Here is a 144,179-nt window from a genome sequence, read left to right on the forward strand (position 1 = left end):
GGATCACCAGTGCCCTCTGCCCTCTACCTAGTATATTTCTAATGCACATTTTTTAGTGGATAAAAAGAATAAATTGGTAATAAAAAAAAGTAATTACAAATAAAGCGTCCTTTATAGGGGTATTGGAAAAAAATCAATTCAGAGATATATCGCGATAATTCATTTGAGGATAATTGTACTGATTTAAAATTCTGTCAAGACGAGATTTATTTTACTATTTATGAGCGTCCTTCAGTGTCTTACTCTTGTTTTCCACTTAAACCTTTGACCGCTGGTTGGCAGCACCACCCCATGAGAATCTTCGAGCAGCTCTACATGCACAAAACAATTTCTTAGCTACTGTAGAAGCAGCTTGTTTCTTTGTTATGAGACATGTGCTACTTAGTTTTTACTTAGAATGGTTACCATATCAAAACTCTGTGCCACGTTGCTGCCAGTATCATGTAAACTACGGATTGCAGTGCTTTTTAGCGGACTCAGATAAGAACGAGTGAAGCAGTGCAGCTGCACAGCGGCTAATGCATGGAACAACAGCCAAAATGCTGTTGGCAAAGCGGGCCAAAGTTCTGCGGAACCTCACAACAATAGTTTCTTTTTCAGCGACCTGTTGGATCAGCGTGATGTGTCATGATCTCGTGAGACTTAGCAGACCCAAATGCTGAAAACCCGGAAGAAAACTCAAAGAATCGTCTGGTAAGTATGAGGGATTTAATTCATAGCCAGTGAATGAGCAGACTTGAGGTAAGAAGGATCTTGATGCGTAGGCGCGGCAGGCTGGAGGGTATTGAGGCAGAAACCAGTGAGCTTGGATGAAGCTGGATCCCAGGAACAGACGAGGAGCATGAACAGCAGACTGCGACCAGAGGAGCACCCGTGGAGGTTTTTTCCGTAGAGGAACAACGAACTGGCGTCGAATGATGATCCGAGGGCTCCTTAAGAATGCTGCAGGTTGATGAGGTGAGTGGAACCAGCTGGTCGCGATCAGGGCAGAGAGGGGAGGGGGAAGGTAGCTGACAGAGGCACCGTGACAGTACCCCCCCCTCAACGACCGCCTCCAGGCGGTCCAGGACGCCGGTCCGGGTGGGCACGGAAAAAATCATCGATGAGGGTATGGTCCAAGATGAGGGAGCGGGAGATCCAGGAACGTTCCTCTGGACCATAACCCTCCCAGTCCACAAGAAACTGGAATCCACGACCGCGGCGCCGGACGTCCAAAATCCGACTGACGGTAAAGGCAGGCGCGCCGTCAATGACCCGGGCGGGTGGTGGGGAAGCGGACGGCGGGCACAAGGGGCTCTCATTAACAGGCTTAATTTGTGAAATGTGAAAGGATGGATGAACCTTGAGAGCAGCAGGCAGCCGCAGGCGGACACAGGAGGGATTGATAACACGGTCAATGACGTAAGGGCCAATAAAACGAGGAGCTAACTTACGGGAAGATGCCTGGATGGGAATGTTCCTGGATGAAAGCCAAACCTTTTGGCCGGGTTGATAGTCGGGCCCCACCACCCTGTGACGATTAGCGATCTGACAGTTGCTCTCCTTGGTGCGGAGGAGAGCCACCCTGGCTTGGTGCCAAACCTCTTGGCACCGTTGGAGATGGAGTTGAACCGAGGGCACTGCCAGATCGAGCTCCTGAGAAGGAAACAGAGGTGGTGAGTACCCTAACGAGGCCTCAAAAGGAGACATTCCCGTGGCCGTGGAGTGGTGAGTGTTGTGGGCATACTCTACCCACACCAGGAATTTGGACCAGTCGGAGTTATTCTGTGCTGCCAGACACCTGAGTGCTGCCTCCAACTCCTGATTAGCCCTTTCCGCCTGTCCGTTCGACTGAGGATGATACCCTGAAGAGAGACTGACTGTGGCTCCGAGGGCGGAGCAAAAGGTTTTCCAAACTTGGGAAATAAACTGTGGTCCACGGTCAGACACAATGTCGCAGGGAATCCCATGATAACGGAACACCTGATTAACCAGGATCTCAGCCGTTTCTGTGGCAGAGGGGAGCTGAGAAAGGGGGATGAAGTGGGCTGCCTTGGAAAAACGGTCGATTATGGTAAGTATAACTGTGTTACCCTGGGAAGGAGGCAGTCCAGTCACAAAGTCCAAGACAATGTGGGACCAGGGACGACTGGGCGTAGGCAGTGGCAATAGATGTCCAGAGGGCGGAGAATTGGAAGTTTTAGAGCGAGCACAGGTGGAACAGGCTGCAACATATTCTCGAACATCCCTCTCCAAGGTGGGCCAGAAAAAACGTCTTTTGATGAGGTTAATGGTTTTATGGATTCCTCCGTGACAGGCAATCCGGGAAGTATGCCCCCAGGTGATTACGTCGGACCTAAGGGAGTCAGGTACAAATAAGGTTCCAGGTGGACATGGTGCATGATCTTGAACCTCACCTTGGGCCTGCTGGACCTTGGATTCTATGTCCCAGGTAAGACTGCCAACAAAGCAGGAGGTGGGCATAATGGTCGACTCGGAGGTGGTTTCAGCGGTGTTAAACATTCTTGAGAGAGCATCAGGCTTGGCGTTGCGGCTCCCTGGGCGGTAAGTGATTTGAAAATTAAAGCGATCAAAAAACAGACACCAACGAGCCTGGCTAGAGTTCAGCCGTTTGGCAGAGCGTAGATAGGTGAGATTTTTGTGGTCTGTCCAAACAATGAACGGTTGTTCTGCCCCCTCCAGCCAGTGGCGCCATTCCTCCAGCGCAAGTTTGATGGCTAATAATTCGCGGTTACCAACATCATAGTTCTTTTCCGCGGGGTTGAGTTTGCGTGAATAGAAGGCGCATGGTTTTAGTTTTCCGGAACCATCTTCACGTTGGGAAAGGACAGCTCCAACACCACAATCAGAGGCGTCAACCTCGACGATAAATTGTTTCTTGACATCTGGTTGAATAAGTATGGGAGCGGTGACAAAGAGTTTTTTAAGTTTGGAGAAGGCCATGTCAGCAGCTGGTGTCCAAACGTAAGGTCTATTGACAGAGGTGAGTTGAGTCAGGGGTGCCGCTACGCTGCTGAAATTGCGAATAAATCGCCTATAAAAATTGGCGAAGCCCAGAAATTGTTGTAATTTTTTGCGTGTCTCTGGAACCTGCCAGTTGGTAACAGCTTCAATCTTGGCTGGGTCAGGTCTGATGTTGCCGGGCTCAACGATGTAACCCAAAAAAGGAACGGTGGAAACATGAAACTCACACTTTTCAGTTTTAACAAATAATTGGTTTTCTAACAACCTTTCCAGGACGAGACGGACATGATGTTCATGTTGAGACAGATTAGGAGAATAAATGAGAATGTCATCTAAATAGACGAACACAAATCTGTTAAGGAAGTCACGGAGCACATCATTAACAAGCCTTTGAAATACAGCAGGAGCGTTAGTGAGGCCGAACGGCATGACTAGATATTCATAGTGCCCCCAGGGAGTATTGAATGCTGTTTTCCATTCGTCGCCTTCACGGATACGAACCAGATGGTAGGCGTTACGCAAATCCAACTTGGTGAAAATGCGTGCTTCTTGAACAGAATCAAAAACAGAGTCGATAAGAGGGAGCGAATATTTGTCTTTTATCGTAATGTGGTTTAACTCACGATAATCAATACAGGGTCGAAGTGTTTTGTCCTTTTTTTCAACAAAAAAAAACCCTGCGCCAACTGGAGAGGACGAGGGGCGGATGTGACCTAATGAGAGGGCTTCTTGAATGTAATTTTCCATGGAACTTTTTTCAGGGCCTGAGAGATTAAATAATCTCCCCTTGGGAAGTGGTGCGCCGTTAAGTAGTTCGATAGCGCAGTCATAGGGTCTATGGGGCGGCAAAGCACTGGCCTTGGCTTTACAAAACACCGAACTAAGGTCATGGTAGCACGAAGGTACTTTAGACAGGTCTATGCTGGAGTTAGAATCAGACACCGAGGTATTGGTAGATGGAATGGCAGAATGGAGGCAATTAGCCATACAAAAGGTACTCCAGTTGGAAATACGAGGAGTGGTCCAGTCAATATGTGGATTGTGAGTTTGAAGCCAGGAGAACCCCAGAATAATGGGGGTCTGGGGGCACTGGGTAACGAAGAATCTATGATATTCCCTATGATTTCCAGAGGTGAGAATGAGAATAGATTTAGTACGTTTAGTGATCCTAGAAAGCTGTTGACCACCCAAGCCGGCGGCATTGATAGGAGAATCGAGAGGCTCGGTGGGTAACATTAGCTCAGTAATAAGTTGCTGATCGATGAGACTATGTTCAGCCCCTGAATCGATGAGGGCTTTGTATTCATACACGCGGGTCTGATGGGAGATTTTGACAGGAACGTACAAAAATGTTTTTTCTTTGGAATTATCCCCCCGTGGCCTGTCATCTAACGGGGGCTCTGGAGTTTAAACGAAGGTCACACTGAGAAACTAAGTGTCCGGAGTTACCACAATAAAAACATAACCCCTCATTCCTTCGTTTCTGTCTCTCCTCTGCTGTGAGTTTAGAATGACCCACTTGCATGGGTTCCTCCGTGGCGGGTCCAACAGATTCATGACTAGTTTGGGAAAAAACATTCATTAAGGCGTTACGAGAAGTGTTGGTAGTTTGCTTACGGTAACGCTCAGATTGACGTTCACGTAGCCGGACGTCCGAGCGGAGCGCTGCGGAGACGAGTTCTTCAAACGAGTTAGCTTCCGGTTGTGAACATAGATGATCCTTGATATTTTCATTTAATGATTGATAGAATATTCCCTTGAGAGCGGGGTCTGGCCAGCCAGCCTCGACCGCCAAAATACGAAAGTCTATTACGTGGTCACTCACCGAACGGTCGCGTTGTTTGAGACTCAACAACCGTCGGATGGCTTCTTCCTGTTTGCGCGGCTGGTCAAACACTAGGCGAAATTCACCAATGAAGCGGTCAAACGGGAGATGAGTAATGGGATGAGACGCTAGAAAAGCTTGGGCCCACTGTAATGCTTTGTTCCGGAGAGAGTTAACGATTAATGAAATTTTACTGTGGTTAGTTTGGTAGTACCTGGGTGCTTGTTGAAAAATGAGCCGACATTGGAGCAGAAATCCCCCGCAGGCTTTAACATCTCCGTCAAAAGGTTCAGGCTGTAGGCGGAAGTTTTCCGGTATTGCGCCGGAAGTAGTCAGACTGTTGCCAGAAGCGGTGAATTGAGCAGAAACAGTGGGGTTAGCAGTTTGTCCAGTTAATTCCATGAGTGTTTGTGTGATACCGTCAAGGCGGCGAAACAGGTCTAATTGCGCTGAAGACATCTGGGTGAGCGCATCGGCTTGGCGGCTTAGGAGGTTTCCTTGCTGGGATATGGCGTGGCGGAGTCCTTCCGGGTCAGCTGGGTCGGGTGTTTGGCCAGTTCGTTCTGTCATGATCTCGTGAGACTTAGCAGACCCAAATGCTGAAAACCCGGAAGAAAACTCAAAGAATCGTCTGGTAAGTATGAGGGATTTAATTCATAGCCAGTGAATGAGCAGACTTGAGGTAAGAAGGATCTTGATGCGTAGGCGCGGCAGGCTGGAGGGTATTGAGGCAGAAACCAGTGAGCTTGGATGAAGCTGGATCCCAGGAACAGACGAGGAGCATGAACAGCAGACTGCGACCAGAGGAGCACCCGTGGAGGTTTTTTCCGTAGAGGAACAACGAACTGGCGTCGAATGATGATCCGAGGGCTCCTTAAGAATGCTGCAGGTTGATGAGGTGAGTGGAACCAGCTGGTCGCGATCAGGGCAGAGAGGGGAGGGGGAAGGTAGCTGACAGAGGCACCGTGACATGATGTGTACAACGCTCTGAAAAAAGCCCAACCTTGTTGCAATGAGCGGTGAAATACGCTATATTTTGCTGCCTTCCCTGACTGCATGTCATTGTTGGACAAAGGAATAACAATAACCATATCAATCTGGGAACAGTGATATTCAAAAAAAAAATCATTCAAAAAAATTGCAGGGTTTGGTTGATTTATTTTTTCTCATTAAATGATACTTTCTAGAAATATTTTTAGTTCTAATCAAATTGAATTAAAAGTTAAATGAAAATGAAACAGAAAAGAGATATATTTACTGATGCATTCAAGGATACATGACTGCATTTCTTACCTTTGAATCAAGATAAAACAACTACGAAGTTGATCTATTTGATTGTATCCTGACTGATAAAAGTTAATAAAAAAATAAACTTGGTGCAACATTGGTTTATATTTCTATCAAATATTTGATTCGCAAAAACTGGCAGTGAACTTTTCTAAATGAATAATCAATTTGTCAACAGCTTGGAGAAATCCCAGGCTGGTTCTAAAGCCTTTCTAATCGAACTGCATTTGCTTTGATGTCTCCGCCCCTTTTCTCTAAATTTTACTGTTTTTTGTCAACACAGTCCTTTCTTTTCAGTGCTAATCGTACAGTCAATACAAAAAAACACAGACCAGGTACTTGTCATTGTAATTAAACTAAATTCAAAAGTAGGTAAAAGTCTTCATTTTCTTATGGAGATGTGATAGTCTGCAAATCAGTAAACGTTGAGAAAGGCTCCAGGAGACCATGTAAGCTTAAAGTCAAAGAAAAAAGGTAATTGAGTTATTAAAATCAATTAGCATCCATTCATTTGCATTTGAAGCAAAATGAAGAGTAAACTTTCATATCTAAATGTTATTGTTGTAGTAAAAGTATATTAGGAAATAGAGGCTCTGTGAAAAAGGCAATTTATCATTATGTAAAATTTTCACTCACCAAATTTTTTATTCCATTTCAGCACTTCAGGCTTGAATTATTTCATGTTTTACATTTCAATGACACTCATACCATATGTAAGATATAGCATTTCTGAACAAACCTTATCTGGTAAACCAATGAAAACAAGCGCAGGAACCACCAGTGGCACACATAGATAGTCACTCATTTTTTAGAGCTGTCATTATTGCTTTGTAACAGAAACACTCAACATTAGTTTTAGTTTTGCCAGATGAACTGACTGACTATCTATCAATAACTGGATCCTGGCAGTGGCGCCTGTTATACTGTCAGTTGTACAGAGGCAGCATCTGCTGTGCATGAGGATGATGATCTTGTTACATTGAAAATGAAAGATTTTTATAGTGCAGATAATGTTGTTATAAGGACACTTAACTTGAGTCTGTCAAAATGTGCTTTCAGGTCAATTCACTTTTACTGATCTGATTGTTGGGACAATATCATACCAGTATCAAATTAGTATTGGCAAAAGGAACTATCATTCTTCTCACACAGCTTGTCCTGTGATGATGTCCCACCGAAAGCAGGCAAACAGACAGCTACCTGGAGGGGATCCAGAAGTGTTTGTGAAAGCACCTGAAGCAGCTCAGTGGCCCAGCAATACAGTGTCTGCGCTAAGACTAAGAGGTTTGTCAGGTCATTGACTCTAGTGCAGAGTTGCCCACACTTTTTTGGCATGCAAGCTACTTTTGAGATGACATGCTCCAAAAGATCTACCTATATACAGTATATACTGTACACACTATTTTGGGTCTAGTCTAATGCTACGTTTATGTACTGATGATTCAAAAGTTGACAACTCATGCAGTATTTTCATTTTAAAATACTATGTTTTATGTACAAACAATTCCGAAGTTGACCACTTATACAGTATTTTAAGTCTAAAATAGTAGGTTTATGTACTAGGAATTCAAAAACTACACAGTAATAGTACACGCATTTTTGCGAGGAGTTAGTTTTGTTGTGTGTATTAATATTATTTTGTCGTAAGGCATAATTAGAACAGAGATAAGGCTTTTTATTATGAAAACAGAAAGCAGCCACAGTCGCATTTCATGCTATGCTGTAAACCGTATATTTGGGGGAGCATGACATCTCTGAAGGGCCAGTGGCTAACCATGGCTGATTTAATCCATTCCTTTATTTAGTTATGTTTATTTATTTATACAGCCACCTTACATCTACCTTCTTTTTATTATTTATCTTTATTATTTATCCTTTTTACCTTGCTAGTTTGCACGAGAGCAGAAGTAACCAAGTCAAATTCCCTGTACATGCACTGTACTTGGCAAATAAAGTGATTCTGATTCTGATGACTAAGCGAATGGCGGCCCCTGCTCCATGGGCAGCGCTCGAAAAGCCCGTGCTTCAGGACAACACTGCTGCCTAATTAGACTGGGATCCCCTAGGTTGGAACCGCAGAGCCAGCATCAGGCGCCATGGTAGGGTGGTTGTGTCAGACGGGCTGTCTCCATCTTGCTCCCGTTCGAGGAGGCATGTGGGGTGACCCTTGCCTCAATAAACACTTCTGCAGGCCAGAGTGCCTGGTCTTCCGCCGGGAACTTAGCGTGTAGCGGGTCCACAAATGGCTCTCTGATGGGAGAAAGAATTTGCGCTGAGTGTATTTAGATATGCATGAGCAGTGACGTATCAGAAGATGTTTGATTGGCCATTCTGCATGTCAGTCAAATATTTTTCAGGGAGGATGATGATTCGCTGACATTTTTCTTAAAATATATTTTTTGGTGGTTTGTCTCTGATGGCCCGCAATCTAGTAGGACGTAATGAGCACCCCTGCTCTAGAGGTAGGACTTGACTCCTCTTTGCTTGACACTCATATAAGGCTAGAAAAGGACCACCAAAAGATTCCCAAGCACTACTGTGACTGCAGTTCACTGCTCCTTCAAGAAATGAGTGAAAGTGGGGATATGAGTAGGGAAAACCATTTCCAAACACTCAGGTTTTGTTAAACCTCGCCACATTTACAACATATTAACAACCACCTAAAAACACACATTTCATCCTCATGTGAAGCAACCTTTCAGATAAGAATTTGTCATCAAGCATTTTTTGACAGCAGTTGCACACATTTTGTACTTTCTTCACATGAGCCCACACATAGATGTCATAAAGGTATTCCCCATTTACTCCACAGACGAATCAGCGTGGAAGACACCAACAGCCAACAAACCTTGGAAGTGAAAAGTTAAAGCACACTGAACATTGAGACTTGATCTTGAAATGACTAAATATTGTTCTTTTTCAAAAAAATGTAAAAATGAAGGCAGCCAATCCCCCCCCTTCCTGAATTCCACTCTGTTTAGGAACTTTTTAATAAACTGAACACGACTGAAGCTGCTGGTCTTTTTAAGCGCAGCTTACATTATTGACTAGAAATCATCCCTATTGTTCTAAATTCAAACTATTCCTTCTATTCTATTTTTTTTACATAATTATAAAAAAAAAATCATGCATGAAGTGGTTAAATTATTGGATTGATGTTTGGCAATTAATCCATCTGGTATATGAGGCTGGCATTGACATTAATGTAGCTTAGCTAACATACTGATGTTGGAGGACTATGTTCATGTCATGTGACACGTGTCATCCATCTTATTATTAGCACTTAGATTTTATCTTGAGTAGACTAATCTGTCCCATATTATTCAATGCATTTTAACTCATAGACTATTGATTCATATTAAATTGGTAAAAACTGCAAAGATTTTCTGGCTTGTGAGTAATTGCCGTCTTCTTAATAAAAAATGTATGCGGTCTTCATAATAATAGGATGCTGTCCTTATAAGAAAAGGCACCAAATACAGACATCGAGGTCTTCCTCAAGGTTCATGTAGTTTAATTAAGAAAGTTTAGGTGTAAAAACTGTGTTTAATGAAAGTGCTCTAAGAAAGAAGTCATTTTTTATTAAGTAGATTTGATGCCACCATCGGTGGTGCTCTGACTTAAAATGTGACACTGCTGGAACTGCTTCCACGCCTGTTAAAAGAACATTTTTATTATTAGCTGTTGCCACGCGTGTCATCACAGGCAGAATCATTTGGGTGCCTTATGGAGTTTGGTTTGCACTCTCTCTAAATTGGTCTGTACTTTATTAGATAAGTGAGTTTTGTGAACTTATTCCCAAAATAGTGCAAGAGGTTTGATTATTTTAATTCCAGCCTCAGTGATTTTCAACACATGAAGAGAAGACTTCAAAATATTGAGAAAAAGGGAGAAGCATTTTTGGAAAGGAAAGCAGTTTTTTTCTGCTTTAGGGACTGGATTTTTAAGAATCACAAGTGATCCATGAACCTATGCATGCGTGTCTGAGATATTTTTAATGCTTGGGAAAATCTATACCCCTAGTTGACGAAAAGGAGTCTGAAATTTGTTGCCCTTCCTTCCAGTTAATTGAACTCTGACCTGTGAAAATCCAAGCAAATTACATCGATGTTGGAACTTAGTGTCACACAGAAGGTGCGAATAACTGTTAGGTTAAATGTTAAAAGCTGTGTAATAGAAGAAGTGCTACATGACGGCTAGTTATCTCCCAGGACACTGAGATAATGAATAAGTGCTCAAAAGGTGGAATGTTGTCATTAACCATTAGCTCTCAACCCTGCGGAGAGATTCCCTGTTTCATCTGCTTTTTGCAAGTGAGCAAGTTAATTTTTCACTGGCAATTTGGCATTAAACTCTAAAACCTGCAAAGTACATCGTTTCCAGCATAGCAAGTCCTTTATCACTTTTTGATGAGTTTCTGTCTGTGCAGCACATGAGGCCAGTTTGACCTTTGCAACTGTGGTGGGGATAGAAGGATGGGCTGGTGATTAAAACGTAGCAAGAAAAGCATACGATGTCATTCCAAATCCTTGCCCTAAAACCCGCATTACGTTTTTCTAACAGCATGCAGATGTTAATTCACATTAACATTAAGAGGTTGTGATGTTCATAATGAATGAACACGTCCTTCTCTCTACGCTGCAGAGATGTATTGTTTGCCTGCTTTCCTGTACAATTACCTGATGTGATCCCCCAATAGGTTTTGTTCAATCTGTTTGTTTGTAAGCAAAACTGCACTTTTCATGTGTGATGAAAGTTGCAGGTCTAGGATTTTTTTCATACAGTATATGGATAATACATACTATTCAATTTAGTGTACAGGATTAGATTTTGTTTTTGGTTCTGCTTGACCTTTAGATCTCATACACACCAGGAATTATATAAAGGTGCATAGATGTTTACAAAGAGATTATGCTATTTCTCACTGTGTAGGCTACTTTCCACTTTTATTACTGTTAGGTCAAAACTCACACACACTCGGGGTGAAAAAAAAGCGTGTGTATATAAAAATTATACAGAGCCCCAAAAGGGTCATTAAAAGAAAAAAGTTTTGAAGCAAAAAAAAGTAACGGGTGCGCACCTGTTTGTTTTTGTTTTTTTACTTCAAATGTTGTTGTTTTTTCCCCAGTGACTAACAGCCATTAATACAAATAACAAATGGCTGTAGTTTGTCGTAGGAATCCAAATACCAAATATAATTTGGACTCTTTTTTGAAACAAAACACTTGACTTTAAAACTTGTTTAAGACGACGTTCAGAGATGATTTCATTGTGACAGTAAGTAAGCAAAGCTGCAGTCTCTTTGTAGACGAGTCAAAAAGCAAAGTAAAACTCAATTAGTTCACTTAATGCCATTTCCAGGTAACTTGGGAACATTTCTCTGTGCGCAAATTACCTAGTCACAGGTGCGCACCTGTTAGTATCGGGTGCTTCACATCTTTGAGTTCATACCATAAAAAATGGGAGCAATAACAAAAGTGTTGCGTTTATATTTTTGGTCAGTGTATTTAAAAAGAAAAATAGGATTGCAAAAAATAGGTCAACCACAACGGGTGAGATTATTAAACCTGCATCAGCGCGCCTGTGTGCGCATGGTGATTAACGTGTCGCGCAAAAGCAGTGATCACGGATCTGAAAGGCGAGCTGAAGGAAGCAGACGTTCCGGCCGACTTCAGATGAAAGAAAAATCCCTACCAAGGCATCTAAAAAAGTGGAGAGGCATCCGGTAAGATGCGGAAGTGATCGGGGTTTGATCAGCTGTTTATGGCATTTTCAGGGGCGCTTTTAGAGTTCAACTGTTTATTGCATTATCAGAGCGCTTTAACCGTGAATTGTTTTAAATGTATTTCCTGTATGTTTGATGATTAATTGATCATGGTGCATTGCTGTTGTTTGAAATTTGATCATTTGTTATTGAAATATGCTATTTTGTTATTTGAAATTAAATTATAGTTATTTGTAATTGAATTGTTAAACAGAATATATTTTCAAAAGCATTATTTCTATACAGGTTTTTCACATTGCTTTGTTTCTTCAACCTACTCATTAACTCACTGGAAAAAGTTCTCTGTCTAAAGCCAAATGCAAATTAAAAAAAGAGACAAGTTCATGGAGTTTTTGAGTCATGGCATTTCCTCCATTTGATGCTTTCCTCCTTCAAGTGGGGCAAAATAATTTGACAATTATGTTTCTTTTTTTTTGTCTGGTGGGAAGTGTCAGGGTGTGTGAGACACACACTGCTTAGAGCTGGCAAGAAAGGAATTTCTTCAACGGTTGGAGAGCTTGGTAAATCTGATGTAATGAGTCTGTAGTCTAAAGACTCACATTCATAGTTAATCTTCTTCCTCTTTCGCCTTCTCCCATCAGGGGTCGCCACAGCGAACAAGTCGCACGGTAAACTTGGCAATGTTTTACGCCGGATGCCCTTCCTGACGCAACCTTCTCAAACCGGGCTTGGAACCGGCACGGAGGTGGAGAAGGGAACAGGGAGCAGCCCGGAGTCGAACCCTGGTTGCACGGACGGAAGGTGCCGCAAACCAGCAAGAGCTAAACCGGCTCCCACTCACATTCATAGTTAATAATAACACCAAAATCAGGATGTTTTCAATCTATACAGTATTCCATTAATGAAGACATGGTCTCACCTTAAAGTCTGATATATGTAATGACGGGCCAGGCTAGCTCTTTTACAAGATTAACGAACATCGGCTAGTTCTGACGAGGAGGAAATATCGGCTTTGCACTGGGACACATTACACATCTAATGTCAAGTGTTGCATAATGGTGCAGCTTCAGAATCCGCTGGAACGACGTTACTAGGGTCAACAGTTGAAGATTTACAGTAGTTGAAAGCATATAAACACTGGATCTAAAGTTCAGGTGTTAGAGGTTTAAAAACACAAAGATAAGAAGGCAAGAGAATCTCTGACTGCAGACAAGTTTCAAGATCATGACAGGGAAGGGAGTTTAGTGCCACAACTGAAACCCCGAACTGTATAATTTTTTTATTGGTTGAAATTTTTAGGATAGGACTTAATGGTGGTGTAGTTAGCACTGTCCCTTCAAAACAAAAGGACCCTGGTTCAAATCCCAGCTGGGTCCTTTCTGTTTGGAGTTTCCATGTGTATATTTAGGCCTTCTCTGAGAACTCAGGCTTTAGATCAAAAACATGCTTCAGAGATTGATTGATAATTCTAAATTGTTGCTTAAGACTGAGTCTGTCTCTGGCTTTGTGATAGACTGGCAGACTGTCCAGGCAAGGATTGGCAATTCCACTCCTTTGTTTGCACGTTTTCCAGATATCCTTGTATTTCTTATGGCTGATAACCCAGAGTGTCTTAAAAAAAAAAGAAGGAATGCAGCTCTAGATTCCCACCTCTGGCCTGTTCTATGTGTTACGATGAAGCAGCCCCTGTGAATCCTGCATGGGACTAAGTGGGACTAGAAGATATATCCAGATAGATTTATTTTTTAATGTTGTTAAACATTACAAGCAGTTAAGGCTCATCAAAATGCTGTTTATTCTGCCATATCTCCACTTCTCTGAATGTTTTTGGATGTTTTAGGATAATGAGCATGTGTTTGGCATTATTTAAATAATTTGGCTTTTTTTTTCATTCATTCATTCATCATTCATTCATTTTCTTAACCGTTTTTCCCTTTCGGGGTCACGGGGCTTTTTTTTTTTCTTTTTTTTTTAATTCTGTAGGTTTAAGGTCACAGCTCACATTTTTTGCGACTGTGGTGCAGCCTCTGATGGGAATATTGCAGGTTCAATTCCCGTCTTGTCCGCACTTGTCAAAGTGCCCCTTGGGCAATACACTGAACCCAACCTTGCCTCTGGTGGAAGGTTGGCGTGAGTGTTCGGCAGCGCAACCGACATCAGTGTGAAAGTGTGTGTGAATGTGACTGTACAGCGCTGTGAGGCTTTGAAGAAGGTAAAAAAAAAAGCACTATATAAGTATATGCCATTTTTCAAGTTTTATTAGGCATTTCTGTCTATTTTTCAAACTTTTAAATACTTTCAGTCATCTCTACAGGATTTTATTTAAAATTCTGTGCCTCTTTAATTCTCAAAGAAGTTAAAGATAATTTAAATGGAGACGACGGGAATTATCAAAAAGTATATTCAATGTAAATCAGCACATTTGAGTTTACAGCTTAGCCATTTAGATATTTCTTTAGCCATTTTGAGCATTTAAACTAAAAACGCTTTAAGCACTTTTCTGCTTTGAAAGCACATTTAATACTTAAAGCTTTTAAAAAAAACTTTAAGAGGAAGAGAGAGAGAATTAACCAGAAGAAAGATCAATGGGATGAAGTCTGGACAGAGCCAATAAACAGAAAATGTTCTTCAATAAGTTCATTTCAGGAACAAGCCTGGGAGACATCCTATCCCACCCTGACCCACAGCTTTGCTGTTAGGCCTTAGCTGCCTCATCCTCCAACTCAGTATCGACACCTGATCTTAGTGGTGATGAATCATCTCAAACATTAGAAAGGTGTCGGCCTCCTTCTCCAGACTGCCTGGATCTAACAGACAAAGAGAAAGGTTCTAGGGCTATGGAAGGCAACCTGCTTGGTTCCGCTAAACAGTCTAATCTATCTGACCTGGCAACAACAGCTTTCATTGCCTATCATCAGACATCAGATATAACTTCCCAATGATCAAGTATAGAAAACAAAGAAGCTCCTTCGAGGGCCCTGCAGTTAGTTTATCATCATAGATCAAATCAGGCAACTAAGTTGTCTGAACAGGAACAAAGACACTAAATAATCTTGGGCTCTTTTGTTTGTTAGTTAGTTTTGTCGTTTCAATTTCTATTCATCCTTGGATAGATACAAATTCAGCAATTTTAGCATTTGGCAAATTTCTTCAGGATCCTCATGAACCAGTTTAAGGATACAGCATTCACACTTGCATCATCTCAACTAATGCAACTTTTATAGTTTTCTGTGAAAATTGGTAAAATACCAGCTTGGCAGCAACAAATCTCTGTTATATAAATATGCATGGTCTCTATATTTTTGCATTCTGCGCTTGAATGGTGCTGGCAGACCATCTCTGAGCACCATTCATGACAGCATACACTCCACCACAGACCAACAGCTAGAAAATCTTCTAATGCTATGTACACACTAGGCTTAGAATTGAGCGACCTCTTTCAATGAAAAGTCTATGGAAACACACAAATGAGTTACAGGCTTCCACATTCAACGTTGAACGGATTAAAAAACAAGTTTTTTAATCCGTTTTTGGGCTCTACGTACAAAACATGTTGCCATTGAACGCGTGACGAAAGTTAAATTAGTTGAGCTTTGACCAATCACAGGCTCTGATTTTGTAGGGACATACAAGTAGCGCCCTTTTCAAAACACAGAAGTTCCAATCATCTGAAAAGTGATCACACAGGAGAAATTAATAATTGAGTTTTGTGACTGGCCGGAATTATACGACACCAAGCCTTTCGCATATCAGAAAACTGGTGTGAAAAAGAAGGCTGGAGCAAGATTTGCAAAATTTGCCCCATAGATATGCATTACACACCAAACCTCTTCCAACTGTACGTATTTGCGCTAGCATTGAGTAGCGACCGTCCAGTGTGAACACCATATGCTAAACGTGCGAGCAAAAAACCCACGTTCAGCAAGATCTTGAACACATGTCTTGCGTGTACGTAGCATAATACAGGCAAGCTGTTCAGGTGAACTTCCTTCTGTGCAGGGTTAGGCAACACATTGTATTTATATCAATCATCTAAAAGTGCACTGCGACAGACTGCGGCCTGTCCAGGATGTTTCTTGCCTTCGCCCACGAGTGGCCAGGATGGGCTCTGACAGCCCCGTGACCCAGTGAGGGACAAAACAGGTTCAGAAGATGAGTGAATGATAACAAAAGTCACTCTAAGTCTGATATTCTTAACATAAATGCAGAAGTGACTGGCTGCAGTGACTTTATATCAGATCAAAAGAATGTTGTCTAAAGCATTTGAGGGTTTAGCAATGATAAACAACAGTAAATAAGACCAGTCTTCTTCTAGTGTTGTAAGTGAGAAAAGGTCAGACGTTCAAAAAAGTAGTAATTAACGCTGGCTATTAAAAACAAGTGCAACTCTTTGTCCTTGAACTCTAAGGAATCCTTAAATTCGTAAAGCTAGGGCGCACTGACTCATATCCTAAAACCCCCTCCTGATGCTGCCAAGTTTCTCTAATTTTCTCAAAATTATGTTCAGGTAGTCATTAAAACTGATGAGGGATGAGTATTTAGTAAACTGCATTAAAGCTATGCGTTTGAACTACTGTTTAAACATTTCTTTTTATTAGGAAGTGAGAAAAATCAGTCTTTCGCATCATAAGAAAAATGTAAAAATACTGTGACTAAAGCCTTTGATGTTATACTGCTTACATCTTAGACATTCTTAACAGTTTAACCAAAAACTAAGAAAAAAAGTCATCCATGATGTCCCAGAGGGAACAGTTCCAAGAGGACAAAATCAGTTTGATCGTCTGTTGCTTCCCCATGAACTATTAATTATCACTCCCAGCTTCCCCCAGGTTTTTACTCTAGATGAAACAGTTGACAACAGATATACACACATAGCCTATGCTTGGAAGAATAATACAAAAATAAAGCTACATGCACCTATTGTCAATTCCTGCTATATTCATTGAAAAAGGAAGAAAAATCTCCCTGCGAACCTCATTCTTTCTATGCTCTACAGTTCTTGGTCATCTCCTGCTTCTCTATGAAGCTGTTTTTGTGTGACACAAAAATGAATAGCAAAAAACCTTGAATTTCTACATTCATCTGGCCTTAAAAGAAAGACAAATATAGTACTCAGGTGAAGATAAGGTAATAGTAACCATTAAAAAACCCTGCATGTGAAATAGAAAAGCTATGTTAAAGACTGATCCACAATGATTAAGGCCAAGCCATAAAATGGTCTCAGTATGGAATTATATATATATATATATATATATATATATATATATATATATATATATATATATATATATATATACATATATATATATATATATATATATATATATATATATATATATATATATATATATATATATATATATATATATATACATATACATACAGGTGTGGACAAAATTGTTGGTACCCCTCAGTTAAAGAAAGAAAGTCCACAATGCTCACTGAAATGACTTGAAATGTTCAAAAGTAACAATAAAATCAGCCATTACTTTTGAGTTGTTGATTAACAGAATGATTTAAAAAGAAACAAACTAATGAAACAGGGCTGGACAAAAATGATGATACCTCCATAAAAGACTGAGAACCAATTGCCCAGGGGGTCATGAAGAACTCAGGTATGTCCTTTACCGCTGCCTGTTAAAGGTAGATTTCCCTTTTTTAGCGGGTGCATGTTCCTCTTCTGTCCCTTCATTGGACCGTTTCACCTTGTCAAAGCAACTTTCTAAAGAAGTTTGTTTTTTGCTCATTTTGGTTGTTTGGGTTTAATTTTAGAGGGGTTTATCACGTGATGTTTGGTGTCGCGACTTTGACGTGCGTTAAGTGTGTCGGATGTAACAGAGAAAATCCGGTTACTTTTCAAAATAAAACGCTTTGTTCGAAAAAAACAATAAAATGGAAATTATTTTTTCTTTCTGTGCGTCCCGTTGCCAAAATTTCCCGCGGATCGGTAACGGGCCGCGGCCCGGTGGTTGGGGACCACTGGTCTAGATGACCCAATTCCCAATGTTAAAGTGCCCAAGATAGCACAAGGGTTAAAGGGAGACAAGTAGTCACATTGTTGTTTGGTGAAAGGGTGTGTACCACTCTGAACATGGACAACAGAAAGCAAAGGAGAGAATTGTCTCAGGACATTAGAAACTAAATTATAGACAAACATCGTAAAGGTAAAGGCTATAAAACCATCTCTAAGCAGCTTGAAGTTCCTGTGACCACAGTGGCACATATTATTCAGAAGTTTAAGACCCACGGGACAGTAGCCAACCTCCCTGGACGTGGCCGGAAGAGGAAAATTTATGACAAATTGAGGAGACGGATAGTTGGAACTGTATCCAAAGAGCCCAGAACAACCTCCAAAAAACACTAAAGGTGAACTCCTAGATCAAGGTACATCAGTGTCAGATCGCACCATTCGTCATGGACTTCATGGGAGACGACCAAGGAGGACACCACTGTTGAAAGGAAATCATTAAAAAGCCAGACTGGAATTTGCAAAAATGCGTGTTGATGAGCCACAAAGCTTCTGGGAAAATGTCCTTTGGACAGATGAGACAAAGCTGGAGCTTTTTGGTAAGGCAAACCAGCTCTATGTTCGTAGACTTAAAAATGAAGCATACAATGAAAAGAAAACACTGTCCCTACTGTGAAACATGGAGGAGGCTCAGTTCTGTTTTGGGGCTGCTTTGCTGCATCTGGCACAGGGTATCTTGAAGTTGTGCAAGGTAAAATGAAATCTCAAGATTATCAAGGCATTCTGGATAACAATGTGCTGCCTATTGTCAGAAAGCTTGGTCTCAATTGCAGGTCATGGGTCTTCCAACAGGACAACGATCCAAAACACACAGCCAAAAAACCCCAAGAATGGCTAAGAGAAAAGCGTTGGACTATTCCGAAGTGGCCTTCTATGAGCCCAGATCTGAATCCCATTGAACATCTATGGTAGGAGCTGAAACATACCATTTGGAGAAGACAGCCGTCAAACTTGAGACAACTGGAGCAGTTTGCTCATGAGGAGTGGGCCAAAATACCTGTGGACAGGTGCAGAAGGCTCATCGACAAATACAGAAACCGTTTAATTGCAGTGATTGCCTCAAAAAGTTGTGCAACAAAATATTAAGTTATGGGTACCACCATTTTAGTCCAGCCCTATTTCATCAGTTTGTTTTTCTAATAATTCTGTTAATCAACAACTCAAAACTAATGGCTGATTTTGATTATTTAATTTTCAATAAATGTTAAGTTATTGTTACTTTTGAATGTTTCAAGTCATTTCAGTGAGCATTGTGGACTTTCTATCTTTAACTGAGGGGTACCAACAATTTTGTCCACCACTGTATATACTGTATATATATATATATATATATATATATATATAGTTTGTAATTTTTGTCAAAAGCTTTTTAAAGAATTTTCCTCGATGCATAAATAGGTAACAGTTGAGCTCTCATAACCAACTAAAGCATTAAACTACTAAAAAAAAAAAGCTAAATAAAACAAACTAGAGATGGCAAAATGCTATTATTTATTTCAATTAAGATGGCAGTGATTGACCCTTTAACACTGGAGATGTCATGGGTGACACCTAAATAACACACATTTACAGTATCAACAAGTTTCCTCAATTTCAAGTGTTGCATGTCAGCGCAAAGTTGCTTTTCTCTGCTTCCGAAATTTCTGGAATTGCATTAATTGTGTCAACGATTGCAAAGTTACAGTAGTCAAAAGAATGTAAACACTGAAGCTGAAGTTCTGGTGTTAAAGGGTTAACAGGTTTCGCATTTGAGGTAATGACTGTCATAAGGACATTCAAGTGTTAGAAATAAGTTGACTGTCTGGAGTGGGACTCAAGTCTCGGAGAAAATTAAACTCTTTATTTCTTTCAAACTTAAACAGAAAAAAAAAAAATGTAACAAGCCTAGCGAGAAAAAAGATCTTACTATGAACAACTGAGAATCAAGAACTTACATATAATGACTGTAAACTGAAAGAGTGGAGAATTGAAACTAAAAGCTGATGACTGAGATGAAAAAACATAAAAGTTGCTTTAAAGACCCTAAAACCACTAAAAAAGAACCAATCCTCACTGAAGGGTAGAAGTGAGTTCACTTTAGGATTAAGGTTAACAGTTACTATGTAATTAAAGTTACACAATTAGATGGGTATGTTAGAAGGTAGAATGGTAAGACAACTATCTGTTTAAATGTGTGAATCAACAGGCTCACTGTCACACTAGACTGTTTCTATGTACGTCTTTTGTTTTACAGAGAAATTTATGAGACCACTTAAAAGTCTGTTTGCATTCCTTTACCCCGCACTGGCATTTGAAATTGTGTTCATGCAATAAACCCAAATGAGCTTGTGTGCACTCTTCTGAGCCCAGGAAGCTGAGCCCATGAATGATGTCGTGTAGAGGTCACATGTTGCTTTGAAGCTACATTGGACTGGAAAGAGACGAACAACAACGGCAAATTTAATCACAAAAAGGACGAAGCATGAAATTAAATGAGGAACAAAGAGGCAACGGTGTGAAACAGAGAGGATAGCTGTACAAGCTCAACAATTACTATTAGAGCCACAAGATTAAAATAAGGCACAATCACCTACTTCTGTAGTCATGTCATTATAGACCTATTAGCAGCAACTTACTGTTAGGAGTTAAGGTTGAGTAAAAAATGGATACTAGCCTTGGAGTAACTATGATGAAGTTTAAACGACAGGTCCACATCTGTCTGTCAATCAAACATCTTTTTTTAAAGTCCCCCTATGACATATTTTTTTTAAATGCAATTTTTAATTTTTTTTTTAACCAAAATCCCACAACCTAAACGTCTTTAAAAGCCATGTTTCATGATTTTTTGGAGCCTCTGTGTCATGGCCTGGCAGCTACTCCCTCCTCCCCCCTCCTTCCTGTGTTGGACGCGACCAGCTGGATTCACTCACCTCATCTACACCTTCCTTCATAAGCTCCTCCTGGATCATCAGCCGGTGCCAGTTCGTTGTTCCTCCTATGGTGCATAGTCTGGTCAGCTCATGTTTATGTCTCACGTCTCATTGCCTCACGCTCATAGTGTTTTTTTCTCGCTCTGCCTCAGGACTTAAACCTATTGGATCCTCACCTGGTCGCTGTCCTCCTACGCTGCTGTCTATCTGCCTCAAGAAACCTCCAGCCAGCCGCCTCTCCTCGCCATGGTTCAAGCCTCGCCCACGCCGCAGAACTCCCTCAAGGAAATTCCTCCTCAAGATTTCTCCAGCTAGCCTTAGCTCTTTGACTAGAGATAAACCTGTCAAGACCTATTTCAGATTAAACCACTTGAAACTTACCATTGAGTCCTAGCCTCCTTCCGGGTTCCAGCATCTGGGTCATTCTGAACTCACGTCCGCATCATGACAGAACGAACTGGCCAAACCTCTGACCCAGCTGACCCGGAAGGGCTCCGCCATGCAGTTACCCAACAAGGTATTTTTCTGGGACTTCAGTCTAACTTACTCACTCGTATTACGTCTGTACAAGAGGATCTGGTTTCTCGCATCAACGGTATCACTCGGACTCTTAATGAATTTTCTGGTCAAACTTCAAGGCCCACAGTCTCTGCTCCGCCTCCTATTTCCGGCAACAACGCTACATCCGCTTCCACCCTCATCCCGGAAAATGTTCGACTACAGCCGGAACCTTTTTTCGGGGATGTTTCTGCCTGCGGAGGGTTCCTTCTGCAATGTGAACTGATTTTCCAACAAGCCCCCAGGTATTATCAAGCCGATCACACTCGTATCTCACTAATCGTGAACTCTCTCCGTAGTAAGGCGCTGCAATGGGCTCAAGCTTTCCTGGCCTCCCATCCTATCTCGCATCTCCCTTTCGAACGCTTCCTGGGAGAGTTCCGCCTCGTCTTCGACCGGCCTCGAAAGCAGGAGGAAGCCACCCGACGGTTGCTAGGTCTCAGGCAGGGTAACCGTCCGGTGAGTGAACATCTCATTGACTTCCGGATTTTTGCTGTCGAGGCTGGATGGCCAGATCCCGCACTCAAGGGGATTTTTTACCAGTCACTGAATGAGCGCATTAAGGATCATCTTTGCACCCAGCCCGAAGCAGGCACTTTCGAAGAACTTGTCACGGCCGCCCTGAGGTCGGACATCCGCCTCCGGGAACGCCTCGCTGAGCAGAAATGTAAGCCACCTCCATCCCTTGACTATCCCGTTCGCGACTTACCCCTGGCGGCTCCAGCGAGCCTAGCTTCGCCCCCCGTCAAAACTGATGAACCCATGCAAATAGGCCACTCCAAGCTCTCTCTAGAGGAGAGAAAGAAGCGTCGTGATGGGGGGTTATGTTTTTACTGTGGTCAGGCGGGCCATCAGGTCTCTCAATGCACCGCTCGTTTGGACTCCAGAAGCCCCTCGTTTAGGGACGGGCCACGGGGGGGTGACCCTGAACCTTCTCACGTTTCCAAGTTTTTACTCGTTCCTGTCAAGATTTGCAATAAGAACCAAGTTTTTGAATTTAAAGCTCTTGTTGACTCTGGGGCCGAACATAGTTTAATGGATCAAAGTCTCGTTCATGAACTCTCTCTCCCGGTTGAAGTCCTCGATAACGCTGTTAATGCTGCGGGTCTGGGGGGAAAACAACTTTCACGCATTACCAAACGCACCGGTCCGGTTCTCGTTATTACCTCCGGTAACCACAGGGAATACCATAATTTCTTTATCACTCAATGTCCGCAGACGCCGTTAATTCTCGGGTTTTCTTGGCTTCAGAAGCACAATCCCAGTATTGACTGGAGTTCGTCTCGCATTTCCAACTGGAGCACTTTCTGTATGGCAAACTGCCTGCAGTCTGCTGTTCCCCTCACCAAGTTACCTGACTCTGGACCCGATAAAGAAATAGATCTGTCTAACATACCCTCCTGTTATCATGACCTACGTTCCGTATTCAGTAAATCTAGGGCTAGTGCTTTACCGCCACATCGACCATACGACTGCGCTATCGAATTGCTAAATGGAGCTCCTCTTCCAAAGAGTAAATTGTACAATCTTTCCGGTCCTGAAAAGAGCTCCATGGAGGCCTATATTCAGGAGGCTCTTTCCCTGGGTCACATACGTCCTTCCTCTTCCCCAGTCGCTGCCGGGTTTTTTTTTGTGGAGAAGAAGGATAAGACGTTGCGACCATGCATCGATTTTCGAGAGTTGAATCAGATCACGGTCAAGGATAAATACACCCTACCATTATTAGAATCTGTTTTCGACTCTGTCCAACATGCTAAAATCTTCTCGAAACTTGATCTCAGGAACGCTTACCACCTTGTACGCATGCGCGAAGGTGACGAGTGGAAGACGGCTTTCAACACCCCGTTGGGCCATTTCGAGTACCTTGTGATGCCGTTTGGGCTTACCAACGCCCCCGCAGTGTTCCAGCGTTTGGTAAATGATGTCCTCAGGGACTTTCTTGATCGTTTTGTCTTCGTGTATCTTGACGATATTCTTGTTTTTTCCTCCAATGAAACACAACACGAACATCATGTCCGTCTTGTCCTAGAACGGCTTCTCGCCAATCAGTTGTATGTCAAGGCTGAGAAGTGTGCGTTTCATGTGTCCTCCGTCCCGTTCTTGGGTTATATTATCGAAGCTGGCAACATCCGTCCTGACCCCGCTAAGATCGAGGCTGTCGCTCAGTGGGAGACTCCACAAACCCGCAAGAAGCTCCAACAATTCCTGGGGTTTTCCAACTTCTATCGCCGTTTCATTCGTGATTACAGCAGTATTGCAGCCCCTCTCACGCAACTCACCTCCATCAATCGCCCTTTTGTCTGGAACTCTGCCGCTGATGCCGCTTTCAAACGTTTAAAGTCCCTGTTTGTTTCCGCACCTATCCTCATCCAACCCGACGTGGCTAAGCAATTCATTGTGGAAGTCGACGCCTCTGACTCGGGGGTGGGCGCTGTTTTGTCCCAGCGCGAGGACGGCACGGGGAAACTTAAGCCCTGTGCGTTCTTTTCCCGCAAACTAAGTCCGGCTGAGCGGAACTACGATGTGGGCAATCGTGAGTTGCTAGCCATCAAGCTCGCGTTGGAAGAATGGCGTCACTGGCTGGAGGGGGCGGAACAACAATTTATAGTTTGGACAGACCACAAGAACTTGGCATATTTACGCAGTGCAAAACGGCTCAACTCCCGTCAAGCCAGGTGGTGCTTATTTTTTGATCGATTCAACTTCGCCATCACATATCGTCCAGGCAGCCGTAATGTCAAGCCAGACGCCCTCTCACGCAAATACTCCAGGTCTGACGACAACTCTGTCTCCACCATTCTACCAACGTCCTGTTTTATAGGCAATCTCACGTGGGAGATTGAGAACAGGGTCCAGCAGGCCCAGAGCGAGATCCCCGCCGGTATCACAAACCCTCCTGGCACCCTCTATGTTCCAGACTCCCTCAGGTCCGAGGTCCTCACCTGGGGTCACACCTCACGTCTCGCCTGCCACGGAGGGGTTTTTCGGACTATTCGACTCCTTAAGCGTCGCTTTTTCTGGCCCACCTTGGAACGTGACGTCAAGGAGTACATAGCTGCTTGTAGTACTTGCGCTCGCTCCAAGACGTCTAACCGACCTCCTTCTGGTCTCCTGCTGCCGCTGCCCATCCCTAGCCGTCCCTGGTCCCACATTGCTGTGGACTTTGTCACAGGACTCCCACCTTCACAGGGCCATACGGTCATACTAACCGTCATAGACCGATTCTCCAAAGCCGCCCAGTTTGTTCCACTCCCTCAACTTCCCACGGCCACTGAGACCGCCGACGCCCTCGTCAACCACGTCTTCCGACATCATGGGATCCCTTGTGACATCGTGTCAGATCGTGGCCCCCAGTTTACATCCCAAGTTTGGAAAGCATTCTGCTCCGCCCTGGGGGCCACGGTCAGTTTGACTTCAGGGTACCATCCTCAGGCTAACGGTCAAGCGGAGCGGGCGAACCAAGAGCTAGAGGCCGCCCTCAGATGCTTGGCAGCTCAGAACCATGCTGACTGGTCCAAGTATCTGATTTGGGCAGAATATGCCCATAATTCCCACACCTCTACAGCCACGGGACGGTCACCTTTTGAAGCCTCGCTGGGCTACTCACCCCCCTTGTTTCCTTCCCAGGAATTGGATCTGGCGGTTCCCTCTATCCAGCTCCATCTGCAGCGCTGTCAGGAGATCTGGCTGCAGACCAAGGCCGCTCTCGTCCGCACCGCTGAGAATAACCGCCAGATTGCCAACCGTCACAGGGGGGTGAGTCCCGAATACCAACCAGGTCAAAGGGTGTGGCTGTCCTCCCGTAATGTCCCTCTCCAGGGGTCCTCTCGCAAGCTGTCGCCCAAGTTCATTGGGCCTTATACGATCGACCGGGTCATTAATCCGACCTGTGTTCGACTTCGTATGCCGGCGGCTCTGCAGATACACCCCACATTCCATGTGTCACAGATCAAGCCTGTTTCCGAGAGCCCTTTGTGCCCGCCGGCCGCTTCCCCGCCGCCCGCCCGTACCATCGATGGGGCCCCCGCCTTCACTGTCTCCAAGATCTTGGACGTTCGGCGTCGGGGTCGCGGGGTCCAGTTCTTGGTGGATTGGGAGGGGTATGGTCCAGAGGAACGTTCGTGGATCTCGCGTTCGCTCGTCCTGGACCGTACCCTCATCGACGACTTCTATGCTGCCCATCCTGATCGTCGCCCTGGACCGCCTGGTGGCGGTCGTTGAGGGGGGGGTACTGTCATGGCCTGGCAGCTACTCCCTCCTCCCCCCTCCTTCCTGTGTTGGACGCGACCAGCTGGATTCACTCACCTCATCTACACCTTCCTTCATAAGCTCCTCCTGGATCATCAGCCGGTGCCAGTTCGTTGTTCCTCCTATGGTGCATAGTCTGGTCAGCTCATGTTTATGTCTCACGTCTCATTGCCTCACGCTCATAGTGTTTTTTTCTCGCTCTGCCTCAGGACTTAAACCTATTGGATCCTCACCTGGTCGCTGTCCTCCTACGCTGCTGTCTATCCGCCTCAAGAAACCTCCAGCCAGCCGCCTCTCCTCGCCATGGTTCAAGCCTCGCCCACGCCGCAGAACTCCCTCAAGGAAATTCCTCCTCAAGATTTCTCCAGCTAGCCTTAGCTCTTTGACTAGAGATAAACCTGTCAAGACCTATTTCAGATTAAACCACTTGAAACTTACCATTGAGTCCTAGCCTCCTTCCGGGTTCCAGCATCTGGGTCATTCTGAACTCACGTCCGCATCATGACACTCTGTTTCCAAAACCTCTTCTGCATGGGCGTGGCCATTTGTGCCGAGCTGAGTAGCTCCGCCCCGTTTCTCTTTAGTGATAAAGAAATGGTGAAAAGTGACATAATTTGGTTCCAAATCGACACTTTTTGAACAATGTGTGGAATGATGAAACAAATGTGTGTACCAGACCCTGCTGTTTGATCAAATTACACATGAAAAAGAACTTTGATAAATCCATGAAAAATACTTCGAATTACATTATAATTTAAGCTACATTGCACCAGCGAGCAGCACTGGCTGTGCCTCAGAACTGATTTGATACGAGCACGTGCAGATTGTTGAAATGAAACGCCATAAGGAAAGTGACTATTTGCACATAATTTTCCAAATACGTGCGGCCGGTGCTGAACTTTTTTCTTGGCCACACGGACCCAGAGAAAGGGTTATGGCTAGGATTATGGGTTACGGTTAGGCATGATGATTCTAAATTGGAAAATATATATACCGCTTTCTATGGAAATAAGTGACATAAAACAAAAGTGTTGAAAATTCCAAAACATCTCCAGAGGTTCCTTAAATTAAAGTAGTGATAAATTACAGCTGCAATGATATAATTAGAGCAGTATGTTCAGGGCTTATTAAAAGAAAACAAGAAAAGTGGTTGAATTTAGGCTCATTAACAACAAATGTTGCAAACCTTCAAAATGTACTTTATTTGTTTTGTTTTCCCAAAACTTTATTGGAATATCTTATTTCAAATGTTTTGTTGATTTGAGAAAAGAACTTCTTTTTTTTCTTTTTTTACATTAAAATAAAACTCACTCTAACAAGGCAGCCAGAGTGTTTTCTTTCTTTGATGCAGTCGCTTGCATCATGGCCAACAGTTAAAACAGTGTTTATTTGAATCATACAAAAATAAACTGTCATCGTCTGAGGGTATACATGATGCAACAGATCAATGTCAGGCATGATGGAAAGCAAATCCCCTCCAGATGGAGGCTAGACATCATTCTCAAACAGATTTAAACTCTTGAAACCTTATCTGCTGTGGACGGTGAATTCAGGGCAAGGCTAAGAGTCGGATGGGAGTGGAGGTTGTGGGTGCGTTTGAGCAAAGGGGGAATTCAAATAAGTAGGTAAGGATACAAAGCTAAGAAAAAGTTGGAGGGGATATGACTCAGAAAATACAAGGTTGAACTTGTGCATAATTTTGCAGGAACAGCAAAGGAAGCAAGATTCAAAGGAGTGAAGGAACAGACAGCAGGACACATATAGCAGGTAAGAAAGCTGATGACGAGATGAAGAGAAGCGATACATCCACGTAGATAAAGCAAGGAAAGGGATGTTTATCCTGCCCATGATCATGTAGCCGTCTGTCTGTTATTTTGCCCAAGGTTCTGATTAAGTCGTTTATGTTTAAAGAGGAAGAAGTCTCTAATTCCCCTCCTTTCATCTAATTTAATTATGTGCTGACATTCTCCCTTTCTTCCTTGAAAGGATAAGAGCAGCTTAAGCTTTTATGTGGAGCTTTAATGACAGCGGCTGGGAAACTTACTTACTGCTTAGCCTTAAGTGTGTTTAGCCTGTCTAAACAGTGCATATGTGAGTATGTGCAAATGACACACACACACCTGCACATACTGGATTCCACTCACAGCTGTCCCACATTAGAATGCAGCAGCTAATGTGAATTACATAGGCTCTCTTTTGTTTTGCATTCAGCCACAACTCTGTCTTTGGTTGTGTTTAACTGCAGTAATAACAATAAGTTTCCTATTTCGATGGCCTTTTAAGTACATTTTTCTCCAAAATGTGAACACCCTAGAGCTATCCTGGCTCTGCAGCATTCTCTTTACCAACATTTAAACTTGGAGTGGTCTCCAGCATCTTTAACAAATGTAATTTACATTTACCAGGTAAAACAAAAAGGGCCCCAAATGTTTTTTTAGTGTATTGTTAAGCATTAAATGTATATAACAAAATACTGTTCTTATGTGTTAGGTTTGTCTACAGTTACTAAGAATTTAATTTAAATATCAGCAGTTAACTAATGTTCATTACCAACCCTTACTAAATACAATACTATTTAAAAAAATAAAACATTTAGCATTACTATATCATATCACCGTGTTGTTTTAAACAAATGTTCACCTTTCAGCAAATGTGCAAATCTGCTTTCACTGATTCACTGACATAACCCTGGATTTCATCGGGTTTGGGGACCTGCACCAAGCAGCCTTGGGCCCCCTCATTCATCGTGCCCCCAAAGAATTGAACCCTGGTTTCCTATGTACCAGTCCTACATGCAGCCAACTCAGCCATCCAGACGCTGTAAAGGATTTGCTAAATGAATTATAATAAATTGGCAAATAATTCCCCAACAAAAAATATAAACATTCTAGTTAAGTTCAAATATAACGATATTTAACATATAACTCAAATATAACATGCTACAAGATGAAATACAAATTATTACATGTTTGATGAACTGTGCACAAACAAGATGTATGTGTCGGCTTTCAGAGGGGCAATGTCAATCATGTCGTACCACAGCACCATGGACCATCTCTGCATCTGGCACTTGCAGGTGTAGTTGCCAACCATCTGATCCACAGTATCTACACCTCCTTTGGTTTGGTTGTAGAAGATCACTTCTGTGTTTTTCTTTTGGTTGTTTTTATCCACCATCATACTGTGGTGCAATTATGCTGAGAAGAACAACAGCCTCTCTCTTTTTTTTCTGACATAGCTGTTCTTAGTCATCCTGCTATTGATCTCAAATTCAGTGCTACATTTTTGAAAAAATTTAAAAATGTAACCAGTTTTTAGTTTTTGTCAACCTCAGTTTTTACTAAGGTCGCACTAAGCTAAACAGAATGTTTTTATTATTATTTTTCAGAATCATTTAACTGTTAAATAACCGAAATTCCTTGGTATTTTTTGTGACACACATTTCATTGTTTTTAAATTAATTTGTTTTCTATTACTTCACATTTTGAAGAAACATACATGTTTCATTCTTCTATTATTGTAGTAGTAAGCCCTCTCACTTCACAATGAGAAGGCCCTCCTGTGTGGAGTTTGCATGTTCTTCCACGCATTAATGTGAGTTTTCTCAGAGCACTCCAGTTTCCTCCCACAGTCCAAAAACATGCTTTGGTAGGAGTGTGGACTTCCAACACAAATACTCTTAGATAGAGATTTTGCCATAGAAACAATGATTCGGACCAACTACTCCATATTGATGACATCTGGCTCCAACAAGACAAAGTCCATAGTGTGAATAAATGTCAAACTGAATTTACATAAATTCACTGTAGCAGGAAGTAAACCATTTTTTTATGGGTGACATCCCACTAACCCAGTCCAGTTCTCATTTACAGTTGTCATGATATGTATGACGAAGCAGACCCAGATGCTGGAACCCGGAAGAAAACTCAGACGTAGCAGGGATGAACAAAAAGGATGTATTTTTTACGGATGGAAAAAGTAATAGTCTTTAGAGTTCAATTTTTTCAATCATGGAAATGTCAATAAAGGGAAAGCCTGTTAGCCAAAGCTCTGTTTATATGCTTAGCATTTTTTATTTATACGCTTAGCATTTTTTACATTTTAAAAACTAGTCATATTGCCATCAAACAGACAGCTTAAATGTATTCAGCAAATTATGGTGGAGCCTCAGTTCATGTAACATCAGCAAAACTGTCTTAGCAGTCTCTTATGTGCAGGACCCATCAATACGATAAATATATGCTCAATTATTAGGATGGAACAAACTGATATGGTAACAGAAGCAAACAAGTCATCAATCATCTCCCTGGAAGTCTCATACCAAAATGGCAGTGTTGGTCACTCTAGTGGAAAGAAGACAACAGACTCATAAAGGCCATAAACAATCAGGACACAAAAAACACCATAGGTGGCAAGAGACTCAGTTTGAGTCGAAGGGGGCCAAATAGTATGTTAAACTGTTAATGTCCCAAAACAAAAGAAAATATAATGGGAAAAAATGGATTCATGCTTTTTTTTCTTCAAAAAATGTGTTTGTAAGTGTTGCACAGGATATTGACAGAAACATTATTATCCACATCAAAAGGAAACCCTTAAAATTCAAGGAAATTAACTAAAGAAAAAAAAAAAGAGTGGACAATAACATACATATATACTCTTTACATTTCTTCTTCTCGTTAGACTTCCGCAGAGTTTCAAATAAAGAATGTGTTTGGGCTTCTGATTTTTTCATTGCATTTGGTTTTCCTGTTCATTTTCTTAACACAGTTTACTAAACCTGCTTTGTGGGTTAGTTAACAATTGCCTTGTTTAATAGTTTTATAAAGCCTCCACTTTTAGCAATGAACACTCAAAAAGAAAATTCTGTATATTTACTTAACAGCCTTGTGTCAAGCGATTGCATGCAACCACAATAAGTAATTGTTGTAAAGCATACTCATTTAGTATGAGCTACGGAATCCCACGAGGATACAAATTCTAGATTCAACTCAAGTATGTTGTGTAATCCTTTGCCTAAATTGTTGAGTAATGCAAAATATTCAATGTATGTAGTAATATGTATGCAAGCATTTTTAAAATATGTGAAAAATCCAGAATTAAATAAAAATAACAAAATGCACTTTAGTCAAAGTAAAACAGCCATAGTTCTTTTTAATAGCTATAGCAATTATATAAAACTCAGTTGGCATTAGCAAGTACTTGAAACAAGATTGCATGTGAGGACAATCTTTTGACAGCTTTTTCTATTGAAGGCTCAAACGAGTCATCCTGCATAATTACATAAATTAAAAAAGGCTTTTTTGTCAAAATGATGTAAACGTTAGACAGTTTGCTTTTTTGAATGAATTTTACATTTTAGCCTGGTATGGTATATTGGCCCTAGAACTAGTAGGTAAGTGGTAAAGGAATTAAGGATTACACAGTTTTCTTTAGAGTCAGAAATGTGTGTGACTCCAATAATTTATGTTTATTTAATGCAATGTAAACAATTTGCTTTCCTAACATGTATTTTCTTTAATAACCCAAACTTGTGCCCCTTGGCAAATTGCAACTGTATGATACAAGTGTGCTGTAAACAAGCACACACACAAACATGCTGTGAGTCAAATGTACATTTCCCTTCAAGGACACATGTTGTGCATCAGTGTAGCAATACTTGTTCTAATTAAACAGGTAGACCACTCTATCACCTTGAGAACTGCTATGATTAACCCTAGGGATCTTTAGCTCCAACAGCCCACAAACACACAGATGCCCGCCCCCACCACCACTAGCACCTGTATCATCCAGCTCTTTCTACTGCACATGGATGCCTCCATTAGCCATTAAGCTGGACTGCACCAACACTCATGTGTGATAGAGAGGATATGAGAAGGTGGGACTCTTATTAAACACCACGAGACCCGACAGAATCAATTACAGTGATGTATCGATTTGTCGATAGACACTGGTGGCTAAAACTGAGCACCACGAGTCTGCCACCGGACTGCAGGGAATGGAAGGACGGTAGAATGATTGCAAGAAATAAAGGGGAAATGCAACAGAGTAAAGGGGGAGCGGATGTTTAAGAAGGGAGAAGCCTTTTGCACACAGGAGTAGCTATGGAGATGAGAATCGGAGCAGGAGTGTGAGAAAGGGAAAAGGGCTATCTGAGGCGCTATGTGCTGTAAGGATAAAGATAATGTAGAAAAAAGGGAGTCTGTAAAGAAAGAAAACAAGATAAGTACATATATGTATTCCTCATTTTACAATAATACTACTGCTGTTTAAAGGACAAATATACTATTTATTTAACATATTTATTTAACATAAAAAGTATTCATGTATATGACAATATATTACCTTTGGCACACAACAGAAAGGTTTTTTTAATGAATTACAAGTTATTTTCACAGCTGATTTTAGAACCCAGAAGTAAGACGACTGGATCTAAATTTAAATTCAAAGTGTTTCCACACATTGGACTGTAATGATGAACTGATCAGATTTTGCTGCCATCACACGTGTGTTGTCAGTTGAGATGTACTTGGTCCTTTTTTTTTTTTTTTTGTTTTGATATAGTAAAATAAACCTACTGTGTCTTATTTCCCACGATCAATAGAATTGGGAAATGATTTTGTAATACCATAGATCGATTCAAATAATAACTTACCTCAGGCAGAGCAATCTGGTTGGATCAATGGAAAACAAGTTGATTAATTGATTGAGTCACCTAATCGTTAAACCCCAAAAATAAATGCATGCATAAAGCAACTTTAAAGGGGTTTTCTATTAGGTTTGGACACATTTCAAGAAAAGAACGCACACAGGTCTGTGCACCGTTGCCAAAGGCAATTGTGCAATGTTAATTTAAATCATTAGCAGGATGGGAGTATTTCATTTGCCACTAGGGTTACTTGGTGTGGATTTAGAAAATGGCTGAAAACTAAAACAACATGATCAATAAACACACACACACACACACACACACACACACACACACACACACACACACAATGGATAGGACTGAGTTTTTGCACAAAACATAAAATATGAATTCCAGTACAAGTGAAAACTAGAGATATTTAGAGCAGTTAAAGATCAATAGTTACAGATTTACTTTCTTGACAACATCAACAATGCACAAAATTAAATCTAATGAATATCAGTGCTCAGGTTGTTTCCTGTCTTCATGCATGTGCGCCTCTTGTGCTTAGCTGTATGAAGAGGTACAGCTGTAGAGTTGTTTAAGCTTAAGCCAGTAGTTTGAGATCCATCAGATTTATGTCTTTGTTGTTTCTCCCTCCTAAACATTAAGTGATAAACTCAGTGAAGGACACAGTAACAATGATCTACCTTTTCATCTCTCCCCGTCTCTTGTCTCTTCACTCTATATATGTTTCACTTTGTCTCTGTGCTATCAATCAGTCTTGTGGTAATTGCTGGTGCATTTCAGGGATTTTGCTGTCGACTTTAAGCGATTAACGTTTGGACAAATAAAAGGCCCTTATATCCCTGCAGTCAATAAGTTAGGGGATGGACATAGGCACTGACACTCAACAAAACCAACTGAAGAAGCTGTTTCGCAGATGTCACCCACACATTTTATATGCACTGTTCCTTTGGTATACCCCCTAACCCCCCACCCCACTTGCATTTGGGAAGTCTTGCGATCTCCGTTTAATAACTTGACACGTCACCATCAACTTGCTGGGTGTATTTGTCTCCAAAAACAATGCATGGAAAAAACACCACTGATTTACAACTGATTACCATGGAGGCATCAAGGTTAGCCACAAACGTTAACTGGTGACTGATGCTCTGTCTGTTAGTGAGCTTTAAAATAGTTGAAAACTTGTATTTATTTATGAATTCTTCTTGTGAGTACTCTGATAATGAACTCTGATCGTGTACATGAGTGCTATTGTGAAGCTTGTTTCAAAGGAAGCGTTGAAATTTGTGTGATTAATCAGATGAAGTTTATTATTGATGAATATGCACAATATTGTTGTGAAAAATTAGTTTAATATTTTTTCAAGAATAAGATAATAATGGAATTAATATGTTGGTCTTGTTTACACTGGCCAGGTGTTTTTCCATCTGGGGATTTTCCTCAATTCTCAATGGGGAGCTAAGCAGAGCCTGGCCTGACCAGGTTATCACCACTACCTACCAATGCTGTAGGAAATCTCACACACAACACTGGAACATTAGCCTGGACTTTTCCTCCACTGCTCATCGGAAGCGACGAACACTGGAGCTAGTTAAACTGGATTAAATTCCAGTTTTGTTTTGAGTTTAATTATGAGTTAAAAAGGGACTTTTGACTTGTTTACATTTGTTTAATAGTCAAATGTGAATTAGTTGGATAAAACAAGACAGATGTTAGGTTATGATCCCAGTTGAGGACATTGGTGGCCATAATAGATTAGAACTGACTGTGGGAAATAATGGAAAACACAAACTCCGACTGAGGAAAACATGCACACCAGAGACGCAAACAAGCCAGATGCAGGATGTGGTGTTTCTCCTCCTCTTTATCTGCACACGCATCTTTAGACATGGCAGCAGCGACTACAGGGCCTTTCCCTGCCTTACAACCGTAATTTGTCACCGGCAGGAGCCTCCTAGAAGTGCATGCATGTCGAGACAGCATGACCTGATCTGGTGACATCCAAGCCTTATTAAGAAACAAACTGGCATCGACCAAGAAAAATGTTTTTCCCAAACCCCTGGAGGTAAAATTGGCACCACAGCCAGCTGCCCCTGATCGTCTGCCCTTAAAGTTGTGTCTCACAGACTACACATACACTCCATTAAGGGGATTCGAGCAGAATCCGGCTGAGACAAAGGGCAAATTCCCCATTTGTCTTCCCCTTCCCCTCCTCATCCTCTTCCTGTCCCACTGGTGTATACCTTCATTTAATTCACCCACCGGCTTGCATCTCACAGCTTCTGCTCCTATATGACTAATACAAACACAGAGCACGGAAAGCATAATAAAGAAGACAAATCATGAATCAATACAGCTTTTATGCTTTTCAGCAATATATATATATTTTTTTCCAATTCTTACATTTATATGCTCGTTTGTCTGCACAACAACCATTTGTTGATAGATCAAGTTTTAATATAGAAAGACATTCGCTCTGGATAAACACAATTCAACCCTATAATGTGACTTTACTTATGACTTTGTCTTGGATGACTTTTATGAGTGCACATTACTCATGGTAGCAGGAAGACACTCTCTCTGTCTCTATTTGCAGCCTCTTCATTCTTCTTTTCTTCTTCGCTGACCCCACCCCTGCAAGAACCAATCCATGAATTAAAGGCAGATATTTCAACAACCGCAACATTAAAACTTTACAAAAGATTAAAAAAAATTTGATATGCTGAGGTTTTCACTTTGCCATTTATTTTTTTATATACACAAGAGCACAAATGGCACAGGATGTTTTCTTTTCCCATTAAGACAGAAAACATATCAGTACCATCTGCACCACCTTAAGATTGTGATACTATTGTCAGAAAACACATTTGTACGTGTTTGGCACACAGCTGCTGTGGTAACCTAGCCGTTCTTTAGCCACGTATTTAAAATATTGCACTGCGTTATCAAGCATCTACTTTTTTTCTTCGGATAACTGAGGTTATTCAAGCTTTATCAAAAAACAAACAAACACTGGGACATGTTTAGATAATCGACCTGCACGCATACAGTCTAGCTGAATTCTATTTATTAAAGTTATGTCTCCAACAACAACGAACAAAGGAAACAAGAAACCATATAGCTGCATAGATATATGGTTACCAGACCTTCTTTAAGCTGCAGTTCTTTGGTTCTGTTCAGGGTTCTACGGGGGGAACTGGGTAGGTGGGGTGTGGGTGGGTGGGTTGGGGGGTTGGGGGGTGAGGGAGGGGTCCCATCTTTGTGTGATTGTCCTTTGTTTGCTGTTTTTAACAATCTTCAGTTTTTATGACCGTTTTATCTGCTTTTATGTGAAGCGCTTTGTGTTTTTAACTGAAATGAAAGGCGCTATATAAATAAAGTTTGAGTTAAGTTGAGATAGATGCTCTGAGCCAGTTTTCCCGGGCAGATTTGTTCGATATTTTTTTTTCACTAAAATATATATAACCATCAGGTTGTGAATACATGACACAACAATCAAAGATTAACAGAACCAATGGATGACAACATAACAATAAAATTATTGAAATGAACAATGAAAATAACAAATGTCACAGCATGCATTACCAAATATTCCTAAACTAATTTACAGTTTACTATAATGAGAGTTGACATTATCTGGTGGTGTTTGAGCTTCAATCCGTACTTTTTGATTGGTGGAGACCAAAAAGTGTTTTTTTTATAGACCTACTTGTATTTATTTTTTAAGAGGAATTATTAGCTGCATCTGTTTGTGTATGTGAGTGTAGATGTTTATATTTTTGAAGTGTAATCTGAGTTGATTTTTTAATTATTTGGTAACTGCACTCCTGTAATGATGGCTTGCTGTAAACTACCTTTATTTATGAAATACCACTTCACATTGCATCGCCTCTGGCAGAGATGATGCTTATAAACATACAGAAAATATGAGCGATGAACACCCACACAATAGAGGTAAGATCGGCCTAAAAAAATCCAGCCCGACCCGACCCAGGCCCGCTTTAAAGCCGAACCCGGCCCGAGCCCGACCAATTAACTTGTTCTGCAGACCCGAGCTCGAAGCAAACCCGAAATTTCAATTTATCCCAAAGTATTTTTGGCAAAAAAAAATGCAAGATTTCTTAAAGTTAAAATAATCTACATATTTTATGATCATGATAAATGCATTTGCACAACTAAATAATGCTGGAACACAGAATAAGAGGCCAGACAAAGAGAGTGAAAGAGAGATCTTGATGCGCACTCGCTTCATTACGCGGAGAAATACTGCAGCCGCGGCGGTGCGTGTTTGCCTTTTCAGTCCCCTGTCTCAAGTTTATCCTTGACTTCTTGCTGCTCCATATCGGCGATACCTAAACAAAATAGATGCGGATTTGCGGAGGGAAGATTACATTCACGACACGTGCGCAAAGCGTGCCCTGGCTCTGCGTCTGCGCTTCCTGTTTAGTAGTAGTTATGTAGCAATGACCTTACAGCGCCTTCTCTGTTTTAACCAAATTATTTATTTATAACAAGTATTCCTTAGTTTAGTATCCACACATCGTTTTAGTTTACATCTTTATAAACATATTGTAACGACCCAGAGTTGGGACAAAGCTGCGGGTGGCCGGCGCCCCCTTCTTTCTGCCAGTTGCTGGACCACAGTGTGTGTCAATCAACGGTTGGATAGAGGGAGCAGGGTCTACCTGTGTGTGTGTGTGTTTGTGCGTTCGGTGAACGTTCTCCCTCTGAGTAAGAAGAAGCTGGCTGTGCCTTTCGGTTCGTGCGGTAACCGTTCTGACGTACAGGATTAATAAAGAGCGGTTTGACAACCACCTGCCTAAGGAGCTTCTTTGCAGCCATTACAATATATTTATTAAAAAGTCAGCGAGAGAGAAGCCTGGCCGACCCGACCCGAACATAATGATTGTCATTTTAGTCCCCGACCCGAATGACTCGGGCTCGGGCTTAAGATCTTACCTCTACCACACAATGAGATTTTGACACAGAACTACTCATATCTAGAGAAGATAAAGTATTATTTAAGGTCTATAACCAACATGGTTAAACTCTTCAGATATCTCACAGGGAACATGACTAAAGTGTTTCAAAGGTTGGATTAAGATCTATTGTCGTCTGTGATATAGGAGAAAAAGTTTAAAGGTTTAAATTTGAAAACAACAAATTTTGTTTTGTGAGCTGAACAATGGTGGAACAAGACAACTGTAAGTGTCTTCCCATTAAGGTGGAGAAAACATATTTCCCCATAAGGTTGTAGGAATGGTTCAAAGATGTTTACAGATTCCAAAGATTTTTGCACATAAATAGCATAAGACACTTTCAACAGGGCAGATTTTAAAATGTTTCTTTTAACCAGCAACTGCAACACTGTATAGAGGGCAGGTGCAGTTCTGCTTATGATTTAAATCACTACAATTCTTATGTTATGTTCAAACTGAAAGTGATTTGTGTGGCAGTTTCAATGTTAAGTCAATGTAAAGACAAGCTGACAGGTTCTGCGGTGCGTTTTGAGCTTCAGGCGCAGCGTGCCTTGCCACGATGTTTCCAGAGTTCAAAAATCTTAACTTTAGAGAAGAATTTGTGTCGTGTCGACCAATCATGATCTCAGCTTTGAGACTGTCATTCAGATGCAGCTCCTGCAGTAGATGGTGAAGCTCACCGCACTGGGAGAGTCTCTGAATGACCTCATGAATCCAGGCATGGACACATGATAACAGATGCTGTAATAGAACTCTTCAAAATATGTAATCTCTCAACATCATCGGTGTGTAACATGCATTGACTGTATATGACATACCGGTACATACATATAAACAGTCAATACTTCCAGCTAGCTATGAGGCTAAAAACCTCTGACAGTAGCTCCGCCCACATACAGAAGGAGAGGCAGGTCTTGGAACAGAATTTTGGACAAGCATCCATCAGTGAATTGGACACATATGTAATGACACTAGCAGATGCAAATTCGATGCATAAGTCTGTGTGAAAGCATCATCAAACCAAAGGCAGACATTTGTATTTTGATGTCGTCTTTTATCTAGCTTCTCATTTGTAGCCATGTTTGAATTATCAGTGTTCTCGAAACTGCATTCAAACATGCAAACAAAATGCTACTTCATTATCATTATTTCTACTATAAAACACATCTAGATTAAAAAAAAAACAAAAAAACAATCTGTGTTTTCTATAAAAAATGTTTTTATTTGCATTTTAATGTGGATTTTGCTCAGAGATTTAGTGATTTCACCTGCTGCTGTGGTAATTGATGTGTCTGCACAGTACTCACCAAACGAAGCAGGGCTTGGAATCTTGATTTTGACCTCCACTGTTTCCAATATCCAATAACAAAGAATAAGTGCCTGTTTGGAGGTTGAAAATAATGAAGATCAATGTAATATGCTGATTAAAGGTCACAGAGCTGAGTGTAAGATGTTTGCTGCACCCTTTGTTGTAGCTTCTAGTTCCTGCTCCAGACTCTGTAGAATACGTGCAACGGTGTCAGCATCTACATCTGGATCCTCACATCCTGTCAGGTCCATGTTACTGATCTCCATGATCTCCTTTGCTGCCTGAGAAAATGAATGGGTTGGTACAGAAGGAGGTCTCGAGGTTGTGATTACAGTTCCAGAGGGAACAGGTGCGGATTTGTTGAACACGTCAGTCACAGACACTGAAGAAAGAACAAGATAAAAAGAGACAAAAAACAAAAAAAGATGAAGGTAGTATATATTAATTTATGTTACGGATGTATTCCATGACGAAAAAGGAGTGCAAATAAAACAGAGAAGATAATAAACTCAAAAAATACTACATTACTTTTAACTTAGTAAAAAAAAAAAATCAAAATCAAATAAATGAGTACAATCAGAAAACTGTTTGTGATGAGCTAATTGGATTTCAAACAATAACTATTAAGGTTTTCCATTAATTACATACTAAGAGAATAAAAACACTCCTGATTGAACATTTCATAAATATTGACCTTGGTTGGTAACTCAGTTTTATACAAAAATGGCACCCAAAAGACCCTAATAACAATTGTGTTTAACTTTTTTTTTTAAAACATTTTTGTGCTGAGACGGACTGGCAACCTGTCCAGGGTTTCCCCTGCCTTCGCCCACAAGTGGTCTGGATAGAATCCGGCAGCCCCATGACCCCGAAAGGGAATAAACGGAAGAAGATGAATGAATTAATGTTTCTTTGTGAAACAGGGATTTGAGAAAAAAAGGGGAACAAAACAGCTCTTGTTTTTTGTCATCTGTCCAGTTTTCTACAATGTTCAACAAGTCACATGGCTTATTTCGATGAATTTGACAAATATACGTGTGCTTTAATGCTCATTACAAATGTGAAAGTTTCTTAATAACATCAAAAAAGTGTGGTAAACTTTGTATTTTACTGTCACAGCCCCTAATAGGGTTCTTAGACTTGAACATGCAGATCTCAGATTACAAACAAATGATAAATAATAAAGTACAACCTGATTTAAAAGTAGGGCAGCTAGATGGCTTAGTTTGCCGTGTGTAGGACTGGCATAAGGGAAACCAGGGTGTGTTTCCCAGGGGGCACAATGACTGTCATACAGTGTGAGTCCTCAGGCAAGACCCTTCATGCTACACTTTCTATCTAACCATGTCACCACGAGGAGGCCAAAGTCTGGGTCATCCTGTGCCAGTTCCCAGCCCGGATAAAATACAGGGCTGTGTCAGGAATGGCGTCCGGCGTAAAAACTCTCTGCCCAACCACCTCTGCAAATCTTTGAAAGCTGATGCGCTGTGGCAAACCCTGAGAGAATGGTCTGTAAGGTGAACATCACAATATAAAAGTAGGTTGCATTGTGGTTGCAATGGTTAGAAGACCCTGGTTCTAATCCCAGCTGGGTCTTACCTGTGTGTAGTTTGCATGTTCTCAATGTGCATTTGTGTTTACTTTACATGTGTCATGGATTACTTGGTTACTCTAAATCATCCCTAGGTGTGAATGTGAGTGTGTGTGTGGCCCTGCAACAGACTGGCAACCTGTCCAGGCTCCAGCAACCCCATGACTCTGAAGGAATGGACTCATGATTTGAAATCCAAAATCTGCAAGACTGTGAAAGATGTTTTTACGCATAAAAAAACAGCCAAGGAAAGGGAGGTAAAGATTTTTTTTGACCTGGCTGCTAATGCATTACAATATTTGTATTTGTCCCTTAACAGATGATATGATCAATATTTTTTTTCCCTTGGATTAGTGAAGTGTCCACTATTTGGTTAGCAGTGTTACTAAGTAATGCATGCAGTGATGGACATGGTGAAGACAGACATTTTCATAACCCATGCCCATGCCCCAAGCCCATGAAGAAGGTGCGCGTGTAAAAAGGAAATAAGAGAAGATGCCAAGAAGAAGGCAAAAAGGAGACAGAGGAAAACTTTGAAATCAAAGAAAAAGGGTGAGAGATACAGAAATGGTCTCAATGGTCAATGGGACGAGTGCTGTCTCATCCCAGTCCACTGCGAGCCACATCAAATTGAATCAGATTGAACATCCATCCCCACATGCTCACTGTAAATCACATCAAGGCTCCTGCTGAGAAGCTATGATGGTGTGGATCACTACATGTGTGTCTGCAGCACACTGATTCCTCATGCTGCTCGCTGTCTAACCAGTTTCAGCCACAGTGTTAAATCTTTCAGTCTTTCAATCTTATTTGATCCCCTCAGCCCTCCTTCTCTCCTCCTCCTCCTCTGCGTCTGGCTCTGTCTTTAAGCTGCCACAAAACCTCCACTTAGTGCCTCTCAACCACCTGATCTGTCAAACCCGGCAGCCTGGGAGGAAGGACGCATGCAGTGAAAACAATTTTGGATATGCTCACATAACGCAAATATACTTGTGGATATATTGAACTCCCATGATGAAATACATTTTTGATTTATCTTAGTGGTTGCATCCTTTGCTCTGTTTAAAATGTAATAACTTTAGAATAAGGGTGTATGAAGTTAGCCCCACTGTTAATGTAACATCAATTTGAATCAAAAGTCAGTGAGGATGAGAACGCATTACCTCTTCTGTTTCCATTTCTATTTATGTTTTGAGTTTTATGTCATTTTGTGTTTCATTATGTTGGGTGCAGAAGATGGCGAGGGTTGAGGAGATTCTGTGTTTTATCATTTTGCTATATTATTTTAGAATAGCCTATATGAAGCTATTTTTAAGCATTTATATTAAATATCTGTGTATATGATAATATATTACCTTTGGCATAAAGAATAATGCATTTCTTTTAAGAAATATGAGTTATTTTCTCAGTTCTTTTTTCTCCCCGGAAGTAAAACTACTTGATCTATGAGGAACTGGCTTTCGTTTGAAGTGGGTGCCGTCTATTTCATGATGTCAACCCAGAGCCGGCCTATGCAGCGTGTCTGCGTCTCGCCCACCAAAACAAACAATGCCCAAACTTTTGCAGAGATGGATGTGCATTTTGTGCATAGTCTTATAAAAGGAAAGCATTTCTGCCAAACACAGCTAGCTCTCCAGAGAAAGTGTGTGTGTTAGTCTGTAGGCGGTGCTGGACTCTTCCTGGAAGGGGTTGTCCTTACTGATTTTGTGGATTGGGAGGGGCTGGTGTCCATAACGCAGGTTTTTAGAGGAATAATCAGAAAAGCGTGAAAGGAACAAAATACCACTTTGGGGTTTATTTTTGTGAGGTCTGAACATTATAATACACTCAAAAGCCCCCAAAATAGATTTTGCATGATATAGTCCCTTTAAACGTTCTTAGATCCACTCTTTTTTCTGGATTGTTGTAAGCATTGTTACAATTTCAACAACAATACTGTCAGGGAACGAAGATGTGGACACAAGATGCAGGACGACAGAAGTTGAGAAACACAAGGATTTTAATCCTGAGGAAGGCTCTGAGACTCGTAAACTAGTAACAGTCATAAGAGAACGATCCGGTGATAAGTGAGGAGGAACACAAGGTATATATACACACACAACAGTGATTGACAACAGGTGAGTAAAACAGGTGCTGGCGATGAAGACGTCAAGTCCACAGAAGCACAACAGAACACCGAACCGGAACCTAACAAAATAAAAGCCCCAACCCGGAAGTGAAGGTGAACCTAACCGCCCTGGACCCCGGTACCCGACAGTACCCCTCCCTCAAGGGGCGCCTCTGGGCGCACCACCGGGCTTGTCAGGATGGCGGCGGTGGAACTCCCGGAGCATGTCCTTGTCCAGCATCCTCGATGTCGGCTCCCAGGACCTCTCCTCGGGAGAGCCACCTTAAGGTCCTGATTGGTCTTCTCGGCCTGCCCGTTGGACTGTGGATGGAACCCCGAAGAGAGACTGACCGTGGGGCCAAAGGCTGCACAGAAAGTCTTCCATAATTGTGAAATGAACTGAGGGCCGCGGTCAGAGACGATATCTACCGGAATGCCGTGCAGCCGGAACACGTGTTCAATGACGAGTTTGGCGGTCTCAACGGCCGAAGGCAGCTTACTCAGGGGCACGAAGTGGGCTGCCTTGGAAAACCGGTCCACGATCGTCATGATTGCAGTCTTCCCAGAAGAGGATGGCAGACCGGTAACAAAGTCCAGGGCGATGTGGGACCACGGGCGGCTCGGGACAGGTAAGGGGTGTAACAGACCTGCTGGTGGTCGATTGCTGACCTTGTTCTGGGCGTAGATCGTGCAGGCCGAAACAAACTCTCGGGCGTCCTTCGCCAAGCTGGGCCACCAGAAACAGCGACGCAGGAAGGAGACTGTGAAGGAATTTGTTTTATTATTATCATTGTTTAAATGTATTTCTTTAAATGTTAACTCAGATTGACCTTTTTACCTCTTCTGAAAACAGTTCTGTGTGTTTGGTCATCTGCTTCTCATGCCCAGCCAGGAACAGGGGGGTTTTACGACACACTGTCCTCAGCTGATAAGTGATACTGTTTGAAGTTAGAATCCAACCAAAAGGGTCATTTGACGACACCCCCTAATGAACTTTTTGTCTTTGTCTTGAATTGTTACCTCCCACTTGTGTTCTTAATAAAAGCAGCACAGGGAGGGGCAGCCCTTTGAGAAGAGAAACGTGGTGGACCTTTTCCAACACATTTGCTCCTCTCCCTCGTGCATGAGAAACTTGATTCTTGTTGTGGTTTGTTGTTTATAATTGTGTTTTTCTTTAATGTCTAGATGCATTTATCTGACAGAGACAGTTCTGTGTACACCGGGGTGGTAAGTGAGGCGAGTAGCATGAGCTCATTGAAGGGCCTGACTCCTTACGGCCCTGGGTACATAGAGTCTGTTAGGTGGCCCACTACCAGGGTCAGGTTCCCGGGTCTGGGCAGCTTTGATATCCCTCTCCAGCTGCCAGGAGAGGGAACCCAGAACACAAGAGGCAGGTATCACAGTCTTAGGTTGCTGCCTCTCCACCACCGGTTCCTGTTGCCGAGAAAGAGCGTCCGGTTTGACGTTCTTGGAGCCAGGGCGGTAAGACACCACAAAATCAAAACAAGCAAAAAACAGTGACCACCGTGCCTGTCTAGAGTTAAGCCGTTTTGCGGTCCGGATATAGGACAAGTTCTTATGATCAGTCCAGACCACAAAAGGCTGACCCGCCCCCTCCAACCAGTGCCTCCACTCCTCCAACGCCAACTTGATGGCCAGAAGCTCCTTGTCACCCACGTCATAGTTCGTCTCCGCCGGATTAAGCCGGCGGGAGAAGAAGGCGCAAGGATGGAGCTTGCTGTCCGCACCCTTACGCTGGGACAACACAGCTCCAACCCCAGTGTCCGAAGCGTCAACCTCCACAACGAACTGGGCGGAGGGATCAGGTTGGACAAGGACCGGCGCCGTGGTGAAAAGGCGTTTAAGGTCCCGAAAAGCGCCCTCAGCGGCCTCTGTCCAAAGAAAAGGAGAGGAGGCGGAGGTCAGACCCGTAAGGGGGGCTGCGACTGAGCTATAATTCCGGATGAAACGGCGTAGATAGTTGGCAAACCCCAAAAACCGTTGGAGCTGTTTGCGAGTGGCCGGGATGGGCCAATCCACCACCGCACTGACCTTAGCCGGATCAGGTCGCACCTCCCCACCTGTGATTACAAAACCCAGAAACGATACACTAGAGGAGTGGAAATCACATTTCTCGGCCTTCACAAACAGTTTATTCTCCAGGAGCCGTTGGAGAACCAGACGAACATGCCGCCTATGTTCGCTGGGGGTCCTGGAGAAGATGAGAATATCATCCAGGTACACAAACACGAAATGATGAATGTTATCTCGTAACACATCATTAATCATGCCCTGGAAAACAGCTGGAGCGTTGGACAAACCAAACGGCATCACCAGATACTCATAGTGTCCAAGATGTGTGTTGAAAGCGGTCTTCCACTCGTCACCCTCCCTCATACGCACCAAGTGGTACGCATTCCTTAAGTCCAATTTAGTGAAGACCCGGGCCTCCTGCAAAGACTCAAATGCAGTGTTCATGAGAGGAAGAGGATAACGGTTCTTAATAGTGATGGCGTTTAGCCCACGAAAATCAATGCATGGCTGTAAAGAACCGTCCTTCTTCCCTACAAAGAAAAACCCCGCTCCCACAGGGGACGAAGAGGGTCTGATAAGGCCCGCCCGAAGAGAGTCAGTCACATACTGCTCCATGGCCTCCCTCTCAGGCTTAGACAGACTGTAAAGATGAGTCCTGGGGAGTGTAGCACCGGGCTGCAACTCTATGGAGCAGTCATAAGGCCTGTGAGGAGGTAATGAGAGAGCCCGGGATTTCGAAAACACCTCTCCCAGATCGTGGTATTCAGAGGGAACCTTGGAGAGGTTGGGTGAGGACGGCTGTCCTACTGGGTCAGCGGAATCAGCCCCTGGATGCCGAGCTGAGCGTAAACAGACCTTGTGACAGTGATTACTCCAACTGTTTATACGGTTGTTAGGCCAGTCAATGACTGGATTATGGGCCAGGAGCCAAGGAAACCCCAGAACCACCGGATTATGTGGTGAGTCAAACAGAAAAAAACGAGTATGCTCGTGATGGTTCCCAGACAGTATGAGGTGGACTGGCTCAGTAATCTGGTCAATAGTGGCGACAGCCTCTCCATTAAGGGAGATAACCTGCCAAGAACGGGGGAGTAACTCGGTCTTTAGTCCGACCCGTTTGGCTAGCTCGGCATCCATGAGGTTCTGTTCAGCCCCTGAGTCCAATAAAGCCTGAACAGGAAACCCCCCACCCCCTAGACATGACATGACCCTCCAGAAAACAGGAGGTGGATTTTGAACAGGTGGGCGCCTGCCCTCCGTTCGTCAGTGTGCCCACTCCTAATGACGAACGGAGACATTTGGGCAGTGCTTACAGAAATGTCCCCGCTGACCACAGTAAAGACACTCACCCGCCGCTAACCGTCGTCTGCGCTCAAAGGGGGATAAACGACCACGACCCAGCTGCATGGGTTCCTCCAACGGAACTACAGGAGAGTCTGTGGAAGCAACCGAAGAAGGATGAGGGAGGGGGACCGGATCGTAATGTCAGGGAACGAAGATGTGGACACAAGATGCAGGACGACAGAAGTTGAGAAACACAAGGATTTTAATCCTGAGGAAGGCTCTGAGACTCGTAAACTAGTAACAGTCATAAGAGAACGATCCGGTGATAAGTGAGGAGGAACACAAGGTATATATACACAGACAACAGTGATTGACAACAGGTGAGTAAAACAGGTGCTGGCGATGAAGACGTCAAGTCCACAGAAGCACAACAGAACACCGAACCGTAACCTAACAAAATAAAAGCCCCAAACCGGAAGGGAAGGTGAACCTAACCGCCCTGGACCCCGGTACCCGACAAATACCACTTAACTCCACACAGTCACATCTGCAGGCTTTACACTGCCAACTGGTGTCAATTGTAATGTCTCCACCTGCTAAATCCACCTTTTTTTCACAATTATCCTTACTTTTCTTGGCCAATGAGATCCTGTCAATCTTTCACTCAGCCAATTTTCTGTTATTCTTTGAATTTTTGCAACTTTGGAACAGTCTTTCTCTCTCTTTATGACTGAATTGCACAAACCTTCCCTTTTACTTTTTCCCCTGTACAATATTAGTCATCTTCAGCCTCATGGCAAACATCTGTGTCTAAACTCCAAGATGTTGTCTTGGTACATTTTTTGCCTGCTGGTAGTTTATTATTGAGCAACATACAGACAAGCCACCAGACACTCTTCATTCAAGAGGTAGTTGGAAGTAATACTAATTCCTAACAATCTCTGTTTATTAAAATAGAAGGAAAACCTCCTATTTTGAAGACTGTTAAGGGTCATTTTAGATAACACAAGGCATTTTGGCTCTTTTTTTATTTTACTAGAAACCTTTCCTCCACTGTCCTTCCTATCCATAAATGTTATTGTCATTGTAGCAGCGATACACTGTGAGAAAGGCCTGGATGGATGGATGGATGGATGGATGGATGGATGGATGGATGGATGGATGGAGACATGAACGAGAGAATACATTCCTGCTACAATTCCCACACCTGCACATACAGTATTTGTGAACTAAATGTGTATATTAGACGTGCATCTGTTGAAGCCAATGTAAGTCAAATTTCAAAGATAAATAACAAGTATAAAGTTGAAAAAATGTACCTCCAATTATGTTTTTTTTATGAAAAAATATAAAACAAACTTTGAAACACAGGTATTTGTAGAGAGAGAACAATATGTCAACTATAGTAACTGAAAAGGTAAATAAGACTTCCTTTAAGTGTCATCTAAAATGATAATAAATCATAAAAAAGGCCAACTAAACAGAGTTAGCAGGAATCATTGTCAATGTTTAAACTGCAGTGAGTCTTCTATCATTCACATCAACAGGACTCATGTAATCTTTTTTTATTGACAGGATGGCGAATAAGAGCAGTTAAGTGCTTGAATTGGTGACCTAAAAATACTTTTACAGGCTTGTCCTCACAAAAGGAGTGGCTGCGTAATAGTTTTTATTTTTTTTTTATTAACCCAAAAGATGTTAAAATGAATGACTTTTTTTTTAAGTCAGTCAACTGCCTTTGTTAATGTATATTATGGAAGATTTTACAAGCACTATTGTGGCAAAGATCCAGCAAAGGTCCATATGTGAATGAAGACTAAATGTATGCGACAGTGTTCACACTTAGAGCTGTTTTTCACACCACAGCATCAAGTTTAAAGGAACTGACTTTTTACAGATGAAGTGCAGTGTCCTTTTAGAGCACCAGAAGCACTTACTTTTTCTGGCTTTTAAACTAATTGAACTTACTGCAATACGTGGCTTGTGACATAAAAGGCATATAGACAGATTAAAATGTAAAGAAAAACAATTAAGGATATAATGTAAGTCATTGGAAAGTAGGATTTCCCAGTATAAAAACAAGTTGAAACATTCTGAATTCAGATAACTACATTCAAAAGAGCACAGATCAAATAATGTCAATGTGCTGCTAGTTTTACTCAAATATATTGAAGAACCATTCGATTAGTTCTGCCTTTACAGGTCGCAGCACTGTATGTTTTTAAAGTATAGTTTGCCATGACTCTGCAACCCAGAAAAGAACTCCTTGCAAGAATTAGAGGGAAACAGGTCAGAAAATGTCATATTTTACTCATGAAAAGGATATTTTATTCATGAACCTTAATTTAGACGGCATTTATTAGCATAATAATGTCAAGACTTGTGTAGGCTAATGATTGAAATTGAAATGCTTTTGCAGCAAATCATACTTTTGCCATGTTTGTTTCTTGAATTATTAATAAAAAGGCCTTAAGCTCACAGACAGACATGCTTTCTATGTTGCCTTTTGTTTTTTATAAATCGGCGCCAGTGTTTGGCAGTGGAGCCGCCATCAGTGTGTGATTGTGTGTGTGAATGGGGCTGTGACTGTAAAGCGCTTACGGCCTTCAAGGAAGATAGAAAAGCGCTATATAAGTATACGCCATTCACCATTTTTATATGTTTTTTTTTACAGAAAATGTTCATGCAACAACTGGAAATTAGCATTAAACAGAGAGTAAAAGAAAAAGCTGGAAACAGACTTGGTCTCGTTGAATGTTGCTCTTGCTTTGACATGGGATAAAAACAGAGGAGAATGATGGAGGAACAAAAATGAGTGTGAGGTGTTGTCAAGGTGATATTTCTCATCTTTAACTTTTCTTTCTCATTTTCTGTGAAGCTTTAACAATGGTGGAGGAGACGGTGCAGAGTTTGACAAGCTACTGGCTGCATGTAAGCAGGGTAGGAGTGCCCTTGTAGGAGCCATTTCACTGTCAACCTTATTCATTAACCACGGGCATGAAAACAATCAAAAGGCGGTCTTTAATGGAAGATGAAGGGAAACGCTGATGAGCCTTTTTAAGAGCTCTGCAAAAACAACAATTTTAAAACGTTTACAAATTCAAAAATAATAACCGCTATTTAAAATGCACATATTTAGTAGCTTTAGACAGGAGAAAGAGCTGCAATAAGAACTATGAGGTCAGGCAGGGTCTGATTTACAGCATGGATGTAGATCAGCCTGCCAACCAGACAGCTTGATTATTAATGGTTAGACATGGTAAAAAAAGAAAAAAAGATTTTCCAATGAACCTTGTTCTTTAAAAAAAAGAAAGGACCAGTCTTTTGCAGTTATTCAAATCTATTTAAAAAATGTGCTTGTTTAACATACAGCTAAATCCACAGCAGGGTAGTAAGTTTAAGTTGGAAAAGGGACATGCTTTTCAAGATGGAATGTGTATGTAAATTGCAGTCTCAAGACATAGGTGAAATAAGTGAAATACTTAGGTAAAATAAAATTTTATTGTCTTTAATTTCTCCCCCATGAACCGCCACCTTAACGTGGTGGGGGAGTTTAAGAACCTCAGATTCAGGAACAACAATGCGGTTTCCGTCCTGGTTGTGGAACAGTGGACCAGCTCTACACCCTCTTTAGGGTGCTGGAGGGATTGTGGGAGTTCGCTCATCCAGTCCATATGTGTTTTGTGGATTTGGAGAAGGCGTTCGACCTCGTCCCCCGTGGTATCCTGTGGAGGGTGCTCCGGGAGTATGGGGTACGCGGAGCCTTACTGAGGGCTGTCCGGTCTCTGTATAACCGGAGTAAGAGTTTGGTTCGCATAGCCGGCAGTAAGTCAGACCTGTTCCCGGTCCACATTGGAATCCGGCAGGGCTGCCCTTTATCACCGGTTCTGTTCAGAGTTTTTATGGACAGAATGTCTAGGCCGGAGGGGGTCTGGTTTGGGGACCACAGGATTTCGTCTCTGCTCTTTGCAGATGATGTTGTCCTGTTGGCTACATCAGGTCAGGACCTCCAGCGAGCATTGGGGCGGTTTGCGGCCGGGTGTGAAGCGGCTGGGATGAGGGTCTGCACCGCTAAATATGAGGCAATGGTCCTTGACCGGAGAAAGGTAGTTTGCCATCTCTCGGTGGGAGGAGTGTCCTTACCCCAGGTGGAGGAGTTTAAATACCTTGGGGTCTTGTTCACGAGTGAGGGAAGACCGGAGCGTGAGATTGACAGGCGGATTGGGGCAGCGTCCGTAGTTATTCGGTCGCTGTACCAATCCATTGTGGTTAAGAGAGAGCTGAGCCAAAAAGCAAAGCTCTCAAATTACCGGTCGATCTTTGTTCCAACACTCACCTATGGTCATGAGCTATGGGTCATGACCGAAAGAACGAGGTCCAAAATAAAAGCGGCTGAAATGAGCTTTCTCCATAGGGTGGCTGGGCGCTCCCTCAGAGATAGGGTGAGAAGCTTGGTCACCCGCGGAGAGCTCGGAGTAGAACTGCTTCTCCTCCACATCGATAGGAGCCAGTTTTGGTGGCTCGGGCATCTAGTTCAGATCTCTCCGGGACGCCTCCCTGGAGAAGTGTTCCAGGCATGTCCCACTGGGCGGAGGCCCCGGGGAAGACCCAGGACACGTTGGAGATACTATGTCTGTCAGCTGGCCTGGGAACGCCTCGGCGTCCCCCCAGAGGAGCTGGAGGAAGTGGCTGGGGGGAGGGAAGTCTGGGCATCTCTGCTTAGACTGCTGCCCCCGCGACCCGGTCCCGGATAAGTGGAGAAAGATGGATGGATGGATGTCTCTAATTTTCATGAAACTACTTTTACTTAGCTTTAGCGCTCACACAAACAGGCAGTTGATGGTTCTACAGTCTCAATCCAAAAGCTTTGTTTTTAGACCTGAAAGGGATTTCCTAGAGCTAAAACCTAAGAATAAACATGTTTCCAAGTCCTAAACCTCAAGTCCCAAGCCATTAAAGTGGAGTCCCAAGTCAAGTCTCAGTTCTCTGCATGTGACACTAAAGTATGACTTAATTTTAAATCTCTAGCTCAAGTCTCTTGTTGTCTGGTCAATTTTCATTTTTTTTAAGTATTTAGAACTCTCTAAGAGGGGTTCAAAGATGGTTTAACTGGTCTATAATTTAAGTATTAGACTTAATCGTTTAGCTCCAACACAATGTATTATATTGTGTTAATAATTATTTTTGATTTAATGATAAAAGCAGTGCTGATTGATCAAATTAGATTTAAAGAATTTGGTCTTTGTTTGTTGTAAATAAAATTAGGAAGTTTAATACAAATACGTATGAAGATTCAAACGCAGGCTCAGGCAGAGGCAGACACACAGCCCCTTTAGACCCATGAGAAGTAGATTGTGTTGTCACACATTTCTCATTTTTCGCCACGCAAACAGCACTCCTTAGGGTTTAAACTCATTTTCAAGTCTCTTGTTCACTTTATATTTTTACATATTTGTTCAAAACCCTATTATGAGGTTCTCATGGTATGAATAGCGCTTGGAAATTGGAAAGTATTGTCAGGTCTAGGTTGGACACAGAGGTAATCTTCAAAATTTAATCCCCTAAAGCTCAAAAACAGCATTGGCACTTTTTATCAATAAAGCCTTTGGGAAAACATGATCCAAACACACAAAAGGTATTGAAACTGGAAAATAAATATTCAAGCACACAACAACACATACCAAAATACTTTTTTCCTGCATAACCAACCTGTTGGGTTCAAGTCATGCAGTGAAGACTGTCTGCTGCAGAAGGGCTGCTCTGGTGAATGGGTGTAACAAGTATCCACATCCAAACCTAGAGGCGAAAACCCATTCAGATCACAGAAGTGCTGTGATCCAGTCCCAACACTCTGGCTTTGCATCACCTGAGGGGACATGGAAACGGATGGAGGGACTGAGGAGAAGGGGGAATGGAAGGAAGCCTGGTGAGATGAAAAATTAAGACAGTCAGAAAACAGGTCATGTTAGGATGGCATAAACAGATACAAAACAAACGCGCAGATGCTTCACAATGAAAGACAGCAGGAGGGTAAAACAAGGAAAAGAGGAAATAGATCAAGCAGGAAAGTGATCGGGGCGTGTAAGAACACGAGTAATAAAAGGATTTAATAAACAGAATGTGGAAGTGAACTAAATTATAGCAGAAAAATAGATTAGTGGCAGAAATTTATATAATTTGTTTGTTTCAAATCCAAATAATGAATGTTCAATGCATGATATTGTATCAAATGTAAATTTTTCAATGTCAGTGTGTAAATGCATACTGGAAAGGTCTTTGACAAGAGAGTATTCCCCTTCGGCTACGTTTTCTTTGTTCCACTTGATTAATCGATTTATAATTAACCCTTGGCGCATTACAATGGTGTGTTTTGTGAGTTATTCCCTCCATGCAAGTGTCATTCAGTGAGACAGGAATGAGGTGAAAAATACAGACCAGTTTAGATTTAATGCATAACCTTGTGAGATAGAGTACATAGGCCTGGAGAATATGGGAGAGAACAACATTTGGGAATGCAGCTGCTCCGAAGGAGGAAGGCGTAAGAATAGATACAGACAAGGGACTAACAAGGGAAAAAAATAAAGAAAGCAATGGCAAGAGACCAAAGACAATGACGTTGTGCTACAAGGGGAAAAAATGTCTTTGGTGAGACCAAACGCTTTGCATTAGATGACAGATGAACTAGTTAACAACTGCCGTCAGTGCGAAAGCAAAGCAGAAGGCAGAAAGAAGAAGAGATAAAGAACGATGTGAAAACTAAAGAAGATCAAAAGAACTTCCAACATATTTAATATCATGGATATCTTTTTGTTCCAGCTTTTTTTTGTAGATCACCCCCAAACTTTAATGTGTTCATTCCTCTTTCAATCTACATAGTATTTACTAGATTAAAGGGTTAATAAATCATTTGACGCCATTCAGAAAGCTTAGTTTTAATCCAGTCTATGTTTCGTGGTTTTAAAGAACCACTCCAATGAAAATCATGTTTTTGGTGCTTTTAACATTCTCTTATGGCATTTTTTTCATGATGGAGAATATATGTAAAGAAAATTAAGATGCAACTTGCATTTCTGAGTATTTATTATTCAATTCATTGTGAATCAGGAGCAGACACAAAACGACTGGATAGCTCCAATATTGCTCTCTATTTTTGTTGTACTGGCAATGTTAGTTTGGGGATGGGATGGGCTGTAAGCCAGCAGAAAAAGATATAAACAGATGGATGATGGGAATTTTATTTTTATTTTGGCTAAAAATGGCATAGTCATTATTAAAAGACCACAGGGAATGCTTTGAAAACAAATCAAAAGAGGGTTGGAGTGGGACTTTAACATCACAACTGTAAACATTCTGATAAATGTTATAAAGACATCGTGGACATAAATATTATCCAACAGATTAGAGAGGAAATGAAAAGCACAACTTTTAACATATTAAGTAAAGACATGCAAGAGTTTTTATTTTAAAGGGGACTTCAAAAAGGCCAAAAATAGGCCAAAGTCATAGGTAATGGGCTCTGATTGGTGATTTTCTTGCTAATTAGATTCATTTAGCTTTGCTTTCTGATAAGAATATCTCACATCAGACCAATATGTGGCATCACCAAAGTGCAGTGAATCCGTAATGTTCACTCAAAAGAGGAAGGATGTTCCCTTCACAACTACAAGTGCATTTCATCTTAAGGTCCAATATTTCAAAACTAAAAACCATAACAGTTTATGTTACCATGAGTCGTTCTGGCTTATCCGTAAGCAAATCCTTCTCTTTTTCAGGCTCTGCAGGAATAAAGGAGTCTTCTTGAAAACAACTCGCAGAGCTCTGCTTTTCCTTCAGTTTCTTTGTTGTTAAATGTCCTTGGATCTGTGTTTCCACGCCTGAGGAGTCTTCTTCAAATAAAGCCAGACTCAGGCTATCACTGGACAATTCATCTCCACTGTCTTTGCAAGACACACAAATACACATGCAAGTGTTAAAAAAAAGATAAAAAATCTTGACGTTTTGATTTACTATGTAAAAAAACTTTTTTTTTTTAAATCAGATTGATGTTCAATAATCAAACATAATGTTTCTGTGTTTCACACCATGTTAAACAGTAAACAGCAAAGCACACTGACTGTCCTTACTTTTCACCAATTGAACCAGTGCAGCAGCAGTTTTTAAGTCTCTTATACATAAAAAAAACAGTGGGTTGCCAGTGAATTAAATTATTTTGAACTGCTGGAGCTGGCATTCAGTATTTTTCGACAAAAAGAAAAAAAGGTGGAAATAAAAGATAGACAGATAAACTCTGAGGTGACAAGTATTAAGTTAAAACAAGTAAATAAAGATAAAAAACTCAAGAGAAGGCAAGAGAAGACTAAGGACAGTTGGGGAAATCCATATCAGTTTCCATTTGTTTTAATGTCACGTTTAATTTTAATGCAAAAACTCACCCATTAGCGTCCAAATTTCTAAGAATTGCTAACTTTCAAAAGGCAGTTAAAGGTAAATATCCTCCAAGCTTTAGTTAATTGCTAACACATCCATCCACATAATAATAACGTTTCATCATTGCTTACTTAAAAGTATTTCTAACCCTTATTAACCTGAATAGTAGAAAACTAATTCGCATGTATAACACTTGCAAGTTTCCGTTTGCACCCTGGCCATGAATATAATTATAGAGGTATTCCACTTTGACAGTTTTTTTAGGTCTGTGGCCAGAGAGCTGGGAAGAAATGTTCTATTTCAAAATCACAGTTTTGAAGTGATAATTATCAAACAGTTTTTTAAAGTATACAAAGTAAGAAATTATTAACCTCCTTTTGGTACCAGACTTTTGTTTTGTGTTAAGTTGTATTTATTTGTTTATTTTTACTACAGATTTGATTTTCTCTCTGTATGTAAGTAAGAAAAAATATGTTTGTATTTAGGTTTGGTTTATCTTTTAAACATAATTCACAGTTGTGTCTTATGAAGAGTTAATAATGGTAATCCTTGCAAGTTTTTCATTTGGAAATTTAAAAATAGAATTTTAAATCAAGGATCTCGTTGATATTTGAAGAGAATTAAAAACATGGACATAGATTAATGAAGATATCGGCTTACCTGCTGATGGCTCCAATTCTTCTTCCATTTTGACAGTATTGGCGCCGATATTTAAAAGAGGTGATGCAATGAAGTCTGTGTTCTGACTTGATTGATTAGTTTTTAAGTCATCAGAAATGTGAGTAGATGATGTACAAAGAGGAGACTCTCCATATCTAGGGATGGACTTAGGGAAGTATTGCTTGTGTAACGGACATGGCACAGGACCTGTTATTGATCGAACTGGTTCCAGGGTAGTGGGGGTTGGGTCTATTCCGGCAGGCATGCATGGCACATGTGTTAATTGATCTTCCAAAAGTTGATTTTCAGGGCCACTCTTAAATTGTTTAACATGGCGTGGGGACATAAGCTTGTCTCTTGGTGCTTCCAAAAGCTTCGTAGGAGAGGCTAGTTCTTGGAAGACATAAGATTCAGATTTTGTTTGCGGGCTCGGAAAGAAAATGTTGGGCAATAAGGCTGACTCAGTGGAACTTGGTGGTGAGACTGTGAAAGTAGACCTTAGGGGAAAAGATCCTGGTGTCAAAGGTAGAAGACGATCTTCTGAGATGTGTGACTTGCTGTACTCAAAAGCTGCAAGAAACAAAAACCACAAGCAACCAGTATGGCATAGGCCTCAGCAACCCTTGTGACCCTACAGAGAATAAAGTAATGAAGGATAGATGGATGGTCACACAGATGGAATGTGTAATAATGTAGGGATTAATCAAGAACCAATGCCCACAAGCTGTGAGTGTGATGATTGCAGCAACAATTCTAGTGGTTAACAGATAGCTTTGGAGCTTTTGAGAACAGTGGGAGAGCCAATGGAGTGAGTGGGCTTCAAGCAGATGCTTTGATTGATTCACTTAAAATAATGAGTCTCAGGAGTGTGGGCTTCTACTGGACTTTTAGAGGGCTCATTAAAGTCATCCACCTTCCCATCTGTGTCTTAAAGCTAGTATTTATATGACAGATATGATCAAGTCAATTTCTCAGCAGGTTTACACTTGTATTTAAAACCCAACACTTCTCATCACTTATAGATAAATCTTAAAGAACAGTGTTCTATGTGCTGTAAAAAAAAACATACTGATGACAAACTGCTTACCCACATCCTGCAGTTGTGTAGGATTGAGCTTCCTTCCTGTTTTGTGTTGTGTTGGTGTGACAGCTTTGAATGGCTGTTTTGTAGAGGAAGACTGAGCTGATTCGGAATCCGAACTTTTCAAACTTGTCTCAGAGATCTGATGAACCAATGAAACCCTGTCAAGAAAAGCATAGAACTCAGTTACCCAACTACTGTGCAATACAAAACTGCCCCCTACAACAGTCTATTCTGCTATTAAAACCACTGACACAAATGAACGGATGGATTAGGCATATTCTGAACAGAAAATGTGATTAATGTTTTGGTAAAACAGTGTCAAACAAACAAAGTCTAGTCTAGTCCTAGAATATAACGGGCTGTACAAGACACATTTCATTCTGAACCACTTACAGACCTTCTCACTCACATACATACAATCTCACTTACATTCACTCACACTGGTTTAAAAATAAATACATATTCTAAAGACCTGACATTGACCCATATTTCTTTTTGTTTTTCTTGCATAAACAGAAGAGACTGGTCACTCATATAGGTTAAACTTTCTTTTTATTGAATCACACACAGCAGGAGTCAACTACAAATTAAACATTGTTCTGCCTTAAACATTTAAGTGTTGGATTGTCTTAGTTTATAAGTAATCATTGTTCTTCCATTGTTAACCATGGTGACCTGCAAAGAAACGCATGCAGCCATCATTGTAGGGATGCAAGCATGAGAATGTATGTGTGTGAGGGAATATATATGTATGTGAAAGTGAGAATGTATGTACAGGTATGTGAGTGGTTAAGAATGAAACATCTCTTGTACAGCCCCTAACATGTAATTCTTTTTTTTTTGTACTTGCATTCTATTATCTGTCTTCTGCTCTTGAACACATTCTCTAGTTGTGTCTATGTTTGTCTGAAAAAAAAGAAAAGAGAAAACGGATTATTGTTAACACACAAATCAGCAAAATTAACATGATACTGGAGGGGAAAAAATCCCTTGTGTTTGGACAACCTGTGCAAGTTTACATGTCTTACCTCTTCCTGCTGCATTGTCTATTTTTGTAATAGAAATTTAAGTAAAATCCTTTCAAATTCTTACCTCATCCAAGATTTGTATGACAAAGCACGGTTCAGGTGCAACAATCTGCGGCTTTGTCCTGCTGCTGCTGTCAGGGGGAGCAAACAGTGATGCAAAATAGATATGAAGATCCTCTTCCTCGGCTGTGAATAAGATCACATAAATGAAACTGGTATCAGTTTAAATGAGAGCAATGTGACATAAAAGTAATAAAATTATTATTAAGGTTATCCCCATAATGAAGAACACATGAAACTGAATGACTATTCAAAGACAGAAGAGGAGAGACATTTTGAAAACTGCAGCGGCATCAATCAGGGATTTTAAGGTTTGATAGAAGGTGCGAGAGACTGAGTGCAAAAAAAAAACCCAATTCACATATGCTTGTAAGTAAAGCAAACTGTTACATGTTTTTACCCTCCCCTCCTTCTATGATCACCCTTCTACCACAACCCCACCCACCCACCCCCAACATCCCCCTCTCTTCTTCCCTTCTCTTCTTTTCCGTCCGGTCGAACAAAAAATGATTAAAGATAGAATCAATATAATAATATTAAAAAATAAAAGTATAGCCTGAATTACAAAAGGGTTTTATACACATATACACCTTGTTTGTCAGAAGATTCATAACACCATGTTGCAATGGTAAAATATGTCCAACACAATAAGCCTTCAGTTCTCATCTATTTGCTCAGCTGTTGGACAGGACAAAATGCATGAAAGAGAAGAAGCTATTTCATGAATTTGGCTAATCATAAAAATATCCCCCCTTTATGATGCCCAAACATGGTTTCACAGGAAAGACCTTTCCAGTCACAACTTAGTCATAACTGCCCTTATGGGTGGATACTGGCTGTCTGCGGGCAAAAAACAGAAAATCGTGTATGGGGCTCGCAGATGGCCCGCACATAAATCAAGATCTGAGACCACTTGGTAAGTCTGTAGAATAAAATGTTCATGCACATTTTTCTACGGGCAAGCGTAGAAATGCCGCTCTGCAGCAACTATGTCCTAGAAAACGACACAGGTTTTTAAATTTTCCTAAAAAATGGCATCATCATAAGTAAAAGATCACTGAGAACGCTTTGAAAATAGATCAAAAGATGATCACAGTGGTTTAAGATGTGATTTCTCCTCCCTCCAACCTTCCACAGGTCTAGACAACCTAAATTCTTCTGACTAAGGCTTAAAGAACATCAGGTATCTAAATTGAGTTAAAAGAAAGATCCCCAAAAGCGAACCTCTGCTGTAGAAGACATCAATGAATAGATATTAAGAGAAATTTTATTTTACTGAGATTACCAAAGATCATTTGGAAGGAGCAAGTGTTTACAGCAGCAGTGCTGCATGAAGGAAGACAAGAGCCTGCAGATTGCAACAGTCAGACTGAGTTTGTCTAGATTTTGTGATGAGAGTCACTTATCAGTTCCTAGGTCAAGAGGTTTTGAAGGAGAAAACGAATCCAGGTCCACACATCTCTTTTCCAGCCACAGTTAAGGGACAAAAAAAAAAAAAAAAATCAGAACTTACAACTGACTGATGAGTCCCAGATAGCAAACCTGGAGAGTACAGACTAGGCTCCATTCTGCTTTTGAATCCCCCATACCAAACCATGTCAGGCTTTAGCCACCTCTAACAGCTTTCTGTCCACACAATCACAGCAAGTGATTACCCATCACATTGCCACGGATGGATGTGCAAGCACTGATATGTCTGACCCACTGAGAGAACAAGATTCTGCAGTTCTGTGTTTGTTTATCTGAGAATGGTGTGTTTGGAATTATGTGTACTTCTGCAGGTATCTGTTCCATGTTTTTTTTTATCTGAAGGAGTTCCAGAAAAGTTAAAGAGAAGAGCATGTACAGCAAGAGTTAAGTTCTCAATTAAGTAAAAAGATAAACATGGAGGAAAGAATAAATGTTTTTTTGTGTGGATTACCTGTGAAGGTGCAAACAGCGTCTTCCTCAGGATCTTCATCAGGTAGTAATTTTAATTTAGTTTCATCATTCAGTAAGGGAGTTGGATTTTCAGTTGGTGTCCTGCAAATACAAAACACTTCCTTCTAAGTAAATGAGACTTTTCTTAAATGTCCTCCCTTTATATACATCTGTTTCTGTGAACAATCCCCACTAGGTCCACTCAATCACCTGTTTTAAGGAATGCAACAAGTGACAGCCTGTGGTGTTTTAATCACCGCTATAACCATTCCAGGCTTTTCTTGAAGTTTTAAAACAAAACAAAATACTATTTCTGACCGCTGCATCAATCAAATGTTCTTCTTCAGAAGCCTGCCGTCCCCAGAATGACAAGCATTCAGGTGCGAGATGCTCACAAGTCCCCTTTTCCAAGTCCAAGTCCCAAATCTTATAGTTAAAAGCACTTTTAAAGAACTTGTGGGGACACAATCACAGGCACTTGGTGTTGCATTACCAAAACATAAAAAAGCTTCTTCTTTTTTTCAGACCTGACTGTGATGTCTTGGAGCTAAAATAACACAAGTATTCAAATGAACACTGTTTATAAGTCTCTGCCCATAAGACTTAGTAGTGACTAAAGTCCAAGTCTCAAGTCCAGTTTCCCACCTGTGCTCTGTGTAACCTGTCCAAACTTCTAAGCTAGTCCTAAACATCTGGCTAAGAAAGACCAAGTGTGCAAGTGACTCCTTATAACCTTCCGACCTCCTACAGATCTACTTTGTGATAAAGTTTGCGACTCCAATGTATCTGAATACTCCTGGCAAATTCTTTAAACCTTCTATCTCCTCCCTTCTTTCACATTCTCCGCTCCTTTTTCCAATTATTATTGAAGCTTGTTAAAATTCAGTCTTTCGTTTTTCCTTCCTGCCAGCCAACAAGTCTCTCTGTTTCCCCATTAAGCTCTGCCACCATCACTGCTGCGGGCTTATTGCACTCCAGATTAGCTCTCTGCTCTATTCCACAGTTAAAGGCAGCTCCATCTGGGGACTGGAGCCTTCCTGCTTCAGGAATGAGTGGGCCTAATTTTGCACTTTGCTCCCTGTTCCACCGACGTGCTCTCTAGTGAACAACTCTCCCCAAAAGGAGTTGCTTAAATAAAGGTTGTAATAATGGAACCTGCTGAAGCCAAACCTTCAGGCAGAGTACCACACAATAAGTGCAAAGAAATTGCTTTTACACTAGTAACTTATGTAGGAGAACTATGGAAAAGCAGCAGAGGAATCTTTAGTGATAACAGCGAGGTGAGCATGTATTGTATTTGTCACCTTGTTAGGGCCCTTCTTGTCGTAATCATCCACCATATTGGAAGCCAGCAGTCTTTTTGAAAAGCAAAGCTTCCATTGAGAGTAACACATGTTTTTGGCTTTAGTGTAAAGCCAACAAGGGAAGGTTATACTTTACCGCACTTTAACAAACATATGACAAGCATATGATTTAAATTAATAACTTGGTCATTATCTGATGCCAATCTCTTATAATGTTGGTTTGAAAAGGTTTGACATGCATCTAAAGAAAAAAATGGAAAAAGCCATCCCAAATAGCAACGTAAAAAGAAAGAAAAAAGGCAAATTAATTGGGGTGTAAATATTCATCTTAACAACAATTCAATACATATCAAAATTTGGCTGCGGATACGATTCATAATCAATATTGGATTATCTTAAACAATCTGATTAAATCTGATTTACTGATCTGAACTAAGCACAAAAGCTTTACCAAAAGTTTTCCAGATTTCTTGTATTTCTTGCAAGATAATCCAGCGTAAATTAAATATGTGCACAACCAACACAAGTAAACAATATTATTGGCAAATCCATTCACATATTAGTTTCCCAAAGTTCAGCCCACTGTTCTTTTTCCATTTCAAAGGAATCCAAAGTTAAAGGGAACATTCCACCACACTGTGTGGTCACATTGAATTTAGTCCTATCCAGTTTTATTTATATAGCCCAATAGTTGTCTCAACGGGCGTTACTAATTGTACAAAACATAGAATCAGTTGTAAAACACAATAGCTGATTGTTTAACTAAACTAAACTTGGTCTCCCTGCCCTTAGACCTTCCTTCTCTGCAAGGGAAAAATCCTGGAAAAAAAAAGCAGATTCCAGGGGGGAAAAAAAACTTTGTTGCAAAATCTAAACAAGTGTTTCCACACATTGGACTGGAATAATGGCTTGATCATTTTTTTTTCTGCCAGCATGTGTGTTGTACTGGGATGCACTTGGTCATTTTAAGTTATGGTAAAATAAATCTAGCATGCCTCAATTCAAATAGTATTTTCCAATACAGATTAAAATCCTTTTTTTTTTCATTCATTCATTTTTTTTTTGATGAATGAATGAGATTAAAATCAATTTTCTTTTCATTTTGAAACAATTTGATAATGATGTAGCATCTTACTGCATCACAGTTCAGTCTCTGACCGGTCAAACTACCTTAAAGCCCATTACGAGGCTATATAATCAGTTCTTATAAATGTTGACTAAAAAACCTTTGATCTATTTCAGCCATTTAAATCTCTTTTTAAAATGTTTGACTGGACTTGCACCTCAGCAACCTTTTAGAGAGAGGTACAAAAAGGTCTGAAATGAATAACTATGAGGCAGTTTAAGAAGGAAAGAGAAAACCTTTACTGTTTTGTCTGAATGCTAGGAAATGTGCAGACAACCTACTAAACATGTTAGTAATATTTATAATACATGGACTGGTCTAAGTACACACTGCAAGAAAAAAGTGGGTAAAAAACACAGATTGCAACCGATCTAGGTAACAAACATAAATAGCAGACATCAGCAGAAAAATGTATTTCTCTTTTCATGCTTGTATTATTTCTGTGAACAAGGTTATAGAATTTTTAGATTTGTGATGCATGTTTAAAAATAGCTGAGAATAATGGGCCACACCTGCGGTGCTTCTTGAGAAGCAATCTGTCCATGTAGGTGAGCTTGTTTTGTGTGAACTGAACGCTGACGGTTGGAGTCTCTTCTTCCCCTCCTCTTCGTTTTTCAGCTTTTCTGTCTGGAAGGAGGTCGACCTGGGTCGCCATAGCTAAAGGGTTGTACAAAAAAGTTAAGACAAGAAAGGTACAACTTAGCCGAGAGGAAAGAAAAATAGAAAAGGTTGTGAAATGTGGAAAAGGAGGCAAAACCCCCCAAAATTTGTTAGCAAAACAACACACTGCTCCCTATGAAGTGAGAAAATACCTTGTCACCATGGCTACTGTTCCAAAAAACAGAAATAAAAACAACAGGACTTTATGAGAATGAGAACAAAAACATAATAAAAAGAAAGCACATGTGACCAGAGAAAGAAGAAAGTAAAGGGAATGATATGAGAGGACTCCAGACAGTTTGGCAGTTCATAGTGGCAGCTTCAGATGGGCCTCGTTGCCACTGGTCTGACAGGAACGATTAGGACTGGAGGGGAAAACTGCTAATTGCAGATCCGAGTAAATGAAGAAAAACAGTCTGTCAAGGCAGTTAAACCGAAAATTGTAAGTCAAATAAAAACCATAAACATCTCCACAGATACAAAAACAACCCAACCCAACAATAGTAAAAAAAACTGATGTACTTCTATGCACTTGTGTGAACAAAAGGATGCAGATTCTTTCAAATACCGACAGCAGAAGTTCTTTGATTGATATACACTGACCAAAAATATAAACACTTTTGTTATTGCTCCCATTTTTTATGGTATGAACTCAAAGATGTGAAACATTTTCCACATACACAAAATAACCAGTTCTCTGAAATATTGTTCACAAATCTGTCTAAATCTGTGATAGTGAGCACTTCTCCTTTGCCAAGACAATCCATCCCACCTCGCAGGTGTGCCATATCAAGATGCTGATTAGACAGTATGATTATTGCACAGGTGTGCCTTAGACTGGCCACAAGAAAAAAAGTGTTTCTTTTTGTTAGATGTGTTTCTATCTCGTAATGTCCACAAAGTGTTAGCTTACATCAAGTACGACCGGGAAGCCCTATTACGGCTAGAACAAACTAATCACAGAGGATATTTCGACACAAATATCCTGAACCTCCACCCGGAGCTACACCCCCACGCTGGAATCTCACTACAACAGGCCGCAGCAGGATCGTCTCCCAGAATCGAGCTGCCGCCTCGCAAGCGCGGAAGACGGGGAGGGACTGCACGAAGGCTACGTCAACTGGCTAGCCGCGGGAGGCTAACACTCCCGATCATTCTCCTCGCCAACGTACAATCTCTGGCGAACAAGATGGACGATCTCATCAGCAGGTTGGCTACACAGCGACACATCCAGGACTGCTCCATCTTTTGTCTCTGTGAGACGTGGCTCGGACAAGGGACCCCCGACGTGGCCATAACACCGGCCGGGTTCAGTGCAGAGCCGATCGCGGCGCCGCTGAATGCGGCAAAACGCGCGGCGGGGGGACTGCGATTTTTATCAAACAGTCCTGGAGCTCCGACAACACCGTAATCTCACAGTCTTGCTCTGAAAACGTGGACTATCTGACTGTTAAGTGTAGGCCATTCTACCTACCAAGGGAGCTGCAGTGCATTATTCTGAGCACTGTTTACATTCCCCCCTCAGCTAACGAGGCAGCTGCACTCCAGGAGCTGCACAACATGATCAGCAGGCATGAGAACAACCACCCTGGTGCTGCATTTGTGATCCTAGGAGATTTCAACCACTGTGATCTCCGGAAAAGTCTTCCAAAATTCCACAGATTTATTGATTTCCCCACCAGGGGAAAAAACATTCTGGATAAATGTTACAGCAACATTAAAAAATGCATATGCTGCCACCCCCGAGCCTCACCTCGGAAAGAGCGATCACTTAGCCATCCTGCTGAAGCCCACATACACAAGGAGGCTTAAAGCAGATCCAGTCACAACCAGGACTGTAATGACTTGGACTGACAAAGCTGTGGAACAACTGAAAGGCTGCTTGGAGGCCACAGACATGAGCATCTTCAAAGCAGCTTCACCAAACATTGATGAATACACGGACACAGTCAGCAGCTACATAGACTGGTGCACCTCCATTTGCATTCCAACTCGGACCATCCGCATCTTCCCTAACCAAAAGCCCTGGTTCAACACAGATGTGCGAACAAAAATATACAAACGGCGTGCAGCCTTCAAATCTGGAGACAGCACAGCATACAAACACGCCCGCTATGACCTCCAGAAGTCCATCAAAGCTGCCAAAAGGAACTACAGTCAGAAAATTGAGAGCTGCCACAGGGAAACCAACACAAGTGGCCTGTGGCAGGGGATCAAATCCATCACCAACTACAAGACAAACACCAGCAGATCAGAGTTCCAGAGTAACATCCCGCCAGACAGCCTTAACAGCTTCTATGCAAGGTTCGACCAGAACAACAAAGAGGTCCCCCAAAAGACCTCATGGGCCCCAGAAGAGGCTGCGCTGCAGGTGACTCACACACAGGTCCTCAGGGCCCTGAAGCAGGTGAACCCACACAAGGCGACGGGACCGGACCACGTTTCACCAAGGGATCTGAAAGCCTGTGCGGAGCAGCTAGCAGAGGTGTATACAGACATCTTCAACCTCTCGCTATCGCAGGAAACAGTGCCCCGTATCTTCAAGTCCTCTGTGATCGTGCCGGTCCCGAAGAAAACACACGTCGCAGTGATGAACGACCTTAGACCCGTGGCTCTCACCCCTGCAGCAATGAAATGTCTGGAAAAGCTGGTTCTGTCCCACATCAACTCCCTGGTCGACGAATCAGTAGACCCCCACCAGTTCGCCTACCGCCCCAACAGATCAGCAGAAGATGCGGTGGCACTGGCACTTCACTCCACCCTGCAACATCTGGACACCAAGAACACATACGCCCGGATTCTGTTCCTGGACTACAGCTCTGCCTTCAACACCATCAGGCCCCTGAAGCTGACTGATAAACTCGCAGATCTGGGAATACCAACACCCACCAGAAACTGGATTCTTGACTTTCTCACTGACCGACCACAGGTGGTGAGGATGGGAAAGAAGGTTTCTGCTGAGCTGACAGTCAGCACTGGTACACCACAGGGGTGCTGCCTCAGTCCAAAGCTCTTCTCACTTTACACCCACGACTGCACCTCCCCCGACTCCAACAACATCATCATTAAGTATGCAGACGACACAACAGTCCTCGGCCTCATCAGAGGAGGGGACGAGTCTGCATACAGAGACCTCGTGCACAGGATCACCATCTACGGAGAGGACAACGACCTTGTTCTCAACGTAGAGAAAACGAGAGAAATAATCGTGGACTAGAAGGAAAGCACCGCCACATCAACCGCTCATCATCAACGGGACTGTGGAGGAGCGGACCGACTGCCACCGGTTCCTTGGTCTGCAGATCACAAACAGCCTCAGCTGGGAAAAAACACTGTTGCCACAGTGAAGAAAGCCCAGCAGAGGCTGTACTTCATCAGGCTGCTGAAGAAGGCCGGTCTCAAGCGCCGGACCCTCACCCAAGCCTACAGGGGGCTTGTGGAAAGCATCCTCACAAGCGGACTAACAGCCTGGTTCGGTAACACCACCTTAAAAGAGAAGAAGATGCTGCAGAGGGTCATTAATACAGCTGGAAAAATTATAGGTTGCAACCTACCATCCATGGACACCATCTACAAACAGCGCTGCAGGAGGAGAGTGACTAAGATCATCAGAGACAGACACCACCCTGCTCATGGACTGATTCAATGTGTGGACTCAGGCCACAACCTCAGACGCCGCAGGCCTGAAAGCATCCACGCACACACCACACGCTTCCACGACAGCTTCTTCCCAACAGCAATCAGAATGCTGGCAAAGGACATCAGAGAGGGAAAACTGGACTAAATTACTAAGTGCAATAAACAATAATATGTGCAATAATTCTATGTGCAATAATGCTTCTGTACAAATTGGGTCTCTGCAATATTCATTATCATATTTTACTGATATTTATATTTTTTTATACACCATGTAAATTTGTCGTCTAATTTTGACTTTTAACTCCATTTTTTTATTTTTTTATTTTCTTTATTATTTCTTCTTCAAATTTTTCTTTTGTCCTTTTTTAACCTACCCTGACATGAGAGATGCCAAAGACAAATTCCGATGTACCGCATGTGCAAACGGCAATAAAAACTTGAATCTTGAATTTGTGAACAACATTTCAGAGAACTGGTTATTTTATGTATGTGGAAAATGTTTCACATCTTTGAGTTCATACCATAATAAATGGGAGCAATAACAAAAGTGTTGCGTTTATATTTTTGGTCAGTGTAATTTAATTAAAAAAAAAAACTTTAAAAAAATCTTTATTTTCCTTTCTTTACTGCCCCTAATGGTTTATACTTTTATATATATTACCTTCCACAGTCACACCCATTCACACACACATTTACCCACTGATGGCAGCTCCACTGCCAAGCACTGGCGCCAACCACCAGGAGCAATGTGGGATTCGGTGTCTTGCCCAAGGACACTTTAACAGAGGCGCAAAGGGCGGGAACCAAACTTGCATTCTTCTGATCTGAGGTCGACCACTCTACCTCTGTACCATGGCCGCCCCTTATGGTCGATGACATATGACATTTAGGCTTTTTTTAAGTTTTAGTTAAATTTGTCAACAGTACTGATGAACTGCAATGTCATAAAAGGAGACACAAAGTTAGAATCCTGATCTCCTTTTCAGAGCTACTCAAGAATCATAATTCATGTAAATGCTGTCACTAACTACCCAACCATAAAGTGTTCACTGAAGGGGAGAAAGAACCGGGAACAGCGTGAACAGAAATCTGAATGAGGGAAAGAAAAAAAACAAGGCACTGATTTGCTCCGACTGATATTTTGCATTTGATTACTTTGATTTATGGGTGAGGCGAAGGTCAAACCTGATCTAATCAAATTGTAATATTCATTTATTTAATGAAATGGGTACAGTGTTACCAATGTTTTGACTGGTACGTTCAGTAAGACTGGAAAACACAGTTTCCCTCAAAGTGCCTAAAGGTTTTTTGCCTTTTCCTGAAAGAAAAATATGACATTCTTGGTGACAACTATAAATATTACCTGCTTTGGGCTAAATGAGAAAAATAATCATCACTGGACTATGACTTGGCCATTAAATGTATAATTGGACTGAGTGACCCCTTGGCCCTCGTGTTCAGTGGGAGTGCCTGATGGCTCAAAAAGGCCAAGGGGCATCGAGTTTTAATGTTAAGTCAAAGTACAGACACAATCTGAGATCCTGCGGCACGATTTGGGTGTCGGGCACAGAGAAGTTGACGTGCAATCAAGGACAAAGTTTTGGGCATGTGACATTTTCAGTGACTCGATCAAAGGGTAGAAAAAGAAATCCAATATGGCTGCTGTATGTGAGGATTTTCCTCCTGAACTTCCATCCATTTTCATAACCCGCTGTGGCTGCGGGGTTGCCGGAGACTGCCCTGGCCGCCACGGGTGCTGTCATAGCAGGCGCAATCACTCCAGCTTCATGGGCTTATGATGTTTTTCTTACTTTCATCAAGACAATAATAAAAAAGATCCTCCAGTTTTATTTTCATTTTCCCCTCTCTGATTAATGCTCAAACTGGGCCACAGACAGACAGAAGTAACGTTTAAACCAGCCGTTAAGCGGAGCTCCCACTCAGAATGGAGTACACTGCACCAGGAGGGACTGAAGGATCTGGTGAAGCCAGACGCAGCGACATGCTTGCCTATACCTCTGTAGAGCTCTCCAAAACAAATCCAAGTTACCTGCTCAACATCATCAATGCTTTCTATGATCTGGCAACGAATGTAGTCAAGAAAAACTTTGACGGTTGCTCCGCGGCCGGGGTGTCAAGCAGTAAATTGGACAAACATCAAAAGAGAGGCAGCAGACGGGTATGTCATGCGCAAATCACATCCGGTGTGATTGCAGCATAAGGGGTGTGGACTTCAAACAAGCCTTCTCATGATTGGCTAACATAGAAACGTTGACTGGAGCCGGAAGGAATGTTTTTTCTAAAGGTGTTGTCACACTCGCTCACTTAGTTCTCCTATACAGTCAATGGACTTGACAAAAGGTCATATGTTAAGAGCCATCACTGCATGAACACAGCATGACTAAAATGCGTAAAATACCATGAATAAAACACATTCATATATTTAGCTTTATACATATTTTTTTCTTGATTAAAAAGGGATTGATGTTTTTAACAATGCAGATATAAACCGGAAGTTCTGTAACAGAGCGCCTCCTTAGTCTTTTGTCTTAAGTATGTGGGACATAGCAGTTTTCATTTGAACAGTAGATTTAATATGAAAAGACGATCTATGAGTGATGAGACTGATGGAAAATCCTTACCTGATTGAAGAGTTAAAGTTGCATCCATGGGTTGTACTTTTCCATCCCTCCTCTCTCTTCTCCATTGTTTCAAAGCCTCCTGAAAATATCTAGCCGACTCCTCCTCACTGAAGTTTCCATCAAGAAGACAGGAAGGTTGTCTTCTAACTGCAGTTTCAATCACTTCCATGTCCTTTTCCTCTTCATCGCTCACCATCAGCACCTACCAAAGGAATCTAACGAGTCACGACTCTGTAAAAAAAGTCTAAAAAGCTTTAACATGTGTTCTATCAAAACAGATGCAAATGTAAAATGTGAATATTCAAGGGTTCATTTGACAGGGTTCTTTTTTTTAACTTAAAATTTCCCTTTCAGTTTTGACAAAAATTTGTTCTTGAAGTCATGGAGGATATTATGTAGAACTTGGGTGTATTTTACAAAAATATGTAATATTCTAAACATTTTCGGTTTAAATAAGGAAGCCAAAACATTAAAACCCTATTATAATATCAGTTAGTATATCAGTTAGTATAGTTTATAAATCTTCATTTATAAACTATTTTGACACTTAAAGACACAATAACAGCTTTAAAAAAATAGTTTTTCATAGTCCTATCGATTCAAAAAGATTAACAGTTGAATCTGTACAGTAAATACATAGCACTGTTCAGTGAACATTTATGTATTTTACTGGTGTCACCAAAACAAATTATCAGTACTTTGTGTAGGGTTTACTTTTCTTTTTTTGTTTCTTTTTTGTCTGTTTCATCTCCCTGGCTGAGGATTGCTGCCCATAAGTGAATGTTATGTCACAAACCCAGATAGTTTAAGCTGTCAATCTGTGTTGTGTTAGTTAATGATCCCACAGTTAAGAGTGTTTTTGCAGTCCATCTCTGTCACGTAATCGGTTTGTCATCCTCCTTTTTTTTGTTTTTTGTTTGATTCTGTCGCATTTGAGTTCAATCGTCTGTCAAGTCATCATTTATTGTCAGTTATGTTAAGAGTCCACTGTTTCCTGGTGGAATAACCCTGACCCAGCAAGAGATTCCCTGTTGAAGTGGTAGTTCTTTACTACAGTTATTTATGCCAGACCCTGCATTTCCATGCAAGGCCAAACTCCTGTTGCAGTTCTGTCCATTCTGTTGAGGTCAGCTAGAACAGTGTTTTTCAACCTTTTTGAGCCACGGCACACTTTAACCTTGACAAAAATCCTGCGGCACACCAGCATCCAAAAATGTAAAAAAAACAGAGAAACTCATAGTCTGTATTGATCTACAGCCCCTCTGCAATCTTACATGCATTTATGTGATAATTGTGGCAGAAAAAGCTGGAAGTTGTAGCTGTTTTTTCTAAAAGATGTAATAAAAGTTGAGTTAAAAGATTTCAAAACTGTTTGATGTTGTTTCAAGACGTTAAGAGGAGAGACTCATTGTCCGCTGAGACGCTGTCAGTTTAACCCAATGCATCATGGGAGATGTAGTGCAAACAGCCGCCGAACGCAGACAGACTCGCGTCTCTGAGCTTCATTGTTTTGTTCACTTGTTCCACGGTCTGATACCGGACTCTGTGGAAAGCTACACCGCTAAAGACGAGCTTTAGCTGGTATTTTTGTTAGAACTGAGAGAATTTAAGAGATAAATCAGAACAATCACGCACATCCTACGCATCTTTCCCTTAATAAATCACAACCAATCCTAAATGTAGTGCAGCTTTTGCGGCTTCATGACACGCCCATAGTTGCCCATAAATAGTCCATGAAACGCCCACAAATGAATATTCATTGATTGCGAAACCATGGCAAACACAGAAAGGAAATCAAAAAAAACGTAACTTCACAAAATGTGAAGTAGAAGTTATCATTGGCGAGGTGGAAAAGAGGAGAAAAGTGTTGTTTGGAGGGCACAGTGTGGGCATTACTAATGGCAAAAAGGCACGTGAGCGGCAAACGGTGGCAGACGCCGTAAATGCTGTAGCCTCACAACCTCGGACCGTGGCCGAAATAAAAAAGAAATGGTCGGACATCAAAGTCGAGGCGAAAAAACGTCTGGCGCTGCATCGCCAGAGTGTGTCTGCCACGTGTGGGGGTGTGGGGGGGGGGCGGAACACCGGAGCTGACCCCTCTTGATGACAGACTGGCGGCAATAATTGGGGAATCCCTTAAGTGGAGTGGTGACTGAGGCGGAGGGGGACACGACGCGCCAGATGCACCGGGTGACACACCCCCAAAAGCGCCAACAGTACGGCTCGAGGAAGTCGGAACCGGCTCATAAGCCACTCGTCCTCGTTTGCCAGCAAGTTTTCTTGCTGTCTAAAGATGCGTTCACTCCAAAATCTTCCATTTGCCACATCTTCTAAGAGTGCAAGATCAGCCATTGTGCGTCATTACGCACTGTGATGGGGCATTTGATTTCCATCCATTTAATTACATCTGACAAGCTACAGATGTCGGTAATAATCGACGTGGAAATGGGAAATTGATCAGCGCATATGTAATTTCTTGTTGCTTTCTGAATGGTTGAGACATACGCCATTGTTTTATCAAAAATAAAACAAACTAAAGGCATATGCATGAATACCATAATTCTGTAGCTTATGAAGAAATGTTTTACCATGAAAACAACTTTCCCCAGGGGACAATTAATATGTCCGTTTGTCTGTCTGTCTAATTGCACCTATATCTGCTCCGCCAGACGGACACATTGACGGGAATATGTGTTTTATACATTATTTCGTTCTGTTAACTATATTATTTATGAGGATGAATTGCACAACATGCCAATATTGCAGAACATATTTCACTTTTCTTTTTGCAAATAAGTGTTCATTTGAATTTCTGTTGTAGTTTTTGTTTGATTTTTTTTTTTGTTTCACTGCTGATTGATCAAACGGGTGTTCGTGTAGGCTGTTAATTGTAAGACTTGCTTTGTGAAGTCTTCATGTTATTTATGAGAGGCAGTATTGTCATTTTCACTTTCACGTGTTTCTTCCATCTGCCGACGGCGTCGCCGTTTGTCATTTCATCCGTTTTTGTGCGTACGTCTGGGTCAGAGCTTGCGTGAAGGACCGCACATTTTCCCGTCAAGTATGCTCTGGCGTATTGCTTTTTGTAAATCTCAGCTATTGCGTAGAGAGTGGCGTACGCTTTCTTTTGTGCGTACGCAACGTTTATAAATGAGGCCCCTGGTCTTTAGAGCCACTCCTTTTTTTTCTCACCTGTTCTTGAGAGTATCACTAAGATATATGCCTCTGAATATGGCTAGACCTTTTTATTTATTTATTGCTAGTTTTGTTTATGACACACACAGGCCCCCTCCATCACCTGACTTAGAATGACGTGAATATCCAACCTGCTACACTGGCAACATTTTTTTTCCCTTCTAAAATACCAATTTCTAGAAATAAGGTCAAACAAATTCCAGGTCAAAGAAAATTCTTGCTTTTTAATTAAAATGATAAAAGATGTTGTCTAAACTGTGGCCTTACAAATGTACATTATAGTAAATTTATGTATAAATAACAATTGTGGTATTTTAAAGAAAATAGATCACATTATAGTGGTCTTCCCCTTGTTTCATTAAATCACACAAGAAACTAAAGATAGAAAACGTTAATAAAATGCTTAATCATTTTTTCAGATACCCAAGATGTAAAAATTTGTAAAAAAAACAAACATTTTTTGTGTTATCCTAACTTTGTATGATCTAAAAAGTACTTTTCTTTGAAGTCAAACAAGTAAGTTCAATACTAGTTTGAATTTTTCAGCCCCTTCTGTTTTGAATGACTGCATGTGAAGGAGGTCAACTGAGATCTGCTGTGAAAGAAGTTTGAAATGTCAATCTAACCGTTCTTACCAGACCTGCTCTGCTGGAAGGAGTTTTTTTTTAGTCCAAGGTACATGCAGTTCACAAGCCTGCCTGTAGATACAGCCTGTGGATATCGTGTCAATTAGGGTGTGTTTGAAGTCTTCTCGACTGACTCCCAAGGTGCTGAGATGGAGCTGACACAATGTAGAGGCTTGTTTGATATCTTTCTACTGCTCTGTCACAGCGAGTGAACTGTTGTGAAATGTAGTTCATCTGTTACTTTATGCTGTGGATATTCAAAACTATTTTCATATGTTCATGGATAAAAGCAATGTTTCATTTGGCATCAAGAAATACTTTGAAACTTGTTGAATGAAAAATGTAACAAAAACAGCATAAAAATTAAACTCCCTGGTAAATGTATGAAATTCTAAAATAAAAGCCACTTAGTTGCCCTTAAATTGAAGATATTTTTTTTCTTTCTCTAACAAAGACAGATATTTCTTAGTGTATTATATATTTCAATGGGATAATAAAAACACATTAAAAGCACAGAAGTGGCAGTATTATGAAAGATCTTGTAGACGTGAGCGACCTTGGGAGCATTTCAGGCAGACTACTCAAGCAGTGCGTTTTATTTTGGTTACTCCTCCCTAGGGCGGTTCAATAATCAACTCACCGGTACAGTGTCCTATTTAAGTCCAGGTGTGCAAGTTTTTCCCGTCTCTTCTTTTACCGCAAGCGCTGCATTCGTCGCCCCACCCTCCTCCCCGGCTTCTACCTGTGAGCTCCGTTGGGGTAGTTTACTACCTAAACGTTTTATGGAGATCTTGTCTAATGTAATTAAACGGAGCCTTATGCTAAACTAAATGAATGTGAAAATAAATGTATTTACTGCATGAGTTGTCTTACTGAAATTTCTTTCAGGGATAATTTTGATTCATCTTTGCGAAGAACAGAGAATGAACTCTTTTTGTGAAAACTTAGCCATGTACATCTACATTTGTTCCTATATTATATGATTTGTAACGAGGAAGACATCATTCAGAAAGTATTATTTCATTCTTTAAGTTTTTTTTTTTTTTCTTAAGTGATGGATTAACACTAATACACACTCACTGGCCACTTTATTGGCCTACTTGTCCAACTGCTAATTAACGCAAATTTATAATCAGCCAATCCCATGGCATTACCTTAATGCATTTAGGCATGTAAACATGGTCGAGACAATCTGCTCCAGTTCAAACCAAGCATCAGAATGTAGAAAAAAGTGATTGATGTGATTTTGAACGTGGTATGGTTGTGGTCTGAGTATTTCAGAGACTGTTGATCTACTGGGATTTTCACCCACAACCATCTCTAGGGTTTACAGAGAATGGACAGAAAAAGAGAAAATATCCAGTGAGCGGCTATTCTGAGGGCAGAAATGCCTTGTTGATGCCAGAGGTCAGAGGAAAACGGACAGACTGGTTCCAGCTGATAGAAGGGCAACAGGAACTCAAATAACCACTCGTTACTACCGAGGTCTGCAGAGGATCATCTCAGAACGCAAAACACGTCCAACCTTGAGGCAGATGGGTTACAGCAGTAAATTTGGACTAAAGCACATTTAAAAAAAACATTGCTCGGACTGATGTGTCTCCATTTCTGCTGTGACATCCATATGATAGGGTCATAATTTGGCGTTAGCAACATTGAAAGCATGTATTTGCATTTGGATTTGTATAAACCGTTTAGACTGGTGGTGTCATGGTGTGGGGGATGGTTTCTTGGCACACTTTGGGCCCCCTTTATACTATTAAGCATCATTACAACACAACAGTCTAGCAGAAGTATTGTTGCTGACCATGTCCATCCCTTTATGACCACAGTGTACCATCTTCTGATGGCTACTTCCAGATAAGACACCCTGTCTTGAAGTTGGAATAATCTCATACTGACAGTTATCAACTTATATCCAACTTGTGATTTTAGGTAATTTCATAGAAACAGTTATTTTTTTTCAATTACATGAATTTTAAAGCAAATAATATACAGTATACTGGAAAAATCTTCAACTGATTCTAGGACAAACCACAGCTCTTCTAAAAATGTCAAATACCTCAGAGGTAACTAAGGACTCACAGACGCTTCTGTCCGGTTGCTACCAATACAGATCTTATACCTTTCATACAGTAAATTACACCATTTTGAGAACAGACTCTTAGAAGTCTGGAGGGCCTCTAAGGCAGTGTTTCCCAGCCCTGGTCCTCGAGGCACACTGTCCTGCATGTTGTTCATGTTGCCCTGCTTATGCACACCTCAGCTCATTATCAGGCTTTGCAGAAGCCTGACAATGACTGTCAACAAAGGCAGGTGTGTTTGAACAAGGTAGGGTTGAAAAAAATGCAAGACAGTGTTCTCCGAGGACCAAGATTGGGAAACTCTCCTCTAGGGTATATGTCTCAAATGGTTTTATTTCTGTCAAACAGATTAAAGATTTTTTTAAGCATGAATACCTACGCTTTTGGATCCAACAAATACACTTTGGGAAAAACCTCTAGAATCAATTTTAGGGCCAATACTTTTATATGTTGACTGTTAGGGAGTTAATTAAAATAGACAAATGCGATTTTCACATCTTTGCTGATGATAAACAGCTTTACTTCATCATGTCTCTTTTGGACCTAGAGCCGTTAAACATTCTTTTTAAGATTTACCTTGTAAAGCAATAATCTTGCATAATCATAACATTGCAGTTTTTTATGTTATGTAGTCTTTTTGTTTTGCCAACCGCATGATTTATCCTAGAAATGGGTTATTAGTAGAATTTTGATTGTTAGTATTTTGAATACTGCTCAGGCTCTAATGTGATATATTATAATCTTGCAGATAGCTAACTCAATGGTTACACAGTAACTTATGGTTGTTATATATGCAATTATAAAATAATCAGTTCATGTTCTTCCACCTGTCACTATTTTATTGCTCTCTTAATATCTTCAGTTGTTATTCACATTAAAAGTTAGTGCATTATTGGCAATGCTAATGTATGTATGCTGTCTGATAATGGGCATGCATCTGTTTACAAACCATTACCAAAGAAAAAAAATGGAACAGGGAAACATTAAAGCCAAAACAAACTCCAAAAATGTATAGTACACTTAAATTTAAAAGGCTACGCCACCAAGTTCGTGCAAAAGTTCAAAATAAAATAGTTTTAAATGCAAAGATGGATCTGTCGAACATGTCATTTGTCAGTACGACGCATGAGTGCATTGACACGGAATTACATTGGGAGGCTTCTGGAAAGCATAACAGTAAAGATGAAAATAAACCTCAAAGTAAAATTGGTTAATATTACATGAAGTTTCTAATGTTTTCGCAAATAGTCTATGTGACACTTTAAAAAACATTTTTGATGTATAAGTAGAACAAATAACCCTTAAAAATGTAATGCAGAATATTTCTGCTTTGCATTTAAGGTTTTTTTCTGGAATACATGGGATGAAATAAACTAATATTATTATTTTTCTTTTTTTTTAGTATGATACTAGATTTCAGCAGATTTCTAGGTCATTTCCTGCATTCTTTTTAATTATTATGGCACACTCTACTTTTTCACCATCTTAATTCTTTGATGTGTGCACAATAAAAGACCAATGCAGACATTTTCAAAATAAAACCAAATAAAGAACTGGGACATTATTTGGCAATACTTAACATCAGCTAGGAATTTGTCAGTTTTTACTGCATGTTTGGGTTGAAAATATTGTTACAAAACAGTTTATTTTTTTCTTTGGAAAAAGTGCCTGGAGAAGTGGCAGTGCTCATCTTTTTTTTATTTTTTTTATTCACAGCTCAAACTTTCACTGGCGAGAACAAGAGGTGCATAAAGGAGAAAAGTCTTTTTCAAGGGAACTCAGTTACTTTCTTGCTTTTTGACAGAAGCACTAAGAACCATGCAAACTAGCTTAAATGGCTGCATGTAGGACTGGCGCATGGGAAACCAGGGTAAGTTTCCCAGGGGGTATGATGAGCTTCATCTAGTCTGGGTCCTCAGGGAAGACCCTTCACGACTGCCTAACTATGTAGCCACAAGGGGGCCCAAATCTGGATTTCCCCGTGCTGGTCCCCTGCCCGGATGAAATACAGGGTTGTGTCCAGAAGGGCATCCGGCATAAAAAATTCTGCCAAACCACCTGTGCGAATCAGTAAAGGTTATTATGACATGGCGACCCCTAAAGGGATATGCCAAAAGTCAAACAACAACCAACAACCGTGTTAAATAGTCCTTTTACATTTTTTATAGTTACTCTCACAGCTGTTAAATCAGAAAGGGGATAAACTTAAGTGTTCTATGGATATGAGTTTCTCCAGAATGCATGTGAGGGGTCTGCAGCCCATCAGTCCCTCCAGAGACGTGCATTGGCATGATTGCAACTATTAACTTTAGTTTAAAGAATTCCGATTTTACTGAGAATCTGTTTACTGCAGAGAAGCCTGTCCTTCAATGCAATAATATTTTTATCCAACAAAATGACATTTCAGAACTGAAATTAGTACTGAACTTTCCCCGCCCAGCCCTTGTGTGAATGGGTTTGAATATCTTGCTGTGGTGAGGGGCTTCTAGGCGAAAGTAAAGTTAAAAAACGGACTCTATGTTCATGTTTGAAGACAAAAGGGAAAAAACTGACTGGTTCAAAAAGGAAAATGGCCAGCAAATATATAATTAGGAATTTGATGAACAGAAAAAGGGAGAGACAAAGACAAAGTAAGGAGAGATGTGTTCCAAAGTGACACTGCCCACCTGAGCAGCGATTGTGTTGTGGAGCTTTAACGCCCCCTTCTGGTGGAAGTTGATAAAACATCCAAAGCAGTGGATTTTAGTACATTCAGCACACTTTGAAGCAGAGACAGCACTATCAGAGTCTCCAGAAGGGAGTATGTGTAAGAGTGTGACAGAGAAGAAAATTCCTTTAAAAACACATCTACAGTACATATAAATATGAAAATGTGTGGGTTCCAACAAGCATTATCTTGAATTGGTCAGTGTGAACATAATGTGCTAGTTTACAATTTCTTACAGAGGGAAGTGGAGACTGTATTTGTAAAGACTTAAAACTATAAATAAATAGCTTCTGTCCTTTAATCCCAACCAGCTCTGACAGGAATAGGTAGTGTTGAAAGGGATTCTTCTAATGCAAGGTGTGCGAGCATTGAAGGAAGGTCCTGTGTAAACCTGTGCATTTGCACAAGCGATGTGTGTGTGTGTGTGTCATGCACAGTTAACTGTGACTGACTGAATGCATCTTAAGGGAACTTATTATAATTCATATATAAAGTATCTATAAGTCTCAGCAGAGGGAGAAAAAAAAGGACTTGTATCAGCAAGTTTAGGAAATGTGCTCAGCCTTAGTGGACGGAGCAAAAAGCCAAAGACAGGATAGCTGAACTGAACAGGGGTCTCATTTATAAAACTGTTTGGGGATTTCAGTAAAGAACATGGTCAAATCTGAAAATGGGAAGAAACCAAAACATTTTCAGATTTAAAAATGTTTATGCTTTCATGAGAACTTCTCTGTAAAAATGCAAACATGCGGTTGATCCATTGATCCGGTTTAATAGGAAATTATATGTCAGTCATGCATCAGATTTTGTTGAAATAAGTGTTTAAAAAAAGCCCTATTTGTGTCATAACAGGTCAATGCTGCACTTGTTTACCACAAAATGCTGTAGCCCCTTCTGTCACACTGTAGGTTCTTCATCAGATTTACATTTTGTGGGCAATTTTGGTCATTTTTTTTACAATTAACCTGTAAAAAATGAGGACCCATTTTCTGAAAGTCAATGTCTGTAACCATTCTTACTCTAAAATCTTAAATGATAAAAGTATTTTTTATCTGTCCATGTGAAACATTTACCATCAGATGTCTTTTACTGGGAAAAACCTTTATGTGTCACATAGTTCGACTAATGCTACGTTCACACCAGGCTCGGAGATTTGCATTACAGCAACCACTTTCAATGAAAAGTCTATGTAAGCACGTGTATATCCGCGTTTTGGGCTTCCACATTCAAAAGTCTCGCATTGACCCTTTACGCAAGTTTTTAATCGCGCTGAAAATTACACCAGTTGAACTTTGACCAAACAGGGACTCAGATTTGGTAGTGACGTATACTCATTTTTATTCTCTTCTATTTTTCTGCAGCATATATTTGTGTCTTAATGTATGAAAATGGTGGGGTGTACCACCAAAAAACATTTACTTCTCTAGTTGTTCTGAAGATTCTGAAGTCTTTTTTTTTCATTTGATAAATTCTGCTTCTGGACTTGATTAGTTCTTACAAAAACAGATGTGCGATGAAAACATGGAGAAGCAAATTAAACAAAAGTAGATAAAGGAGTTTTGTAAAGCTTTTTTTTTTCTTCTTCAAACAAAAAATAATCATTTTTGAAGAGCCTTGAATACACTTTAGATCCAAATTACGCCGCAAGCAGCGTGTGGTGTTTTGGTGCGTGTTGTGGGCTCCCATTTGCTGAAAGGATCTTGGTCATTGTTGTTGTTCTTTGTCGAACGCTAGCTTAAGAGATGTTTTACATAGAACAGCAACAACTCCTGTGACTGTCTCTTGTAATTGTCATTAAATTACATGTTACGGATTCATGTAAAGTTATTTTCGTGACTGCTGTGTGTGCAGTCTGTGTGCTTGTATTTAGCCTTTCAGTGCTGTTCTCATGCAAATGGTCACATTTTATTACAATCAAAAGTCCTCAATTATATAAAATATTGAACTAGAACAAAGAAGAAAAGTTTGAACCTGTTGGTTAACTTTCCTTATCCTTCATCTCTGCATTGTGTTTGTCTTGCTATTCTGCCAACCGCTCACGTTCTTAATCTTGCAGTCTCTCTGAATCATAAGTCAGTCAATTCCATAGATTTATATTATATTTTACTGGGAGATTTGGGTCATGGTGACATAGGACAAACCTATATCCACGCATTTGGTACTTGGTTAAGTATGACACACACCGTCTAGAAACAGTTATTGTGAGACCTACGGTAATCCCAACACACTTCCAGGCAGATGTTAAACTCAGGTTTTAATATCCTCTGCAGCTTTGACAGATTTTAATTCTGCTATAAAGCTGCATATTTATTGACTTTTTTTGACAAATTCTAGCTCAATGGAACTGCTGAAGTCAGGTGGTGATGATGGATGAAAAAGGCTGGCCTATATCTCAGTTCTAGTTCATTTTAAAGGTGTTTAGAGAGGTTCATCCTCATGTTATTCAGAACTTGGCTTTATGCATCTGGGAAAAGTCACAGTAAAATAAAAACGGTCTTTTCAGTATTTGTCAATGTTTTAAAGTAAGTATATGATAAACTGTTTTTTTTGCAAAGGAAGCTTTTCAAATGTGTGCATAAAGATTAAGGCTTACAAGTGATTTTTGAAGTTGCATGCAAATCAACTAAGTTTTCTACATGTTGCCTTCAGTGGCTTTAAATTGGTGGTTTTTGCAGCGCAAACAACAAACTGTGTTTTTGCTTTAACAGCATGAGCTTACTACACCATAGACGTATATAAAAACCAAGGGCATGCAATCCTCAGCTAGCAGTCCGCATAACATCAAGAACTGTGAGTAAATGTTAGCTTTAAAGGTAAACAGCATGCTTTGTAAGTAAAAGAGGCAGAAATTTACAGTGTGTATATGGTGCAAACAGGCAACTAAACTGACGGCATCAGGTTAATGTGTTTACAGGCACTGTGGTGTTATAGTAAGAGTAACGTTAGATGTTTTATTTAAATTCATGGATAATTTGCCTTTTTACACATTAATCATCTGACATATATAATCAAGTATCTCTACAAAATATAATATTTTAAGAAAATAGTTTTATCTTCTCAGAATTGAAGAACTACACAGCATTGCAAAGAGAACAATGCTGTCTTTTTTTTAGCGACAGTTTATAAAATACACCCTTTTCCTTTCTATTCACAAATACAGTTACACAGCAGGGTTCCTCTTCTTGAGCAGAAGTGACTCAGGAGTAAGCAAGACTGAGCAGCAGCTTTGAAAGCCTCAAGCATTGATGAATGGCCCCAACTAAACTGCTATCAGTAAAAAGACAAACACAGAGACAGACAATCAGATAGGACGAGTGAGGCACAGCGAACGTGAAGCAGAGAAGTGAAAAAAAACAGCTAAACATGGCGACTGAAGAGGGAGTCTAAAGGAAATACAGGGACAGGACAGAAAGGTGGAAATGGGTAATTTAATGACCAACAGGTGACATGACATAAATGGCAGCTGAATCACGACGAAGGCTCCTGTGCTAGACTTTGCCTGGGAGGAGGGTAATATAACACATATTGAGGACAAACATGAATGGACTTGCTCTCATCTTTATGTTATAGTGTTTGTAACCAGAAATGGAACGCCATTTGCATGTCAGTGTTTGTTTAGCTGAAGTTCAGTCAATTAAGACATGAAAGTGATTCAAAAGCAAATGTTCGGTTATGATCCAAAAACCAAAAGTTACTGAAGTAAAATACAAAACGAATGTTGCTCCTAAGAATAAAACCTTCAGTGTTTTGTGTACAGTTTGTTAACACGTACCAACCCTGCAGTCTTCACCTCACAGGGTCCACAGATCGTTTCCTTTACTCTGTTTCTTCTCACTGTCAGTTGACCAACAGAACGTGGAGGGGGGGGCTGAAGCAGGTCTGAAAATGGACGAGTATATTCAAAATGAGAGCAGCCTCAAAGATCTGATTTCATGAAACGGGAACTGAAGGCATAACTGTAAAACTTACGAGTTTAAAACCATTGGGCATTTTGTGTAAACAACATTGTCCATGTTTCTACTGCGTCCTGAAATTCCTACATGTCAACTCAATGCACTTATAACACTAACGCACACATTTTGAATGGCCTCACTCAGTAGAGGATAAGTATTTAAATAAGTATTTGTCAACTTAATAATAGGTTCATTTCAACATTGAGAGATATAAAATCACAAAGAATGTCCAGAAATCCACTTTAAAGAATATATACCTTAATTTCCGGGTTATAGAGCGCACCCGATTACAAGCCATACCCGCACATTTTCACGTGTTGAGCTTCCTTCTTACATACATAAGCCGCATCAGCGTACAAGCCGCATGCATTAAGCAACGTGGCCAGCCTGACAAAGCATGTCCTAACTCACAGAATGGATACAGCTTTAAACCTCACTGTGGAAAAGAATCATCATAGCGTCAGCTCGTGTATTTGAAGACACCCACATCTGCCAAACAGCATGCACCTCACTTCTGTTCACAAGTTCCTCAGTTATGGTTATTGTTTTTTTGTTTTTTTTAATTATTGAAAATCGAGGTATCATACATAAAATTACAAACAGTAACCATATAATCAACATTACATCCCTCAGTTATGATGAGGAAATTTACACCCGCGATTCCCCATTTCCGATGAGTCTTAGGGGCTTAAGGCGGGGCTAAGCCCCGGGACGCCACACCGTTGTACGTGTTTAAAGAATGAGCAAGGAGCAGCAGTGGATGGAGAGGAGAACGGGAGAGCAGGTCTCTTCTCCTTCCGCTTGTGTCGCAGCAGCATTATGGTAGTCACAGGGCTGGTTAAAAAAACATACCAGTAAAATAAAGCTGCGGCGATTGAAAAGCGCGATACGCGCGCGCGTGTGCCAGAAGTTTCCTTCCACAACAGTGACACACTGTTGCTCCGCGGACGCCTATGCGCTCCGCCCTCGCCCCGTGGGATACTTGTCTCCCCTTCTTATCTTCTCCGACACGCCTCGCGAGGGCGGCTCCAGAGAGTAGCGCTTCGTCCCCATTGCGCCCGATCGCTGCGCGTGGCTGCCGGTGGATGGAGCGAATCATGTCCGTGCAGAGCAATCGGACTTAATGCTGTACGTTTTGTGGATGAGGGGCGAAAGAGGATGCATTGTTACGCGTGGGAGCCCTCAGACTGCCATCTGTCCCGCAGCTCTATGTGAACGGGCAGCAGGAGAACATGTCTCCAGCTCACACGCCGGCTTTGGGGCGGTGTGAGCTTTTCAAAGAAAAATTCCGCTCAGTCCTTAGAAACTGTTCAAATAATGACGTGGATTTGTGTTTCCAGTCGTGTCCCGACAAAATAAAGGCTGATGTTATTCCCACATATTTACGTGCACCCAAGCTGCAGATTGCGGCATTTCCCGCATCGATTCATGTTCATCCAGGCTAGATGTTGTTGTTAGCGCATGTTAGCCTTCACCTAACCGTTCTACTGGCTTCGTTCTGCCACAAAAAAGCACTGACCACACAGATTAAAAATAAAATGAGCGAACAGGCGCTTCATAATAACCATAACATAACAATAATAAAAGTACGTTTAGAAGATCTTCTCGTATATTACGGAGCTGCTAATAGATGGGCTAATAAAAAGATGGGCTAGTGTCACTACTACTCTGAGGTAAAATTACTACTGAGCATGCGCTGTTCTCTCCGTCACGCAGCTGACCGGCTTTTCCAAGTGATGGTGGATTTTTTCACGCTGCTTTTAACAATTGCTTTTAACTTGAAAGCTGCGTCATATTGTAGTGGCGATCACGTGCGCGTTGGGTCTAATGGCACCAAAGGATTCTGATATGCGGCTGGGCATGCGTGTTTCTTTTCGTTGAACCATGACTGAAGTGCCTAAGACCTGAAGTCACGTCCATGCTGTTTGGCTGCTGAGAGGTGTGTTGAAAATAATTGGCTAGTTGCTTGTAGTTGGATTATTCATTCAACCCATGCTCTTAGACCAAAAGTGCGTTCAAGGCGGCCGCCAAATAAATCCACAAATGAGCTGCGTCACTGAATAAGCCGCAGGGCTGTGCGCGCAAGACAAAAGTAGCGGCTTATAGTCCGGAAATTACGGTATGTACAGTACAGACCAAAATGAATGAGAAGGTGTGTCCAAACTTTTGGTCTGTACTGCGGACAGACGGACGGACGGACACATACATACATACATACATACATACATACAGTAGATAGATAGATATTAATGCAAAAGAAGACATAATTGTGTGTAAAAAAGGAGTTAAATTGATGTGTGAGTCAAGGACAAGGAGGTCAAATTTCCAAATGCAAATACATTTATGGACAATCTTTAAAGTAAATTTCTTGATTTTCTGTGTGACTTTAGTGATTTAGATTTAGGATGACAGACTGTCAAATCTTTTAGGTGGGCAAACCCACAAAATCAGCAAGTGACCAAATACTTATTTTCTTCAGTGCAGTAAATTGTGTTCAGAATTGCTAGATCATTTTTTTAGCATTTCGGCTAATAGCTAAATAGCATGAGGTTAAAAAAATCAGGGCATATCTAACGAAACCCATTCTCTTAACATGACTGAATCTAACTATTAAGTGACTTTTTTTATGATGCAGATGTCTTTTCCTTGAACTTTATGAAGCTGCATTTGCTCACCTGTAAATGATTCGCGCTTCAGTACTCGAATCCTTACTTTGCCTGTTTGCTGTTGAGACTACATAGAGTTATACAGTAAATGGCAGGGTTTCTGTCTGCATAAAATGCAAAATTACAAATCAGCAAAAAAGTTCAATGTTCAGATACCTTATAGATTACATTTTCATTTTTTTTCTTGTTTGCTGGATAGTTGCTGTTGAAGGGAATGTGTTGTCCAGACGCCCATTTAAATCCTCTTGAAAGCCTTAAAAGACACGTACAAATGCATTATGACTTTTCTAATCAAGAATGATATAATTTCCATAGTTTGGCCAAGAAAGTAGGTCTGTCGCAATTTTTTCCTGTAACATAAAAGCATTTATTACATTATTCTGTACATAAAAACACAAGTAAGCTCCTGAATTTATTTTTAAGCGCCCAGATTTGTTCTTCTCTGTTTTTTAACTTGTGCAATGCATTAGTGCATGTGAAACTATCATCATTGAGAGCTTTCCTTTCTAAAGACACTGCATAACTGAACAGTGAGCATGGATGGGATACTCAAAACAACCCTGTAAATATGGTTATTCATGACTTTAAAAAACATACATGAATACATAAATTTCACTGAATCAATGGGAAGGATAATTTTACGAAAGGCCCTGAAATGGTAGAAGGATACTTACTGACCCGGATTTTCTACAAAAAGGATCAACATAAATTTAAAGAAACAAAAAAACAACAGTTTGCAAAGTTAAAAAATGTAGGAGCATCATTTAAACATGTCATAAAATGTAAAAATCCAAGAGTTCTCACATAAGTTATGTGGGAAAACTCTTGCCAGCAGTAAAAAGTGAACGTGTACAGAGGGATCCTCATTTAGATGTGAGTCATTCAGGCTCATGTTGTTGAATTTTTCATGGTATTTATGTTATTGTTATGTCGGCCTGTCTTTGAAAGAAGTTTATTTTAGATTAAGCTGGCAGCCTGTCAGGCAAAGGAAGCCAGGCTCTGAATATGTAAGAAACTATGTGACTGCGAGAGATGCCTGCACCCTGATGTTGCCGCTGCACCATGCTGACACTGAGGGTAGGAGTCAGGTAATCATCCTACCCACGTCACCACGGCAACTGGACTGTCACCTGGGGTGACAACTGAGGCACACCCCTGTCATTGCGCATTGACAGGAGGCCTTGGGACAAGCAAAAAGAGGCGATATAGAGAGTGTGTCTGTTCTGGTGAGGCTTGTGCGTATGTGTTTAGAATGCAGTTGCAAAGATTAAGGAGTTTAATACAAACTGGCACGCACTGAATTACACCCACTTAAAAGATGAGTAAACACACTTCACAATAATAACGGGTAAAATGGCTCGCAGAAGCGCAGTTACGCATGCACACACAAGTACGGATAATAACTTTAGTCTCAAAACATTGCAGTGTCCTCCATTTTAAAATGCAATCAATAGAACCAAAGCTATTGTTCCAAACTTGTGCCTATAATTACAGCAATGCCACTGCTCCTGTGTGTACTTGCTCTGTGTTTGTTGAAAGTAGTTTGTGTACCATGGACACAGTCACAAGGAATTTTTTGATTTTTTTTTAAAAAGCTAGTGATATAAAACCCTTATTTTTATTTTTTTTAATCTTTTTTTTTTGCATCTTTCAGAATGCAAGTGTTGATGAGTTACTTAAATGTTAGTAACTGCTGGCAAAACTTTTAAACAGCGCCCAGAATAGCTGAAATACGTTGCAAAGACAACTTTTAGACATTGAATCAAAGCTGTTCCATTAAAATATTACAAACATTTTTTTGCTGACTTCCTTTTTCCAATTAAAAATCTGCACTTACAGTCCCCCTCCAATCATCTTTTAATCTATTTTTAAAGCATTCCCAGGACCTAAAGCATGCAAACTCAACTTTTTTCAGCTTTCAAGTGTATTATTATGAGTAATTACATTAGTCAATGGCTTACTTCCTCACTAAAAACAACCCCAAAGCCTTATTTTGATCCATTCACGTATTTCTGAGTATTCCTCTAGAAACCTACGCTCTTAGCATCAGCCCCTCCCAACCCACGAAAATGAGTGGGTTCTCACATTGTGACATCACAAAGTGGGGAATGTCCCCTTCCAGGATGAGTCTACTCTGTCAGCACAGCCCCCCGGGCTAACACACAAGCCCACACTCTCTGTGGGCAAAACACTTGCACAATATGCACATCCATCGTTGCAAAGGTTTGGAAGTTTAAGGGCAAAATGGTGGTAAATAAGTGGAAAAAAAAAGATTTGTTGTCTTCCAGTTAAAACATTATAAAAGAACTAGTTCCATCTATGTGCTGTAAAAATCATGCCAGTCACTGATAAAGCATGTGAAGAACTACACACTATACTGCGGAGAGTCATGAAAGTAGACGGACAGACCCTAATTTAAACTGGGGCATGTCGTAGTGCCATAAATCTTTTTCCCTGGAAGTTACTACGGCAACAGCATGATAGCAGCTAAAGTAAATTCAGGCAGACAAATTATATTTCATCAACTCAACTTTTTTTCTTCTTACAATGTTAAAGCCACGACTGATATTTTGTAATAAAATCCTTGTCACTGCATCTACAACCAACATTAACCAGATCTTTGATTAACAGTCATATCATTGTAAACATTCAGCATGTGTGCTTAAAGCATTAAACCTAACAAAAAAGTGTGCAAAAACACTGGTAAACAAGGAAAAGTGGGAATCAAACTGACTTTCTTTTTCGTGAAAATATCAATAGATGGTATTTTTTAAATGTAAACATCAAAACATAAAACATCATTTGGAGGGAGATATGGGTTGTGTATACACACCACTACACACTTTTGGCTACTTTTTTGATGGGCTTAAGGTGGACTGGCTCATGACATGATGACAAGCAAAAACGAGTATTAAGATCAGGGAAGGTTAAGGTTTCATTTGGAATGTATTAAAATATATGTCAAAATAATAAATATAAAGTATTAAATAAACAGAATAGTTAGTAATTTTTTTTTCTTTATCAGTGTTTTTAACTAAGCCTGACATAAAGACTTTTGTTTTGTTCTAATAAAGTGAGAACCGTCACCCCCTCCACCTGCATCCAAAAGAGGTGATTTAATGAAATTTTATTTTGTGTGTTTGAGAGTAATATCTTTCTGGCGCTTCCCATTTGTAGAGTTTGGGCCATCATTTATCCCCTCAGAATAATAACTTGGTGAATTTTTATAGCATATTCAAAAGGTCAGAAACACTGATATTTACTGTTTAAATGGTATATTTGGCCACTTTTCATCTATGACTAAAACGAAAGAAAAACTAGCTGCGTTTACATGGACAAAAGTTATCGGAATAGCCTGATGGGGGAAAAAAAGGCATCATGTAAACCCGCCGTTCAGAATACTCTGCCCCGATCCGACTCATTCGGATCAAAATTTCTTTCCGATCAAGAGAGGTGGGTTATGCCGATTGTTGCATGTAAACAGTTCATTCCAATCGTGAGTCACGACTGCGCTGGCTTTGCATAATGCATAGACGGTGTGGAGGCTTTGGAGCATGAACAGGACCGGCCGGCTGCTGCACGCATGCAAACCGTGTTTCTAAGCCGTGGGGGGGGGGGCCCGGTAGAACTGTCTCCCCAAGCAAAGGAGCGGCTTTGGGGCGGTGTGTGAGCTGGCGGACGCAGCTATTCAAAGCAGAAATGCCGCTCAGTCCTTAGAAACCATGGAAACGTGGATTTGTGTTACCAGTCGTGTCCAGACAACGTTAAGGCTGATGTTATTCCCACATATTTACGTGAAGCCAAGATGCACAGTGCGGCATTGCCTTCATGGATGTTAGCGCAAATTAACCTACTCCAAGCCCTTTATCCGGCTCCGTTCCGCCACAAAAAAAGCACTGACCAAACGGATTTAAAAAAAAAAAAACATTATGAGCGAACAGGCGCATCATGATAACCATAACAATAACAAAAGCACGTTTAGAAGATCATCTTGCTCTATGTAGCAGCTCTGTTCGTTCACTTGCTACTCCCGTTTCCGGTATCTTAGAGAGTTCTGCGCATGTCCAAATGATTTATTCCGACTGAAAGTGTGGCGTATGTAAACGTTTGTTATAATCGGAAAAAGGTTTTCTGGGAGCATGTACACAGTTCAATTCTCATCCGATCTTTGATCCGATCAAAGACAGTTTGCTCATGCTAGCCTTTTCCGTCAAACCCATTTCATTTTCTTTTACTTACTTCAGTTCGTTTTTTACCATCATTATTTATATTTTACTAATATTTATCCTGTTCACAGCCACAATTTTTTTGAGACTCTACAAAAAACTCAAACTTGATGATTTTTTTATGTGAGCTCACTCAAGATCAATACATTAAGCCCCACTTGTTTATATATCTATACATATATATGTTCAGAAAATGTGGTTGTAGAACAATATTAACCTTTTTTTCATGAGGTAAACAAGTTTGTTGAGCATTTAAGCAAAAGTTTTACTCATGTGGAAGGGCAGACGACACAACCAACAGCAAACATATTGAACTTGAAACTTAAATCTGGGATATAAATCTCCATCAGAATCAATGTTTTCTGCCACAACTCACCCTTTACACTGTTATTTATTCACTCCCAATGTTTCACTATCTTTTTCTATCCCACTCACCCTCTCTCCTCCTTTTCTTTGCTCATGTGCTCTTTCAGCTGTTGCAGTCTCTCCTCCATTTCTTTGCTGTCATTTTCCAGGCTCTCAACTGTCAGCTTCAATTTTTGCATGTTCCTGTGGAAACAAAAACACTATCAAATAGATATAAGCAATTACTAACAGTCAATCATGCAGCAGTTTAACTGCAGGGCTGTTCGCTTTCCTCTGCACCGGCGGATCCCTGGTTTTTATGAGCAATTAATATTTAAGTCAATCAGCTAATGGATCAGTCTTCCACAGACGTAAACTCAATCGATGAACCGTTTAGAAGTTAGAAAATTGACGGACGAGTGACTGAAACTTCAACTGTAAACAAACAAATGAGAAAAATTCAAACGTTGGGATAAAGCTCACATGGGTTATCTTGCCTCAAGCTTAGTTTAGTGAACCAGCCTTTCCTTTATAAACCCTTGTGCTCTCCTAGGCACTTTACCATTGGGAGTTGGGTCATCTAGACCCACTAGACAGTGCTCTGAACCTTTTTTCTTCAATGATTTGTGATCTTCACTGGTGTCCATGGATTACATGAAATCTTTCCACCTTTATCCACCTTTGTCATGGTAGGGAGAACACGTCAATGTAAGGGTGGGGTTATCTAAGATAGCACAAGGGTTAAAAAGGTGAATGACCAGATTTAAAAAAAAAAAAGCATAAATGTTTAGGAATATTGGTGATAAACAACATCTTATAACAAGTTACAATTAATGACTTTTTTGATCCCATCATGCCCTGCTTCTCAGACCTTCAGGAACTTTCACAGAGCTAAAATTCAGAGTGTCCTACTCCCTAACGACAAAACAAATAGAAGCACTTCCGACATGCTCACTACTTTTTATTTTTAACGGCAAATAATATGACCTCACAGAGTTTCCAAAGTAAACACCTAATAAATATCAATATTTTATGAAGACTATTTAGGAATCTACTGTGATATAAAAAAGACAAATTGGATGGTTAATAAAAAAAAGTTAAAATTTTTTTTTTCACAGTTAAAATTGTTTTATTGTACGATGGATTTTTGCAGGACCAGTTTACAAACTTTTTTCTTTTAATTCCGACTTTTAAGTCATAAATTTACAAGAAAAAAAGTAATAAAATAACGAGGAAAAAACACCAAAGTTGTCTGGCTGTTTATCAGAGCCATGCTTGAAGATGAAAGATGTGGACGTTTTGTGAAGCTTTATTTAGGTTTCAAAAACAAAGAAATTCTGAACCTTTTGGCGACTCAAAATCAGATTATTGTCAGTGTAGCCGGCTTTCCGGGGTTCGGTGCCGGTAAATCTGAGTTTCATATGTAAAATAAAGAGCTCAGAGACACATTTGGGTGAAAAGGACCAATCTTTTATTTTCCTTCTTATTCTCATACCCAGAAATCCATTTTTCTCACTACGTCATCAACCTGTCATGCGCAGAAGACCAATGTGTGAACTGTATACACCCCTCCTCCAGATGATACGTCCCGTTTCAACATAGAACAACAAAGATGAATGAAAATAGTCTGTTATATTAGCAGAAGAACGTCGAAAATGCCAGAAAGTGCTCCTCCTCATATGGAATTATCACACAAACGTGGAGATCTGGTTTTTTGATGGAGAAAGAAAGGATTGACAGCTGCAGGCATACAGATGTCTTCATCAACGGGCTGCAGAGATCATGTGAACCACCAAGCAATAAATAAAACAATAATAAATCGTAAATCAAACAAATGAGCTTCAAAACATTTGTAACGTGATCAATAAACATTCAACTTACCTGTTCAATTGAGTTTAGTTGGTGCAATGCAATGCATTGTGGTCTATATCTAGAGAGCATCCATGCTCACTGTTTTTTTTTTTTTTTTTTTCCCGCAGACACAGACAGGAAATTTCTGGGGGCACTGGATTTTGGAATTGTGGATTTGAACCACAAAATGAGAAACACACTATATGGTGCACTAAGTACAGTAGTGAGTAGTGAAGGAATTCTTCTAGAATCCAGAAAAGGCTGCAAGAAAGGGTGATGCACTTTTTATACCACTGTCATTAGGAGGGAGCTTCAGGTGTGGAAGACAGGGAGACTTAGGAAATGCATTTTCCCCAGAGCTGGTAAAGTCAAAGCGCCCCCTGCAGCACAAAGCCTTAAACGCACAAACGTCATGGACAACCACAAAACGCGAATTCCCTCCAACTGCAGTAGCATGTTTATTTTAGTTTTTTGGTCATGTATTTATTTTAAATGGATTTAAACCAAAAACATTAAGGAAAACTGTCACATTTTTAATGATGAGAATTAATCTCTTGAATTTTGAAAACAGCTAAAATGATTTAGTGATACTCTCTTCTCTGCGGCTGCATTTTGTGTCACCTGTCCTGTTTTTCTTTTCTGTTATCAAATGTTTTCTTTAAAAAACATAAGCAGAGTTAATGTTGAGCAGATGATGATGCAAAGCCCCAAATCCCAGGTTTCCATTATCAAACCCACTCTCTAAAAATTAACATCATAAAAAAATAGCTGTTCTGTTCTTTATTGTGAGATTAGGCAGATTTAACCTAAAAAAAAAAAACAACCGAAGACTTTTATTGTAATTGTTGTGTGCCATTTAATCACTCCGCTACTTTAAAATAGCCGCTGGTGGGCAACATATAAAGCCCATAGGTAGTTTAAGTAACATTTACTTGTAAATTAGAAAGTACATGAGCAGCCGTACAAATGGATTTAAATTATTTTTACTCTGTGTGGTTGCCATATAGTGGCAGCGCGGACATGATGCGGACGTCATTGCATCTAATTAATTACTTAAACGGAAACTTCTCTTGTTTTTTCGACTTACAAATAGAGTATTTTAGGAATAACTTACCTGAATACTTCAAAAGTATTCTTACTTAACCGGATGGTTCACCTTTGCTTTTCTATATTCCAAAATACTTCGTAATGTCTCCTCTAAAGAGTATAAAAGACACTTTAGAGGCTGTCGGTACTTCTGTTGTGATGTCATCACCATGGCAACCCGTGGCTCTCGCGATACTCCGCAGACAAGTTTATGGAGTTAGTGTTGGAGTTTTGTGTTTGCGGGCATTTCTGCATCTCTTAAAGAGTCTTGAATTTTTAATTACGGATTATTGCACAAAGGCTTTGTAAATTTGGGGGGATAAACATCTAAATCAAAGGCATCAAATTCCCTTTCCGCCATAATAATCGTCAGCAGAGGGAATATCCTTCCAATTATCATGCCTGCAGCGTTAAAATGAAGCATTGATTAACGCTTTGAACTGTTGTTTGTTTCTTTTTGTTTATTTATTTAGCTTTTCCGGACACTTTAGATTTAGTCATCAGATAAAACTCTCTTGATATTTAATGTAGCAAAGCTTTAAAGATCAGAGACGGGATTATTCCTCATTAAAGCCCCAAGAGCGCATGTGTGGGAATGATCAAATTGGGTTTGCGCGTTCATCTGCCTTCAAGTGACTTCATTTATTAATATCACTGTGAAATCATACGTTTAGTGTAAGCATTTGTCTAGGTATTTAAAAGAAAGTTAATTTTTAAACGGTAAATTTAAAAACAGGCCTACTCCTTTTTTTTCTTATTTGAAATAGAAGTTAAACCGTCTTGAATATAAATTTAGTATATTAGATTTCCTTTTTACCTTATAATGAAATAAACCCACAGGGCCTTAATCCAAATGGTATTTTTTAAAATAAATTATAATCAATTTATTTTATTTTCAAAGCACTTTTTTAATGGTGTAGGTCAATTTAATTAAGTTTGCCACAAACAGATTTATCTGGTTGGATAAACCGTTTAGTAGATAAATCAATTAATCGTTGTACCCCTAAAAGATGGGTTTGGCTGGTAAAAGCTGTAACCTTTTTTTACAGGGCATTCAGAATAATCAGTCTATATCAAAGCAAAACAGTTTCCAGGTCAGGGAAATTACAAAGACAAACAGTTTGACTGATAAAATGAGCTCATCTCTTTTCCTGCTGCGCAAATTCAAGGTTAAAAGTTGTATATATTTTTTGGCTTCAGGAATTATTGCAAACTCATTCCAAAATATAAATCCCCATAATAAAGACCAATGTGCGGATAAATATTAAACACATTATCTTTATTGTGGATCAAAATGAAATAAATACTGTTGTTTTTATTTCTTTATTTTCTTTTATGTCATTAAAAGCTAATTATCAAAAAATTTACATGGTTTGACTAAAAAATATGCTGCAAAAAATATGCTTAGTGTTTTTGTCTTCATTCAAATGCTAAGGCATTCAGGTGCATTTGTTTTACAGCTGTCAGGAACTCAGGAGGCCAATTGTTTTAAATGTAAAAGATTTGACTGTCTTTGCCTGATAAGGGATTTCAGCTGCACAGCACGCTGAGGCAACCTATGTGGTATTTTAGTTAACAGTGGGGGGGATAAACAAGCCTTCGAGTCACAGATTGGCAGGCTCTTCTTTCACACCACAGTGGCTTCACATATGTCAACGTTTTCTCTGATATGTGCACTAATACGTTCCAACATCTTTGCAGTTGGTGGCTTTTAAACTGTCTTCCACAGTTCCTCCGCGCCATTTAAGATCAAACCAGTTTGGGTTTTGTATTCAACAACTAAAAAAAGTGATGGTTCCAAAAGGACTGGCCCCACGTTTACTGACATTTTTGTGTCCTTACTTCCTATACAGCAGCGTTTCTGCACATCACACTGCGGTACAGCTCAGTAAGCACAGCCCTGTCATAAATCCTGTCCATGCCTTCCCTGTGTCTGTCTCTTCCAACATTGTTGGCATATGACCTATTGCTCCTGCCATCAGCCAAGTGTTGGAGTATGACTTATCAAGCACGCCTCTGTGTGTGTGTGGATGTGTGTGTGTGTGTTGATGGTCATTTAAGGGTTGTGACCCTCCAGCTGGTTTCTGTCTGAGTTACTAAACAGTTTCTCCCTCCTTCCCTCGTTTTCCCTCAGCTCGGTAAAGACGTGCGGTGGCATACCGATGAGTGGGGCGGCTGAGGAGAGGAGAAAGGGATGAGCAGTTCAGAAATGGACCAGAGTGGTAGGGCATCGTGAGAGGCCAGAGGGCACATGGAGGAGCAACATTAGAGCAAGAACAAGAGAGCCACACAATGTGTATGATGAAACAGCGGAGCGGTCATAGGAGAAGGACAAGCATAGTACAGTCATGTGTCAATCCTTTTGAAATTATTGGAACCCAATGAATATTTGGCAGTACTGAATGACAGTTGCTGTGTTTGACCGTAAAAATGATTAATACATTAATAATAGGACTTTGGTAAAAGTTTAAGCAACAGGTGTTGGCACCGGAACAACCTCATTTATTGGTTCTACAGGACTATAAGGATATATATATATATACTTATATAGCGCCTTTCTTCCTACAAGGACAAAGCGTTTATAGTCATGGACTCATTCACCCAGTCACACACACAGTCACACACATTCACACACTGGTGGCGGCTCCGCTGCCAAACACAGGCGCCTACCTACCATCAGAGGCAAGGTGGGGTTCAGTGTCTTGCCCAATGACACTTGGACTCATGGGCGTGCAAGGGCGTGCAAGGTGGGAATCGAACCTGCAAATTACGATCATGGGATGACCGCCCTACCGCTGCACCACGGCCACCCCTTGGGGCACAGACTGCAGAAAGGTGGAATAAAATATGTTCAATGTGGGTCTCGATCGCGTGGCCAGACTGAAAAAAAAATCATGCGGCTCTGATATTGTTTTGGGGGCCGAACCAAACATAAAGGCGGGCCAGATCTGGCCCGTAGTCTGCCCACCCCTGGTCTGGTTAATACTAATGTAGGCTCAATTTGCAGGCGACTGCACTATGAGCGTACAACTCCAGTTGCCGATGATGTTGTCTGCAGGTGTCACATTCCCCAGCAATCGGGGTGATTCCGCTCTAATGGCCCCTGGACCAATGCAACTACAAATCGCTTTAAAATATAAATCTGTAACACTGGCGCCAACCTATAACCGCCAGGAGCAAAAAGGGGTTCCCTGTCTTGCTCAAAAGCACTTCAACACATAGGTAGGCAAGGCGGGAATCAAACCTCTAATAGTCCATTCAGAGGTTGACCGCTCTACATCAACAACATTTTATAGAGACGTGCATCACTGAGAAAAAAGTTTGAACCTTCATAAATGCACTGAAAAGTGGCCATGTTACAGACAGATCATGACATGAGACATAACTGTGTTTTGTTTAGATATACAATAACAAATAAAAAGCAAAAAGGATAATGGTGAATTTATTGCATAAAGGTAGTTTTTATTTATTTAGTTGTTTGTTTGTTTGTTTGTTTGTTTGCTTGTTTATGAAGATGCCCCAGTGGTCTTTCATTTAGGCTCAAGCTGATTTCAGAACTTCAAATCCAAGGAAAACTGGTGGAGCTGGTAAAGCATGTCAACCTGCAAAGTGGACTAGTCAAAATATTTTCATCTGCAATACCAAAATCAAATTAGGGTTCTGTTTGGAGCAGGTGTTACATGTATTTGCTGGACTTTTTTTTGACTGTACAGTTTTGATTGGGATGGTACCATCGAAACCAACAGCTAAATAAAGTTAAAGAGAAATAAAATCTGGACATGTGCTTGGTTTGACTCCTCCAGCTGATTTTACCAAGAGAAAAGTTGCAGGAACTGATAAACATAATGCATTGCATATTACATCTTCTACACAAGAGAGAAAAGCCTGAGGCTTCTTCAGCTCTTCTGCAACAATGATTGCTCCAGGAGGTTAGTTAAGCAACTGTAACCTTTTTCAAGGAAACGCAATTTCCCGTCCGGACTGTTAGAGTACTATTCCTATTTCCATTGAATTTAAATGCTGGGAACAATAAGAATCAGGCCATCAAGCCAGTGAGCTCAGACTGAAACGACTCAGAATGAAGAACAGGGTTGAAGTGCTTATGTGGTTTCAGACTTATTGCATCAAAAGTCCTGAACATTTCAACCATCACTCACAGGAACATTCTGTCTTTTAAAGATTGTAGTTTTTAAAAAAAAAAGATTATTTAACTACAACAGATTTTGTCACAAAAAAATAAAGCTGGAATCTTAAAGGAAGTTCAATCTGGCTACTTTGATGAGACCTTAGAAAACACTTTTATTTCAGTTCAGTTTCAGTTTCTTTTATTTTGAAACACAAACACAAATGAAAAATCAAAACAGTGGCTTAAAAGACATAAGACAACACAGTGCGCTTCAAAATGAGTGGGTTGAAGAGAAATCTTGTCTGATCCCACCCCTTTTTACAACACCTGATGATGCGCATATTTCAATTTACAGGTATGTACAAAACATTCATGGTACAATTTTTGCATTGCAACTGTACAAAGTGACTTTTTTTATCGCTTCTTATAAAGACCTATTAGTGACTTCTTGTAGGTTATTTTGAATACATGTAAACTTTTGCTTTGTTTTAAACCTTCATCTAATCCATTCCATAAATCCACACCACAATTAGATATACACATTTTCTCTTTTGTTGTGCGAATGCACTGCTTTTTGAAATTCAGTTGTTTTCTTAGATTGTAACTCCCGTCTCTGTCTGTGAACATTTGCTGTATTGGAAGTTAGTTGTATTTGGCTTTATATGTGATGAGAGCTGTTTTCAGTTTCACTAGATCCCATAGTTTCAATAAACCTGACTTTAAAAATACAGCGTTTGTATGTGTCCCATAATCCACTTATTGAACAATTTAAACAGCTTTTTTTGTAAGATATACAAGCACTTTAGATTTGTTTTTGAAGTATTTCCCCAAACTTCTACACTGTACCGTAAATATGGTAGTATTATAAATGAATGCATTTGTAAACGGGCTTTGTGAGTGAGTGTATGGCGCGTTTTTGCCAACACTGCTATGCTTTTAGCAAGTTTAGCTCTGACCTGCTTTATTTCTGGTTTCCAGTTTATTTTGTGGTCCATAATTACTCCAAGAAACTTGATTTCAGTCACTCTTTCCAGAACATGATTATCAATGGGAAATTTTATTTCTAAATCTGCAGGAATGTGGCGATTTCCAAAAAGAATGAATTTAGTTTTGTTAACACTGAGTAACAGTTTATTTTTGTCCAACCATTGTTTTAGTTTCCCTATTTCTGTATTTACTGTTTTTTCAATTTCCCTGAAATTCTCCCCTGTACAGACTATACTTGTGTTGTCGGCATATAAAAAGTATTTGAGTGTATTTGATACCAAGTGTGTGTATGTCATTAATGAAAAGGATAAACAGTGTGGGACCTAATATTAACTCTTGTGGATCTCCACAGCTTAAATTTAGCAGGGATGATTTACAGTCATCCAGTTGAGTATTTGAGTTCTTTTACCCTCTAGTTATTTATAGGGTGTTACCCAGAGAGAATCCCTCTGGTTTTTTTAATATTATAGACTTAAAATAAAAGTAGATCCCTTTGTTTTTAGTTTAATGCATTGTCATGAGTTACTGCTTTAATTAGAATCTCATTAGAAATCTCTGCATTTGTTCCATCAGAGTGCCACATTTAATGGAACAAGTACTGAGACAGATCCACTAACTGAAAAGGATCAAAAGGTGCTTAGATACTTGTGTGCACATATCAAGATCTGGAGCCGTTTGTTTTGTTTTTTTTTTTTTTCATTTGAGGAAAACCATGGCAACCTATGGTGTTCAAAGTGATAGTGTCCTTTCGGTGGATGAGACATCAGACAGTTTTCTCTGCCCTTGATCATCAATCAGGGTTTTACCTGCCAAGACTAAGAAATTTTTTGAAATAGTTGTGCTTGGTCACATCATCAGGTCATACCAACGGTAAGAATTAGAATCAGAATCAGAATTACTTTATTGATCCCGCACGTGGGATATTTGTTCGTTACCATAGCAACTGACAGCTTTGTAAACATAAGAGAGAAAAAAGAATAAGAATAACATAAAACATTAAAAATGTAGCATAAATGCCATCAATAAGGTGGTATAATTTTAAAAGCTATTTACAGACAGAGCAGGTAAAAAGATTTGCAAAAGAAATGTGCAAAAAAAGGAAAAATGTGCAAAGGTTATCTGTTGCATTGTGAGTTATTGTACAGGGTTGTTGTATTGTATGAAGGATTTCCAGTACCGGGCAGTTTTGGAGTGAAGCTGTCTGAGCCTCCTAGAGAAGGAGCTCTGCTGTTTGTCCAAAACCGGGTGGAGAGGACGGTCTAAGTTGTCCATGATGGATAAGATCTTGTTCAGTGACCTCCTCTCCATCGATGCTTCATCAGAAACTAAAACATGAACATGAAAGCAGGTTTTTTAGCGCACCGGACTATGATTAGGTAAGTCAAAATAAGAATTCAGTTATGAATTCTGCTCATGTTGTTTCAGCCATGACATGATGTCAACAGATTGTAGTTTGAGTTTTCGAAAAGGAGGCATGAACTCCTCTAAAAAGTGCAAGGATGTTCATAACAAAAGCAGAACACAACAGCCAACTTCAGTTTACAATAGTGCATACTATTATTTAAAAGCGGAAAATTAGAAATTTTCAGAAACCCTGAAAGTGAAATAAAAATTATCCTGCACAAAATGGCAGGATTATGTAGGAGCACTCACTAAACTATTCTATATAAAAACACACAACACTGAGAAAGGGTCTAATTAATGATCAATAAATAGTTATAAAGTGATATACCAGGTGATCTTTGGGTCCTGCTTTTAAAGCATCCTTATCGTTGATTTTCCCACCATACCTAACTGAGGAATCCTGAGCTGGTCAATCATCTGGGTGGGAGACAGATAAGGTGTGTCATGCTGCTAACACCAAGTGAGCTTTTCCTTTTGGACTCTAATTTTTGTCAATCAATAAAACGCTTTTTCTCAGTGAAGAACAATATTTAAACTAATTACATTTCCTGAGAGGCAAAAAAGAAATTTCAACATGAATTACAACTGTGCTTCTAATGGCAAAAATGTATTTTTTTTACACAAGTTATAAAAGATTTTCCCAAATAAACAGAAAAAAGGAAAGTCCCTTTTTTTATGACTTTAAAACCCAGGCATCAGGCTTTAATGTCCCATTCCGATATAAATCTTGTTTTTGGTGTTTTTAGCAAGTTCCTTTGGCATTTTTCTCACGATGGAAAGCATATCTAAAGAAAATTAGGCTCAAAATTGCAACACTAAGTATTTCTTTATACAAATTATTGTGAATCAGGAGCAGACACAAAAAAAAGCTGTTTGAAAAGCCTTAGAACGTAGAACCTACTGACATGCCATAAGGTCCCTGCTCCGCTCCATTTGGATGCATCCACTTGCAGACAAATAGATCCATGTGTGTCTTGGTTTTCCTGTCAAACAGATGGGGGCAGTGAAGTGGTGGCAGGCTTACTCTACGCCGATGGTCTCACCCACAACATGTCATTCAGAGATGAATTTCTAATAAACCACTGCTGCTCTGTAGAAACTATGTCCTAGAAAACAACAGTTTTTGTATTTTGACAACAAAAAACTGTATAATCACCATTGAAAGACTACTGGGAACGCTTTTACAATAAATCAAAAGATGATTGGAGCAGGTCATAAACTCATCTAAGCACAGAAATTCAAAAACTTGTATCCATGTAGATTTAATATACCGGTACTTTTCTCTCAAATAACCATTATGATCTTCCAAGCATGGGGCAAATAGACACCTGCAGAGGGATCCTCAAAAACATGATAGTTAGCTCTTTGAAAAGAGCTCAAAATTGACTCAAATTTACTAAAAAAGGGTGATCATTTGATCTGAAAAGACTTGAAATGTAAAGGATAACAGATATGTATCGAAAAACCGAAGAAAAAGTCCTGAGATTAGCAGCCGTATCGGTTGAAAACCGCAGATATGAACACGATTATGTTTGTAAAAAGGTATGAAATCAATCATTAAGTAAAAAATCGATTTCTGGCAAACTTATTTAGATACTCTTCCTGTTGTTCTCTCAACTGCCTTTTTATGTACATGTGATGCAAACAAGAAAACGTCTAATGACAAGCTCGCTTTTACCAAGTCAGTTATAACTGACAATTGCAACTGGCTGAAGGTGAACCAGAGTGAAGGATGCATGTTGTGTGCACTAAACACATTGAATTCATTTAGGTAAAATAATTGGACTGTATCATATCGCCACAAAGTTACCGTATTTTCCGGACTATAAGTCGCACCGGAGTATAAGTCGCACCAGCCCAAAAATGCATTATAAAGTAGAAAAAAACACAGATAAGTCGCACTGGACTATAAGTCGCATTTTAACTTTCACAACCTTATATGACACAATCATAGCAGACTGTTTATCTAATAATTTCACAGTAATTTTTTCTCAAACTTATTTATTTATTCTTTTCATGAAGCATCATTGGCCAACTATTACTCTGTTTTCATCCTGTATTTGTAGAAACAGTTTTCACTTTTATTGCATTTCTGAATCTATGAAATCATTGGAAAATAGAATATTATGTTGTTAGCCTTCAAGATCTTACTGTAAAAAAAAGTTTGCTGATTCTCTGAGTCACTTAACATCCTCTTAACACTTCACATACCTCATACATCAAATTGACCCAGGAACATCATCTCTGTTCCTCACAAATGAACATAACAGGAGGGTTAACAATGTATTTATTTCAATTTATTTCTAATATAAGTCGCTGCGGAGTATAAGTCGCACCCCTTGCCAAACTATGAAAAAAAGTGCGACTTATAGTCCGGAAAATACGGTAGTTCATTCTTGTATGTTTCGATATGTGGTCCATACATTGAGATGCATATTGAATTGTGTAAAAGGGAAAGACCCAAATCACATAAACCTGAATTTCAATTACAAGACTCGTAGAACCAGTCAGTACACACTCATTTGTCATTTGTTTCCCTGATCAGAGCTGTTTTAGTGACAAGAGGAGGATCTGCTCAATGGGCCAGGTGGTCACAGTGTTATAGCTGCACCAGGGCCAGACAGCCAAGTGCCGAGAATGAGATTCAGTGCGATCATTATAAGCCACACTGGGATGGGAAGTATGGACAAGAATACTTATTCAGGTCCTTGGCACTATCGGGGCAGTCTAACCCACACACCTCACCATCCTTTAACCGTTTGGCAGGTAGTCCCACAAGGTTATCTGATGGCTATGCAAGAGCAGAGCTTGTCAGATATAGATGCCAATAATGACAATATAGAATGCAGAAATTAATGGAGCTAAAGACCAGAACAAAGAACAAAAAGACATTTCCGTCATGAAAACATGTTAAAGTGGGATTTTGTGAGCAAAGAACAAGTGAAAGGGAGGAAAAACGGGCAAAGAAGACAATTTATCTTCGCGCAAAACTGACAAGAAGACGACATAAAAGGCAGATTGAGTTTCGGCGATGGAAAGTCAAAGAGGGGACAGCGAGAGCTGTAGCTTTGGCGAAGCAAGCTGCCATGGTGCTTGCGGGATATCAAGGTGTCAATAAGTGATGGCTGGTCATTGCGTGTCATTGAGAAAGAGACAGAGAGGTAATGAGAGCTGCTGTGGAGCTGAGAGAGGCCAGAGGCCTGGATGCAAAGGCCAAGTGAAAAATTGAGAGGCTCAGTGCGGAAAGGAAAGGGAGACGGATGGGTATAAGAGATGACAGTGCAAAAGGGCAAGAAGGGAGAGGAACACAGAGGAATGCACGTGAGAGGCTCTCCATCATGTGGAGTAGCACAAGCTGGTCTTTCTATGTCACGCCCCAGACAGGCTCTCACACAGCAGCACGTCGAGTGGAGACTGACACCTCAACCGAGGTTCAGGTAAGTGGATGATCACAGTTATCTGGATCATGAGTGTCTCTGGTGGCAAGCAGTTGTTACAATCTGATGTAATAATTAACAGAGTTGTCGTTCACCTTTCGGCATATGACCTTTCATTTATCGCACAGGTGCTCTGGCAGAATTTTTTACAATGGATGCCCTTCTTGACACAACCCTGTATTTTCTCCGGGCTGGGGACCGGCATAGGGCGGACCTAGACTTCGCCCCCCCCCCCCCCCCATGTGGCTACATGGTTAGGATAAAGCTCATCGCACCCCCTGAGAATTAAACCCTGGTTTGCCCCGTTCCAGTTCAACACACAACCAACTGAGCTATCCAGCCACATCAAATATTAAGTAAGAGTGAAGAGGTAAGGTAGAAACTGTGTAGAAGAAAGAAAGTGTAAAATATCAACAAATAATGACAAACTTCTTCTATTGCTTCTTATATTTCATTACATCTAACTCCAGAAAAGCGTGGCTGAGACTGTTGCATGCAAATCTGGGTCAGACTTGATATTTCATAACCAAGGGAACAAGTTGGTTCTGTTTGATCACATCTGCTTATTGTTCTGCCACAGATCATGGAAACAAATGGCATTGTGAACGAGATTTACAGCCAACAATGCCTCTCCTATCCCTTAGCGATTGTAAAACGATGCACACGATTGTAGAGTTAAAATAAAAATCTATTACCTATCAGTTTTTTCACCTTCCTTTTTTCTTGATCAATCTTTTGCACCCTTTTTCCTTCCTCTGTTTTCAGAGACACAACTTTGCAGACGTGCATCAAGTCTCACATCATTGGCTGCACCTCTACTGCCACCTCTGGGTTATCGGTGGAAAACGAGATGGACGAATGTCAAAGAACTCCACAGCCTGAGCTTAAAAAAATGAGGGCTGGAGCTTTGCATGGTGGGATGGGAGCACTATTCATTCTTAGGAGAAATCTTTGTTTTGGGGGAATTTAATTTTTTAACTCTCCTCCTGATATAAAACTATGGTTCAATCATGGTGATGTGCAACAGACCCGTATGAAGATTAGGAGGCAAGGGAAAAAAGTGTGTAACTCCATCATAAATAAGAATAAAGTCCCATGCCATCAGCAGGAGACCGCTGCCTGATGATTTGTATGTAATATGGCTATATCTACATGTGCAGAGAAAATATTTGAGTGATTCGCTTGTTTTTGTTTCTTGTATTAAAGCTAAAATCTACCAGGGATTTTATTTGAAACTTTACAATGCAGTCACTGCAGAGATACATAAACACATCCGCCTGCGTCTTCTTCGCCTGAATTTGAACCCAAATCACATAGAGCTTTAGCTTATAGCGCAGCTCATGGATTAATGTAAAGACTCAAAGCGGGGAAGAACAGCTTACCTGGCTGGCTTTAAAGATTTGGAATCCCGCTGGTCGTACCTCTGATGCTCAAGTTTACAAATTATATTTGTTTAGTTCCTATACAAATAAAAAAATAAAACTGCAATGTGTGACATCAAGTAAGACCTGCTTAATGAAGGAATCAGCTTAGACTCAGGGGGTTATTCTTTGACTATTCCTGAGCGCTTTTTTCCAGTTGTTGCTTTAGTCGTTTAAAAAAGTCAAATTTATTCAGAAATCTAACATTCATCAGGTTTTTCAAACTTGTTAAATTCCACTCTGATCCTCTTTTGATATATTTAAAGTGTTCCCAGTGGTCTTTAATTATTATAATGCTGTTTTTGGCCAAAATCTAAAAAAAACTTGTGTTGTCTTCTAGGACTATATCTATGAAGACTCTCATTCCTCCAAGTTGATTCCATCATAGTAGTAGGTTTAAGGGCCATCATCTGGACTTAGTTTTTAAAGTTAGAAGACGTTTCACCTCTTATCCTAGAGGCTTTGTCAATTCTGAACTAGCTGGTAAAAGAGCTGGTATATATACATGAGCACATATGTACCAGCTCTTTTACCAGCTAAGGACGTAGTTTCTGCGAAGCTGCAGGAATTTGTGAATAATCTGACTCCGAGTTGTGGTCGAAACTGATGGCACAGAGCAACCCCACCACCCCCTTTTTACTCCCTGTTGCTGAGAGCTCTCTGTTTACATGCTCTACAGCTAGTTTACAGCCTCTCACAGCCCCAAATTAACTTTACCAGTACAACAAAAATGGCGAGCAATATTGGAGCTATCCAGCTGTACAGTTTCGAGCCCGATTCCAGCTCAGACAAAGAAAACTATGACGTACATGGATCTATTTGTCTCCAAGTATATGGATCAGAATGTAGGAGGAATGTCACAAATACACCTTTTCAAAAATGCATTTTTTGTTGAGATCATATTAAAAACATAAAAACACAATTTTAATCGGAATTGGTCTGTCATGGCTCGCTATAGGCGAGTCAGACCCAGGCGCTGGAACCCGGAAGGAAGTAGTAAGATGGTATAAGATGGTATAAGACTGAGTAAGATGGTAAGTAATTGATTTTATATTATTTGGAGTTGCTTGAGATCTTGGCGTGGCTGGAGGCTGAGATCTTGACATGGCTGAAGCCTGGAGAGCGACAGGTGATGTCGCTGGAGGTACCTATGGCTCGTGGCTTGGCCGGAGGTCAGAGTTGGCTCGTGGCGTAGCTTGAGGGTTCTTGGAATTCTGTGAGGTTCCTCGGCTCCGGTAAACAGGAGACTCAGGTGTCCACTCGTGGTATGAAAGACCTGAAGGCGAGGCATAAAAAACCGTTAGACGAGAATCAGAATCAGAATCAGAAAGCCTTTATTGTCATTGTTACACAAGAAACTTGTGACAACGAGATTACCGGTGCTCTCCAGCTGCTTAAACAATAAAAATAGATAATCTTGTAAAACACAATAAAATTGTGTTTCACTGAAAATATACATATGTACAAAGCTAAATAACTATTTTAAATTGCATTATATTGCACTGGGAATTGTTAATATTGCACATTGGTTACAGTTATTGCACGAAGTTACAGCTTTTTGTGGGATTCACATTTATTTATGAGGTTGACTGCTCTGGGGAAAAAACTGTTCTTGAGTCTATTTGTGCGAGCCTTGAGCGATCTGTACCGTCGGCCTGACGGTAGCAGTTGGAACAGGTGGTGGTTGGGATGGTGGGAGTCCTTGATGATTTGCCTGGCTCTGCTCGTATAGCGAGAGCCAGCAATGTCCTCTAGGCTGGGCAGGGGGGAGCCGGTGATTTTCTGGGCTGTGTTGATCACCCTCTGCAGCGCCTTCCTGTCTGCGGCCGAGCATCCTGCATACCAGGCTGTGATGCAGTACGTGAGGATGCTCTCGATGGTGGCTCTGTAGAAGGTCACCAGCAGCTTCTTGTCCAGGTTGTTCCTCCTGAGTATTCTCAGAAAGTGGAGACGCTGCTGGGCCTTCCCTACTGCCGCAGTGGTGTTTGCAGTCCAGGAGAGGTCCTCTGTGATCAGCACACCTAAGTAGCGGATAGAGTGAACCCTGTCCACGCTGACCCCATTTATATACAGCGGGGGCGGGTCCACTCTCCCCTTTCTGAAGTCCAGGATTATTTCTTTGGTTTTGGTGGTGTTCAGGTGGAGGTTGTTTCCTGAACACCACTTTTCCAGTCTGCTGACTTCATCCCTGTAGAGAGTCTCATCTTCCCCTGAGATGAGCCCGACCACAGCGGTGTCATCAGCAAATTTGATGATTGTGTTGCAGGGGTGGGTCGGCGTGCAGTCCGATGTGTAGAGTGTGAAGAGGAGAGGGCTCAGTACACATCCTTGTGGTGATCCTGTGCTGATGGTGATGGTGGATGAAAGGTGGGGTCCAAGTTTAACAGATTGTGGTCGTTCTGACAGAAAGTCTTTAATCCATAAGCAGATGGGGGAAGAAAGGCCCAGGTGAAGCAGTTTCTCTGTCAGGATGTCTGGGATGATGTTGTTAAAGGCTGAGCTGAAATCCAGAAAGAGCAGCCTAGCGTAGTTCCCTGGGTGGTCCAGGTGGCTCAGGGCAGAGTGAAGAGTGGTGGAAATAGCATCATCTGTTGAGCGATTTGGTTTGTAGGCAAACTGGAGCGGGTCGAGGGTGGGTGGGAGATTATCTTTGATGTGTTTTGCTATCAGTCTTTCGAAACACTTCATGACTACAGGCGTGAGGGCGACTGGCCTGTAGTCGTTGAGGCTGTCTGCTGCTGGCTTTTTGAGAACCGGAATTATGGTGGAGGTTTTGAGGCAGGCTGGGATGCTGCACTGTTGTAGGGACTGATTAAAGATTCTGGTGAAAACGTCTGCTAACTGGTCGGCGCATGCGCTGAGTACTTTGCCTGGTACTCCATCTGGTCCCGTTGCCTTCCTGGGGTTGGCTGATTTAAGCACCCGTCGTACTTCATGCTCCTGGAGTACTAGGGTACTGTTGGTGTGGGGTGGTGATGATTGTGGCATGTCTGCTGGGGGCCTCTGCGTGTCAAACCTGGCAAAGAAATGGTTTAGCTCCCTTGCCAAGGAGGCATCCGCTCCAGTGGACACTGTGTTGCTGCTCCTTTGATTTGTGATGTGGTTTATCCCCTGCCACATCTTCCTGGGGTTGTTGTCAGCGAAGTGCTCTTCAATCTCCTTTTTGTAGGCCATTTTGGCCTTCTTTATGCCTTTTTTTAGGGCGGATCTGGCTGTGCTGTATTGGAGCCAGTCACTGTCCCTTGACCTGAAGGCGGTGTCTCGTTTTTTTAGGAGAGATTTTACTTCGCTGGTCATCCATGGTTTCTGATTTGGGAAAATTCTGATCCTTTTGTTCACAGTCACATTGCCTACGCAGTGGTTTACATAGGAAAGGACTGTGTCCGTGTGTTCTTGAAGATTTTGGCTGTAGAAAGTGTCCCAGAGTGTGTTTGAGAAGCAGTCCTGCAGTTGTGTGAGGGCAGCTTCGGGCCAGATCCTGATGGTCTTTGTTTCTGGCTTTGTTTTCCTTCTTAGGGGGGTGTAGGTGGGGGTGAGGGACAAGCAGAGGTGATCTGAGCCTGCTAGATGGGGGAGGGGGGTGACTTTGTAAGCCTGTTTAATGTTTGAGTAAACCTGGTCTAAAGTGTTTACTCCTCTGGTGGCAAACTTCACATACTGTGTGAATTTGGGGAGCACATTTTTAAGACGTGCTTGGTTGAAATCCCCAGCAATAATCAAGAGTCCATCAGGGTGGGCGAGCTGTTGCTTGTTGATGATAGTTAGCAGGAGGTTGAGAGCCGTGCTAGTGTTAGCATCTGGTGGTATGTAAACAGCTAGCACCAGAACAGCCGTGAATTCCCTCGGGAGATAGAAGGGCCTGCATAAGATGGCTACAGCCTCCAGGTCCGGAGAGCAGTGTCTTTCGGTGATCCTGCTGTTGCTACACCATTCGTTGTGTACATAAACACAAAGCCCCCCTCCTCTGCTCTTACCGGAGCTGTGATCTCTGTCCTGACGATGTAGCGTGCGTCCCGCTAGCTCGATCGCGGCGTCGGGGATACGCGGTTGAAGCCATGATTCGGTGATGATAATCAGACTGCAGTTCCTTGTGAAGCTGTTTTTGGCTGTTAGTAGTTCCAGTTCGTCCATCTTGTTGATGATGGACCTTGCATTTGAGAGGAGGAGGCTTGGAATTGCGGGTCTGTGCGGTTGTTTACGTAGCTTAGCCTCTGGGCCAGCCCGGCAGCCTCGCTTCTGCTTCCTCTCTCTCCTCCGCCTTCGTCGCTTGCCGGGTGGGCTTACCATCCACGGAGATCCCGGTAGCCTCGCTATTTCCTTTGGGATGTTGTGGCGCTGCTGAAAGTTCTTTGTTACCGACTGGGTTTGTCTCAGACCAAGGTCTATCAGGTACTGGCGGTGGTATTTAAAATCGGCGTAGCAAAAATCCAAAAGTAAATAAAATACAAACAATAGAACAAAAAGCCATGCTGGAGAGCTGAGAGCCGCTGCACACGCGCGCGCCGCCGCCATCGTAAAAACTCTTTGAACTCTTTGAACTAGAACACATGGCCTAGAATATACATGAGACCAGACTATGCACCATCTGGGGCAACAAACTGGCGATGAATGCTGGTTCTGGATCTCCTCAAGAAGGTTTGGTGGATGATGAGGTGAGTGGACACAGCTGAGATGAATCAGGAGCCAAGCAGAGAGGAGAGGGGGAGGAGAGCTGACAGAGGCACCATGACAGGGTCTGTCATATTTTGGAAATTAGCAAAATCAATGTGTTAAAGAAATTGTGTGGGTTTTTTTTACCACATTTTGTAAATGTAGAATTTATTCCAAAAATATTAGTAATTTACTGCACAAATGTAACCTCACTTCAGAATAATGCTGGGATTTTCATTCTGCGGCCATTAAATGGGATTCACATTTTCTGACCAGGTGATGGGTCTATTTATTTTGAAAATCTAGGACAAGCTAAATAATCACCTTGTTCAAACTTGATGGCAATAAGGGCAGCATCAGTCCTTGTTTCCCAGAAGGGAATTTGTCAAAATGTCAGACCATTTCTGTTAGCACCACTGCAGCTGCTGAGCTGGAGATGTAACAGAAGAGCAATTTAAAGATGATTTCTTGTGCTGCTAATTCCCTCTCCCTCCAAACACTCATTCATATTTGTGATGATAAAGATGTATTTAATAGACTTGATCCATATGTGTTTATTTAGTCAACCCTAGACAGTTAGTATTCCTGATTTCTATTGCTAAATTATCCCTAGCACAAAGCGATACCACCTAACAACGCTGCTTATTTGTTGAGTAATGGCCAACTAAACACAAATCTGTCAGCACACACAAACAGTGCCAAAAGGAAACCTGGAGAGATTCCAATGCCTGCAATATTTACAAAGAAACAGCTTTCCATGTGCACATGCTGCAAAATGCATACATGTACACACTGGCGCAGCACTTGGGCTGGACAGTTTCTGTCATCACAGCACTTCCCCAAACAGGGTCTGATTAAACAGCAGCTTATAGGGCTTTAATTTCATGGAAGAACAGACAGCGAGGGAGGGAGCGCGAGAAGAGGCAACAGATGCACGGACGGGAGAGGGAAAATGGTGGAGTGGGGGGGGGGGGCTGATGGACACACAGAGAACGAAGCAAACCACAGCAGGAAAGGAGATGGAAATGATGGATGGAAGATGGGGGGAGAAAGAGAGGGGCACGGCTGAAGAGGGAGATTACTGAGGCAGAGATGGAAAGGATATCAGGGCAGAGAAAGAGGCAGAGCAAAAGGCAGATAAAAGAGAAAAAGAAAGTGAGTCGAATAAAGAGAAAGATCTGAGGGCTTGGCCAGAATTTCAAATCCTCCAACTGGAGATGGGGGAAAAGGGAGGCTGCAAAATATATACACTGCGGGCAGGTGCAGGCCTTCAATATTTTAGTCACATAAAAAATTCAAATCCCACTAAAATCTGTGAACACTGCATATTTATGATTGCTCTCATGTTCTGTTGCACAACAAGCTCTGTCCTATTTCCGCCGCACACACCAAACCTATGAGGTTTTCATGGACCACACATGCTTCCAGTTAGCAGCTGAATGGGAAGCGGAGAAAGATTATTAGGGGATATCAGCCATGGGTTGCGACCACAGGGCCAGACTGTCACACTCTGTTCTGAGCAAACACAAAGTGAGCGTTTGTGTCGGGAGAGCCTGGAGCAAATGAAAGGAGTTAAGCCGGCAGCCTGCAGCAGTTTAGATGTGCACAGTTTGCTACAGCTTCTCTACATTCCTTCCCCATGCATTATTCTATAGGTTTTCACACTATAGAGCTTCAGAAGGGTTTAACATTCAGAGAAGACAATATTCTCTCCAAGTGCGTGTGCATGCACTGTGTGCACTCTGAAAACACAGTGCATGGCTTTATGATATAATAAAGCACTTACAAATCCTTTCACTTTGAAAAACTCCCTCTGTAGAGAACTCCAGAAGTTTTCTGTGAAACCAGAGTACAAATAAATGAATATGAATGCCACGTTCTCTGCAGTGAACACTGCACAGTTGTGCTCCACTTCCATGTGTGCACAAGAGTACAGTAAGCACGCTTGACCTTTACGTGTGCTCTGCTCTTCACCTTTACCCTCAGAGATCCGACAGATGAATACTGCACGGACGCTTCAATGATCTGAGGAACGGACGTCAACATCAAACACCATACATTCCAGTAGAGTGTTTGTAACTTTGAATCTTTTATATTTTTGATCTTCCTCAACCACTGGGGCCAATTTAGCAATTGCAGCAACTGAGAAGGCGTTGGAAATAGTTTTTATTTCTGTTAGATGAGAAGTTCTGGCCGGGAACCTGTAGCAAGACAGCAACAGGAGGGAAATACATCGGTATGCATGGTTGAAATTAGATCATGATTAGATCTATTTGGAGTTGCATACTTCAATTTTTTTCTTCAACAAAACACATTCACACTTCAAAGTTTGTGCTATTATTAAAATCGCAAACTTAAGGTGGACATGGAGACCATTTTCTAACATCTGTTCTACTTTTATTATGAAGTCATCCTATGGGACCAAATACAAAAAAGATGTAAGGTATAAGGGAACAGAATGTACAGTTTTTCCTTGTTTATGTTGGGGGTTACGTTCTAAAAAGAAAACACGATAAATGAAATCCATAAAGAATAATTACAGATTGTTTAGTACTGTAAAACCCCTTCTTACACTTTTCTTAGACAGACATTTAAATTGTCACACAATGCTCTCTTGTTTAATCTCTTAAATTTCAAACTTCCTGAGAAAAATAAGTCCAGTCTTGCAGAATGAAACCAAACGTCAAATCATAATCGAAGATTCTGTACAGGAGACACGGAGGTTGATCGACGAGATCTAAAGCGAAGCAGAACACAGTTCACAGGAGAAGAGAAAAGAAAAGGATGCAAAATTGCACTAAAACGAAAAATGAAAGGTGTAGGAAAAAGACTTCCATATTTTCCGCCCAACAAGTTGCATTGAATTATAAGATGCACCATCAATAAATGCTCTGCTTTCATACTTTTATTCATACATAAGGTGTATCGAACTATAAGGAGCATAAGGCAAAACAAAACAGTCAAAGATACGTTTTTCAATCAGTCAGACTTTGTTAACTGCGTTCACAGTAACTCCAGAACTCGTGACCATGTTACAAGCGTTACAAGCTACGGTACACAAGACTATTCACAATACCTTTAACACAAGCTGCGTCAGCTTCACAACAACAAAAACTCCCAACCTTGTTTGCACTATGTAAAAAAACAGACTGATACCACACAAAAAAAGGTTATTGTGACTATGCTAACTCCCAACTTTGTTGGTAATGTAAAAAAATCACTGTCCGACAGCATTACATGTTAGCCGTGTTAGCATATTCATAACTCCCAACCTTGGTTGGAGCTGGTAAAAAAACAAAACAAAAAAAACCGGGCATTTTGTCAGAGCACCGTCAACCTCTCAAAATCGCTTTGACATTAGAACCACAACCTTCCATATAGAAGACTCTCTGGATTATTAGGTGCACTGTTGTTTTAAAAAAATATTTTAGGACTTTTAAGTGTGCCTAAGGAGCAAAAAATGACAGTACTGTCACTGCAAAGGATAAAGCCGAATTGTAGCTAAAAAGCTCTGTATAAGGGGTAACACTGATTTTTTGTTTTTGTTTTTATCCAAACATAGCTACAGGTGATGAAGACCTTCAGCTTTAGCCTGAATGGATTTAAATCCGTAATGAAAGAAATATTAGTTAAAGCCTTTTGATGAGCTCATTTCATATTCCAGCATGTAACACCAGTGACATTGGACATGTACATGACAGATTACTCTCGCTTTAACACAGCTAGCTGATATAAAAAAATACATTTTCCCCCACGTTCCATAAATTCGGACTCTTACTAACACTCATGTGGACTGTGGGAATAAATGGCACACTAACAGCCTTATGAGTTCAGAATAGTGACATCCACACAGCTCCCTTAGCTGGGATTGATGATGAAAAAAAGTACTGCCTCATAACAGGCCCTGTTGCTGCTTCATTATTCAGAATATGCTCACAAACACTTAAACAGGAACATGGTAGTAGAGTAAAGCTGGTATTCAGAAAACGAACATTTCCACACGTGTCTCTATTCAGTGAAAATGTACAAGCACTAAATCCCTAAGATAAAAGTCTGATGCGGCCAAACTTCAAAGAATACCATCTTTCCTCTGATGCTTTTCCAGCGCTTACAGAAGTTTACTGGTTTTATCTGAAACTGATGCCTTTTTTGAAGAAATGTCTCAACTAAACATCTGTTGAGTTAACAAAAACAGCCAGTGTCCTTCTTGTTTTAGGCCATCGTCCATCAATCCAGTCAAATTCTATCACAATAACAGTGCAGCTAAAGAGCACACATTTATGGGACATAGAATTCCTTCAGTTATGTGAATCTGAAGAACACTTTAATCTCCACTAAAACAGTGGAAACACTGATTGCAATAAAAAAGCATCCTTTGTATGTCGATGCCTCTCAATCACTCACGCATTGGAAGAAATATTACAACACTTGATTGCTGGAAAAATTGTGGTACAAAGATTCTTATGCTCTAAATTAATTGAAGTTCTCTTTCTTGAACAAACATCTAAGCGTCTTCATGAAAAGAACAATTTCTTCTTCTGATCCCTATGGGTGTCCCTAGGTGTGTACGTGTGAGTTTGTGTGGGAGTGATTGTGTTGCCCTGCAACAGACTGACGACCTGTCCAGTGTGTTGCCCGCCTTCGCCCAACAGTATCCCAGTCAGACTCCAGTAACCCCGTGAGCCCAAAATGGATACAGCCGGTTAAGAAAATGGATGGACAGATTAATCATTGGAGTGAATCCCAACGACTTTAGCAGAAGTTATGGTGACAGACAATGTTTAAAGTAAAATATTTTTATTTTAACTCGTGTTTCTTTAGTCCTGTAAATAGAGTGGTGACCTGTCAAGGGTGTACCACACCTATTCCGGCTGGGATAAGCCCCAGCAACCTCATGACCCCAAATGGACAAATGAAATGGACGAATAGTATTTTCTTTGTAGCATTAAATTCAACCTTTGAGTAAAGTTTATTTCCATTTGAAAGCTATTAGACTGTGTGTCCCCTCCCCCCCTTACATTATACTTGGAAACCATTATTTGTACTAAATAGTAAATTACTTATATTACACTTTTCTAATTTGTTACAGGTCCCAAAGTATTTAATAGTCAAAGTCCCATTCTCCCATTCACACACACATTTACACACTGATGGTGTGTGAACACACCAACACTGGCATCAACCTGTAACCAACAAGAGCAGTGTGGAGTTCAGCGTCTTGCCCTGGGACACGTCAACGCATGGGTATGCAGAGCATACAACATTCATGTGAATATATGTAGTGGTGCTAACTTGCCCCCTCAATAGGTCACACGTGTTTGCCGTGCGTGCATTTAAAGGGGTGACTGGATTTAAAGGAAGCTAAAGAAAAAGCCTTCCTGCTAGAAATGTTATAGCTTGTAAAATCCTTTGACCGGAGCTACTTAATGTTCGGATCTACAGATGTCATTGCCTCAACCTTTCCTCACCTACAATAATCCTCATCTGTCTGCCATTTTGAGGGATTTCTTCTTTGCTCATCTCCTTCCTACCTCTTCCCATCTCTTTTCCACTCCTTTACGTTTAGCATTTTTTTTTCTGTTTTTATCCCCTCTGACATGCAGTCCTTTTGCTCTCTTCTTTCATCTTCCCCTCGGTTTCTCTCATGTTTGCCCTCTTTTTACACTCTTATCAGCTATTTATTTGCCAGTTTCTTCTTTTTCTTCTCAGCCTGCATGTACTCACTCTCATAGCAGCTTTCCTTCATCGTCCCCCTCCTTCTCTTGCAAGTTTTCCTTTTCTACAGTTGGACAGACAAGAGAAGATAAAATGAAAAAGAAACCTGCTTTGACTTGTGAGGGCATCGCTATTTACAACCAAAGTGTCAGTGTAACCCTTGATGGTAAGCATGCATACACTCCAGAAAAGCAGCATATGTCAAAGAGGATTTATCGCTCTGCACTTTCTCAGCATTAAGACTCTGAAACAGCTGCTTAGCATTCTTGTGCATGTTGCTGCTGAAAGTCAAAAGTCCTTACACTGTTACGGTCCAGATAAACACAAACAAGAAGACCAGTCTGCGCAGAAAACACTTGCAAGTGTTTCATCACAAACTAAGAAAATCACGATCCTGCTCTAATTTACCCCGCTAAATGTGATGCATGGCTGGACACCCCATGAACGCCCCCACACGTTCATGTCTCAGTGGGACAATAGGACAGCACATCAAGCTCATCTGAATAATGTTCCCTCATTATGCTGTACTTCCTGTGTGTAACTTGCTAGAGTGGGTGGAAACAGCTGTAAAAATGATAAAAAGAAGAAAAAAAGCACTACGTCTCCTGACTCGCTTTCTTTCATAAAAGATGTAATATCCAGCCATTTTCATCTTTACAAGAGCAGCAGTGATCATAATGCAATTAAAAGCTCATTATGACAGTATCCTCATTAAATGTAAGGCTGTGAAAATCATAAAAACCAAGTGGGTAGAAAAGGCAAGCACGTGTTACTGCAGCGAAATGCCATACAGCACAGCAGCCGTCATCATTTATGTTTCATAGGTTTAGAACTCTTTGACCATCTAGCATAGCAAAAGACCCACTCTGATGACAATTGTGTTTTTGGTGTTTTTAACATCTCATGCAGGAGGACATAAATTTTAAGAAAATTAAAACTGCATTTATGAGTATTTCTTTATATAACAGACGTAAAATGCAGTTGGTGAAAGCTTGTGGCTGGGACGAAGAAGTAACTACGGCAAGCCGCAAGCTCCCTGCTCCGGTCCATTTGGATGCATCTTCTGGCAGGCAAATAGATGTACGTCTTTGTTTTCTTCGCCTGAACTGGAATTTGACTCCAAACTGGACAGCTGGATAGCTCTGACATTGCTCGCAATTTTTGTTGCTACGGTAATGTTAGGTTGGGAATGAGCTCTGCTGCAGAGGATAAGTTCATCCGAGTCACCAGCCTCAGAAATCACAGGTCAACAGCAGCTTAGATTAGAGAGCAGGTCAATGGCACACAGAGTTCTAGCAGCAGACACATCTCTACAACAACTGTTAAAAGGAGACGGTGTGAATCAGACCTTCATGGTAGAATATCTGCTAGTAAACCACTGCTAAAGAAAGGCAACAAGCAGAAGAGACTTGTTTGGGCTAAAGAACACAAGGAATGGACATTAGACCAGTGGAAATCTGGGCTTTGGTCTGATGAGCCCAAATTTTAGATTTTTGGTTCAAACCACCGTGTCTTTGTGCCAAGCAGAAAAGGTTAACGGATGGACTCTACATGCCTGGTCCCCACCATGAAGCATGGAGGAGGAGGTGTGATAGTGTGGGGGTGCTTTACTGGTGACAATGTTGGGGATTTATTCCAAATTGAAGGCATACTGAACCAGCATGGCTACCACAGCATCTTGCAGCGGCATGCTATTCCATCTGGTTTGCGTTTAGTTGGACCATCATTTATTTTTCAACAGGACAATGACCCCAAACACACCTGCAGGCTGTGTAAGAGCTATTTGACCAAGAAGGAGAGTGATGGGGTGCTGTGCCAGATGACCTGGCCTCCACAGTCACCGGACCTGAACCCAATGGAGATGGTTTGAAGTGAGCTGGACCGCAGAGTGAAGGCAAGAGGGCCAACAAGTGCCTAGCATCTCTGGGAACTCCTTCAAGACTGTTGGAAGACCATTTCAGGTGACTACCTGTTGAAGCTCATCAAGAGAATGCCAAGAGTGTGCAAAGCAGTAATCAAAGCAAAAGGTGGCTACTTTGAAGAACCTAGAATAGGACATGTTTTCAGTTGTTTATCACTTTCATGTTATGTATGTAATTCCACATGTGTTAATTCATAGTTCTGATGCCTTCAGTGTGAATGTACAATTTTCATAGTCATGAAAATAAAGAAAACTCTTTGAATGAGAAGGTGTGTCCAAACCCTTGGTCTTTACTGTATGTTCTAACACAAGGTTTTTTCTGCCTAAAAACAGCAAAATCATCATTAAAAGACCACTGGCAAGGCTTCCACTATAAAGTAAAAGATGTTTCTGAATCTGTTTCAATGTTTGAGTCTGTCTTAGCATTTACATGTCTCTCCTCAGTCATTTTTTTCCTGTTCAGTTCCACAGCTGACATGTTACCAGCTTGCATCTGTAGCTATGGGCACATGTGACTTAATCACCTTCTTCCCCGCTTCATTAGCTGGTACTTTGCTCATCCGATTAAATCAGAAACCTATTTCCTGTAAACCCGACGGCAGTTAAAAACCTTTCAGGTAACAAAAGTAACGCATAAGATCAACCGGTGACAGGCTGAAATGGTTACCTGTTGTCTCTCAAAGGGGAAAATAGGAGCATAAAAATGAAGCACAAACAGATTAAAAAAAATGGATAGATTTTTGCTGTAATCCCACTGCAATACAGTAAAAATTAGCATGTTAACATTAAGAATCTTAATATATGCTTTGTTTTTCGTTGTCATCTGTAGAGGCGTTTCCATTATCTATAGAAATGCGCAAATTGGATTTGCGATAAGAAATTTGCTTAATAGGAACACAACAATTTTGAAAAAAAAACTCACATTTTTCGAAAAAAGTTTTTTTCCGCTTTGAGTAGGTGGTTTTTACAACGCAGTTTTAGGGCCACCAAAAAAAAAAAGTACAATTAAGAGATTTTAAGTCGTAAATTAATGAGAAAAAAAACTCTAAATTTACGAGATTACAGTGGAAGTGAGCATACAGTACAGCAGCAAGTGAACGCCGCGCAGCAGCAGAGCAGACCAACTAAACTCAATTGAACAGGTGAGCTGAATGTTTATTGATAACATTACAAATGTTTGGAAGCTCATTTGTCTGATTTACGATTTATTAAGGTTTTATTTATTGATGGTTGGTTTGCAAGATCTCTGCAGCCCAGTGAAGCCATCGGTATGCCTGCAGGCAGCTGTCCACTTCAATCCTTTCTTCTTCCATGAAAGACAAGATCTCTAAGTCTGTGGAGGAGTAGTTTTTGGCATTTTCAACGTTCTAATGCTATTATAACAGACTATTTTCATTCCTATTTATTGTTTTATGTTGAAACAGGACGTTTCATCTGGAGGAGGGGGGCGTATGTAACACTGTTTACTTCCGCATTGGTGTTTGGATGACAGGTTCATGACGTAAGGTGACAGATGGACTTCAGGGTGTGTGAATGAAAGGAAAAATAAAGGCTGCAACGGTCCTCTACACCCAAACGTGTCTCTGAGCTCCTTATTTTTCATATGAAACTCCGCTTTACCGACACCGAACCCCAGAAAGCCGGCTACACTGACAATAATCGGATTTTGAGTCACAAAAAGGTTCAGAATCTCTTTGTTTATTAAACATATCCAAAAATAAAGCTTCACAAAAAGGCTCCACATATTTCATCTTCACGCTAGGCTCCGATAAACGGAAAACTTTGGTGTTTTTTCCTCGTTAATCTAAGAATTTTTCCTCGTAAATTTACGAGATTTTAAATTGTAAATTAATGAGATATAATCTCGTAAATTTACGAGATAAAATCTCATAATTTAACAGTTATGACTTTGTTTCTCGTAAATTTACGACTTAAAAGTCGTAATTAAAAAAAAAATTTTTTTGGGTAAACTGGCCCTAAAATTTCGTCGTAGGTTTTTGGGGTGTCTCGAAATGGACAAAACTGCAGTGGAGGCATTTTTATTGAATTAAATGGCAGGAGCTGGTTGCCCTGAACCCCGCACAGCGGGCGCCACAAGAGGTTTCACAGCATCACACAGCTCAAAGCTGCGTGTCATGCGGAATTGTTGGAACCACAACTCCTCTGTAAAATCACCAACCATGATTTCCCAAAATGACTTCATCTGTAGCCACTCCCTCATGTAAGGAGCTTGCCGCTCCATGGCCTAAATAAGACGCTGACGTCTCCTTTGGTAGATGATCATGAGCGCTAGTGCCGTGGCAGAACGTTTATTTTTTAATACCGCTGAACAGGCTTCTCACATGCTTCTCTATATATAGAGACCGCCAATGGTCTAGCACGCATGATACTGCTGTGATGTCACCCAAATGCTCCTTTCTGGGATTTAACTTGAATACTTGTTCTCATCCATCCCAATGGTTTAGAATGACCTATCAGCGAGTTGGTTTGTGTTTATTCGCACATTTAGGATTGAATAGAAACAGTATAAATGCAAAATTGTGTTTTTCCAACATTTCTAGAGTTTAAAAAAGGTTTTGGGTATATATGTAATGGAAACACTGCTTTTTTCTTTTCACCACTAGGAGGCACTGGTTTGGAGGTAAACCTTATGCAGGGGTTCTTAACCCTTGTGTTATTCTATGGGGTCCAGATGACCCCACCCTTACATGTACGTGTTCTCCCTACCATGACAAAGGCGGATAAAGGTGGAGAGGATTTCATGTAATCCATGGACACCAGTGAAGATCACAAATCATTGAAGAAAAAAGGTTCAGAGCACTGTCTAGTGGGTCTAGATGACCCCACTCCCAATGTTAAAGTGCCTTGGATAGCACAAGGGTTAACCTGAGACTCCAGAGCCACAGATGGTTTTTTAACCCCTCTATTGTGGCTCTCTGGCTGAAGAAAAATCAACTGGTGGGAATAAAAATTAAAAATGCATTAGTGAGTTGGCCGTAATTATGTTATAATTAGATTTATGATTTTCCTTATAACAGTAATATTAAACTGTGTAAAAGCCTTTGACATCACTGCTGACATTACGCTAAATCAAGAGGCCTTTGTAAAAAACATGGTCTTCTAAGCTCTGTTTTGCTTTTGTGTGCCCCTTTATTTCTCTATTCAACATGTAACTTTTTAACATGAAGAACAAATGTTGCTTTTATATAAATCTTCAAGTTTTAAAGTGTTTTTTGTACAAACATGAAAACAATATAGTTTTCTTTTCGTTTTGAATTAATCAAGAAGGAATTTCATTACTTCTATACATTTCTTTAAGGGTAGCATTTTTTATTTTAAATAGATTTTTTTAACCAAAGGTTTTGGGAGGACACCACATTTCAGTAAAGCGGGAAGCAAACACTAATATTCTTGTGACTGAGCTGCACGTGGAGCAGTGGTTAGCACTCTAGCATTACACAAAATCCCTCCCTTTGTGTGGGAGGGTTTGTGTGCCCTGTTGTTCGACTGGCAACCTGTCCAGTGTGCACCCCACCTTCGCCCAACAGCAGCGGTAACTCCGTGACCCCAAATGAGACATAGCAGGTTGAGAAAATGGATGGATTTTTGCGTCATCCTAAAACCTTTGGTTAAAAAATTTTACTTAGAATCAAAAACATTTGGGTTTGCTTTTTTTCCGCAACGAAAGATAAGAGTTCTCTAGGACACAAGCCTTAGAACTCACAGTTACAGTTTTTATTTTTACAAATAAAAGCCTTAAAACACATTTAGGATTTTGTCAGGAAACTTTCCCTTGAGAGAACTTGCTCTGGAAGAGTAAAATAATCCTGAATTTCAAACGTTTTGTTTGATTTTTCAATACGGTGTCCCCTAAGAAAGAAGAATACGACGTTTTCTATCACCACAGCTTGATAGAAGTACCTGCAATGACAGCAACTAAAAGAAAAAAAGGGGGTTAACCTTACTCGTGTGTTTTCAAAAGCACATGAAGCTCTGTTTACATATTTTAGGGTAGCTATGCATACATGAGATTGCTGGAAGGTGAAATAGTCTGTAAACACACTGCAGTCCTGGCTTCTTTGATTGTACTCTAATTACCATGAATCAAATTTGTTGCAAACGTTTTTTCTAATCCTGGTATTTTTAAATTGATTTTAGAGTCTGACTAACTCAGGGTTTAGTACTTTTATGGTAAATGGCGTATACTTATATAGCGCTTTCTACCCTCTTTCAAAGGCCCAAAGCGCTTTACAGTTACAGACCCATTCAGTCACACACACATTCACACACTGATGGCGGCTCCGCAGCCGAACACTGGCACCAACCTCCCACCATGTTATCTCAGGGTTTATTAGAGATTTTTTTTACATATTTTTCCCTTCAAATGTTTTCAAGTGCATGGATTGACCCACTGCTCATTATTTGAGTTACCTAAAACTTCGCACAACATTGGTTGAAACACAATACATTTCTTTTGCAGATTACAAGTTTAAAAACATGTAGTTTGGAGGTGGAGCTGTGTTATCTGGCCTTTGTGCAATTCATCTTACTATTTCATTTGAGTTATGGCAGCTGCTCCCTGTAAGTGAGCTAGTAATTGCACCACAGAGAACATTTAAAGAAGAGTGTGGCTCCTACAACAATAACTGCTAAGTGTTCGTCCACAGGTAACATGTGAGTTCCCCGGAGACGTGTGACGGGCCTTCCGTGTGTTAAACTTTATGACAATAAATCTTAGTTGTCGTGGACACTAAAACTACACTAGAAACGCCAAGATGAGAACTAAAGCGTGTGACAAATGTAAATTTGATTTATGGTGATTATGTTGCAATCAGGCAGTCGGGGCTGCAGCGTGGATGCCGGCAAATTCAACCTGGAAACAAGCTCATGCATACAAATGAAGCCATCTTATATAAACAAAGATTTCCTCACCATTGAAACTGATGAGGCAATATTGCAATTGTGTGTGTGTGCTTAAAGTCAATTATGTGAATACATACATACACTCTCACTTGGAATATATTGCATGTCTATATTAAACCACAATTACAACTATGAGTTTAAACAGCTCACAAGATAACTTCATTCTCTCAAAGCATTATGGGAGAAATCATGCAGTAGAGTCGGGATTTAATTATTTTAAAAATGACTTGGCATAAAAATTTGTGTAAGCCAAAAAAAGCTATCTCATTTGTGGTCATGTAGATGCATGTGCAAACCATAGATGTGTGTGGATAGATTACTTTTCAAATCCAGCCAAAAGAAGGAAACTATGAGATGAAAACAAGTTGTAAACATCAAATGAACGCATTGTAGCAGGAGATCCTTACAGTGGTGCGCTTTAATCAGAGTGCATTTTGTTTTCTCTCAAATCTCCTTCATGACCAGCACGGTTCTAATTCATCTTCATAAGAAAGCAGAGGAAGAAGAGCCAGCTTCCTTAATAGCACACTGATTTACATGATGAGTGTTTAGTCCCATAGAAAATCCTTGAAATAGGGTTAAAAAAACCACCTTTTGTTTGCTTTCTTTAACACACATGCAGGATTTTGATTTGTTTTGATATTCTGTAAAACAAAAAAACGAATACACAAGCACCCCCAAACACAAAGAACAAACAATGTAGACCTTGCAATAAACCCATGAGTTAGCACTCACACTGCTCCTTGCTTGTTTAGCGTGTAACTCAATTTGAAATGCTAACACTGCCCTGCGCTCAGGGGTGTGCAGCAGCGAGCCTGCCCACTTTCTTGTAATTTAACACCACTCTTTCAAAACAATGCCGCTGAGCGGCGGCCAGATATTTTACACACAGTGCATAAAATTAATTGGGAATTGCTGGGCACACCTCATTTTCATGCTTGACTCACTTTGAATCGTAGATGAAGAGCGGGAAGATGGCAGGTTGTTGTAATGTGCCGCGGCATATTGTCTGAGATGGATACATGTTTGTAAATGTGCTGTAAGTGAATGATAATGACCTGTAGCGCCATCATTAGAATTCATTATCAGTCAGAGATGCGCTAGGTTTGGAGAGCAGGTGATAATGAAAGGGATGAAGCACAAGAAGAATGGCGCACATGAAATCAGAGCAGACGTGTTACGAAAACTGGATAAACACATTGAAATGCCAGCATGTTATTATGTAGATCATGCATATGCTTGTATTAAAGGATGGTATGTGTTATAACTTCAGAAAACTATTCACATGACTAATTTCTGGAATACACGTTACTAAGTACTTCAGTGCTCTAAAGCTATTCAACCAATTTATTAGGAGAGCTTGGAGATGCAATTAGTGATTGCTCCACAGGAATTCTCGATTCAATTAAAAGAAGGAAGTTCTGCAGGGCCGACAACTGCGCATTTAGGTTTGCTGGCTGTTGACAATAACAGGTGGAACTCACAGCGAAGGCTGCAATTAAAATTTAGAATTAACCTGCCTGGTTATAATTGCTTTTCCAACTCCACATTATGCGTGCTCGTCTGTGAAGTTGGTGCTAAATATAATGACATCTAATCTCAACAGATTGTTAAGGCAATTAAACGAGTTACCTGCAATCACTCTGTTAATCGAGTTTGATATAATTTTAGGTGATCTTTACAGCTGTGCAATAGCACACAGACTAAGGGCCTACCTACAGCACACCATTTGGGTTGTGCTGTGTTGACAGTGACGCCGGGGGGTTGTTTCCTTACGAGCTCAACTGATCAGTTGGATCAGTATTAATGACTGTGTATAATGGAACTGGGCTGAGTGAGTGTGACATCACCTCCAAACGAAGGTGAGAGCTCCAACCAAATGAAGTCAGTTCAGTCGCCTTTTTTTCCATGTTGGAACCAGAAATCATCAGGAAGCAGTGATTGGTCCGAGTTTACATTTGTATGACAAACACTCTCACCAATCAGGAGTGAGCTTGTTGGAATTACACACCCCTTCAACTGAAAGCAGTCTATGCAAGATCTCTCAATCAAACGTTTTGAATGTTGGACGTGGGGGCCAGCAGGCACCACCTACTTTTATTGAGGCACCGGATTGGCCAGTTTTGAACTTGAGTACACAAAAATGTGCTAACAAGGTAACAGAGCAATAATGGTTATTCTGAAAAATAGAATGCCTAAAAGCTGTTTATTTCTTAATAGAAGTCTATGGGATTTTGGCATCTTGGAACCAGTCCAGTTCTCATAAAGTTCTCATCAGTGCCCAGGCATGGCTAAAACGTATGCCTATAGGGTGCCGTGGTTGGTTATCAGAGACATCACAGCTCACATTCTTTAAGGGCTGATGCTGTAGCACACCTAGGCGAAGAAGGCACCAGAGCAAACGGAGCTACCAAAAGAGCCTTTGGGCCCATACGGACTATGGCACGCCCCAACAGCTGCATTGTAATTGGGCCCCGACTGCGGTTCCTATTTCTGTGAGTGCAAGCTCATGGGAAAACATGTCTTATTTCTAGGATACTTTGTGCTGCCGCAGAGATTAGATTGAGTTCCCAGACCCATCAATATCTATGACTCCTGTATTCCTCACAAACTCGCATAAACACAATGATGGAGTGAGAGGAACAGACCTGACACTCTCACTCACTGGTGAGTAGCTGCTCTGATGGACTGAGGCTATTTAGAGTCTCACACACGCACACTCAGATGCTGATGAAGTGAAGCCTTTCCCTCTCCTCACCTCATGCCCAGTAACTGGCTGAGAGCCCAGTCAAGATCTGCCAATTGGTCCTTCTACCGAAGCCGCCCCACAAACTTTCCTGACAAGCTCAATGCAGTACACACCAATTCTCTTTCAGCCACTTTCCCTGAGAGCTTAGAGCTGGCTTTATTGATTCTTTCACCCGGAGAGACAGAGTTCGCACCTGTTATACAGTTCACACTTCCCAAGTTGGTTGTTTATAAGATGTTCAGTTCTTTGTCATTTTACTTGTCCGTGGGCTAACACATTTCCTCTCCTATCTACATTTATCATTTTCATCCTCCTTCAAGAGCTATTCTGCAGATTAGTGGTACATCATTCCTCTGATGCGCATTTGATGTCATTCATTTTTCATTTAACTACAAGAAACGCTGCTTGTCATTTTTTCTTTACCACATGAAATCAGAATGTAGTGAATCAAAAAAGGCTCCAGATTATCAATTAAATATTCATGCAAACATGAGAAATACAAGACTTTGTTTGTTTGGTATGTGAACAGTGATATGAGAGAATTCCGTAATACAAGTCCAAGAACGGTCTCAACGTTTTAAAACTCATGTTTCAATGAATGTTTTATTTACACATTTTTATTACAGGACTTTAAAACCACCGGTGGGGAAACAGAAACAGGCATGTACTGTGTCACACTACAGCAATAAAAAATCAAGAAGCAATTCAAAGCAATTCGTTCATCTTTGCACGATTTAAACCCTGAGGATTCATCTTTGCCTTTAAAGAAGAAAAATATTTGATTAGAGACAACTTCTCAGCAAAGCACCCATGCTGTTCAAGTTTACTTTACAAAAGCCTTTGATGGAAAAAATTAAAAAAATAAAAACCATTTAAAACTTTAAGACCAAAGCTGTCACTGGTGTCATTTAACACAACCTTTAACTTTCCATAACTCTTTGACAGAAAACGTGAACAATGAAGCAAAGGACAGAAAAAGCCCAAATGCAACTTTATCTTTGTGTTTTATTTTACCTTTTATTTGCACCATTCTTTTTAAAATATGGCTCTTCATTTTAATTTTTAATGGGATTTTGCTCTTCAAAACAATTGTTTTACAATTCGTAATTCCTATTTTTACAGCTCAAGCTGTTATTTTGTTTGTCTTAAGGCTTTGTCCTAACTGGAAGCTAATTTTTATTCCCTTCCCTGAATCTAATTAATTTGTTTCATATTTTTCTTCCATAAATCTAGTTCATTGGTCCTACTGTAAAGCTAAATCCTATTTTTCTGCCCTAAATCTAATTATTTTGTCCTACTAGAAAGCTAAATTTATTTACTTTTTAATTATCCTTTTTTGTCTAAATGCAGCCACACATGTGAAGACCTCTGTGTGCGACGGGGGTTGTGGGCAGAAATGTGAAGCTGTTCCCCAATATGCTGCATGCAGTTGGCCCTTATTCTGTGCTGTGTGTTTGGTCAAACTTGGCAGAAAGTGCGTTTTTGGAAGTGTTTTTGGACTTGCCATGTGTGTGTTTTGGTTGTCCAGAACGCCAAAGTTTCTTGCCTTGGGGAAAGAAATGTCTTCTGCCTTTCTATGTCTTTTTTCAAGCAAAGGGATTTTGTCTTGTGTTTCCTTCCTGGGGTAGATACAAGGAAAACGACTCCCCAAAGGCAGAGGGTTTACATTTTCATGACTCTGCTTTATGAATAGAGTGTCCTTTGTCACTTTCCCTTTAATAGGACCTCTACTTTCAGTGGCTGGGTCAGATATGTTCTGATAATCTGGACCTCGTCTCTCAAGGAGTTTTATCCGTCTTTGAAGCAGAAGATGCTTGTCCTGGTCCAGCTGTTTTTCAACCTGTTGGCAGAATCTTTTGTCTTCCGCCTTTATTGTCGCTTCTTCTGCACATTTGTGGGAGACCTGTTTGAAATTATATTCATTGACAAACCTTTGCCGTTCCCTTCGGTCCCTCTTTTGTTGAGTCATGTCTTGAAGATGCTCTTCTGACTCTTTGAGCAGGCGCTTGGTTTCTTGGTAAGACAACTGCTTACTTCTTTCCCTTTCCTTAGCTTTCCTTTCAATTTCGGAATGATTTATTTTTTTTACTGACCAAACTGCAGCCATTTGTTTTTCCCTGAGGTCATTTTCTAATTTCAGTTGCTTGGCCTCATCCTCCTTAGCCTTTTGAAGAATCCGCTCATTTTCTATGCGTTCCCTCTCTTGAGCTATTCTCATGTTGCCTGCAACGTATTGACCAACTGATTCGAGGTGACGTATGCGATTTTCCATCCTTTTTTTCTTTTCCCTTTCCATTTGATCAGCCAGTTGCTGTTTTTCTTTGCTGATCTGTTTCGCTTCCAATTCAGTCAACTCGTTCAATCTGAGCCTCATTTCTCTGGCTTCTCTTTTTTCTTGGATGCCATCAAGTTGACTTTTTCGAAGCTCTATTTTGTGGATGGCTTGTCTCTCCCTCTCATCACACAAGTCTTGCTTGTACTGTTCATGGAGGTCGTCTAAGTGTTGCTTATATCTTAGGTCCTCCACTTTAGCTCTTCTTTTCCTTTCCTGTTTCGCTGTGATCATTTCATCATTCACTTGATTCACAGAAAGAGCTTTTTCCCGTTTTCTCCTCACAAGACAAGCCATCTCTTTTTTGTAAAGGCGGAGATTTTGGTCGTCACGTTCCCCCTCCAAAACTTTCTGGTGTCTCTGCAGCTCTTTCTTTTCCGCTTTGGCTTCAATCATTGCATTGATGGATGGCAAAATTTCTTTTTGATGCCATGCTTGCCTAAAGCGGCTTCTTTGAATTAAAGAACTGTCCCAGTCCATCTTTACTGAAAATTTCACTAACACCTCAAGACGCTTGAGCTGAGTTACGAGGGTATATTTATAAACTTTTTCTTTTGCAGTTGAAGATGCCATATGAAGTCATGTGAAAATATTTTCCATCAAATGACAGCTTTTGATGTCATATTGAATCACAATACATTATGCATGACTAAATATGACATCATCTTATGTGGAGAACAGCAGCTAGAGATGATGTCATATGAAGTCATCTGAAAATATTTTCCATTAAATGACAGCTGTAGATATCATATTGAGTCATAATACATTATGCATGACTAAATATGACATCATCTTATGTGGAGAACAGCAGCTTGAGATGATGTCATATTTAGTCATGCAAAATGTGTGCTGACTGCACAGTAATTGACAAATTGTTTCGATGTATTTATTATTTTTTATTTTTTAAATTAAAACCACTAAAACTGGTACTGTCCCATCACTTTTTAAAATGGCAGCTGTTAAACCCATCCTGAAAAAACCTGGTTCAGATCTCAACTTATACAATAATCTCCGTCCAATTTCCAACCTTCCTTTCGTTTAAAAAATTCTAGAGAAAATAGTCGCCTCTCAACTTTATGATCATCTGAAACACAATAATCTTCTGGAACCTTTTCAGTCCGGATTCCGCCCAGATTCCGAAACTGATCTGCTCAAGATCACCAATGATCTTCTCATTGCAGCTGATTCTGGCCTCCTCACTATCATCCTCCTGGACCTGAGTGCAGCCTTTGATACCATTTCTCACTCCATCCTCCTCCAAAGGCTCTCCTCCCTCGGTATCACCTCCACCCCCCTCCGTTGGTTTCAATCCTACCTCGGATTTAAATCTCAGCCTCCCTTTGTCTCTCCTGGTGTCCACCAAGGTTCTGTCCTTGGTCCTCTTCTTTTCATTACTGGACTACTCGAAATTAAACAAACAAAACGAATGTGTTACACAGAACTAAACACAAGTTTGGTTAACAGTTTTTCTGGAGTCTACAGAATGGTGGTCAATGTGCTTAAAGCACCAATTTCACATTTGTCAGGACAAAGAGGCCACAATGCACTCAAACCAAGAGAGATGTTTTTAATCACAGACATGATGAGCAGTGGACATCCTGTGTGGCAACCCCAGTCGGGGCGACAGTGGCTCAGGTGGTTGAGCGGGTCGTCCAATGACCGAAGGGTTGGCAGTTCGATCCCCGCTCCCACCAGCCAAAAATGTCATTGTGTCCTTGGGCAAGACACTTCACCCTCCTTGCCTCCAGTGTGGCTACACTGGTGTGTGAATGTGCATGAATGGTCCCGGTGATGGTCAGAGGGGCCGTAGGCGCGAAATGGCAGCTACGCCTCTGTCAGTCTGCCCCAGGGCAGCTGTGGCTACAACCGTAGCTTACTGTCACCAAGTATGAATGAGGAGTGAATGAATAATGCACACAATGTAAGCGCTTTGAGTGTCTTGAAAAGCACAGATAAATCCAATCCATTATTATTATTAGTACTTATCTTCTTCCCCTTGGCATTATCTTCCGTAAATTGAATGTTAATTTTCACTGTTTTGCGGATGACACCCAGCTCTATGTATCAAGCAAACCTGACTCCTCCTCCCTCCACTCCTGTCTATCTGAAATCAAAAACTGGTTCACCTTAAACCTTCTCAAACTCAATAGTGATAAAACCGAGCTACTTCTGGTCGGTTCCAAATCCACCCTCTCCAAAGCCACAAGTCTTACTCTTTCCATTGATTCATCTTCTGTCTCCCTCTCCCCTCAGGTGAAGAGTCTGGGTGTCATCCTAGAAAGCTCCTTATCTTTTCAGTCCCATATCAATAACATTACTCGGTCAGCCCATTTCCATCTACGTAACATTAATCGTCTACGCCCCTCCCTCACTGTCCCCTCTGCTTCTATCCTGGTTCACAGTCTGTTCACTTCCCGTTTAGATTACTGTAATTCTCTCCTCTTTGGCCTCCCCCAAGAAAACCTCAATAAGCTCCAACTGGTCCAGAACTCAGCTGCCCGCATCATCTCCAGAACCCCCTCCTTCAGTCATATCACACCGGTTCTCCACCAGCTGCACTGGCTTCCAATAAACTCCAGAATCCAATTCAAACTCCTCCTGTTCACCTTTAACGCCCTCCATATCTCTCTGACCTCATCCATATTAAAACCCCTTCTCTGTCATGATCAGCTAAGCATGGAGGACCCAGATGCTGGAACCCAGAGAACGAGACAGGTAAGTGGCGGGTAAGAATGAGGGAGGTCCGGTAGTCCGAGGTGTATCCAGCGACTGTGACTGGTGGCGTGGCGGGAGGTACAAACGCGGTCTTCGTAGGATGAAGTCTCCGGAGGTTTTCCGTTAAGCGGTTCCTGAGTTCCACTGACGTCACTCGTGGCGAAGGTTTCCTGAGGCAGGAGAGCAAGGTAAGTCAAGGGCGAGAAACAAGACAGAGAACTTGACATAACCAGACTTGAGACCAGGCATAGTCACCATAAGGGGTAACGAACTGGCGTTGAACTGATGGAAGAGGTCTCTTTATAAACGGCAGCATTGATGAGGTTGAGTGACAACAGCTGGTGGAGGTTAGGAGAGGAGCAGCTGGAGGAGGGGGAGGAAACTGAACCAGGCACCATGACAGTACCCCCCCCCCCTTAACGACCAGCACGTGATGCTGTAGTATCGCGAGAGCCGACGAGAGGAGTGTGGTGAGTTTACTTGGCGGCGCGTAAGTTGTGAACAAACATTTTTGATTTATTTAATTACACCGCCATATTTAAATAATCCAGAAAGTTTAAAAAATAAAAATCTGAAAAAGTTTGTCAAGCATTTGCCAGCCTGGATGACCTGGAGGACCTGGAGGATCTGGAGAATTACATCGACGAGTGTTTCAATACCTGCCTCATGAAGAAATCCAACACCGCCACTCCGTCCACCAAACGCAACCGTCCCGAAGACTCCCCGGGGGCTGCCTCCTCCCCAGGCAGCAACATGAGTGATATCCTGGATTCAATTGATAAAAGGCTCTCCAGCCTTGATTGCCGTTTAAATCTGCTGGAGATCCTCCATAAGGAATTCCAAGGTCTGCGAGAGTCTCTGGAGTTCAGCCAACAGCAGGTGCAGGAGCTCGCAGCGGAGAACCAGGCCCTCAGAGAGACCGTGAAGATCTTGGGCCACGACACCGCCCGTCTCTCTGAGGAAAACCGATCCATCAAGGAAACCCTCCTGGATCTTCAGGCGAGGAGCATGAGGGACAATCTAGTGTTCGCAGGGATTCCAGAAGAGGCAGGGGAAGTCCCGGAGAACATTGTTAAGTCCTTTATAGAGGTCCACCTGAAACTCCCCAAGGAAGAAGTCCAGAAGATCTCCTTCCACAGGGTTCACCGGCTCGGAGGAAAAAGGCCGGACAATCAGCGTCCCCGTCCTATTGTTGCTAAATTTGAACATTATAAACAAAAGATGCAGGTAAAAAGCAGAGGGCGCGAGCTGAAAGACACACATTATAGCGTGAATGATCAGTTTCCAGGCGAGATCCTCCGCCGTCGGAAAATCCTCTTCCCGCTGAGGAGGAAGCACCTGTCTGCTGGAGCACGCGCGGTGGTTGCCGTTGATAAACTTTTTGTGAATGGCAAGCTGTTCCGGGACCCAGAGGTAACACCCTGGCTGTGCTGAAGGCTTTCAGAGGCGCACTGACATCTGCGCTGCCCAGAAGAAACCCGCAAACTTATTTAACTAGGAAATAATCGGATCATCAATAATCCACACCTCTCAGGAAAAGTGTTTTTTCTTTCTCTCACATTCATGTTTCTGTTGTTGTTTCGTTGTTTTTGTTTTTTGTTCTTTCTCTTTCCCTCTCTCTTTTCTCTTGTCCCCCCCCCTTCCCATGTCCTCATATGTGAATCAGGTAAAGTCAACGCAACCACGGTGAGTATTTATTTATGCACGGAACGGGCGCGCGCGCATACTAGCGCGCATAAGAGCATGCACACGCGATCCCGCACACACACGTTGATAAACTGCAAAAACCTCACTTAGGCTCACACAGGACGCACGTAACATGCAGCTCATAGCCAAGACACGTTCACCCACAACGCATAGCGCTTGTCAGTGTAGCAGGTACGCACAGCGGGCACGCGCACACGGACGGGCACACGCACTATTTAGCCTTGCACTCTCCCGGTTAGAACAGCTATGAGCAGTCTTAACATCGTTAGCTGGAATGTGCGTGGACTTGGTTCTGGGCCAAAGAGATTGAAAGTGTTAAATCACCTGAATGATCTTAAAGCAGATATAGCTCTGCTGCAGGAGACCCATTTATCTTTATCAGCTGGTCATCTCCTGTGCTGTTCCCAGTATCCAGCTATGTATTCTGCCAGTTTCAACTCCAAACAAAGAGGGGTTGCAGTTTTGATTAATAAAAATGTTACATTTACTCATAAGGATACATTTACTGACCCAGAAGGCAGATTTGTAATCATTAATATATCCATTCAGAATAAAGACTTTTGCATCGCCAGCATCTATGGCCCGAATGTTGACGACTCTTCCTTCTTTCACAGATTCTTCACCTCACTCTCAGTTCACTCTGACTCCACAATCATTATAGGAGGAGACGTAAACCTTGTTTTGGACCCTGAACTTGACAGACTCAGCACAGCAGCAAACCAGCGTACATGGCAGTCTGCAAGTATTCTAAAGCAGTACATGAATGATCTGGGTCTCTGCGACGCTTGGCGCTCATGTCATCCAAGCACTAAGGGGTTCACCTTTTTTTCTCCAGTTCACCATTCACAATCTCGTTTAGATTATTTATTAGTCAGTAACTCCCTTTTGAAAGAAATTAAAAGTTCCAACATTCATCCAATTATTATCAGTGACCATGCACCAGTTTCTGTTACTATTTCAAGGGAAGTACCCAGACCCTCGGGTTCAACCTGGAGGTTTAATACGTCTCTGTTAAAAGACCAGGAATTTATTGAATTCTTTAAAAAAGAGTGGGCAACCTTCTTAGAATTCAACGATACTTCTGAAATATCACCAAGTATTCTTTGGGAAGCAGCAAAAGCAGTCATGAGAGGGAAAATCATCTCTTATTCAACGCATAAAAAACGCAAGGAGAAAGCAGATTTATTAGAATTAGGAAATAAAATAAAAACTCTGGAGACTGCTTATGCTGCTTCTGCACAGGAACACATACTGGGCGACCTGAAAAATTTAAAACTGCAGTTAAATGACATCATCAATAAACAAACACAATTCCAGATACAAAGGCTTCGACTGGAAAGATATGAAAACTCAAATAAATCTGGCAAATTTCTAGCTAATCAGCTTAAAATTAATAAAGAAAAATCAACAATCACTTCGATTATGGACCAAACAGGGAATGTCACCCATGACCCGGTAAAAATTAATAATGCGTTTAAAGACTTTTATCAAAACTTATACACTCCACAGATCAATCCATCAGAACAAAGCATCAACTCATTTCTCAACAATATAAACCTGCCCAAGTTAAACGAAGATCAAATCACAAATTTAGACTCTCCGCTCTCGTTGTCTGAGCTTCATGAAGCTCTGTTACTTATGCCTAATGGTAAAGCACCAGGACCTGACGGCTTTCCTGCAGAGTTTTATAAGGAATTCTGGGAACAACTGGCACCAACGTTTTATAAAACGGTAAAATTTATCAATGAAAGCCAATCTCTACCACCTAACATGAACTCTGCCAACATTATCCTTCTTCTAAAACCAGACAAAGACCCCACGAGTCCTTCAAGCTATCGCCCCATTTCTTTAATTAATGCAGATGTAAAAATTATCTGCAAAGCACTAGCACAGAGAATAGAAAAAGTCACTCCTCACATAATTGACTTTGATCAAACTGGATTCATCAAAGGCAGACACTCGGATGACAATGTCCGCAGACTCGTTAACATAATAGACTTTGCCACCATCAAAAACCAGGAAATGACTATACTATCACTGGATGCTGAAAAAGCCTTTGATAGAGTAAATTGGAAGTTCCTCATTGCTGCCCTCCATAAGTTTGGGTTTGGAGAATCATTCATCAATTGGATCAAAATATTATATCACAACCCCAATGCATCAGTTAGAACTAATAAACAGACTTCCAACAGGTTTTTTCTTGGAAGAGGAACTAGACAGGGTTGCCCACTCTCCCCCTCGCTTTTTGCAATATTTATCGAGCCTCTAGCTGCAGCAATAAGACAGAATGAGAGTATTAAAGGAATTAAAACCAAACACAGCCATCATAAAATTAGTCTCTATGCAGATGACATATTACTGTTTTTAAGTAATATACATTCTGTAAATGAAACGGCAACAATCATTAATGAATTCTCTTCTATATCAGACTATTCCATTAATTGGAATAAATCTGTTTTATTACCACTGAACAGTAATGCGGAGCAAGGACTCACAATACCAGTTAAATCAGGCAATATAAAATATCTAGGTATTTATTTTTCCCCCAAAATATCAGAACTGGTGCTGCTAAACTACACCCCATTACTGAAAAACATACAGGACGACCTAACACGCTGGACCAACCTGCCTTTGTCCCTTATGGGCAAGGTAGCCACGGTTAAAATGAAAATCTTACCCAAAGTTAATTATCTCTTCTCAATGATTCCCACACAACCGCCATTAAAATGGTTCAAAACATTAGACTCATCCATATCAAGCTTTCTATGGAACAATAAACCTGCAAGAATTAGTCTAAAAACTTTATAATCTGCAAAAAGCTGTGGAGGATTAGAATTACCTAACTTCCACAATTACTTTCTTGCAAATAGATTACAATACATCTTAAAATGGTTAAAAAATAATCCAGAAACCAACTCATGGTTAGACTTGGAACAGGCGTTATGTGGAAAGATCAACCTGTCAGATCTTCCATTTATTAGTCAAATAGTTAAAAAACAGGATTGTTTCAAAAGTATTAATATAAATGCCACTTTAACAGCCTGGTGGGAATTTCTCAAAATATCAAAATCATCAATTCAACCGTGCAAAATGACACCCATCTGGAACAACCCAGACATCCTCATAAACAAAAAAATTATCCACTTCCCAGCTTGGCAAGCAGGGGGCATAAAACAACTAGAGCACATAATTATTGATAGAAGATTCATAACTCCCCAGGAACTTCAAGACAAACATGGAATATATAACTTCTTGGAATATCAGCAACTTAAATCAATTATTACTAAAAAGTTTAAATACAGAGACAACGATTTAAAGCTACCAGATGTAGTTACCACTCTGATCAATTTCTCAATGAATAAAACTCTCTCCAAAATATACAAACTTTTATGTAATTTAGATAACAATATTTCACTTCCGACAACAAAATGGGATGCGGATTTGAGCATCAGCACAGATGAAAGTTTTTGGTCAGAACTTTGTCTAAACACCTTTAAAATGACAAAAAATCCAAATCTGCAGCTAATCCATTTCAAAACTCTTCACAGAATTTACTACACTGGACAGAGGATGTTCAAGATGGGTCTCAGTAACTCAGACATTTGTCAGCACTGTGACAGTAATCTACCCGACAATTACATGCATGCACTATGGTTCTGCACGCCTGTCCAGGCTCTCTGGCAGCAGGTATGTGCCGATCTATCAGTCTGGCTTAAGGTTTCAATCACAGCTTCACCGTCACTTTGTGTGCTTGGTGACATGAGTGCCATCGATGTAGAAGGAGGATTAGGCTCTATCATTTTCATAACTCTTTGCATTGCTAAAAAAACTATTTTAATAAATTGGAAAAGCAAAAAAAATATAAATATAAGTCAGCACAGAAATCTGCTGCTTGATCATATCAGCTTGGAAAAAATGTCAGCCCAAAGTTCAAGTAACTTTGAAAGAATTCGGTCTCTCTGGTCTCCCATAGCTAACTCCGTGACTTAGGGGGTGGGGGGGGCATGGTCGTCGCTGCTCCTTGCCCTTCTGCCGTGGGCCGGGGTGGGGGTCGGGGCCTCCGGTGCCTGGCCGGGGGTGGTGGGGGCTCCGTTGGTCGGGGGGTCGGGTCCGGCGCCTGGGTGGGGCGGCCTGGGGCGCTGCGTGGTCCTCTGGGCTTGGGTGTGGGGGTGCGTGGTGGGGGGGGTGGGGTGGTGGTCTGGCTTGGCTTGGGGGGGTGGTCCCTTTGCCTGTGCTGGGGGGGTTGGCGGGGGGCGCTGCTCGGGGGGGGGGGCCCAGCGGCGCTGGATGGGCTTCCCGTCTACACCTGGGGCTGGGATCGGCCCTTCCCTGGCTCTGGGGCGGGACGAGACAACCCTCTTGGGGCCCCCGGTCGCTCTGGGTGTCATCCGCTTCGGCTGCGGGGTCTGGGGGTGGGGTGGGGTGGGGGTCTTGTCGGCCCTGTCCTGTGGGGGGGCATTCTGGGGGAGGGGGGGGCCACTATTGGTACGGGGCAGGGGGGGTTGACGGGTCGGGGTCTCCGCTGAGGCCATCGGCGGTTTCCCCGGCCGGTTGGCTGCCTCGGTCCCGTCGAGGCCTGACCAGAGCTCTTCTAGGGCCGGCGTTTGGGGGTGGGGGCCTGGGCTTGCTCCGGGGGGGGCCGGCGCTTTCTGGCTCCCCTCTCTCTGTGTGGGGGTGGTGGTGCTGGGCCTGGGGTGTCTGCGCCTCCGGGGGTGGGGCCCCGGGGCTGGGTGGGCCTGGCCCCCTTGCTGGGGGGGGGGGGGCGGGGGACGGCTGTTTGACCACCGGGGGACAGTCTATCATCTGTCCCCAACTTACCCCCTTCCTCATATAACCTCATAATAGGGTGAGGGGGTGGGGGGCTTAGCCTGCGATGAGCCTTGGGGGGGGGGGGTTTACTAGGCAGTGACCCCCCTCCTGTGGTTGCCGTATGGAGTGGGCCCCCCCTCTTTCGGTTTTATTTGCACCTTAGACATGTAGGGCCCTTGGTAGGGGGGGTGCTTGGACATCACTGCCAGCAAGCAGCGGATGTCCTCCTAGCACCCTACCCGCCAATTTTAACCGCACCTTAGACATTTAGGGCCCCTTGGTGGGGAGGGTGAGGGGACGTCACTGTGAGTAATCAGGAGACGTCCCCTTAGTGCCCTACCCGCCAATTTTAACCGCACCCCCCTTAGTACACACACCCCTCCCCCCTCAATATATACATCCCAACATAAACACACACACATGCACACACACACTCTCTCAAACACACATACACGCACACACATTTTGCAAGGAAGGTGGGACCTAGGACCATCTGTCCCCTGCCTCTTCCCTGGTGGGGGGTACGGGCCCCTTTGCAACGGCGGCTGTGTCCCCGGGGGGCTGGCTTCCTGGGCCCGGCGGTGCTCTCTCCGCGCGGTGGGGGGGTTCACATTACATCTGAGCCGGGGGTGTTCGTGTCCCTGGGGGGTGGGTTCTGGTCCTTGCTCCTGAGTGCTGGGCCCCGCCAAATTTCCAACTGTGGCCGAGCCTGGTCGGGCCATATTTACAACACCCCTTGTGGGCCCTCTTTTTTCCCCGGGGTTCCCCCCTCCTGGGCGGGGGCGGCGGGCCCCTGCCTCGCTCCTCCCTGGACCAACCGTTGGCCGGGCGGATGGCTGCCTGGAGTGCGGAGTGGGTCTCCCTTGGGGGGTCCTGGCCCGTACCTGGGGTTGGGGCGGGGGGATGCCCGGAACTCCTGGGTGGTGGTGGGGTGCTCGTCTGGGGCTGTGGGCGTCCTTCTCCGGTGGGGCCCTGCGTTGGGTTCTCCCGGCGCGGCGGGGGGGCTGCTCTCCTGGTTGGGCTGGGGCGGCGCCCTCTTTCCCTCCGTGCCTCCCTGCTCTCTGGCTCTGGGGGCCTTGCGGCGGCCCTGCTGGCCCTGGCCTGGGTGGCGGGCTTGGTCGCCCGGGCGGCGGTTGTTCCCTGCCGGTTCCCGTGTGGTGTTGGGGGGAATCCGGCTGCCGCTGCTGGTGCGGTGGGGGTCTTGGGGTGGGGATGGCTGGGCACTCTCCCTCCTTCTTTTCACGTTCCACCATCCATTTTAGAAGAACATAAACACTCACCTGAGCACAGGTGTCAGCTCAACAGACTGAATGACTGAAATATTTCACACTAGTTGGTTTTAAGGCATAAGTATGCGTGTGAACACTATCTGTTTTGTGTACATGTCGACAGGTGGACATTTTTGCAACTAACAGGTGTGTTTATAACATTTGAGTGTGTGTGTGGACAGGCTCCGCCCTTTTTTTTTTTTTTTTTTTTTTTTTTTTACATTTGAACCTTACCATAATGATTAACAACCAGTAAACTTGTTGCTTTATGCTGCTTCATGGTCTTATCCCCCTTCCCCTCCTATTATCACCCCCTACCCCCCCTCTCTCTAACGTCCCTCTTTCTTCTTCCCCTCTTTCCTTTTCCGTCCGGTCCAACACCAAAGATTTTCAGACATGTTTGAAATTAATAAAGTTTGGCCTCAATTACAAAAGGGGTTTATTCAGACATACCTTTGGTTTGTCTGAAGATTAATAACCCCTCTTGTTAAAGTAAAATATGTCCAACCCAAGAGGCCCTCAGCTCTCATCTGTCTGCCTAGCTGTTGGACAGGACAAGTTAAAAAAAAAAAAAAAAAAAAAAAAAAAAAAAAAGGTTTCCTGAGGCAGGAGAGCAAGGTAATTCAAGGGCGAGAAACAAGACAGAGAACTTGACATAACCAGACTTGAGACCAGGCATAGTCACCATAAGGGGTAACGAACTGGCGTTGAACTGATGGAAGAGGTCTCTTTATAAACGGCAGCATTGATGAGGTTGAGTGACAACAGCTGGTGGAGGTTAGGAGAGGAGCAGCTGGAGGAGGGGGAGGAAACTGAACCAGGCACCATGACAGTACCCCCCCCCCCTTAACGACCACCTCCTGGCGGTCCAGGACGCCGATCCGTGTGGGCGAGAAAGAAGTCACAGAGGAGTGTACGGTCCAATATCAGGGAGCGGGAGACCCAGGACCGCTCCTCTGGACTGTAACCCTCCCAGTCCACCAAATACTGATGGCCACGACCCCGGCGTCGAATGTTTAAAACATGACCGACCGTGTAGGTGGGAGCGCCGTCGATGAGCCGGGCGGGTGGCGGGGAAGCAGAAGGCGGGCAAAGCACGCTGTCCATGACAGGCTTGATCTGGGAAATGTGGAAGGTAGGGTGGACCTTCAGGGCCGCTGGGAGCCAAAGACGGATGCATGTGGGATTAAGGATTTTGTCAATGACATACGGTCCAATATAACGGTGGGCTTGTTTACGTGAGGTAGCCTGAATAGGAATATGCCGCGAGGAAAGCCATACCCTCTGACCTGGTTGATAGCTGGGACCCACCACCCTGTGGCGATTGGCGGATCGGCAATTCCTCTCCTTGGTTCGAAGGAGTGCAGCCTTGGTTTGCTGCCAAATGTCCTGGCACCACCGGAGATGATCCTGCACGGAGGGCACAGCCAGATCCAGCTCCTGAGATGGGAACAAGGGTGGTGGGTACCCGAGGGCAGCCTCAAACGGTGCGTTTCAGCAGAGGAGGGATGCGTGTTATGCGCATATTCTGCCCAAACCAGAAACTTGGACCAGTCAGAGGAATTACGATCCGCTAGGCAGCGAAGGGAGGACTCCAGTTCTTGATTGGCCCTTTCAGCCTGCCCGTTAGATTGTGGGTGGTACCCGGAGGTGAGACTGACCGAGGTCGGAAACGATGTCAGACGGGATTCCGTGATGTACCCAGCTGTACATAGCTATGTCTCCCGATGACACAAGACCAATAGAAGCACTTTTTAACTGTATTTTAGATGTGAAATTATGGATGGCAAATAATTTTCTGCAGCTCAACCAGGAAAAAACTGAAATTTTAGTTATCGGTCCTGAGGCCAAGAGAAACAGTTTCTGAAGCTACAGGAACTTTCATTAAGTCATTCAGAGACAGTCAGAAACCTGGGCGTTATTTTTGACTCTAAGCTGACTTTTATCCCCCACATAAAACAGGTGGTTAAAACTGTTTTTTATCATCTTAGAAATCTGGCTAGAGTCCGCCCACTACTCTCTCTTGCTAATATGGAGATGCTAATGCATGCTTTTATCATGAGTAAGATTGATTATTGTAACGCCCTGCTTGCTGGTCTTCCAAAAAACAACATTAGGAACCTTCAGCTGCTCCAAAATTCTGCTGCACGAGTTCTCACCGAGACCAGGAGGTGGGCTCACATCACCCCAATTTTAAAATCCCTGCATTGGCTTCCCATATGCTTCAGGATTGATTTTAAGATACTTCTAAAAGTTTTTAAATGTCTTAACGGTCTTGCGCCTTCTTATCTATCAGATCTTTTAGTAAAGTATGAACCCTCGCGGACCCTGAGATCCTCTGGCACTGGTCTGTTAACCATCCCGACTGTAAAAACCAAAACCTATGGAGAGGCTGCGTTTCAGCACTATGGCCCCCGTTTATGGAACAGTCTGCCAGAGGACCTGAGGGCAGCTGAGAGCATTAATGCTTTTAAGAAAAGGCTCAAGACCCATCTTTTTAATTTAGCTTTTAGCTAATTTTATTTTTATATTTATTTATTTTTACTCCTTTTATTTATCTATTTATTCAGTTATTTATTTATATGTATTAACTTATTTTTATTTATTTATTGATCCATTTTGTTTTGTTTTATGAACTTGCAATAGATTTTTAAAGCGTAATTTTAATTTACCTTATTTCAATTTTTTTATTGTTTTTATCAATATGTTTACTTTTTGATTCTCACTTTTATTTATTTTTCTTTCCAGTGCTTCCTCAGCTGGAACCTCTCCCTCTGGGTCGGCTGCTGTTCAGCCACTGCAGCTCTGGATGGGGACCTGCATCACCGCTTAGCTGTGGTGGAGCGGTCCCCACCTGTGATACTGCATCTGGCTGACTATGCGGCTGTTCACGGAGGGGGAGGTTCCGATTATCAGCGTTTGCAGCATCTTGTTCTTGTGCTCAGCCTATTTCTAATTGTCTTTCCCCATCAGTTTAAGGGTGGGAGGTGTGAAAGGAGTGGGGGGCTAGGTACAGGGATGGGGGCACTATTTATTTATTTATTTATTTATTTAGTAATCATCATGATTTTTTTTTTATATTTTGTTGTGCTTTAATGTAAAGCACTTTTTGTTATATTTTTATATGAAAAGTGCTTTATAAATAAAGTTTGATTTTATTTGATTTGATTTGATTTGATGCCGGAAGACATATTGGACCAGGACCTCTGCAGTTTCTGAGACGGATGGGAGCTTAGACAGGGGAATGAAGTGCACAAACTTGGTGAAACGATCGATGACCGTGAGTATTGCGGAATTACCCTGAGACATTGGCAGTCCGGTGACGAAGTCGACGGCGATGTGCGACCAGGGACGACTAGGAGTGGGCAGAGGATTGAGCCGACCTGAGGGCGGAGAACTGGACGAATTGGAGCAAGCGCAGGTGGAACAGGCAGCTACATACTTCTTAACATCTTTGCCCATGGAGGGCCAGAAGAACCGCCAGCGAAGGAGGTTAAGGGTCCTGGTGACACCCCCGTGGCAGTCAATACGGGAAGCGTGGGCCCAGGTTATGGCTTCGGACCTAAGGGATTCAGGAACATGGTACCAACGGGAGGATTAGGATGGTTAGGTTCCTCACCTTGGGCCTGTATGACCTTGGTCTCAATATCCCAAGTTAGGTTACCAATGATGCAGGTGTCGGGGATGATATTAGCGTCAGTGATGTCATGATCGTCTGTGGAGGAGTACATCCTGGAGAGGGCGTCCGGCTTGACATTGCAACTACCTGGACAGTATGTGATGATGAAGTTGAATCGGTCGAAGAACAGACACCAACGAGCCTGGCGAGAATTTAATCTTTTGGCTGAACGTAGGTAAGCAAGGTTTTTGTGATCTGTCCAGACGACAAAAGGATGGACCGCTCCCTCCAGCCAATGACGCCACCTCCTTAATAGCTAGTTTGATCGCTAGTAGTTCCTGGTTCCCGTCATCATAATTAAGCTCGGCTGGGGTGAGCTTCTTAGAAAAGAAGGCACAGGGTTTTAGTTTGCCTGTCTTTTCTCCACGTTGCGTGAGGACAGCCCCTACACCTGAGTCCGAAGTGTCCACTTCGAGCACCAATTGTCTAGTGGGATCAGGTTGTATGAGGATGGGGGCAGATATAAAAAGTCTTTTGAGAGTTTCGAAAGCGTCCTGAGCAGCGTAGTTCCAAACATAGGACTTGAGTGTAAACGTGAGTTGGGCTCTCTGTTTCTCCGGCCGACTCGTCACCATGGGAAGCCGAGCGTTCAGCTGCTCGGCTCCCAAACTCTGGAGTTCCCTCCCTCCTGATCTCCGTAACATAGACTCTCTGCCTACTTTCAGATCTAAACTCAAAATCCATCTGTTCATTTCTGCCTTCCCATCTTGATTCACTTTTTCATTTTATCTATTATTATGGCCCGCAGCAGCAGTCACTGACTGCAAGGACCATATTGTTTTCGCAGTTGGAACGACGACTTCGCCGCCTTTTTAGCGAGAATTTGACCCCCGCCGCATGCTCGAAAAGTCACCAAAACGTGCACACACCTGGGATAAATTGCAAATGAATTTTCCACAAAGTCAACGTCACCCCCCCCAAGACGATGACATCACGGCCAGCGATCCCGTCAAAAAAATGAATGGGCCGAAAATCGCGTATGGGGCCGAACAAAATGTACTTCAAAATACGGCCGCGAAACCAAGACACACGTGTCGGGGATATCCCAAAGATGTTTTGAAAGCATTATGGGACGGCCACATGACCTACGGCTTGGCGGGCATTTTGTGGCGAACTCTGAGAATTGGCGATTTTCGTGTTTTCCCACAATATGGGGAAAAGACACTTTTGTTTGAACGATTTTGACGCAATTGCACACACTTGCTGCCAGCTCCAGTCTACAAACATCCCAGAAGTGTCGTTGACCTTTGACCTTGGGAAAAGGCCGCCATCTGGAATTTTCTCAAAAAAGCACCTTTAGCACCAGATACAAACGAAAACTCGTCGTTGGAATTTTCATCAATCGTCTCATAACTTTTCGGGCACAAACGGTCAGCTACTCTGGACAAAATGTTGGAATTAGAAGTTGTAGATTTTGAACGGCGTGCGCGTGGCGAGCTAGCAACCGTTGCCATCTTGGCTAGCTCGCACATTTTTCATCGGAATGTCGTGAAGAGGAAATATGCGATTCCTTGGCCCGCGCTGAACAAAACGATGCTACGCACGACAAGATCGATAAAGGAATGTGGGCGTGGTAAGCAAAAAACCGTCGCAAAAAAATGTGCCGACTCGGCAAAAACGAAAAAATTCGGAACTTTTTTTTTGAGAATCGACTAACGAAACCAATATACCCTTGTCGGCGATATCCAAAGGACGTTTTGAAATCATTACGGGATGGTGACACGACCTACGGTTTGGCGGCCATTTTGTGCCAAAATCTGCCATTTTGCGTTTTTCGCGTGTTTCCACAATATGGAAAAATGAACTTTTTTTCGAGCGATTTTCACGAAATTTGACTCACATGTTGCTAGAGCAAGTCCACAACTACCTCTGGAGTTTCGTCCACCTTTGACCTCGGGAAAAGGCCGACATCTTGAATTTTCTATAAAAAACACCTTTATCACCAGATTCAAACGTAAACTTGTCATTGGAATTTTCATCGATTGTCTCGAAACTTTTTGGGCATCAATGGCAGGCTACTGTGGAAAAAATTTTGGAATTAGAAGTTGTAGATTTTGGACGGTGTGCGCGTGGCAAACTAGTAAAGTGGCGCACTGTTATAACTCCCTCGCATTTCAATACAATACAGTGAAAATTGAATGCATGCATTCATGCCTGAAACAGAATACATTGAAAAACACTGGATATGGACGTTTAAGGAATGTGGGCGTGGTTAGCATAAAACCACTGTTGCTAAGGACAACAAAAAGTTTACTTTTACCGATTTGTTTGAAACTGACATCAATCTGTTCGTCCTCCCGAGGGGACCAAAACATAAAATGGTTGCTATGGAGATAAAATCAACAGAAAAGCCGCCATTTTGGAAAAAGTGGGTTTTTTTTATCAACTTATGACATATAGCTCTCACCAATGGAGGAATGTGTTTTACAGAGTTGATTGATGATGCTGATCGCTATGCTAGCACTTTTGGCCAAATTAGCATAGTTAGCATAATAAGCAAAATCAGCCTTGACTAGCTTTTAATTTGTGGGCGGTGAGGGCGGTGAGGGCGGCGGTGGTGCGTAGAGTTCTGCGTAGAAGGCGGGTTGCATCTGCGGGCCATACAACGCCGCTTGCAGCTTTAATTTTTATTGTGCTTTTAATGTCTATTTTTAAACTTTGTTTTGTAAAGTGTCCTTGGGTTTCTTGAAAGGCGCTTTAAATAAAATGGATTGTTATTATTATTATTATGAAAACGTGACAGTGTAAATCCCTGATGGAAGTGCCACTAAATCAAAAAAATTTAAGCCCATTTGGAGTTTAAAAACCTTGTCAACTTTTGTTTAGCAGGAAAAAAGCCTATTGCAATTTGTTGGTACATTGTTGACAACTTTTTTTTTTTCTGTTTTACACCCATTCTTTGTTTCATATTCAACAAACACCTGGAATCTTTGAAACCTTAACCCTTGTGCTATCTTAGATGACCCCACCCTTACTTTGACGTGTTCTCCCTACCATGACAAAGGTGGATAAAGGTGGAAAGATTTCATGTAATCCATGGACACCAGTGAGGTTCACAAATCATTGAAGAAAAAAGGTTCAGCGCACTGTCTAGTGGGCCTAGATGACCCATCTCCAAATGGTAAAGTGCCTAGGATAGCACACAAGGGTTACAGACCCACTCCAATGACAATAATGTTTTTGATGTTTTTATGTCTTTGTGTAGCATTTGTCTCACAATGTAGATAAACATAGATAAAATAATTTGAGATTAGAACTGCATATTCATTCGCAAGATGGCCGACAGTGCAGCAGGTCTGACGTGAGCTCCGATAAAATCTTAGTCTGGTGCTTATAATTACGTGCTTATCTGCTCAACACTTACTTGGGCTGCATACATGCTTGGCTGATTCTTTTTGAATTTGTCTATTGACATTGTGCATTTTGACCACAAGGATTTGGATATGGGTCAACCTGTGACAAACAAAACCTTGGTAGAGACTCGACAGAAGTTTAAGAATGAGATGTTGGTTGTTTATAAGATGTTCAGTTCTTTGTCATTTTACTTGTCCGTGGGCTAACACATTTCCTCTCCTATCTACATTTATCACTTTCATCCTCCTTCAAGAGCTATTCTGCAGATTAGTGGTACATCATTCCTCTGATATGCATTTGATGTCATTCATTTTTCATTTAACTACAAGAAACGCTGCTTGTCATTTTTTCTTAACCACATGAAATCAGAATGTATTCATTCATTAATTCATCCATTTTCTATTCCGTTTTTCCCTTTCGGGGTCACGGGGCTGCCGGAGCCTATCCCGGCCACTTGTGGGCGAAGGCAGGGGACACCCTGAACAGTTTGCCAGTCTGTCGCAGGGTAGAATGTCCTCACACACCCATTCACTCTCACACTCACAACTTGGGACAATTTAGATTAACCAATTAACCCATGAAGCATGTTTTTGGACGGTGGGAGGAAGCCGGAGACCCCGGAGAGAACCCACGCATGCACGGGGAGAACATGCAAACTCCACACAGAAAGGTCCCCCATTGATGTTCTGTTTCAGGTCCCCCAGCCAGGACTTGAACCAGGGGCCTTCTTGCTGTGAGGCAAGAGCGCGGTGGTTTGTTCACTACATTCTTTGTTTCAGAATGTAGTGAAACAAAAAAGGCTCCAGATTATCAATTAAATATTCATACAAACATGAGAAATACAAGACTTTGTTTGTTTGGTATGTGAACAGTGATATGAGAGAATTCCGTAATACAAGTCCAAGAACGGTCTCAACGTTTTAAAACTCATGTTTCAATGAATGTTTTATTTACACATTTTTATTACAGGACTTTAAAACCACCGGTGGGGAAACAGAAACAGGCATGTACTGTGTCACACTACAGCAATAAAAAATCAAGAAGCAATTCAAAGCAATTCGTTCATCTTTGCACGATTTAAACTCTAAAGATTCATCTTTGCCTTTAAAGAAGAAAAATATTTGATTAGAGACACCTTCTCAGCAAAGCACCCATGCTGTTCAAGTTTACTTTACAAATGCCATTGATGGAAAAAATTAAAAAAATAAAAACCATTTAAAACTTTAAGACCAAAGCTGTCACTGGTGTCACTTAACACAACCTTTAACTTTCCATAACTCTTTGACAGAAAACGTGAACAATGAAGCAAAGGACAGAAAAAGCCCAAATGCGACTTTATCTTTGTGTTTTATTTTACCTTTTATTTGCACCATTCTTTTTAAAATATGGCTCTTCATTTTAATTTTTAATGGGATTTTGCTCTTCAAAACAATTGTTTTACAATTCATAATTCCTATTTTTACAGCTCAAGCTGTTATTTTGTTTGTCTTAAGGCTTTGTCCTAACTGGAAGCTAATTTTTATTCCCTTCCCTGAATCTAATTAATTTGTTTCATATTTTTCTTCCATAAATCTAGTTCATTGGTCCTACTGTAAAGCTAAATCCTATTTTTCTGCCCTAAATCTAATTATTTTGTCCTACTAGAAAGCTAAATTTATTTACTTTTTAATTATCCTTTTTTGTCTAAATGCAGCCACACATGTGAAGACCTCTGTGTGCGACGGGGGTTGTGGGCAGAAATGTGAAGCTGTTCCCCAATATGCTGCATGCAGTTGGCCCTTATTCTGTGCTGTGTGTTTGGTCAAACTTGGCAGAAAGTGCGTTTTTGGAAGTGTTTTTGGACTTGCCATGTGTGTGTTTTGGTTGTCCAGAACGCCAAAGTTTCTTGCCTTGGGGAAAGAAATGTCTTCTGCCTTTCTATGTCTTTTTTCAAGCAAAGGGATTTTGTCTTGTGTTTCCTTCCTGGGGTAGATACAAGGAAAACGACTCCCCAAAGGCAGAGGGTTTACATTTTCATGACTCTGCTTTATGAATAGAGTGTCCTTTGTCACTTTCCCTTTAATAGGACCTCTACTTTCAGTGGCTGGGTCAGATATGTTCTGATAATCTGGACCTCGTCTCTCAAGGAGTTTTATCCGTCTTTGAAGCAGAAGATGCTTGTCCTGGTCCAGCTGTTTTTCAACCTGTTGGCAG

The 144,179-nt window shown here is 41.4% G+C and overlaps 1 protein-coding gene and 2 long non-coding RNA genes across 7 annotated transcripts; 2 read left to right on the forward strand and 1 right to left on the reverse strand.

Annotated features, from left to right (window-relative positions):
* Positions 1-431: 431 nt before the first annotated feature.
* LOC111948507 lies at positions 432-1,009 on the forward strand. The gene is made up of 2 exons (XR_002874523.1): positions 432-693; positions 765-1,009. It is a non-coding gene; the product is annotated as an uncharacterized LOC111948507 (long non-coding RNA).
* Positions 1,010-27,028: 26,019 nt separating this feature from the next.
* On the forward strand, positions 27,029-101,966 carry LOC110016249. The gene is made up of 4 exons (XR_002291565.2): positions 27,029-27,169; positions 27,250-27,311; positions 100,872-101,113; positions 101,509-101,966. It is a non-coding gene; the product is annotated as an uncharacterized LOC110016249 (long non-coding RNA).
* Positions 32,086-91,062, reverse strand: zbbx (zinc finger B-box domain containing). Of its 5 annotated transcripts, none has more exons than XM_020708420.2 (18): positions 90,818-91,060; positions 87,943-88,056; positions 83,438-83,534; positions 83,291-83,348; positions 80,435-80,541; positions 68,051-68,252; positions 61,622-61,766; positions 58,681-58,781; positions 56,764-56,885; positions 56,522-56,577; positions 55,675-55,829; positions 54,588-55,157; positions 53,226-53,437; positions 51,210-51,366; positions 45,566-45,652; positions 38,639-38,866; positions 38,483-38,555; positions 32,086-34,830 (listed from the first exon to the last, which is right to left on the reverse strand). In XM_020708420.2, exons 2-18 carry the CDS (start codon positions 88,050-88,052, stop codon positions 34,752-34,754), a joined length of 2,559 nt encoding a protein of 852 aa, XP_020564079.1. In that variant the 5' UTR covers positions 88,053-88,056; positions 90,818-91,060; the 3' UTR covers positions 32,086-34,751. The 5 variants fall into 5 exon arrangements, 4 of the variants coding, with proteins under 4 accessions (XP_020564079.1, XP_020564078.1, XP_011481150.2 ...); XR_002291564.2 differs by lacking the exon at positions 45,566-45,652 and adding an exon at positions 51,367-51,423 and having other exon boundaries at positions 34,537-34,830; positions 51,210-51,296; XM_020708419.2 differs by having other exon boundaries at positions 34,537-34,830; positions 51,210-51,423; positions 90,818-91,059.
* Positions 101,967-144,179: the final 42,213 nt, after the last annotated feature.

This window comes from Oryzias latipes, chromosome 13 (assembly GCF_002234675.1).
Source record: "Oryzias latipes chromosome 13, ASM223467v1".
Taxonomy (NCBI): domain Eukaryota; kingdom Metazoa; phylum Chordata; class Actinopteri; order Beloniformes; family Adrianichthyidae; genus Oryzias; species Oryzias latipes.

Bases quoted from the DNA above. Each gene is read 5' to 3' on its own strand.
- zbbx (XM_020708419.2), bottom strand. From the start codon at position 88,052: ATGCAAAAATTGAAGCTGACAGTTGAGAGCCTGGAAAATGACAGCAAA. The intron at 80,542-83,290 runs GTGAGCAAATGC...GTCCATTTTCAG, and splicing joins GAAGCGCGAATCATTTACAG to ACCTGCTTCAGCCCCCCCCT. The intron at 55,158-55,674 runs GTAAGCAGTTTG...TGTTTCTTGCAG, and splicing joins TACACAACTGCAGGATGTGG to CTTTTGAGTACAGCAAGTCA.